This window comes from Ochotona princeps, chromosome 3 (assembly GCF_030435755.1).
Source record: "Ochotona princeps isolate mOchPri1 chromosome 3, mOchPri1.hap1, whole genome shotgun sequence".
NCBI lineage: Eukaryota > Metazoa > Chordata > Mammalia > Lagomorpha > Ochotonidae > Ochotona > Ochotona princeps.
The window spans coordinates 95,611,381-95,755,559 of record NC_080834.1 but is presented as its reverse complement, the minus strand read 5'-3'; the positions used below and the strand labels follow the sequence as shown (position 1 = coordinate 95,755,559).

General features: G+C 37.8%; 3 protein-coding genes across 8 annotated transcripts in view; 2 read left to right on the top strand and 1 right to left on the bottom strand.

Annotated features, from left to right (window-relative positions):
* The window catches only part of OSTN (osteocrin), an 18,343-nt gene extending 4,008 nt beyond the window's left edge, over positions 1–14,335 (top strand). For both annotated transcript variants that reach the window (XM_036494879.1, XM_004577787.1), the window contains exon 3: positions 14,251–14,335. In XM_036494879.1, the coding sequence (XP_036350772.1) occupies positions 14,251–14,335 (85 nt within the window). The remainder of the gene's footprint in view (positions 1–14,250) is intronic.
* UTS2B (urotensin 2B) lies at positions 1,060–35,385 on the bottom strand. 4 transcript variants are annotated; one of them, XM_058661301.1, is made up of 5 exons: positions 35,135–35,385; positions 30,773–30,871; positions 29,596–29,633; positions 26,453–26,546; positions 1,060–1,136 (listed from the first exon to the last, which is right to left on the bottom strand). In XM_058661301.1, the coding sequence occupies exons 1-5, from the start codon at positions 35,241–35,243 to the stop codon at positions 1,129–1,131; spliced, it is 348 nt and encodes a 115-aa protein (XP_058517284.1). In that variant the 5' UTR covers positions 35,244–35,385; the 3' UTR covers positions 1,060–1,128. The 4 variants fall into 4 exon arrangements, with proteins under 4 accessions (XP_058517284.1, XP_058517282.1, XP_058517283.1 ...); XM_058661299.1 differs by lacking the exon at positions 1,060–1,136 and adding an exon at positions 20,704–20,908; XM_058661300.1 differs by lacking the exon at positions 1,060–1,136 and adding an exon at positions 21,449–21,698.
* A 43,492-nt stretch (positions 35,386–78,877) lies between these two features.
* CCDC50 (coiled-coil domain containing 50) lies at positions 78,878–143,855 on the top strand. Of its 2 annotated transcripts, XM_012928647.3 has the most exons (12): positions 78,878–79,073; positions 105,480–105,542; positions 106,211–106,337; positions 111,102–111,192; positions 122,549–122,666; positions 126,329–126,856; positions 131,922–132,034; positions 132,759–132,803; positions 132,965–133,069; positions 134,801–134,880; positions 141,068–141,174; positions 142,784–143,855. In XM_012928647.3, the coding sequence occupies exons 1-12, from the start codon at positions 79,025–79,027 to the stop codon at positions 142,801–142,803; spliced, it is 1,446 nt and encodes a 481-aa protein (XP_012784101.2). In that variant the 5' UTR covers positions 78,878–79,024; the 3' UTR covers positions 142,804–143,855. The 2 variants fall into 2 exon arrangements, with proteins under 2 accessions (XP_012784101.2, XP_012784105.2); XM_012928651.3 differs by lacking the exon at positions 126,329–126,856.
* Positions 143,856–144,179: the final 324 nt, after the last annotated feature.

The following is a 144,179-nucleotide window of genomic DNA, read 5'->3' as shown; positions in this document are numbered from 1 at the left end:
ACATTTTAATAGTGCAGGTATTTTTACTGATTTTCAAAAATCAAAGCAATTATATTTTAAATCTTCGTGGAGAAACTACACAATTTAATCTGTAAATATACTATTATTCTAATTGTTGCTGTTGTTTAGTTGAAATGAAGGGAGGGTAGGAGAGACAGAGAGGTGGAGAAAGAGAAAAAGGCTAACATTGGGGCACCATGAATTAAGACACTGCCTATTATACCATCCTGTATCTATGCCAGTTTGAGACTCCCTTGCTCCACGTTCCATACAGTGTCTTTCTAATGCTCATGGGAAAGCACTTGAAGATGTGCCCAGTTCTCAAATTACTGCCACCCGTAGCACAGACCTGGCTGGAGTCCAAGCTCTTGGCTTCAGTCTGGCTCAGCCAGTCACTGCAGACATTTTGGGATTGTACCAGTGAATAGAAGATCTATCAATTGATTAATTAATCTCTCTCACCCCTTTTCTCTGTACATCTGTGTTTCAAATAAATACTAAATATTAAAAAGCAAAAACAGAGAACTTTTTAATTTGCTAAATCTCCAAATTTCTCCAACAGCCACAAATGGGCTAGGTTGAAGCTAACAGGTGATAGAAGTATGTAATAAAAGTATTCATTCCACCAGATGGTGGAAGTGTTTGATCCCTATTTTACTATCTCCAACCGCCCATGGTATGCAGGAAACTAAATCATAAGTCTAACCAAATTCTAAATTACAAACTCTGGTATGACATATTATTGTCCGGGGCTATGCCTTAGTGCTGTACCACACACCTTCACCAAGTATTATTAAAAATTAGCATATCTCAATTTACCAACCAAATTTTATAAAATTCTATAAAACATAAATTACCAAAGCATTCAGTAGCTAACATATGATAAAAGTGGAAATGAAAGAAAAACAAAAAGGCTTTCTCCCCTGAACATATGAACCATACACTAATTGTTTGGTTTTATTTTTTTTTTAAGATCCATTTTATTTATTAAGACACCAAAGCAGACAGAAAGAGGGGTCTTTTATCTGCTGGTTCACTCCCCAGTTGGCCACAATAGTCTGCTAAAAGCCAGGAGCCACGAGCTTCAACCAAGTCTCCTACATTGGCTTCCAGGCCCTTGGTGCATTATCAGGACACTAAATCAAAGAGAGAACAGGCGTGACTTCAATCGGTGCATGTGTGGCATGCTGACATCACAGGCCATGGCTTTACTCACTATACCACAATGTCAACTGATTAACTGTTCAATCAAGAATGTTCATATGGAATGAAATCACATGCTTTAGTAAAAATAATGATGATGAAATATAATAGTACAGGCAAAGACAATGGAGAAAAACCAAGGTTTTTGTAATCAAAAGAATGCAAACATTCAAAAACCAGAGAGAACACCAAAGTAGACTAAGGTAGGCAGAAACCAATGGCAAAAGCTAAAATCAGCAAGTTAGTATTGCACAAGATATAACAAATAAATGCAAGTCTTGTTGTTCCTTATATTATTATTAGGACAAGTTTGATAAAACTAAGAAATGAGTAGAAAGCAAATTTGCAAAATTAGAAATTGTAACATTAAACAGCCATTAAACACATGAATGTTTAAGAAAAGAATGGGAAATTATTTTATTCAACTATATATACATAAATTTTAAAAATCAACAGATGTTTAGAAAAATACAATTTATAAACATTTAACTCAACGAACACAGACTCAATCCTAACATATTTATGTTTCTACTTTTTTGTTAGCATTAATAGAAAGAGAGCAGATTTCATTTATTTCAAAGATAAAATTCTAAGAAGATAGCCATAATTCTCCCTCCCTGTTATCCATAAATACCCTCTTTTTTCTTTTTAATTTCTACAATAAAATACTTAACATTTATTTTATAACCACAGATTTAATGCAACACCAAACACAATGTATAAAAAGTAAATAGTAGAAAGACCATGTTCCATAGAAAGATACAAATGAATGCAAGCTATAATTGATTCATAAGATGTCAATTGCCAGCTTACACATAATTCAGCTTACTAAAAGAAAGAACAAAATCCAAGTACTTTAAAAGAAGCTTACTAGGCCCTAAGGTAGCTAATAAACCTAATATTATTTTACCTTTTCACAGCATCATTAAAAATATAGAATTTACTAATTCATTGCTGATATAAGTAAGATATTGATTCCTAATTATAAACAATGTGCTTAAGGGGGAAAAGGTGAAATTTATCTTAAATGCTAGTAAATAGAACATAATGGTATTTAAAAAAATCCAATCATGATCAGATGGGCTTTATTGCAATGTGGCAATGTGGTTCTAGGATTTCCATTAATATAATCCAACACATTCTAGAAATGTGTACAAAAAGAATTCAATTATATCTAAAAATGAAAGAAAAAGCAGAGCAAACTTTAGCATCCATTTATTTCTTTACAAAGGTAACAAAAATAATGACTGGCACATACTTCCTAAACCCAATGTGTTTGTGTGTATGTATGTGTCTGTCTGTGTTTACATGTGTATATCTCAGACAAGAAATCAAAAGTCAACATTTTACTCCATGATTGCAGTTACTGGAAGCTATACTGAAAAGATAAATAAGAAAACCATGCCCATTATTTCCACAATAGTTTCCACGCATATTTACAAAGGGAAAAATACTTAAAGGCATATGATTTGGAAATGAAGAGGTAAAAATGTACTTATTAAAGAATGATCTGTTACAAAACCAAGATAATCAATAAAAAGGCCACTGGAACAAAACTCTCAATAACATACAGAACTGTTTATTTCATAAGTAATATAAAGAAATAATAAAAAGCCGGATTTACTGTAGCATAAAAACAAGTACCTAGATAGCAAAAGATTTTGGAAGTACATAAGGCAAAACTACAAAAAAAAAAAAAATACATGGAATACAGTATGATAACCATACAATGGAATACTATTCAGCTCTAAAAGGAATCTTTAAAAGTTCACAGAATATGTACATTATACAAAAAATTTGCATGCATTTTAGGAATGTTTGACACCAAAATAAATTTATCCTTCAATTTAACTTTTCCATGAACTTTTAATAAGATTGGTTTATTTATTTGTAAGGCCAAACCATAAAAATAGAAAGGGAGAAGGAGATGGTGAGAGAGAGAGAATGAGACAGAGAGAGAGAGAGAGAGAAAGAGAGAGAGAGAATTTCCAACATTTGTTTTGCTCCTTCAATGACCAGAACAGTCAAGACTGGGCCAAGCCAAAGCCAGGAGTGAGGAGTTCCACTGTGATCTCCCACGTAGATCACAGGGCCCAAGCCTCGAGCCATCCATTATTTTTTGCCTTACCAGGTTCTTTCATTTCCTGGATTCTATCTTCATATTGTGCCAATATCAGCTGTTTTTCCAGCATTTGGTAAGTAAATAAGTGGCTGGTAGATCTCTCTCACTCTCTATCTCTCTCTTTCATCTCTAGATATGATAGAGTGAGCAATAGATGATAAATATGATAGAAGATAAGTAGATATATAGACATATTCAAAGATGAATAAATTTACAGTATATTTTTAAAAGGCTATTTGTCACCTATAGAGAACTCATTATTCTCAAGAGTTATCAGTTCACTATTTTTGAAAACTTGTAAATGAGATCATCAAACCTATCATATGTGAATTTCTACCAGTAATAATAATGAAGTTAGAACTTTCGCATTCCTGTTAAAGCAATTAAGAAGTTATTACATGAGTAAACGAATTCATAATTTCTTTCTTAGCATTAATCTGCCTAACAAATGAATAAAAAATTATCTCTGTTTTGAAACTTCAATGAAGCGATCTATCTAGACTACAATGAACCGCTACTAGCATGACGAAAAGGCGCAGGAGCAAGTCAAGTTGAGCCCTCATGAGTGAAACCAGCACTATCCATAAGATAAGTTTGCCCCAAAGATGGCCTATCTGGAGATTTACTTATCAATTTTCAGGAAATACGGCTAACAGAAATAATTCAAAAAGACACTAATGGGATAAAATCAGCAAAATCCAGCCTGTGGGAAACTATAGGAAAAATCGTCTTGTAAGTTAGTTATAAGGACTTCAACAGGGAGAGTTTGGAAGAAGAGGATCCTAAAGATTGAAATAGGCTTAGATTGAAACAGTTACATTGGTTTTTGCTCTTGATTCAACCAATTCGCTTTTATATGAGTATAAACTTTGACTACTTAATGATGATTTAGTTTCAAGTAGGAGGCTGACACTTTTGTTAAAAATGAGATGCCTCGGTTAAATAAGTAAACATCAAGGACAGCTGCTTTGGGGGGTTACTCAGGTGGGGTTGTGCTCATCGTCACCTGATGCAGCCCACTGGTCTCCTGAACATCATAGCTTAGCAACGCTGTGCACTAACGGAGTATCTGTTGTTCAGCCTCCTGCTGGCATGGCTGCCTGCACTGGCAGCTGCAGCCGCCGCGTGTTAGAAGATGGTAATGCAACACCTAGCAGTCCTGGGGAAAAGTTCAAATTCAATTAATGGTTTCCACTGAATATGTTTCCCTCACACACCTTCATAAGATTGAAAAGCTGTGAATGAAAACAGTATGCAGGAAACCATCTGTATTTATCTGAAATTTCTTTCAATTTAACACAAATGAGGGGGACCAGAATAGAAATCACAAGACCTGCAATAAATTGGTAGTTTTACCTTTGATGGGGCACATAGCAAACATTATACTACTATGGTGTATGTAGTATTCTATATAACACAATTTTTAAAAGCTAAACTAGATAAACAAAAGATTAAACCTGGAAATTAATTTGTGCATCACAAGATGAGACTAAGGTAATGAGTCAGAATATATCAAAAATATGGAGAGTGAGAATTTGTAGTATATTATAAATAAGAGTGTGAGAAAACATTAGGAAACAAATACTATTTTAAGAGATTACATATATTTCCTCAAAAATCTTCAAGAAATATTTAGAAAAGACACATTCTTAAATTCATCAGTAACAGGTTTTAACACAAAAAACTAGTACCTTTCCTGGCATTAAAGGCATGGATAAGAATCATTCTGTTACGACAGAATGATGTAAAAGCTTAGAGTCTTAACATTCAGGATATGTTGCTGAGAGAGCTAAGTAACATGGTGTAGGCTTAGTACTATGTCATAAGGATAAGAAACAAGATAAGAAGTGGTGTTGGAAAGGAAAGCTGAGGTCACAAAGAGATACTGTATTGCACAACCATTTATATCGGTGCCCTCTTGTTTGCACAGTGCACACTGAACTTAGAGTCTTTGTGGGAATCGCTGAAGCAGTTTGTAAGGGACTCACTGATGGGATGGGGTTAGGAGGAAGGACCTTGGGGAAGGGCAAGGACAATTTTAGAGCCTATGGAACTATATCATAAAACAAAATAAAATATTTTAAATGTAAAAAAGCAAGGAAAGGTTTTGATAGAATAAGTGATGGCCCTAGGAGATTAAAATGACTTCCTCTTTTTCCTCATTTGTCTATGTTTACCATCGTGTTCAACTATTTCTAGAAGTTGACAGTATCAGAGAGAGCTAAGGCATTGGCACACAAACCATAAACCCTGTCCTTTTAAAAGGTAAAGGTTTCTTTTAAGTTGGATTCTTCAAGTCTTTGTATTTTAATTTTTATAATTAAGAATTCAAATTCAATTCCAGTGGAATTTTATATGAAATTTCATTTTAGCATTCAGTTCGTATACTGCTATTGATGTACTTGTTCCTACAGCAAATAATTTTAAGTTATTTACTTTATACCTAATTGGAAGCCAGAAAGCCAGAGAGAAATACAGGGCCCTCCTACCTGTTGCACAAATTCTATGCCAGATTCTACAATGTGAAACAAAGAGTGGTTCTTGTTTCCTATTTTAATGTTTTATTTCTTGTTTTATTACATCTCACCGAAATATATTCAGATAGATATATATTTAATCCCCACAGCAATACTAACTGTACTTTAAAAATCTAGAATATTTTCTTCATTTTGTTTTACTTACTTGAGTCTGAAGAGTACAAATGGCCCTTTTATTTATGTGAATAAGGCCCTTTAGGAACATTGGGATGACCTCATTCAAGCTAAGGAGCCATCACCTCATTATTATTACTTGTGTGTTTTTCTGTAAAAACAACACTAAAGAGCTCTTAGCAAATTTCAAGTATACAATGCATTAATAGCACAGTTAATAGCATAACTATGATTACTAGTGGTAATACTAATATTATAAACCACAGTCAGCATGCTGTCCATGTTTGTCTTTGATATACGATTCCTTTTAAGTACAATTCCAGAGCTGTCTAAACAATAACTTTTCAACTGTGTATTACATATGCTTTAAAATAAGGAAAGGCCAGGAGACAATTCGACCAAATTCAGTCACTAGGCTACCTCTGTGACTGCATGAGCCAGAGGCAGGTCGGGATGGGGCAGACAGGGGATGCTTCTAGTCCTGGCAACACTGTTCCTTATGCTTGTCCTGCAAATAGGGATGTCTGTTTTCCTTTTATTTAAGCTGAGCATAAGCTTACAGAACTAAATGTGGTTTTTAAGTGGTTTTCAATGAGCAAATCAAATTTTCTGCCTTTTCTAAATGTAAAACAATTTTACAAACAGAATTATATGCAAATTTAAATATTACAGAAAGTCCTAATTGGTAGCATATGCTTTAAAGTGAAGGCTAAAGTTGTTTTTAAGAGAAGAATCCAGTTGTTCTCTTTACATTAGGTGGATAAATATTCTATATCCTTCAACGACATGCAGAATGTTTTAGATTGGAAAAGGCAGATTGTGTTAACTGTGCATGTAGCCATGTCATATCATTCCTTGGTCACAAGAGGGACTAGATAGTCAGAAAGCACAGCTTTCCCTTTGGTGATAGAAACATTTCTCTAACATTTATGTGTAGGTCAGTGTGTGTGTCATGGAGATCAGTACTACCATATCTGTTAAACATAGCAAAATATCAAAATTACTAGATTGCAATGTACTTCTGAATGGGTATATAATGCACACAACTTCATTTCCTGTACAATTGGTGTTTTTATGAACTTCATGGGAAAATTGCTTCGCTTATGAAGTAGTGCAAAGCATTTTAAATGTTGAATAGATTTTTACATGTACAGTTGCTATTTTTAAATTTTGTTTCAAGACATCCCTGAGCAGGTCTCAACTTTATATTTAATCAGGTAAATTAATTATGGAACCAATTGTTAAAATAACCATGCACAAACCACTTTGTTTCTTTATTCTCAAAGTTTCCTCTGAGGACCCTTAATGTGTCTAAAAACTGGTGAATTAACACTAAATATGGAAACAAACAAACTACTTTTTCCTGGAACAATAAATCACCTAAGTTTTTAGACTTTATTCCTTTATAAAGCATTTTCATTATAAAAGAAATAATGAAATAATAAAACAACGGAACTTGAGCTGTGGTTATGCATCAAGGTGAAGGAATTCATGATGGGGGAAGGGTTTGGGGTGAAGGGGGGGGAATCCCAGTCATGTAATGCAATGTAATTAATGAATAAATGAATATTAAAGAAAAAAAAATTGAAATTTACCAAACTAGGCTTGGGTGGAAAGAATACCATCAGGTAAGATGTGTAAAATATGTTCACATGTTATCTACCAAATTAGTGCTTTTCAATATAAAATGAAACTCTGAGAGGTAACACGTCTTATTTATTGCTGTATCTCTAGGACACAGAATAAATCCATATGGCTATGCTAAAACATTCAAACATTGCTTAACAAATAAATGTGCTAAATGAATAATTAGATCTGAGAGGCTGGTACAGCGGTAATTGTCTTAATTTTAATGGTAAGGAAAGATAAGCTTAGAATAACAGATTTTCAAAGAGTCATTAACAGTATCACAATCCTCATCTCTTGGTTTCTCGTAGCTTTTAGATCAAATCTGGAGGAAAGTAGAAAAGGTGAAAATTGAGAAGGAAGCAATGAAGGACGGGGAGAAATAAAGGATGAAAATGAGAAAGGAAGGAAGGAAAGAGGGAAGGAAGGGGAATTAAGAACAGAGGAATGGACTAGCTAGTTATTTTGAATTTCACCAGACACTCAACTGTCACTTATTTGCTTCAGCAGACAGAGGTCAACTATAATAAAGGAACAATGTTTAATAAATAAATGGTATTTAAAATTTCAACTTTTAAGTTGAAGTAAACAAGTTAATTGAAGATAAAATTAATTATATTAATTAATTCATTTAGTTTAGAAAATTAATATTTGTTTTCTTTTGCATTAGAAAAGTAGATACATAGAGAGAACAAGAGACAGAAAGATCTTCTGTGGCTGGTTCACTTCCCAAGTAGTTGAAGAGATGAGAGCTGAACAGATCCAAAGCCAGGAGATTTTTCTGGGTCTTCCGTGTGGATGTGGGGTCCCAAGGCTTTGGTTGTCCCTAACTGCTTTCCCTGGCCACAACCAGGGAGCTGGATGGGAAGTGGAGCAGCTGAGATACAAGCCTGCAACCATATGGAATCCTGGTGCATTGAAAGCGAGATTTTAGCCTCTAGGGTTATCATGCTGGGCCCTAAATTATTTTTAATTAGAGTTTTAAATTCAAATAAATTTTCAATCACTTTTGCTTCATTGAAAATAAATTTGTAGTGGGAACCAATACACAAATTTATAATGACTTAAAATGACTTATAAGACCATCATAACTCTTTCAAGCTGTAAAATTTGGATTTTTACTAACAATGTAGTCAAAAGACTTCTTTTATGAAATTCTATTACCTTCACCTTCTTGCCGTTCCTATAAACACTTGGAAAAGACTGGTTTCTCAATTCTTCTTCTTCATCATCTGAAAATGCCACCTGAAAATTCTAGCTTACTTCTGTGTGTGTTGTGTGTGGGGGGGTCTATGTATATTCTCTTTGAGTCAAAGTTACAAAGGGAGACTCACAGGTTTACTATACATTTTCTTTTTTTTTCCTCAAATAACAAAGCATATATCATATAACTGGAGGTGGAGACCAGGGATTATTGAGATTAAGGGGTTCTCCTATACGGATTTCCTTTAAACCAGACTAAGAGACTGGTATCTTACTTCATTCCTGCACTTAAAATGACAAAGTAACTAATACAAGAATTTAAGGATTAAATTTCCCCCAAAATTATATTATCTTAATATTTTCTATATATGAACATTGCATTTACATTTAAACTTTAAATCTTAAAAGAAAAATATATTAGTTCTATACTGCTACTGTAATAAATTACAACAAATTGACTTAACACAATGCAAACTAATTATCTTAATTTTAAAAAATCTTAGCAGTTTAAAACTTATCATATCTTCCCTGTGCCAGGGTTCTTCAAAAGTGTGTATAATGACATGAGAAAATAAGTTTAGGAACAAGTATTTGGTCTGTTGGGACACCTAGTTTCAGTTTCCTGTTCCGGGTTCCGACTCCAGCTTCGAGACACTGTAGACCCTGAGAGGCGGTGGTGAACATTCCAGCAGCTGTGTCTCTGTCATCTGTTTGGAAGAGCTGGGTTGAGCTCCTGACTCCTGGCCAAGTGTTGTCAATTGCAGGCATTTCAGAAATGAGCCAGCAGATCTCACTTTCTCCTCCTTTTCCAATCTCACTCTTTCTCTTCCTGACCCCTGAATGCATATTACATAATTATATATGTATTTATTTATACATATATTACATACTTTATATATATAATTTTGTATTAAAAATTTGTAAAAAATTTAAGGTTCTTGTTGTAACTTTTCACAGTAGGTGCTTTCCACAAACCTTTTAAAGTCCCTTGTGTATTATTCTCAGCAACTTCCCCGGTCTAATTTAGTGATGTGACTCATTCCTAGCCCAAATTAACCTTTAAAATCCTCCTGCCTAGAACTCTGCCTTTTTCTCTTTCATGTTGTCTGTCATCCAAATACAGAAGAAATCAAGATGTCTGCAGACTTCAGAGGAAAATAAACATTCTGCTCATGGAAGTTTATGACAGAATTTCATTCCTTAGCAGCTGTAGTACCAGCTTCCTCGGTTTTCTCATTTTCTTTTAAGAACTGCCAGCGGCCACCTTATTCATCAACCTCTTAATCCTTCCTTGCATCATCAAGGACACCAGTGCTGAATGAAGCCCTTCTTGGATCACTATTCTCTCTGTCCCTTCATATCATCTGCTTTTCAGGACCCCAGGGAATAGATTTGAGCCCACCAGGATGACTCAGAACAATATTCCTATCTCAAAGTCCTAAAACTTAACCCTATTCATGAAATTGTGTTATCTATGTATTAGCATACACACATAGGGCCAGCAAAGTAGCATATCTGGTTAGGCCTCCACCTGAGATACTGTCATCCCAAATAATCACTGGTTCTAGTCCCAATCTCTCCACTTCCCATCCAGCTCTTGACTAAAGTATATGGTCCACATGCTTGAGCCCCTGAACTCCTGAGGATGACTACGAACAAACTCCCACCACTTGGCCCACCCCAGCCATTATAGCCATTTTCGTAGTGGATCAGTATATGGACACTCTTTTCCCTTCTCTCTGTCTCTTCCTCTCTCTCTGTAACTGATTTTCAGATGGAAAAAATGAAGTACCATAGTGACAGATTGTGGGTATTTTTTTTTGTACAAATCTTTTTTTATTTTATTTATTTATTTTTTTAATTATTTATTATTTTTAATTCATTAATTACATTGTATTATGTGACACAGTTTCATAGGTACTTGGGTTCTCCCCACCCCTCCCCAAACCCTCCCGCCATGGTGGATTCCTCCACCTTGATGTATAACCACAGCTCAAGTCCAGTTGAGATTCCCCCATTACAAGAGTATACCAAACATAGAGTCCAGCATCTTATTGTCCAACGGCTTCTTAGGTATACCCTTTCTGGTCTGAAGACAGAGCCAGCAGTGTATCATCAAGTCAATTAAAAGCTCCAACATACCATCAGCAAAAATTTACATCATTATGGAATTAATTGACATAGTAATGAGTAACCAATATGTTAAAAGTAAATGCGAATTCTTAGCCACCTTCTGTGACCACCTCATTGACATTTCAATTTTAGTTTATACACAACATATAACATTCATAACATAACATGTTATACATAACATCATATCATCTTAAATTAAGGCAAACATGTGGTATTTAACCTTTTGGGATTGGCTCATTTCCCTTAGCATTATGGTTTCCAGTTTGGCCCATTTGGCCACAGATTGTGGGTATTTTAACATAGACATCTGTAGGAAGCCATTGTGTAACTACCAAAGGAAAATAATTTCATATGAGTTTATAAATTCTTTTAGATATGCACAGATTATTAAAAATATAGTTTATTTCCTTTTGGTAGCTATTATATACTAATATATCAAAAGAGCTTAAAGCATGATTGGGAAATGTTTTTATTATTCTTGATTATGAGTTTTAGGCTAAATTCACAAAAAGTATATTTCCATTTGATTATCAAGCTGAAAAATGCAAAGGAACTTCAAATTTGGCATAGAAATAGAAGTAGAAAAGTTCATTGTGGTGGCAAGAGTTTTGAAATCCACAAGAAAGTGTCTTCAAAAAGTTTGCGGAAGGGGACCAGTATCATGATACAATAGCTATGCCACTTCATGTGGGAGAGCCACATGGTGTTTGGCTCCTGGCCTCAGCCAAACCCAGATGATTAAATCCATTTGGGAAGTGAATCAGTAAATGGAAACCTTCTTTATCTTCCTCTCATTCACCCCCATCTCTGCCTTTCAAATAAATAAATAAGTCTTTCTACATTTTTAAAGACTTTAATTAAAATAAAGCCATGCTTCTTGATTTTAAGATACAGCAATAAAAACTGTTTTCTTTCCTTTGTTTCTATAATTCTCAGAGAATTTTAATAAATCACCTGCTACTTTTCAGTGCTGATAGTTAAGAACAAAATGTGGTATCAGTAAAATTGAGAGATAATTTTCTCTGTTATTGACGTCAAATTTTCATCATTCTTAGAGTAGTTGATTATAGGTTTATGAAAGAAAATATTCATTTATTCAAAATCAATCTCCCCAAAATTTTATATACATTATGTATACAGTTAATTATGCTAGGAAGATTTTTAAACACAGATTTTTCATTCTTATTAGTTGTATAATTATGTTTTTATTTATCAACTTTTCTATTTTACTACTATCTTTTTTTTATTTTGATAGACATACAGAAGTTTCTTTTAGGGGGATGTTATCTGATGTTTCATTAATATGTATACATTATATAGTATATAATCAGGGTAAATATTCTTATCTTTTCAATGGCTTACCACATTTCTTCATAGCAAAAACATTCATAATCACATTTTTTTGTGTTACTTATTACTTATGTAATGTCAACTGATAGAAAAGAACAGAAAAGGTAATTGATGGTGTTCAGAAGGAATATTTACTCTGTTAAACTACTGAAAAGTAAGTTATGTGTGGTAACCTCACTGAGATTTTCAACAAGTGAATTATATGGTTTAGAGTCAAAAAGTGGAAGCATAAATCTTTGGTTTTTTGTGGGGAAAATGATCTTTAAAATTCTTTCTCATTCTGAAAGTGTTTGTTGCCAATGTTTTGCTTCTTGATCTTGATATTTACTGTACTTTCAATCTCTCCATGTCTTATATTGATTATTAAAATATGATGAGACTTCAAAAAACTATGGCAAAATAACATTAAAACATAAGCTTAGGGACTGGCACTGTGGCGCTACAGAGTACGCTGCCACCTTTGATTCCATGTGGAGACCAGTCCAAGCCCCAGCTGCTCCGCTTTCAATGCAGCTCTGTGCTAATGCAGCTGAGAAAACAACAGAAACGGCACTGGAGATCAGCCCACTGCTCCCCATGAGGGAGCTGCAGTGAGCCTCCTGGCTCCTGACCATGGCTTGGCCCAATGTTTGCCATTGCAGAAACCTGGAGGGTGAAGTAGCTGACAGTTCACTCTTCTCTGTGTCACAGTCCATCTTTCAGTCTCTCTCTCTAACTTCAAGAACATAAATATTTTAAATGTGTATTTTGATGTAAAAAAATGAAAATCCATACATGAAAGAGGTCTGTAAAAAGTATATGAAAAATACATATGAAAAACTATGTAATATTTTCAAAATTACTTTGTTCCAAAATAACTTATTTTGATCTTGTATTTTCCACAAACTTTTTATGAACTCTCTTAAAACCCTATCTTCTGCATTTATAAGTCAACACAAAGACTAACACATTTATACAAATAGATTTCTGCAATGTGGCATAGTCTTCCTAACTTCTCCTGTGTATACTTCATTAAGAACATCTAAATTTCAATTTAGTCCAAGTGAAAGTTGTACATTAAAGATTGGGATCTCTCCTGTTTTGGCTTAATAACCATAAATGATAATAACAAATCAAACAAAAATATCTCAAAATCATTTCTTTTTCTTATAAAGCTATTTTTTCATAATACTTGAATGTAAAGTTATTTTTGGCTTGTTGTATGGATTTTTTTAAACTTCATTTTAATAGTGAAGATGTGCAGATTTTTTTCATTGGAAGCTAGACATGCATAAAACAAGAAAACCTACACTGTCACATAGAAAGCTTCTGTGGGTGAAGTTTAAGTGAATACATGAAAAACACACCTCTTCTTCACTCAGGCTCAGCACCAGCACCGTTTCCTTTCCCTCCATTACCCTTCTCCCAGAAGAACCATTCTAAGGCAGAAATTGCAGTAAACCATTTATTCAGCCTATCTTCCTTTACTAATAGCATAAGACAGTTCTACTCTTCAATTGTTAACATATGGCTTGTTAGAGTTATAAGACTGTTTTGATTGCCCTAGAATGTATGAAATTCTGTAAAATCTCGCTTGAATACTATAAACTGCTAATTTTAAATTTTAAAAAAATAGCATAATAGAGTCTCAAAGAGGAAAGGAATTTATCTAAATTAAAATATACCATATTATTATGCTGAAAAGACATGGATTTTTATGTGGCCTCTTTGAATGTGCTTAAGATAACTAAGCTAACCCCTCACATTTCTCATACACATGTAAAACAGAGATGCTAATACCTACTTTAACAGATATTGAAACAAGGAGATCCTACCTGAAACATTGAGGATCCTGGTGAATGGTAATTATCATGGTTACTTCAACTCCAGAGGAAAACCTAGAGCTCTGCTTTAAGTCAAAGAGTCAAAGTAAGGATTGATTAACTCGGACCTGAACTTACAAGTGTTCACCTTGGTTTCCAGAAAAGTAGTAGGTCATCCAAAAAGGAGATTTGGCATTCCCATGGATCGGATCGGTAGAAACCGGATTTCAAATTCCAGAGGCTAACTGGTTTGAAAATAACAGTACAGCTTGGGTAAGTAATCGGGTAAAGGCATCTGATTAAGATTTCACAGTCAACAAAAGGATCCACTTGGTCATAATTAAGCCTTTGTTTTGTTTGGGGGGGAAGGGAGGCTTATAAGTTCACTTTTCCAGGCATTTCAAATTGTACATCAATGTTATCAAATGTGAATGATATGTATAAAGCGAAGGAATGTCCTAGATTGTCTTTACCTCCAAAATGAATCAATTAAAATTTTTACAAATTTCTATGTCAATATTGAATTTTGTTATGCAAACTGAGTTTCAAATTCAACTTAACCTAACTTATTCCCTTCATAAATACACATAAGTGATAGTCATCGCTTGTTGCCTTTAAATGCATTACTACAATTACATTAACATGGAATAAAACAAAATTGCATAAAAGAAAATTACTAGTTATGGAATAAAAACATATTTAAATTCTGGTTCTGTCACTCATCCATGACCTTATTTATGTTAAGACACTTTTTCTACTCCGTTTACATTTAAATAAACATGTATTGATATATTGTGAATATTAAGTTCAATGTTCGATGTGCTCCTAGAATATATTGGACACATATGAGAGCATAAAAACTTATAGTTCTGCAAATTCAGTTTGTACCAAGCCCTGTAGTATGTGCTTCAGATACATTTCCTCATTTAATCATCCTGTTTCATAAAGTAATAATAGCATCATCTCTGTTGTCTTGAACTATAATCTCAGGTCAACAGTAAGAAATTCCAGCTAGGATGATCATTCCTTATAGGTTGAAACACCAGAGCACCTATTTGTTGTCTAAGAAACTTGGCTTATACTGTGAAACCCTCTTCCATAAAATTTAGATAATAATAGTTTCTGTCCTATAACATTTGCCTAAAAATTAAAGAAATGATATCAGGAATCAAGGATAGTTTCCAACACATGTTAAATACTTCGTAAACACTATTATTAGACAAACAGATGGGAGGAAACCTAGACATAGTAACTTAAAATGCCAAATAGACAGGAAGTAATGGAGACAATTAAAATCCAGAAAGCCTAAATTCTGATTTATGTTAAGGGTTATATTTAATGATGCATAAAACACGTTGTAACTATCAAAAGTTTTTGGAAGATGAAACCTGCATGGGTTTTTTTTTAATTTCCTCATGAAAAGCTCTATGGGATTTGGTGTATGAATTAGAGAAGCCATAAAATAACAGTATTTCACATTCTTTTTCAAATTTTATTATTCTTATATCTTCTGTGCTACCATTATAATCCCTTTGAATTAAACAAATGATACAGTATGTGCATTGTTTAACAGATAACAACTTGTATCCTTAAATAATGTTCACACACTCATGTTGTTAAATTCCAGCTTTAATACAGCAGTATGACAGTAGGTATATATTTATAAAATCTTGGCTATAGCAGGATCCAGGTCCCAACTCTTTGTATTTCTATACCAATATTCTCTTCATGAACAAAATAATCTTAATGCTACATTGTTGGATACTAATATCACTGGCCACATACTTCTAAAACAAAACAGGAAAGATATCTGAAATGCTATGCATATCTTGTTTCACTTCTCTGGGCTTTGGTGTATGTTCTTTTGGCAAACATTTATTTGTGGTTTTTAACCTTAGTTTCACTCAAGTGTTCACACTAAAAGTGAAACTGGTACCTAATTTTGGAAATTTTGCTTGAATTAAGGTCAAATTCAGATATGGTGCAGTGTTCTACCTTACCTTTTCTGCTATGTGTTTAGTAAGACAATATTTACACAAATGTCTTCCTCCAGTAATGTATATATTGTACCAAGAGATCTCATCAAGTTCTAGGTCTCTTCCATAGAAATTAGGATGCCTGCATGTTGAAGTTAACTTACCAATGTGTTTATGAATTTGCCTTCACTTCCTGCTAAACGTATTAAGACTTGTAATCATAAGAGACATATGTTATCTTACAGGATAATTTTTGTGTTAGGTATTATCAAATAGATGTTATCAAATAATATAAATCAATATAACAGATACAGCTGGATTGTCACATTTACATATCCACAAGTGATTGCATCTCTGAAACTTGAGAAAAATGCACAGCTCTCAATATATTTCTATAATAATTGTGCAAAACCTGCAAATTGGAAACTCAAGAGAAATAGAATATAGTAAATTCTTAAAGAAAAGAGTTGTCATTGAGACATTTTATAACTATTGTTTAAACTTCAACATTGGCAATCATCCTGCACATTAAAAAGTTCTTTTTGGAGTATTTTAATATGCCATCATCTTTTTGTTTTATTAACCTGGAAATATAACTATGTTAATTTTAAAAAGCTATAATGAAACTTCATATAATTATGGCTCCAGCTCGTCTATTACAACTGATATATTCACACGTGATCCACAGAATTCTCATTAAATTTAATAATTTCAATGTTTATTTTTGTAGATGTGACTTCCTTGGATGCAATGTCCCTGACATATGGAAGATGCTTCAATAAAGTTCTTCAGACTTCTGAACCATTAAACTTTAAAGAATTGACAATCTGCACATCGTTTTCAAAGCTTGAACTTCAATTCATCACATTACAATATTGTAACACTTTCAATTAAATTGTGCATAACATTTTGATGCATGTATATTCAAAAAACATTTTGCCTATTTAGAAAAAGATACCTGTACCTCAAGGCCTACTTTTTAACACTATAATCAAAGCCACAATGACAAAATGAAATGTTTTCTATATGCCCTTTCTAGTTTGTTTTTACATTAAAAAGAATAATGAAAGATTTGTTTCTGTAAAATCCAGAGTCAACCTGTTTATTTGTTACTGGTAAATTAGAAAGTACAATGGGGTATTTTTTCCTTTGTACATTACTTCTCTTACTTTTCCTCTGAGTTTATTGGGTAATAGTTATGAAATTTTGACTCTGTTACTATTTTCAAATTTCAGATAAATTTAAATAAATAAACATACTTGGGAGCATTCTGACTTAGAATTATGAAAAGGATAAGATTCCCTTGACAAGATTGGCTATTGTGTGTACCATAGCAGCTTTCCATTTTTCTATGTTTTAAAAGAACAACAATGACTCATTATATTGAGAGAAACTACACATAAAAGAATCAGCTAAAATCCAAAGAAAAATAAGCGTCCCCAAGGAGTGAACCACCAAAGCTGTTGTGTGACAGTTAAACTCACATTATTTTAGGCACAATACATTATGACACAGTACAGAACATTTTTATATTACTGGTTCTTATAAAAGGCCTGGTTTATTTCATACTCTATGCCCAATGCAACACTGAAGAATATATTGTAATTCAGGATTTCTTTAAAATGATTCGAGTTCTTTTTGATTGATACATCACAACATCAGCTTTGGTATTCTAGAAAACTCAGTTCTTAGCAATACTTTGATGCTACTGTAATACGGCTGCATAAACATGTAGAATGCTGCATATGCTTTCAAAATAGAGAAATAACTCATTTATTGGACCAGAGAATTCCATAATGTACTTAATATGTTTATAAAGATATGTACAATAATTCTTCTTTATAATAGTAGCAATCATTGTCAAACAAACCTAATATAGGATCGGGACAGCTGTGTATTAGATCAAAAGCTTTTAAAAATATATAAATAAAGACCACTGTGAAAGTGCTTTTATAATTAAACAAGAGAATATAAGTGGGTAGTTGCTAATCTTAACTAAAACTTACTATCCAAAAAAAAGTTTAAAAAATGACAAAAATGCATTAGAAGAGATTTGAACTGAATAATTAACCTTTACTAAAGATGAAAAGACTAATCCTGAAGCTTTAGTTACTAAGCTATTTTAAAACTCATTCAATATATCTGAAAAGGGATGAAAGAAATAAACATTTGTCTTTAAAATGCGTAGTGATTTTTTTGTATTGCCTTCATAGTTTTTCTGGAATTTTTTCAAATTTCTATAAAGTTCAACCTCAGGGAAAAAAAACAGTAAATTACTGTGATTAAGTAATAAAGGATCACTGATAAGAGAAATAATTTTTAATATTTTTATTAATATGCAATGATGTTTGTACTTGATACAGTTCTAAGAATATAAAACTTTCCACATCCCTCTTCCTTCCTTTTTTTCATTTTGATACTTTCAATTCATTTCATAATTGCAAGCTTAACGCTCGGCTGAATAAAGAATTCAACAACTAAAAAGTAGAATTACCACAGATAAGAGCTATAAACAACAATCAAATCACTGTATATCAGCTTCATTTCTATATATTAAGGGTTTTATGGCAGGTTCTTTTATATTTTGTGTTAACTACCACAAATCAGAGAAAACACATTATATGCGTCTTTGCTATATGGCTTATTTCATGAAGCGTAAGAGTCTCCAGCTCATCTGTTTTGTTGCATAAGATAAAAAATGTATTCTGAGAAAGCTAACTAATTCTGTTTTTCATAAACTTGTGACAGTGAGCTAGCAGTGGTACATGGCTAAAAATCCCATGGGTTTGGAAACACTCTTTAAAAAAACTTACAATCAACTTTGTTCCCAATCCTTCTGCCTTCTGATGAACCGTGCACATGCTGCCTATTCCTTGGAAACTTTTTCTACTTTCCTGCTTGTTTACATGTGAGCTAATCCTGTTAGTGTTAACAGATACTGAAATCCATTTATGAATAATATTTTCTCAAGGCAATGAATTGAAAAGGCATTAAATTTTTCTGTTTTTTTACATTCTTCATTTTTAAATTATACTGTGGTATCCTCACTTAATTGAAGCAAGATGTGACATTTTGTGGATTTATCATCTATTCTGAGTTTCATGGGTTTCACAGCACAATACATATATGACTTCCAAGAAGTAAAAAAGAAAATATTTACTCCACATATTGCTCTTTAATTTCACCTTTTACTTTTACTACTGCTTTATACAGAGTAGAAATTACTCAATAATGTAATAATTTAAATAGAGAATTGCTTAAGCATACCAATAAATTAAAACATAATTTGTTAAGAAAATATTAAGACATCTCAATTCTTTGTCCTATGCAATGCATACTGTGAAATCCATCTATGTTTCATAGGGAGTTTACTAACTGAAAGAGTTTGTTATGTTTTGTTTTGTTTTGTTTTGTTTTGTCTTGTTTTGTTTTGTTTTTTTCATTTTGTTTCAACAAAACACATTGCATTTTTTTCCACATGCTCCTTCACGGAACAAATGATTTCTCAGTTTTAGAGTTTTTTACATCACCAGATTTTCCTGAGCAGCATTAATTCCAGGATATATTATTCTAAAATTTACCCACATTACAAAAATTCTATCAAATTGCACCTTTAATAAAAACTTAGATGTAGGGAAGTCTTAAATCTAATTATTTTGGGGAAAAAAAAACTTGATGTTATCTTCTGAAAAGCAAAACTACCAAAGCTTAACCTCTCAGCATTAGATTAACTAAATACATTTATACACATGTAAGCAAGTGCAATTTGATGAATAATAGATTCAAAAACCAGAAAGAAAGGCAAGAAGCATTATTTTGAGTAATTTTTGTTATGATTTTTGTTTTATTTGAAAGGCAGAGACAAAAAACAGCTTAAGTTTAATATTTTAATCCATTTATTTGAAAACCAGAGAGACATGGAAAAAGAACCCCCAGTGACTAACTGTACAAATACACCCAATGGGCCCAGGCCGGAACTGAACCTGGTATCCCATGTAGGTTACATTGAGCCATTATCACTTCCACCCAGGAAATGCTTTACCACGGAACATGAGTCAGGAGCCGAATTCGAGCATTATATCAAGAATTCTGATTGAGATACAGGTATTTTACCCAGTATTCCAACACCTTTTCAGCCATGTTAGATCTGATTTTTAAATTTTTTTAAACATTTTTTTGAATAGTAAAATATCAAGTATTTATTGTAATATGAAGTAAATAAAACAAAATCTATCTTTTCAATTAGCATGCATACTGAAATAATGATTGCTAATTTTAACAGCGGAGTTATCAACAATGCTTTGTGTGAAAGCTAATTTACAGTTTTGAAATAAAATACACAACTTAGCAAAGAAAATGCAGCAATAATGATTTTTTTTTAACTTACATGTTTCAAATGCACTAATTTCAACAACTATTTGGTTAGCTTTTCCCTTAAGTCTAGCAATGATATTTACTTATTACTCCTTAACATTGGTAAAAGCAGGAAAGCTCCATTGCTATTCTGGGTGTATACGTATAAACACATTCCTGATTGTCATGTTTTTGTGGATATCAGCAAATCCCCAAAATATGAGAAGGTCTTCGAAAACCACTGCTGACAGTGAAAAGTATAAAGAACATACAACATTTTTTAAATATTTTTATTGCAAAGTCAAATATACAGAGGAGAGACAGAAAGATCTTCCATCCGATGATTTCACTCCCCAGGTGACCACAACTGCCGGTGCTGAGCCGACCCGAAGCCAGGAGCAAGGAACTTTCTCCAGGTCTCCCATGCAGGTGCAGGATCCCAAGGCTTTTGGCTGTCCTCAACTGCTTTCCCAGGCCACACACAGGGAGCTGGATGGGAAGTGGGGCTGCCAGGATTAGAACTGACACCCCTATGAGATTCTGGCACATGCAAGGTGAGGACGTTAGCCACTAGGCCACTGCACTGCGCCAGGCCCTAGATCTGATTTTTTAATGAAAATGTTGAGGGTCTCAAACAGTTTCTGATGTTATGCAAGTAGTAGATGAAAAAAAAAATTAGAAATCAAAAGGAAAATCATTTTGTAAGAAATGTCCCTACACTCTGAAACATTAAGCCAGTCCTTCTTTGACACAGTCCAATAAATGAGAGTCCAACAAATACATTTTTACTTGCTAGCAACATGTTCCCTTGTTATAGTTGTTTCAATGATAATTTTCTAAATTAACACAAAAGACATGATTATCAGCATAATCGTAAGATTCTGAAAGAATAAAATGCATACTTTCCACACAAATTGAGGTAATTTAGCATCGCAAGTTGATTTTTAACATGTGTAGTTTTTCATAGGACAAAGCTCTATGCATACAATGAATCTACAAATAGTATACAATGTACATGATACCCTCAAATTTAGCCTTGCATGATAATTTTGATGTTCTAATGCCATTTAAACATGCAGCAGTTTGTCATCTTGCACAATCTAAACCTGACACATGTTATAACCCACTTAGTAACAAGTAAGCTAAGTGAGAACATCTAAAATAAATGCCACATTTTCTTTTCTCAAGCCATCCATAGAGTAAAGGTATATTCTTTGCTGATGTTCTATAATTCTATTTCCAGAGGAAAAGCTTTAGACGCAGTATTTCCAAAAGCAAGCTTAAGAAGAAAACAAAATACAAAATATATTAGTTGAGTTTTTAAAAGTTCTCATTTTAATAAAATAGTTTCTGTACCCAATTAAGAAAGAAATGGCTTTATAACTGGGATGTCTATGTAAGAGTTCTGAGCCTTATGTAGGCTTTGAATTAATTAAAATTAGATAACTGAAAAATTTAGTTTATCCATGTCACTAGCCACATTTCAAGATACTTCAAGTCCTCAGCTGTGATTTGCCACCAGCGACTAATTCCAAGGACAGTGTTATCAGAGACAACACTACTGCATATTAGATTGTGTACAATATGCTTCAAAGAATGCCATAGCTTATCTTGTTAAATGTATTCCTTAATTTTTACTCAGACTAACTGAAATTTCAAAAGTGAAATCACATAAATAAAAAGCAGTGGTAAATGTCCTTCCACTTATTGAAACACAGGAAAGAGGAATCTTAAAAGTTCATTTTGTATGCTATCAATGGCATTTAAACAAATTAATTCTCTATCACATTGGAGCTTCACATTCTGACCATAAAATGACACTTCAGAAAAATTAAACCAAATCCATCATCATTTTAGTTTCCAAATGAAAGTCATTTTTTAAATTTTCTATAGTTTATTCCCAATTAACTCACTATTCCTTCATTTGCCTATACACTTCTCAAATTTCCTTCTAACAGAATGTCTTTTAAAAACTAAGATCTTCCAGGGATACACATTGTGCTCACTACTGATTAATGGAATTCATAGTGAAAACTGGTTGATAACTTCGCAGTACAGCCAATCAACTCATAAATGAATGATAAAGCTTTACAAGCTTGTTTAAATTTCCCTAGCTAACCAAACTGAGTCTTTTTACTGGTAGTGCCCTTGTGCTCATCATCATGTATACACAGAGTGTTATAACACTCAAAGACTGCTTTTCATTTCTCCAACAGCCACAGTTTTCCTTAAACAAAAACACATTCAAACCCTGGGAAAACAGAAGTCTATTTTCAGAGAATGAACAGACAAGCTTGGCTCACTGATCCAATCTGCTTTTTATAGTGTGCTTCGGAAAGTTATCATCACTGCCCTCTTTATTCTTTCAGATATCTTTTAATACCTCAGTTTGGCCAAAAAAAAAAAAAAATGCAAGCCTACCCTTAGCTAATCCTTAACACCACATAAGCAGCTCAGTTAAGAAGGCAATGGAATATATTTTGGAGAGTTTTTTAGAATTGCTCTAAGAGAACTGTCATGAACAGTATTGCCAGTAAAACCAACTCATGTACTTCATTTGCTGAAGTAAAATCCCAGCCAACATTTAGCCATTCCATGAAGTCTATCTGGTATATTGTTGTAGTCTCTGCTTCTTAACAAGAAGCCTGATGTTTCACAGAAATATTTGTAACAAGTGCATATCAATTATATACTAAGTTAGTAAAGAAAAATACAGTATTTTACAGTAAGTGTCAATTCTTGTGATTAAGCTGAATCTTGGCACCCGTTTCACTTTCATATATTCACAGTGGTCATTTTCTAGTTAGGATAATGACTTTAATTCATGTATGACACAGAACAATTTTGTGGCCCAACCTGAACATATACTTCATATATTCATCATCATAAACACTTATTTTGTTCTTATCACACAGAAAAAATGTTTTGACATGACCTTTCTTAAAAAAATTAACACTTTTTTGACTCTCTCAAATCGTTCTAGTTAACATACCCCGCCCCCGCAATTTTTCTACACTTTGGAACAAAATTCCTCAAAAAGAACTATTTTCAGTGGTTTTAATTCTTTAATCATGCTCTCCTTAACCAAAATTTCACCACACAATTATTTTCAAGGTCATAAGTGGCCTATCAACTCTTGGATTTAGCTAAAAGTTTAAGCTCTCATTTCCTAGATCTGTTGTCACTTTAGACATATTTCAACACCATTTCCAAGAAACAATGTTTTTATTTGATTTTAGGGCATTACTTTTTTAATGCCTCTTTCTGCGGCACCTGTTCCTACTCAGCCTCTTTAACCGAATCTCTCTCAGTCTACTTTCTCTAACCTTGAAGTGACTTGGACCACAATACTTAAGCATCTTCTATTTATGTGTGAGCCACTCCCTTGATGAACTATTTATAATTGAAATTGAATGTTATTATGCTGACAGCTGTCAACTTTATTTTTTGTTATTTATTTATTTTATTATTTAAAGAACTACACAGAGACAAAGAAAGAGAAAAGGAAAGATATTTCACCCACTGGTTCACTCCCCAGATCATTGCAATGGCCAGGGCTGAGCCAGGCTCAAGCCAGGCATGTTATTCTGGTCCCCAATGGGTGTGGTAGGGATCCAAACACTTGAGTAGTCTTCCATTGCTTTTCTCAGTTGGTTGGCAGAGAGTTGGTTTAGAAGTGGAGCAGCTGGACACAAGCCAGCTACCATTAGGCATGCTGTGTTGCAAGCTGAGGAGTTATCTGCTACATCACAACACTGGTCCCACTCCCAAATTGCTACATTTAATCTGTGCTTCTTTCTAGAACTCCAGATTCATGAATCTAATGGTCTACTTAATCATTCTATCTGTTTGATTCCATTGTAGATGACATAAAAACACTCATCTTAGGGCCTTGCATAATAGCTTGATTGGCTAACCCTCCTCTTGCAATCCCCAGAACCCCTCATGGGTTTTTATCCAGGTACTCCATTTCCCTTCCAGCTGCCTGCTTATGACCTGAGAAAACAAAAAAGGGTAACCCAGGGCCTTGGGACCCTGCACAAAGGTGGGAGACCTTGGAAGAAGCTCCTGGCTCCTGGTTTCAGAATGGGTCAACTCTGATCTTTGTGGCCATTTGGGGAGTGAATCAGCAGATGGAAGATCTTTCCATTTCTCCTTCTCTGTATATCTGCCTTTCCAATAAAATTTCAAAAATCCTTAAAAGATAAAAACTTATGTGTTTGTAATAGAGTTGGGGCTCTGCCACTATACTTTATCCTTCTCTGCCTGTACCTGATGCTCCCTCGTCCTCATTAAGTTAGATTGGGATGGTGTGCTTAATTATGATGATTATAACTATGCTTATCTCCTCAACATCACTTATACTCTGCTACAGGAACTCTAGAAACTACGTATGCCACGCAACATAGGCATAAAGTGAAGAAGAATGGGCCAAAATTTCTGAGTCATCATGTTAAACTCGAAATAAGAAATTACACCACTGAGAACGTTCATTCTGTCAATACAGATATCCTAGCACATCCCAATAGGTGATTGGATGCGCTGGAGTGCTACTTTAGTAAGCACCTAAAATGGGACATAGTTTAAACAACACATTAATGACAAGGAAGCTGATATCATACATTGGAAAAACTAAGAGCCAGTTTTTGAAATGACAACACTGTTTTGTAAACCGGAATCTTCAACAATTAAAAAAAAAGTCAGTATGTGTTAAAGAACTGACAGCATGTTAATAAATTCAGAAAGAAGTCAAAGAAACAAACGCACTCAGGAAAGCATCGATGTCCACCTAAACAAACAAAAAGGAGTACAGAAAGTGCAGGACTACCATGTGTGGAAAGATTTAGTTTTTTCTAGGTCACATAAGAGTAAAGACTCCATAAATATCAGGTGGAATAAAGAATTTGAAGAAAAATAATTAAGCATTTGTTATTTAGGACATCTTTTAGTTCTCTTTAGGGAAGCTGCTACTTGAAAATGAAATGAAAAAATTTGCCTTTTAAAATATGCATATACTTGAGAATTTCCTAAATTCTAGAAAGAAAAAAAATAAGACACCAAAACAACGATAAGCTTTTGAATAAAAAATTCTTAGGCACTATAAGACAAATATTTTCTCCATCCTTGTAAAATTATGAAGAGGTGTAAGAAAATTGACAGATCCTGAGAAAACAGAGAAGACAGAAGAAGTAAAATGGAAAAGATTATATTGTTTTAAACTCCAGTGGCCCCTTACCATTTTAGCTTCAACATTCAAGATGAGAGGTTCAAAAAACACAAAATAAACAAGTTACAAGGCGATTCAGAACTTTGGACCACTTTGGCTTAAGCTAGCCAGCATAGCTACAACAGTTACTCTAAGGCTCATTCATAAAACTCAATTCTAGATAGATTAATTTTTTTTAACAATTTCAAATTCCATAACTTTTTCTGAGGTATTTGCCTTTCTTACTAAGATTTTATTTTTAGAAACAATGAATACATATTATGTTCCTTTTCTCTCATAGTGACATGACATGTCCTAATACGTATTTGTTTTTTATTCACACTTCTATCAGATTTGTATGAATATATTTTATGGCACTTTTAAGAGTATTGGAGCTGAATTATTACTAGTTACTTAGCAGATAAAATGCATTTTAAAATCTCAAAGCATATTAGGTAAGAACTTAAATTCCTGATCTTATTTAAAGTCTCAAACTTTATGTTTTCCTACCCATGGGAATTTATATAATTGTCTTATTTCCTTTGCAGGAATATCTCTACCCTAAATATAGCAAATGGAAGCTTTATGGAATTGGTGGAAATATTAAATGAATTAGTTTAATTTAGATTAATACTTGACAAATTGTAAATAGCATCCATATACATTTATTTTAGTATACTGATGATTATTAGCTTTCCTCTATAGAAACACCAATGCTAAACTACTAATACACTGTGAATATGTTGAAGCTCACGCACTCTCACACAGGAACACTTTTGTTGGAATTTCTTTTCCAACTATTTTTAAACTTTGAGATGGAAGCTTACCTCGCTTGTAAGGATGTGAAGAGGACAGACCATCTACATCATAGGGCATTTTAGTATTCTTTGCCTCAACAGACTGTTCTTTTAGCTTTTCCAACTGTTAAGTTAAAGAAAATAGTCTTTAACACCAACTATGCCATTCTATTGAAACACTAATATAACAGCAAAAAAGGAAGTAAATGGAAAATTATGGACGAGATAAAATTTAAAATGGAAACAAGGAAAAATTAATACAGCCCTCACCTCCCCTTCCAAAAAACAAACAAAAAAAACACCAGGAAATTGTATTTAGACACTGACTGGGAAAAGCACATGACTCAACCAGTGGTCAGGAAAAAGTTTTGTTTTGTTTTTGTTTTTTGTTTTTTTGTAAAGGAAATCAGCTCTGAGTGTAAATGAGGAATCTTTTCCAGAGAGCATCAAAGAGCAGTGTGAGTGCTCAGATTTCCTGCCATCTTTTTCCATCCCAACAGGAAGAAAGAAATATTGAGGTCCTAGATTTTTCTTCTCTTTTTTGAACATTTATTTTTTATTGCAAAGTCAGATATACGAGAGGAGGAGAGACAGTGAGGAAGATCTTCCGTCCGATGATTCACTCCCCAAGTGACCACAATTGCCGGCACTGTGCTGATCCGAAGCCAGGAACCAGGTACTTCTTCCAGGTCTCCTGCACGGGTACAGGGTCCCAAGGCTTTGGGCCATCTGGCTGCCTTCCCAGGGAACAAGCAGGGAGCAGGATGGGAAGTGGAGCTTCCAGGATTAGAACCAGTACCCATATGGGATGCCAGTGCATTCAAGACAAGGATGTTAGCTGCTAGGCCATCACGCCTGTATTTTTCAAACAGAATTCCACACTTTTTGTTGTTGTGGGTGTTACTGTTCTTTGATTCAGTTTAGTTGGCACTGGGTTCTCCCTTCCGCCTCGCCAAGTTCCCTCCCCTCCTCTCTGTTTTCCCCCTCCAGTTTCACAATGTGTGTCTTTTGTGAAATCCATCATGCTGCAGCTTGAGTGTCTCCCAACCATGTAGGAAATTGTCTGTCATTATGTTGTGAGTTCATTTGTGTATCCCAGGACCATAATGTAGATACAATGAGGATTTGATCTTTGTTATTTATGGGCAGTACCAGTAACAGTGATCAAATGGATATTGACCATCTTAGGAGTTTATGAACAATCAGCCTCTTATAGATGGCTGGTTAATGAATTACATCACAAGATCTTATTACAGAAGGCACAGGTAAGTATGGAGTGACATAGAGTAAGATTCACATTTAATATCCCTAGATACCAGAAGGGAACCCACACATGCACAACTATCTAATCCTCAACAAGAAAACAGAAAACAGTCTCGAAAAAAAAGGAAGATCTTTTCAATAGACGCTGTTGGGACAACTGGCTAATAGCCTGTAGAAATAAGAAGCAAAACCCACACCTTTCACCATACACAAAGATCAAATCTAAATGGATGAAAGATCTAAACCTACATCCAGAAGTCATCAAACTTTTGAAAGAAAAAGCTGGAAATACTCTTCAAGATACAGGTGTAGCCACAGACTTTCTAAAAAAATCATCAAAAGCAAAGTCAAGACCAAAATAAACAAATGTGACTACATTAAACTAAGAAGTTTCTGCACAGTGAAGAGAACTATCAACAAAATAAAGAAGCAACTAACAATGGGAGAAGATCTTTGAACACTACACAGGAGACAAAGGGCTAATTTCCAGAATACACAAAAAACTCCGGAACAACAATAACATCAAAACAAACCAACCAGTTAAGAAATGTGCACTGGAAATGGGTAGATACTTTACCAAGAAACAAATTCACATGGCTGACACATGAAAAAAAAGTACTCAGGCTCTCTGGCAATAAGGGAAATTCAAATAACAACAACACTGAGGTTCTACTTAATGCCAGAAAGAATTGCCAATATACAGAAAACTACCAACAACAGCTGCTGGCACAGTTGTGGAGAAAAAGAAACCCTGCTCCACTGCTGGTGGGAATGCAGGCTGGAGCAATCACTATGGAAGTCAGTATGGAGAACACTTAGGCAATTAAAAATTCACCTACTATATAACCCAGCAATACCACTTCTAGGAATATGTCCAAAAGACTTGCAACACTAGAAAGCAATATGCACCCCACTGTTCATTGTAACACAATCAACAATCACAAGAACATGGAAGCAACCTAAATGCCCATCAACAAAGGACCGAATAAAGAAACTGTGGTTCACCTACACTATGGAATACTACTCAACTATTAAACAAATGAAATATAATACTTTGTGGCCAAATGGGCCAAACTAGAGACCATTATGCTAAAGGAAATGAACCAATGCCAAAAGGTCAGATATCATATGTTTGCGCTAATATAAGATAATGTGATGTCAAATCTAGGGATATTAAATGTGAATCTTGCTCTGTGTTACTCGTTTTAATTTTAAGAAATCCCTTCACTTCATAAGCACCGAAACACTAACTCTGCCAATGTGAAAATCACCTGACTCACGAATGTCAGGAGACAGTGCTGAATATAATGTCCTAGACAGTCACTGAGTTTTCAGGATAACTGTATTTCATTCAGTTCTGCTGGACCGAATCTGCAGAATGTCTAACTTCATGATTTTCAAAGTTTCTTCCCAGTGTGTCAAGAAGTGAAGAAGATGGTACTTCTAGGGACTCCATGTCCAGGAGATATCTTTTTAGGCTCTTCCACTGCTGCCAGCAGAACAGCATTATTCTGTGATGTTTTCTTGGCTGCAAATACATGGAATTTTGCTTGGGGAGAAAAATGATCAGTGCTTAAAAATATTAACTTCAGGAAACACAGATCTATTTCTAGGGTCCCATGTTGTTCATGAGGAGATTTAGGTCCAGAGAATTTTACTTTTTCCTGTGGTTCTCATGGTTTGCTAATTGGAAAACATAGGTCTGAATTCGGACATACATCATACATTCTTCACTATAACTACTGTAGTCATAGTTTCCTGATTTTACTTTTTAGTATAATTTAATTAGTTATTGGTTGCTTTTTCTATCAGGAATAAAAGTTTCATATGGTAGTATTAATATTTTTAATTATATCAGGAAAAAGTTGCATTGCAATTTTATTGAGTATTTGTATACTTAATAGTCTTACCTGTATAAGTTTTTCCAATTTGCTAGCCAAGTCTATATCTGCAAGACACATATTCAAATGAAAAAATACACACTACAAGTCATGTTTTAACTAACATCAAACCCATGTTTGGAACTTCACATGGAAAAGTGATTTGCAAATGATTATTGACTATCCATTTCTAATATAAAGCCTCCAATATGGTATTAATGACTGTGGAATTGAAATGCAGCTAAATCATAAGAAAGTACATAATTTCCAAAAACAAGCACAAAGTTTTCCAAAACGTACTATATTCTGACATGAGCTGTTATTAAGAAATAAACCACTGTAAATTTTATTGACATTGCAAAATTCTCATGAAGCACTGTTAAATGAAATTGAAATCAAGACACAAATTTCACATATAATTCAATCAAGAAGACTTCATAAGTTATTTTTATAACTTTCTTCAGGTTTTGCAATTTAAGTATATGAATTTCTGTTTTAAAATTTGACTCATTTTCTCCACTGAAAATATCTTGTAAAGTTATAAGATCTTCTGTTTTTAAAATGTTAAGGTTTCTTAAACTTATTTTTAAGAATGCTTCTGATATTGACAAAGGGAGTACCCCATATTCATATTGTCATATTTTTTTCTTGATCATGACTTCATAAATTTTTGACAAAATTCCAGTCATTTCTTAGAGAGCAACCTAAAATATATTTACAATCAAACTCTCCTACTCATCAAATGAAATTAGTTTAGGCACAGCCTGAATTCTGTACCTCAACCCCTTTTCAAAGGGAAAGAACATGATTGGAAAAAGGTGGTAATTTAGGCACTAGAAACTTCCATTTATTGGAGAAATCTCTAGTCGACATCTATGAATCCAATACTTTTGATATATATAGTAAAAGAAAATACTAATTAAACCACTGAAGAGTTGCATTAATAAAAGGAAAATAAGAGTTAATACAATGGTCTCTTAACTGGCAATTAACACCTACAAATTGAAAAAAATAGGCTTTTAATTTTTTGTATTTTCATAGCTTTAAATGTGAATGTGAAACATAATAAAAAAGGCAAGCTTTCAATGGAGCATATGAAAAGTAATAAGTTTATTTTTATTTAAGTAAACAGTTGAAAATCAGTTCAGAAGCAGGAGAAATACAGCTATTTATTGATAAATAAATCCTGACTTCATTATTAACTCACCAATGTTGGAATTTCTTTGGAAGTCAAAATTTTTACTCAACAAAGTCTGTAATAGTTCCTTACTGGTTGTATCTTCTTTAGCTGGAAACAAGTCCTTTTCTGTAATGATCATAAACAACAATTTCCAGTGTGAGTGGCCGAAAATATTCCAACAAATGGGATTTATAAATGACTATATATATATATATATCCAACAATGAAATAAAGACAAAGAAAGATGTATAAAAGTTGGGCTGTTTCAATGATTAGTGAATGTAGATGAACATGCAGAGAGCGAGAAAGATTGCTTGAGAGAGTCTGACAGACAGATTGCACCTGCAGGATTACACAATTCTGGGTAGCATAATTGAAAGGGAATATTGCTTCTTTTCCATCTGCATTTTAAAATTTTTCTACCTGTTGCCTCTAACAGAAGAAATACACACTTTAACGCTGTGTTTAAACGAAAAATAACTTGGCCTTCAGTGTCAGCATCCCGTATGGGTACCAATTTCTGTTGCTGCTCCACTTCTTATCCAGCTCTCTGCTTATGGGATGGGAAAGCAGCAGGGCTGGATGACCTAAGTCCATTGGCCTCTGCACTCATGCGGGAGACTAGAAAGAGGCTCTTGGCTCTCAGATTTGGATGAGCTCAGCTCTGACCATTGTGACCATTTCAAAGGATGGATGATTTTGCTCTTTCTCTCTTTGTAAAATCTTTCAAATAAAAATGAATAAATTTTTTTTTAAAAGAAAAATACTTGACCTTTAAATATTTGTATTAAGTAGATTTAAATATGAGTGCATTTACATTCTGGAGATTGCCTTCAATCCACCCAAAAAAATCTCATCAAAGTTTTGATACAGCATCTACTTCCATATTGACATCTTTCCATCTTTAGCAATTTACGTCACAACCACTCATTTCTGACTTGTCCACCTACCTCTATGATATAAATTACCTTAGGGAAACCAATATCATTCAATCTGTATGGCATAATGTGTGCTATATGCACATATATTAATAAATAACACACTTGACCTGGTTATTAATGGATTGCCATTAACTTCAGTGAAGTGACCTAAAAAATCAAGTTTAGTAAAATTCTATAGGAAGCAGTTTTGCCTTTCTGTACTTTTCCACACTGTTATAGTTTAGGCAGAAGCTGAATGAATACAAGAGAAGTTTAATAGTGAAAGTACCATAGTTCCTGTGGAAAAAAAAAAGCATTATTTTGTTACATTCTTTAAATCCTGTCTTTGCTGTGTCTACAAAATATTAATTGATCTAATCAAACAATTAATGATCAACTAAAGGAAATGAATGATCACTAGAGACAGTGATAGCTTCAAAATTTCCATATTGACTGAAGATAATTGTTACTCAGTTTTTAAGTACTTCAAATACACAGAAATTGCCTATGAAACTCTGCTTTCCTTTGGGTACTAAAGTATTAAAATATCAGGATAGCTTACTCAATACTACACAAAGCAGTTCAGAAATAATTTAAGAAAACAACACTCTGCAAATTATATTCTAATCACTGTTTATAATGTGGAGTTGTAATCTTGAAAGTTTAATTCTTTTAATGAGACATTTAGAACTAGCTAAAAATGACTGTTTCAAAAAGATCATTGTGAAAGAAGAAACTGAATCATTGCCTTTAACTTATGGAACTTGCAAAACCTAGACGGAAGGGAGTGGGAAAGTAGAAATCAGAAGCCTTTATTTGTTGACAGTACAGTCCAGTTCTCAGCATACTCAAAAGGACACTATTTTAAAAACCAAGAGAATATTCTTAGGTGACTCTATTGGTCTTCTTTTCAGTGGTTAGATCTTGAAGAGAATTCAGCCTCAAAAATTCTTGTCACTGCCTCTTACGAAAACCAGCTTTGTGTGAACTTGGAGGGAAATGTTTTCAGTAGTTTTTAGCATCCTTTCTTGGCCTTTTGGCTAAGATCAAGTGTAGTGATTTTTAAAAATGTTTCGATTTCTAAAGTTAAGTAAAAAAATTAGCCTAAAAATTAGGAAATAACTTTTCTGCTATTTGCTCTGTTACAATTTTACAAAAGGGGCATTAAGAAAACAGGTGTGCTTTTAATATGTTTCTGATTCAAAGAATAAATATTGATACATGAAATAAATGAATATAAAATATCTGCATGTAGATGCACTTTGGCACAATGCTTGAAAAAGTTTCTCCAATGGGAGAGCATCAGAGTTTTGGCAAACACACAAGAAATTCTAATTCTTTCCTATTTTAGATCTCAAAAATGTAGTCTTATTCCTATTTTCCATACTCATGTCAAGTTTTTCACTGAACACAGAAATTAACAAAAAGAAAAAATATAGATTCCCCAAATGATAAAATATATACTTTTTAAAATTTCCATAGTATCCAGACTATGATATTCACTCTTCTTTATTGTAATAGGAAGTTTTCTCTATTTCAGTGTTATCCACATCTGTATTTTCTACATGGCCTCCACCACTGAAAACTGTCGGGTTTGTGCTATTTGTGTTGTACATTCTAATACCAAGAAAAGTCTGACAACCACAGTTTTACAACTTTTCTCGGAAGATGCATGCTTATTTGAAAAAAAAATATATTGAAAGACTAAAATCAACTGAATATTTGGTCGATAAAAATAGAGAAGGAGAGTATAGGAGAAGGAAGTGAGGAAGCAAGAGACAAAAAAGTCATTGTGTTCTTAGACTTGTATCTACAAATTACACTGAATCTGTTAAATATTAATTAAAATCTAAATTTGAACATTAAAATATGAGTAAAAATGTGCACATTAAATTTGTTTCAATCTTAAACATTTTTAGTTCAGAAATTGACCTTAATAATAATGTAGTCATCTTTTGCAATGTATTGTGAAACTGAGATAAAAAGGTTTATAGACAGATTTATTCCTTGTTGTCAGTGATACATTCTTATCAAAGTGTAACATTCCTAAGTCAGAGGTATTACTTGTGGCTTAACAATTGCTTCAAATTTGATTTTTCTATGATTCACATACACATATGTGTGTTTGTACCAGTTAACAGATACAAATTTAGCAAATTCCTTAACAAATGACCACACTTCTCTTTAAGTTGTGCCTGTATTGTGAAAGGAAACATTTGAAATCTCAGCATTTCACAGAAGATCAATGGAGGCCTAGTGAGTAACACGATTTTGAGTTGCCAGGAAATTAAAAATGAATCAAGAAAATAATTCAGAAATGTTTTATTCAAAGGCTTGCATCTTCATCGCTGAGAATATTTGTTTAGAAATTGAAGAAATCTTTACAAATTAAGAACCAATTTTGAGTAATTTTATTTCTACTCTCAAAGGAATTGTAAAATTTTATTGACTTTCATACTATGCTTGAGACAACAGCATCTAGTAAAGTTGAATTACATCCAAAGTGATCCCTTTGCTTTACTCAAAGCCACAGAAACCATATTTGTTGCCTGCTGTCCTAATTTCCATTAAGTAAAATAAAATAAAATAAAATAAAATAAAATAAAATAAAATAAAATAAAATAAAATAAAATGGTATCTTTCTTTCTCTGGTAGAGTTAGATGAAAGAAAATACCATGGTGTCTAGCTGGGAGGGAAATTAGAGAGTACTAAGTCATTATCCTTAAAACCAAGAAGCATATAGGGGTCCCACATAGATTGTTGCACAATAAGTAAGTACTAAATCTAGCTTTACTGATAGTTACATTAAGAACTGTTTCTACTTTAACATGAATTAAATATTTTTAAAAGTTTGGTATGCTATACTATCATTAAAGCAGAAACTTTTACCAATTTTATAACATTTAAATGTTATCAATTAATTTATTTCATATAACATAAGTGCCCTGAACATATTAGAAATCTGATATAGTTCATACGTACTGTTAACACTCTTGTTAAAATTGTTATGTCACTGTTCCCACACATTATTATCCTCAAATATCACACACATAAGCATTTATGTATTCTGCCTGCATGGATAACTAATCGCCTCTTAGAACAAAAACATCAATTTTCTTAATCCAAGATGTACTTCTGAAATATGAATATTTTTATTAATTATTTGTATGAATTATCTGACTATGTTACTGTTTACATATTCCCAATCTATAGTCATGATATGCTGGTGAGAATAATGTGCTCTATGATTATAATGATTATATATGGTTGAGGTTAATGTAGAGCAACTAAGTAAACTTGATTTGGTCCAACATAACTGAGAACACAGCAATACACATTACATTTAATTCATAACAGTAACTATTAAAATGAAACTTGCAGATGAAATTATACCATTGTCATAAAACATTATTTCAATCATGGCAGAAAAATGTAGAAATAAAAATACAAATACCCATGTTCACATACCTTGTGTTAGATATGGCCATCCATGCACTGATTTAAAAAGGATCATTACATATAAGAAAGTTATCAATCCAAAGCAAAGAGGGGCTAAAAACATCTTGCTCATGTTCATAATCCTTTGTGCTTTCCAGGTCAACACAAATGTTTCAATGGCTATAGCATGCAGCAAAGCTCACTTTTAAAAGGCAAGTGAGCCTAACTTGCAAATGTTCTAGACAAAGAGGAAAAAAACTGTGTAACCCACTCTGCCAACATGATTCAGTACTTGGAGAAATGACAGATTTGTTACACAGGCAATGTCTGGAAGAACCCAGTCAATATATCTCCTACCTGCCTATTTCACTAAAAGCAGCTCTCCATGCATTCAAACACATGCACAAGCAGAGAGCAAAACCTTGAAATGCAGAACCTCTTACACAGATTCCCTTAATGTATTTTTAGCTTCCTAATTCCATTATTAATTATCCTCAAATCCTATTAATATAAAGGCTGAAAGCATAGAAGGCAAGTGCACATGGGATCAATGCCTTTCATTTCAATTAATTTAGATCCAGGAGGTAGTCTACTACTACCAACATTATTTGCAACTATCACTTTCTTCTTAGCCAACCAAATGCATTACAGTTCAGAGGAGCTCAGATTTCAAATGCATCATAATGGGATGGCATTATGGTCATCCTGTTGGAAAAGGATCATTTCATTTTGCTACAACCAGCACTTTCCAAGATTAGGACTGAATTTCATTAATTTGAAGATGGCAAATGCCTCATCAATTACTATCTCTAATACTTGCCTTAATTATAATGGTTTCCTTTATAAGTGTTTCAGTGTATTTCCAATCCCAATTTTGTAGCTCCAGACATAGTATAGCAACCTCTAATCTTGGCATTTGCTTCTTGCCAAGGAATTAGAATGCATCAGCTCCAATACTGACTCGCTTCCAAGTATCTATACTACAGCGCATAATGATATTAAGTTTGGGCACTGGCCAAACATTTCACTAACTCATTGATTTAAAACATTGCTTAAGTAAATTGTAAGCTATTTAGTTTAATATTTTGGCTGATACCTTTTACAAGCCATATCTTTGTGTATCAGCAACATTTGGACTCATACATAATTCCTCAACATACATTGTACAGTTTTCACAGTTCTGCTAACAGCTTTTTGTCAGTATGGAATATTATATTCCATAACCTTGTCATTCCTATAGTTTCTGAGCCCCGCCACCAGTTCTATTTAGCATGTCCTTGCTTCCTTTTACTTTCAGTCATGATGTTTTATCCTCCATTTAACTCCACAATATTTTCCTTGTATTCATATTCTGATCTTGGATTAAAATTGTTCTTTTTCAAAAATCATGATTAGGTATGTGTTGTAGTGTTTGACTGTGGCTTAAATGCATGGAATTTAATCTCCATTACAATGCACTGAATGTGGGGAAGCTTTTTAAATTCTTTTAAAGAATTATTTACATAAAGTGAACAGAGTCCACACAGTTCATAATACAGATTCAGGCACATAGTGATACTTGCCACCCCACCATCCTTCCTGTCCAGACTCCTTACCACCCTCTTACTTCTTATTGCTTCATTAATATATATTTTTAATTTTGCAAAAGCGTACTATCACTTTTCAGCCTTTTGGTTAAGATCAGATATGCAATAGCATATTTTTAGTTCACTTGACAAACACAGGGTTAACATTATTCAACTAATAATCAGCAGAAAAAAAAAAAACTACTATTCCTAAAGTGTATAGAAAATTTCAAAAGGTCAACCTCACTCACATAGATTGCATTTTTTGTACTTTGTATTAGTTACCACAGAACAGGCAAAACATGATATGTATCTTTTTAGGAATGGTTTACTTCACTAAGCATAGTGATTTCTAGTTGCACCTGTTTTGTTGCCAAAGATAGGATTTCATCTTTTTTTACGGCTGGGTAGTACTCCATGGTGTACTTACACCACATTTTCTTTATCACATCATCCATTGATGAACATTTGGGTTGACTCCTATCTTAATTATTCTGAATCAAGATGCACTAAATAGTAGTGTACAAATAACTCTCTCCTCTGCTAATTTCATTTCATTAGGGTAAATTTCCAGGAGTGGAATGGCAGAGCCATTTTCAGATCTCTGAAGAATCTCTAAACTGTCTTCAATAATGGTTGTACTCATTTAAATTCCCACCAACAGTAGCTTATGGTACCTTTTCCCCAAGTCCTCACCAGCATTTATTGTTTTTGATATTCAGATGTTAACCATTCTAACTGGTGTGAGGTGATACCTCTAGAGTTTTGTAGTTCCCTGGTTGCTAGTAATATTCAGCACTTTTTTTCATGTGTCTATTGGCCATCTGTATCTTACAATTGCTGCTCTGTGCTGCCTGGAAATCTACCAGTAGGAAACCATGCCCAAATGTGTACAGCCACACTTGAGCCAGGATTATGAATCAAAATAAATCTTTTTTCCTCTCCATAAAAGAGCCTGCCTCAGGTACTTTGTGATAGAAGTGCAAACTACAATATCTTGACTCCTCTTCCACTATTGAAAGGTAACATTGTATAAATGGTTGTAATAATCATGTCCGTACCCATTTTTAAAATGTTTTTTTATTGGTTACATTGTATTATGTGACACAGTTTTATAGGTACTGGGATTCCCCCCACCCCTCCGCTAACCCTCCCCCCACTGTGGATTCCTCTAAGACTAATTTTCTTCACTTTGTTAATTATTTCCTTTGCTATAAAGAAGCTTTTTAGTTTGATATTTTTATCGGAGATGCGGATTTACAGAGAGAAGGAGATACAGAGAAAAAGATTCTCCATCCTCTGGTTCACTCCCCAAGTGGCCACAAGGGCCAGAGCTAAGCCAACGAAAATCCAGGAGCAGCTTCTTCCTGGTCTCCCATGTGAGTGCAGGTTTCCAAGGCCCTGTGCCATCTTCTGTACTTTCCCAGACCACAAGCAGGGAGATGGAAGAGAGATGTAGCAGACGGGACAAGAATCAGTGTCCATTTGTGATCCTAGTGCATGCAAAGTGAGAATTTGGCCACTGAGTCATCGCTTCTGTCCCCAATGATAAGTATCACAGTGACTAGAGAAAAACATAGATGAGGACAAGTTTGATGTGGAAATAAAATCTGAAACTTTTAGTAATGAAAAGACAAAATCAGGAAAATGCCTTTAAACTTTATATTTATATTTGAAACAATAATTGTGACATTTCTACTTATTTTAAAGCTTAAAAATTCAAAAGAGAATACTGTCTTTTAAGATTCAGCCTGAAATAGTATCAGAACTTTCAATAAATTTTGTCACTTAAAAATACCTTGATAATATCCTTTGTTGTTTATTCACATTAGCTATTTGAATTGTTTTCCAAAACTATAACAAAGCATAAAACCAGTATCATTTGTTGCAGAGAATTCATGAATATATTAAAAAGAGTATAATTACAACTTAAGTATTTAAAACATAAAGATTGAAAACATATTTATAATAAACTTAATAATAAACTAAAATGGGAGATGTGAGAATAAGTTTCACAGTAAAATGGGAAAGTTAAAAGAATCACTCTTAAGCTTTTGCTGCCTAAATTTTAAAATTCTTTGCTATAAATATTTTTTTAAGTATGATATAATCTTTGCTATAAAACCAATTCTCATAGTTTTTGTCTTCAAAGAGACAACGTAATTCAGTTTGCTTATGATAAGTTTAAATACTCAAGATTCATTTCTAAACAAATTAACCGATCCTTAGGAACTTTCCTCTGCCTTTTTCCAGAGTTTAATTTCAGAAAATATGGCCTAATCTTTCAAATGTGTTCTCTTAACATATGTGATTTTAGCAAAGTTTTGAGGAAAATTCTCTCATTATTCCTCTGAATTAAAGCAAGCAATAAAAGTAAGTGCAGATATGGACTTGCCCCCAGAAAAAGCTGAGGAAATTACCCACCAAACCTGTCATACAATAAATATCAGAGAAAAATTTTTCAAATTCAAAATAATAATGATAAAATGATTCCAATTAGTAACATGAGAACATATGAAAGTAGAAAATTAGCATAAAATTTAAGAATAACTATTAAACACATACAAATTATATTATATAATATTCATGAAACAAAAAAGTATAATTATTCAAGTACAAAACTTAGTATGAAATTAAGTACATATTGAAATTCATAATATCCTAATACTGTGTTTGCCATGTGCAAATCAATTATATGTATGAAGGATGAAAAATAAAACTACAAAGGAGTGATAAAGCCCTTGTGATCTTGGGGATGTCTTTCTTCTTCTCTCTCTGCAAATCTGCCTTTTCAATAAAAATAAGAACAATCTTAAAAAACTGAAGAAATAAAATCACAACACTGCACAAAATTTATAACCATAAAGAAAAAAGTAAAGATAAGAAAAAAAAGGCAAGATCATAAAGCAACCAGAAAATATTAATAGTCGTAAGTCAGCTCTCTCAATAATTACTTTGGATTGAGATGGCTTAAATTCCATAATCAAAAGATTCACACAAGTGAATGACAAAATATTAAAAGAAGTCTATGCTCCTTGAAAAAGGTTTATTTCGATTTTAAGGAGATAGATAGAGATATAGAGATAGATATAGATATAGATATAGATATAGATATAGATATAGATATAGATATATGATATGAGGGCGATCTGGCTGCGACATCTGTCGCCCCATTGATCGCCAGGGTTGATTCGGCTGATCTGGCTGGCTAGGCGGGTGACCCCTTGCTCCCTCACCGCTCCATGTCCATCCCTCCCGAAGCTGCGCGCTCAGTCGAAGAAGACGGCCATCCCCGCTGGAGGAGACCAGTCTCCGGTCAAGGGTATACAAGTAGCTGCACTCCCCTGCTAGAACCTCCAAACAATCTCTCAATTTTAAGGATATATATATATATATATAGGATATAAGGATATATATATATATATAAAGTAAAAGATGAAGAAGACAAGAACTCATGCAAATAGATGAAACTATACATCAAAAGAACTCTACATAAAGAGAATATAACAATTGTATATGTATATATAACACACATATTGTATATAACACCAACGCCAGAGCATCTAAATATCTAAAGCTAAAAGCTGAGGTTAATGCTACACAAATAGTCCAAAGAGATTGACAAGGAAGAATCAGACTTAAATGGACCTTAAAAGCCAACCATTTTAGATGTGTATCAAATATGCCTTCCAACAGCAGCTGCATTCACACTCTTTTTGAAGGCACACTGAACACTTAAAGATATACCACCTGTTAGGCCACAGCACAAATCTGAACAAATATAAAAAGAACAAATACCAATGTTGTTTCCAATCACAATGATAAAAAGCTAAATGTAGTAACAAGAAAATTTCAGACAATTCACAAATATATGGAAATTAAGCCGCATGCTGCTCAAGAACTAATAGGTCAAAGTAGAAATGAAAAAACAAATTTAGGGCCTAGCACAGTGGCCTAGTGGCTAAAGTCCTTTCCTTGTGCATGCTAGGATCCCATATGGGCACCGGATCTAATCCTGGTAGCCTCAGTTCCCATCCAGCTCTCTGCTTGTGGCCTGGGAAAGCTGTCGAGGATAGCCCTTGGGACCCTGCACCCGTGTGGGAGACCTGAAGAGGCTCCTGACGCCTGGCTTCAGATCAGCTTAGCTCCGGCCATTGCGGTCACTTAGGGAGTGAATCATCAGATGGAAGAACTTCCTCTCTGTAGCTCCTCCTCTCTGTATAAATGAATTTGTAATAAAAATAAATAAACCTTAAAAAAAACAAATTTAAAAATATTTGCAAATGAACCAAATTGGCACATCATATACTAAACATTATGGAATGTGGCAAAAGCAATTATGAAAACAATCTTACAACAACAAATATGTCTACATAAAAGAGAAAAATCTCAAATGACCAAATGTAACATCTCTGTAAACAAGGAAAGCAATAATAAACCTAGAGAGAGAGGCTGGTCACAGTGTAGGGTGTCTTGGATAGGACAAATAAATTCAAGAGGATTATGGTACAATATAGTAACTACAGTTGATAATAATAGGTTTGCGGGCCCGGTGGCGTGGCCTAGCGGCTAAAGTCCTCGCCTTGAACGCCCCGGGATCCCATATGGGCGCCGGTTCTAATCCCGGCAGCTCCACTTCCCATCTAGCTCCCTTCTTGTGGCCTGGGAAAGCAGTTGAGGATGGCCCAAAGATTTGGGACCCTGCACCCGCGTGGGAGACCTGGAAGAGGTTCCAGGTTCCCGGCATCGGATCGGCGCGCATCGGCCCTCTGCGGCTCACTTGGGGAGTGAAACATCGGATGGAAGATCTTCCTCTCTGTCTCTCCTCCTCTCTGTATATCCGGCTTTCCAATAATAATAATAAAATCTTTAAAAAAATAAAATAAATAAATAAATAAATAAAAAGATAATAATAGGTTTGCTCATTTTCAAAGTACAACAAAAAATAGGCATATAGTTATGCAGGTATATACATGTAATCTCATAGATTTCATAGATTCCATTATTTATAATGGAAACTAGCATACTGGGAATTGAAGATATTTTGCAATATGCATCTCCAATCCCGAATAAAAGGAGGGTTCTCAATGAAAAAGTTAAATATACCTTGGCAATATGATGCTATTCTTACTAAATTTTTGCTAAAGGTCTATAATCAGATTGTCCAAATGAAAATCAATTTTCACTCTAGATTTTTATAAAACAGATAAATCAAGTTAGGAATCTGTTTCTACAGCCCTTGGTATAAACAGTAATAACACACAGTAATTTATTATCAGTGCCATTTATTGGGTAACAGTTAAGAACAGGCCCTAAAATAGCTGACAAATAATACCCTTCTTTTTTTCTTTTTATTTGAAAGAATTCGCAGTGGTCAAGCCAGCATGGTAAGGTATCAAGCTAATCCTCGGCCTGCTGCCACCAGAATCTCATCTAGCTGCTGATGCATTTCCCAGCTGATCCATTTCCCATCCAATTCTCTGTTTATTGTCTAGGAAAGCAGTGGAGGATGTCTCAAGGCGTTTGGATCGTGTAACTGTTTGGGAGACCAGAAGAAGCCCCTGGCTCCTGGCTTCAGATCGGCTCAGTTTTAACAGGATCATTTGTCTTTTTCCTAATATTGTTTTTATCATTGTTAAATCCACAGACTACTCGTGGGTGACTCTATTTGGGGATTTTTCAACTTTGATCCATAGGTAGGCCTACTCATACTTCAGAACTTTTCTGTCTTGACTAATACGCATTTGAGTAAGCACTGAACTTGGATAGTGTGAAGCTGCCAACTTTGTGCCTCTTTTACAATGACTAAAGTTTTGTCATTTATACATCTCTTGCATTTCCATCTATATTTTACTATCAGCTTGTCATTGCATTGGATTTGTGTATTAATGTGGGTTTTAGTGCCATATTAACAATATTAAGCCTTCAAATATGTGAGCATGGAATATCTTTCTTATTATTTTAATTCTTCACCTTCTGGTTATTTTAATGGTTATTTATTTATGCAAAAGGCAGAGCTACAAATACAGAGAAGGAGAGACATGGAGAGACTGATCTTCCATATCTTGGTTCATTTCTCAGAATGTCGCGGTTGTCAGATCTGGACCACACTGAAGTTAGGAGTCTGGAGTCCATTCGAGTCCCCAACATGCGTGGTAGTGGCCAAGTACTTGGTCCATCTTCTGCCACTTCCACATGTGCAGAACAGGTAGCTAGATGGAAAGTGGAGCGGCCAAAACTCAAACTTGGCGCTCACATGGGTTGCAGGCATGGCAGGTGGTGAAACTCAACTTGACTTTTTGACTATGTAAAATGAGGCACTATGGGAGACATTTTCATCTTCATCAAGAAAACCCTTGAAATGTAAACATCTCTCCAGATGAATGTGGGTGGAAATAATATCAAGAATGCATACCTGAGTTATTATCAAATAACTGATACGATATGAACCCTGGAAAGGAGCTTTACAGAAATCCAGACACAGATAAGCTGCCACATGGAAATTTAGTCCGTTACCGATCTCTTTCATAACTATGGAGAGCAAAAAAGAGGACTCAGTAAAAGTGGCATCCTTAGACTCCTGCACAGTTTAGGGAATTTATGTCAACGATTAGATAAATAGTTCCACATTTAAACGCGAAATAAAACATTGCTTAGCATTTATTAACAACAGTGAAAAATCAAGTAAGAATTCATATGAAATCGTAAGTCCCTTGGAACAAGATGAGAGGAATAACTGTTCAAAATCTAGGGTCCATTAGAAAATGCAGTTATATTAGCTGTGCCTAAGTAAGAAAGGCGGTCTCTAAGCTTATTGATATCAGATCAGAACTAGATTCTTAGGATTGTGATCAGAAGAAGAAACAGTTGTCAAAAATATCAGAGCCAAGTTTAAATTGCAAACTGCTACGTCAACAAGGGTTACAGGTTAGGATAAAAATCAAAATTCCCATGTTTTCCTTCAGTTACCAGGATGCTGAAAATGTTAAGAAAATCGACTGTTCTGTCTCTGATCAGGGTTCCTATATCTTCTCCTTCATTCTGTACAGGATCCTATTCTTATAAATTTTCTTTGAGAGATGCATCTTTAATCTTTGCCTATACATCAAATTACACAATTACAATTTGATGAATTTCTTTTTTTATTTATTTTTTATTACAAAGTCAGATATACAGAGAGGATGAGAGACAGAAAGGAAGATCTTCCGTCCAATGATTCACTCCCCAAGTGAGCACAATGGCCGGTGATGAGCCAATCCGAAGCCATGGGCCAGGAACCTCCGCCAGGTCTCCCACGCGGGTGCAGGGTCCCAAGGCCTTGGGCCGTCCCGACTGCCTTCCCAGGCCACAAGCAGGGAGCTGGATGGGAAGTGGAGCTGCCGGGATTAGAACCTGCGCCCATATGGGATCCCGGGGCGTTCAAGGCGAGGACTTTAGCCGCTAGGCCACGCTGCTGGGCCCTGATGTATTTCTTTTTTAAATTTTCTTCCACAATACAGTTTTGTAGGTGTAAGAAAACACCCAACATCTTCTCCTTCTTCCTCCCCACATCCTCTTCTCAATTATGATTCAAGCAAAATTTTTTTCTGTCCCATCTTAAAACAAAAGCTTCATGAGACCACCCACAAGGCCCTCCACTTTGCAACCCCAGTAGCTAAATTCCACCAGTCCCAAAGTTTGTGAAAAAATTTCCCTCACATGAAGTTTTCATAAATATATTTCAACCTAGCTCTAAAATTGCCCTCCACAATGTCACATAAATAACCTTCTTGGAAAGTCCTATTTTTGCTAAATACAATAATAAATTTTCATCCTCTTTTTTTCCTGGATATCTTATCAGACTCCATTGTAGACCGCAACCTTGTTCTGGAAAGTTTCCGGATTTTCTTCTACTTTGATGGCTACCATTTCTTGCTTTTGTCTTTGTTTTTTGTTTTGTTTTGCTTATTTGTTTGTTCCTATTGCCATTTCACCCTCACTTCACTCTTGATCTGAAAAGGTAAACTGGGTGAGGAATCTTTTCTCAATGATCTTCTCCTAGTATGCTCCAATGTATTCTAATGGGATACCTTGCTTTCTTTACATGACAATGATTTGTCTTACCTTTCTTTTTTATTTTTAGTTCCTTTTTTCTTTTTTTTTTTAATTTTACATGTCAGTGAAAAGAAAGGACAAATAGAAAATATAATAATAACAAAGAGCAAAAGAATCATAAATGAAGAAAATTCAAAACTGTGTTTTTCCTAGGGTGTATGAACAGAGTTGCAAGCAGTAATTAAGACCCAGGATACGTATAGATTATATTCTTTGTATTTGTGTATTACATACCACAGACCAGGGAAAACATAGGAGTACTACACTTGCATTTTTTTAAAATTTTAAAACTGTGCCCAACACTGTATTACTCATCTTGCCCTAATGCTTCACTTCTCTTTCAGTATTTACTAACACAAAAATAAAAATAGCATGGACATTTACCCAGAAAATAATTTAAGAAATTGCTGTCTCTCCCTTCCTTTCCAGTAAGTTGCAACGTTCAGAATTAAACTTCCTAAACATTTTTAGAATCTCCACTTCCTTGTTTCTCACCAGCTTTTTAAACCAAGGCAATATAATTTCACACCTACACTGCTGAAATATTCTCATTAGCAAGCCTCTTCATATCCACAATCTCCATTCACTGTTTTGTACTACTCTTAGCATAAACATTAAACGTCATAACATGGTCTAAACATTCTGTGTGACCTTCCTCCTCTTACCTCTTCAAACTCATCCAGACCACCATCCCCTGTGCTTTGTTTAGTCATAAGTTCCTCTTAAAGTTCTTCAAAAATAGCAAGCGCAAGGGGAATTAGACTCTGTAGGAAGGCATACTCATACATACTCATTCTTTCTCTGCTTGTACACACACACGCACGCGCATATACACAAGCACACACACATTCATATTTTAAGCCTCAAAGGCTTTATTTATCAGCAAAATCTCCAGCTTCTCCAAAATAAATGGGTGATTTTTTTAATCTCTTACTGCCTATTTTCCGAATAACTCATGTTCCAATTCTAAATTCATTTACTTATTTTTCTTTTTGTACCGTTTCTGTCTCCATTTATACTGTAAGTTCCAATTCACCATGATACATATTTACAAAATATGCTGTACAAAAATGTACCTATTACCAACAACCAGAATTTCTGGCTCATAATCTTCACACTAAAAATATCACTATCTAAAGAACAAATAAATTAAGAAACTGATGAAGAGTCTATTTGTGGTTCTCCTATTTTGATGGCTCTAGTTAGTTTGGCTAATTCATTTTCCACCTGCTACAGGGAGAATTTTCCTAACTATTCAAAACACAGAATAGGACCATCTCAAAGAAAATAGAAAAATCAATGTCTTCAAAAGTAGACCGGTTTGAGACTTCCAAATGCAGAGTCTTGATGTCTGAAATAAAGCAGAATAAGAGAAGGCATGAACTGGCATATTTTTCTTGTTTTTATCCTCACTGGAGGAAATGGTTGGCATTGGGCAAGAGAGGCAGAAGTGAAAATAACATGACATTGATGATATGCTGGGTATTTTAGCTAAATCTGTGTGACTACTTTAATTAGAATATCAATCAGGAAATACATTTTAATGATGCTTGTTGTGCTTGGAAAATAAAGTCAATATCTGCAAGGGAAAGAGTTGAGGCTGAGGAATATCAAGCAGAAAAGGGGAAAACCATCCAGGTCTGAATTCAAGGTTCTTCCCAGGGAAACTTTGGTTGCAGAAATCTTTTTTCTATTTGAATGTCTTCATACGGAGTGCTTCTGTTAGTTTCATGTGTTTTGGATTTGGACTTCAGGTTAAAGCCTCTGTCCCTTGAAGGTGTTTTGTTCGTAGAGTAATGCATCTGTCTCTGGCCATTTTACTAACTTAACTCTTGTTAGAAATTCACCTGTGTTGTTGTGTTTCAATTTCTCTGATCTGTTTCTTTCTTCTTGATATCTGCTTTAGGCTCTGCCTGACATTGTTCACTGGAATCAGGAGAGGCTTCCAACGTACCATGCTTTGCTGACACAGTTTTCCTGTCAGAATCCTATTAACCCAAAACAAATTATTTAAAGCTTCAAAGGCTCTCAAGATTGCATTTTCCAATCAAATTGCTTTAACTGGTGGCCCGAAGATGTATATGAAACGCATCAGGATGGTGAAGATATCCGTAATGTTGTATACTTCAATTTATATATTGAACAATTCAGATTATTTCTGTTAATTGAAGTTCTGGTAGTATTAAAACATCAACAGTGCTTCAGGGAGCAGATGCCATTATCACAACGAAATTGAATCCATTAGCTAGTCAATATTTATGGAACTCTTATCCCGACTAATATAATTTGTGACCCCTGCCTAGCTTAACTTTCCAGCTCAACTATTTCTAAGTCCATTAACTAATACAACAGGATGAACTTAGATTTAGAAGCACTGATAGGATCCTTGTGAAGAATTGGAGACTGAAAAAGAAGGATTCCCTTGAAATTTGAGGATTTAGAAATCAGTCGATTTGCTTGGCTTCTAAAGTTTCATTTCTCTTAGAGCTTTGGCTTGAGCTTCTTCATCAGGCACTCTGTATGTCATTTAAACAAGCATTCCTTCTAGAAAGGGAGAATTTAAAATAGAAAACTGAGGAGTAGCATCTAAGAATACATATCTTTTTTAAAGATATGTTTATTTTTATTGCAAAATCAGATATATATAGGAAGGGAGACAGAGAGGAAGATCTTCCATCCATATGTAAAATTTTTGATACATGTTCACGCCATTTGGATGCAGAGCTTTCTGTGTAGCCAAACATAGAATAAAATCATAGTACTTGTCTAGGTCCATTCTGGTTCCAGAAGATCTATTGAATCTCCCTGAAGCAGACTTCATCCTATGACAGACAAGGATTTGGAAAATAAGTATGCTGTGAGCCTTAATTTTGACTGGGTCAACTCCAAGGTAAGTTGTTACCTGAAGTTTCCTGCTGGGATAATTCTCCAAAGCCCATAATATAGCTAAGTAGAAAACATACTATATTGGTTTTCTTCCTTTCCAATATGAATGTCTCTCCTCCCTATCATTTTCCTTTGGTGTTTCTGCTCAAATAAACTGCTTTCACTTTGGTCCTTGTCTGAAACTGTTTCTGAAAAAGAAAAACAAATGCACATCTAATAGTTACCCAGTATGAGTAGTATACTTGCACACTGTATTTTTTCAACTTTTCAACACCATTGTACAGAAACTCAGCAATTAATGTTTTATATTAGATTTTTCTCTTCATTCACTAGCCAATAAGGTGAAGGAAATCTATGTTGCTTCCAAAATGTAAAAGACACATGTAAACTTCAGATAAATATTTATCTGGCCCACTTATCGTAAATTATTCATAATGATGACTGAATGCTAACAAACTTTGCAATTTGCAAGTAATGTACCTATCATCTATTTTATTACTTTATATTAGTTTTACCTCCCTTAAATTTTAAAACAGAAACACTGTGGTTGTCTGATTCCATTCATTTGGAAAACTGTAAAGCAGTAGAATAGCAGCGAAGGCTTGTTTGGGGTTCTTAGGTTTCCTAGGCATTAAGCAGTCACCTCTCTTAAAGAAGGGAAAGGAAAGGAAATGAATTTTCATGCTTGAGGTTGCCACAGATTTTCTCATTAACTAATTCTCTGTAGAAATCTTGGTTCACCTCTGGCAGCCCTTTCCTTATCAGCACATAAAAGATAGGTTACTGGCAGAAAGGAAAGTGCAGTCCACATAATTAAATGAAAGAGAGATTCATGGGAATTGTATGATGAAAATGAATCAGCAATATTCATCCTCAGTTTAATTAACTAATGAATACCTGCACGAGCATGGAGCGAGACACTTCTTTGATGCAGTGTCCTATTCCCACCACTCTGTTTGAATACAAAAATCACACATACCATAAGCTGCGCACATTTTGAGCCTTCACTTGACATTGAGAATTCTCCATGATATAACATGAATTCAGCTACACAATCTCCTCATCATTTATTTTCTATAAAATACACTCCCCCAGATTCTAATATATTACATTTTAGCCTAACATTTTAGAAAAAAAAAAGACAAGTTGCACACTGTATGTGGGGGAGAAGTGGGCACAAAGGGGCACAAAAAGAAAAAAACAAAGGTGATGTGTGGACAATAGAAAAGCAAACGCAATGTGTTACGTGTCTGGTGTCTGTGTAGTCTCACATGAAAACAGTCAAGCACTCAGTAATGCTGGGTAAATCTGGACTCACTACAAAGAAATACTTTATCTTGGAACATTCCTTGTTGACTAGGAAGAACAGGAATTCCCTTTTGTTACCTTTCTGTCTTTTGTTGGACTGTGAACTCCTCTCCTTGACTCTGAGATATCCAGTAGGGAAGTTGGTCATCCTCAAGTTTATTCCACAAGTGAAGCATTTGGAATGGAATCTCTGTCATTTGGTACCTTACATGGAGACTCTTTTATTTGTGTGCGTGGGATAAGTAGGAATAGTTGTATTGCCTTGGTAATGATAAAACTGTGGATAAGTGCTCTGTGGTTTGGAAGCAGGACAAGGACTAGAGCAATGGATAAAATTGTAGAGCTGAGCCACATGAGAATATTTGAAGTGACAGGGCACCTTGCACTGTAGTCACATCTCTTATAAAACCTCCTCTTGTGCACGGCCATGTGACAAACACACAGGTTGTAAGAGATGCAATTGACAGATCAAAGCAGTAGTATGGACTGATGCTGTGGGGTAGCCAGTTAAACCATTGTTTGTGACACTAGCATCCCATATCAAAATGTCTGTTTGCTTTCCCATTGTTCTGCCTCTAACTTTGTCCCTTGCTGCTTTGTTCAAGAAAGCAGTAGAAGATGGTCCAGGTACCTGGGTCCCTCAACCACCAATGTGGGAGACTCAAATGCAGTCCTGCATCCCTGCTTGCAGCACTTGAGGGAGTGAGCCAGAGAATGGAAGACCTTGCTTTGTCCTTCTCTTTCTATTGCTGTCTCCTCCAAATAAACAATGTATTAGAAAGTAGTTTTGAAACCTACATGAAGGGTGTTTAATATTAAACAATAATTACTAATAAAAAACAATAAATAGAAGTATAGGGACTAATCATCACCAGGTACTCTAAATATTCCCTCCAGTATTCAAAAAGATCCACATTATTTATTCTTTTGTTGTTGTTGTTCTCTAGAAGTTGTAAGAGGAAACACATTTGTTACTTTAAAGTAAGTTTCTCTACCTTGGCACTACTGACATTTTGAATTGGGTCAATATTCACAGAGGTGATGGGGCTGTTTTGTACATTTGAAATGGTATATTGATTCTTTGTTCTCTACCTGTATGATACCAAAAACTTGTTTTGAATTTTAGCAAGCAAAATTGTTTCCAAACATTTTCAAGTCACTCTTTTGAATAAGATTTTCCATGATTCAGGATTGTTGCTTTAGCAGCAATGATATTATATATCTCTGATCATTAGTTTTGAATTTGTATGGATTTTTCTTTGTTATGTTATATATTAATTCACCTTTAAAAGTTGGTAAGATCTTTCTGGTTCAAACATTTTGAAAGCCATACACTCAATGGGTCCTAAAGTAGTTCAAGGCTTATGTATATTATGAACAAACTGTGAATTGATTTTTAAAAAATGATACCCCGAAAAATTATCTTGAAATTTCACGTCCCTAGATTATTATTTTTTTACTTAGAAATATTTTGCTCCCCGGTTCAGTTCCTAAATGTTGATAAAAGCCAGGAGTGGCAGGCCAAAGTCAGGAGTCGGGAACAGAACAGATCTGAGTCTCCCAGGTGATGGCTAGGAACCAAGCTCTTGGCTCATCACCTGCTGCTTCCCGGGGTGTGCATTATCAGTAAACCAGAATTAGAAATGTGGTGATAACTCAAAAATAAGCTTTCTGGTATGGGATTAAGGCATCACAAATGCTACTTTAATCGCTGTGCCAAAAGCCCCTCCCTCCATAAATTTTTTCAATTACCTCATGCAGGTCTTCCTGGGATATCAAAGATATTAGTTATCTCTTACTTACAAGATGGTATGACTTTCATATGGCTCATCACCTAAAGCTGAAACTTGGTACCCAGTGTTGTGGTGGTAATGTAACAGAGTCCAGCATAGAAGCCAGTTAAGTCTGGGTTGCTCCACCCTCTTTAAGAGATGAGTGCAGTCTCATGGAAGTAGGTCATGTCTCCTTTGTGTAAAATAATTTCCTTTAGAATGTATCATCACAAAAGTGTAAACCAAATGATGATTGATTCCTATACTAAAATATCACTAATTTATTAAAGCATGCCAATTGCAGTGCCTAGGTGTGTGTGCTTCAGTCAGGACAACATGTCTGCTGTTGGGAGTCAATTTTTCAATAGCATTCAATATGTCAATATTTCTGCTCATCTGGTAGGCAGAGACATTCTTCCTTTTTTTTTTTTTTGGAACCATATTTTCCAGGATGTTTCTATAGAAAACAAAATTGAATACTGAGATTATATAATCCTTTCACAGCATACAGCCTGTTCCTCTCTAGCACAAAATGAGACAGATAATATCTCCCATCAATCAGCACAAAAGTCAACAGAGCATACTAGGATAGACCCTAAACTGGATATTCCTGCTCTGTAAGATTTCCTCTCTCTGTGTGCACAAATTACCTTATCTTTATCACCCTATGTGAACTGGGGTTGGGAAAGTCTAACAAATGTTGATCCTCTGTTTCCATTTCTATTTATAATAAACTGTCCTTAGTTCCTGATCCAGAAATATTTTCTGCCAGCATCCATAAAATTGCAATACACTAATTTATTCACTCAAGTGTAATTAAATCACAAAATTTTCCCAGATCCTTATATTTGACAATGAAATTATATTTGGAGTTGAAATTTAGCCAAAGTTGTGTGATTTCTTATTGTCTTTCATGAGATTGAACAGGATAATTGATCAGGAAAATGCAGGTAACTAACTCATCCACAACTATTAATTCATTAAAGATAGCATGAAACTCTTCAATTCTTCATAAATATGGTATTGTTTCTTATTTTTTTAAAGATTTATTTATTTTATTGCAAAGTCAGATATACAGAGAGGAGGAGAGACAGAGAGGAAGATCTTTCATCCAATGATTCACTCCCCAAGTGAGCCGCAACGGCCGGTGCACACCGATCCAAAGCCAGGAACCAGGAACCTCTTCCGGGTCTCCCACGCGGGTGCAGGGTCCCAATGCATTGGAGCCGTCCTCAACTGCTTTCCCAGGCCACAAGCAGGGAGCTGGATGGGAAGTGGAGCTGCCGGGATTAGAACCGGCGCCCAGATGGGATCCCGGTGTGTTTAAGGCGAGGACTTTAGCTGCTAGGCCACGTCGCCGGGCCCTGTTTCTTATTTTTAAATAAGATTTATCTTATTGTTATTGGAAAGGCAGATCTACAAAGAGAAGGAGAGACAGAGAGAAAGGTTTTCTGGTTCACTCCCCAAATGACCACAAAGTTTGGAGCTGAACTAATACGAAGCCAGGAGTCTGGAGCCTCTTCTGGGTCTCCCACATAGGCTCAGCATTTCAAGTCTCGTGGTCCATCCTCCTCTGCTTTCCTGGGCCACAAGCAGGGAGCTTTATCGAATATGGAGCAGCTGGGACATGAACCATCACCCATATTGGGAGGAATAGTCAATCAAGCCATTGTTCCAGGCTCTATTCCCTGTTTATTATCTCACGTGCAGTGGGTGACATTTCAGATGTGTCCATTGTCACCTGAGGTTGGCTATTAATCCACAACTGAGAATGGCAGAGTACAAGTTCTAGCCACTCTCGTTTAACCTATCATGGATGTACATTTGCTCATGATGCAATTAGGCATGAAGTTCGTATATAAACATAGTAGACACACTGGAAGAATAACTTTTCCAGTATTTCTGCACAATAATTTGCTTTTGTTTTATCCCATTTCAAAATTCCATTTTTGCCATACTGTCTGGGTAAACTGGTTACACAACAACATCTCCTAATGATTGTGGGGAGGATATCTACCACATCTGATCCATTTATCGTTTCTGTCCAGATGTAGCCGACATCAGTTGCCTCAGTTTCTATAGCTAGGTTGATTCATAGACATGGGTGCTCCTGATGAAAACTAAGACATAAATCCCTCTGACCTTATTGCTCTTGTCAGTTTTCTGTTGCAACAACACAAGGTGTGGAGTCTGGTACTTTAAAGAGAAAGAAAGGCATTTAGGTCATAGTTCTGAATGTGGGAAATAAAAGGAGAGTGACTCTGGCTCTTGCGAGCGGCACTCAACTGCATCATATCACAGTAGACGGCAACATGGCCAGCACTTGTGTGAAAAGGAGAGGTCACATGGTGAAACAAGGAGCTGAGTAACAGGAAGGAGCTGTTCTTCTCTCCCACAACAATTCACTCTTGACATATACGAAAAGCAGTGCCCCCTGTAACTTTACCACCCTGCACTAGCCCCCACCTCCCACAGGTTCCAAACCACTTCTCAACATTAACAAAAAGAACATCAAGTCTATAATACATGAACCTTTGTGAGCACCTTCAACCCATATGCAAACTGGAGCACTTCCCCAGAGACATCTGTCAGCCATTTCACAAGATAATTTATTCTGAATGACTTTGAAATCAGTTTTACGTATGATGGAAGCAAAAGTCGCGTTCCATAGCAGCACTGCCTACTAAAGATAGCTACTACCAAGTTTATCAGTGATTTTAGTGCATTCTTCATTTGTACAGTCAGTTTTTCCAAAGTGATATAATATCAATTTGTCTTTAGATAACAGAGTTCAATTCTTGAATAATAAATCCATTCTAACAATTGTACTTCCCTGAGCCTTCTGAAAAGTTCCTTAGTAACACGGCATGAAAGCTCTTGCGTCTCCACTACATTTAACGTAAGCTGCTATCACTATCATCCCTCAAGTCATCATAACAATAAGTAATTGCGTTGTGTTTTTCTACACATGTTGTTTCACAACTGATTCCGAGAACCCATCATGGAAGCAAAGAGAGAACCTGAGGGAAACAAAGATAATTCTGCAAGCCTTTTACTTTAAGTGATGCAGTGTCATTTATTCAAGTGAGTTTTTCCTACCAAGTGAAAAAGCAATGGTTTGCTGACCATGTGAGCTCAGGGAATTTAGAAAGCGCAAACGTTCAAACATGAGTGCCTGCATCAGAGGCCCTCATTCCATTCCTTTTGTTTCATAGGGCAGCATATGAAGTGTGTGCTCTTTTCTTGCGTTTCTCTCAAATTGATCATCGTTAATTTTTCCATACTGATCAGTGGCAATAAAAATAATGCATCTCCTTTCAGCTGCATTTTATTCGACTTAATCACTGGTGAGAACTTTCATAACTGTCATTCCATTATACACCAGGAAGGTTGATCACTCCACTTAACAATGTAAGTGAAGAGAGTCCCTTCAGAACCTGGGTAATTTAACCTCAAAATAATATCCTGGGAATTTACGTTTTAGGGCCCCTTAGTTAACTTTGAGTAAGATCACTACAAATCAGAGAACTCTGCCAAAGCATGTATATATTCACACTTTAGAGGGAAGCAGATTGGCAAGAAAAATCATTTTTTAAAGTAGGAAGATAAGGCCAAACAAAGGGAAAATAAATACAAAATGGGTTTACTGGCTGTACTTCTACAGAAAACAGATGGCCATAGGATGGGTATATATTACATCACTAACTGTCAGGTTTTCTCAATGGCTGCAACATTTCACACTAATGGCAGTATGAAAGTCTTAGCTCCACTAGCTATTGAAAACCTGAATTATTTCTCACTGAATTTTCTTGATGTCTTTATGGAAAATACAGTAGAAAGTATATGTGCAGTATCTTTTCCATTCTCTATTTTATTCCACTCAATATTTCCCTATAGTAATTTAATTTTGAAAACTTGAGTTTTGTAATATGTGAAAACAGACATTCTGAGTCCACTAACCTTGTTGTTTTAGAAAATATTTTTGCAATATATTTTTTGGAAAATATTTTGACCACATTAATGTTTTACATTTTCTACTTTACTTCAAAACAAATTTTACCCAAAAGGCCTCCTGGAATTTTGCATACAATTGTGTTTTAACTATCAATCAATTGTGATAAAACTGGCCTCTTTAAAACATTCATTATTTCAATCTGTGAACACAGAATGAGCCTATACATTAGAATATCTTCAATTATTTCAATGGGAAACATTTGGTAGTGTTCAGACTAAAAATCTTTTTTTTTCCTTTAAATTTCTATTGGAAAGGCAGATATACAGAGAAAAACAGATACAGAAAGATCCTCTGTCCTCCCTAAGTGGCCACAATGGGCAGAGCTAAGCCAATCCAAAGCCAGGAGCCAGGAGTTTCCTTTTGATCTCCCATGTGGGTTTAGGATCCCAAAACTTTGTGCCATCCATTACATCCACTACTGCCACTACAGGGAGCTGAAAGGGACCTGAAGCATCTGGGACACAAAGGGCACCCACATGGGATCCCAATGTTGCAAGGCAAGGATTTGGCCACTAGGTTATCACCAGGCCCAGGGACTAGAAGTCTTGTATAAAGCTGTTTAACATATATTTTTTAAGATTTTTACTTTTTTTTATAGGAAAGGCGGATATACAGAGAGGAGAGACAGAGAGGAAGATCTTCCATCCAATGGTTCACTCCCCAAGTGACCGCAACGGCTGGAGCTGAGCCAATCTGAAGCCAGAAGCTCTTCTGGGTCTCCCACGCGGTGCAGGGTCCCAAGGCTTTGGGCTGTCCTCCACTACTTTCCCAGGCCAAAGCAGGGAGCTGGATGGGATGCAGGGCCACCGGTATTAGAACCGGCACATATGGGATCCCAGCCAGTGCAAGGCGAGGACTTTTAACTACTACACTATCGTGCCAGACCCTGTTTAACATATGCTTCATAATCTACTATATTTTAAACCACTGTAAATGCTATTTTGAATTTTCCATTTCTTCTTCAGCTATAGTCAACTGCCTAGGTCGCCTTGTGCATAGTTAAGTTTTACACTGGTAAGAGAACAGCAGCCAGTATCTGGCAAGCGTTCTGGGCCTGGTTAATGCCAAATTTGTGTTAACTATACCAGTGTGCCAGTATAGTCGCCTATTCTATTATTTTGTTTGTTTCTTTGTTTGTTTTACTGATAAGTCTGGAAAGTGGGGAAAGCTGGGCTGGGACATGCCAACTCTGCCCCCAGGTTAGGAAAGTAGTAGATTGCCTGGGGAAGGGGTCTGGGGATGTGTCAGGAGTGGGAGCAGCTGATGTCATGCTTGACATGGATAAATGGCTTTGTGGGGTTTTCATGGACCTGGCTGCTGCACTTACCAATAGGCAAGGATGCTAAGACAAAGTGGATTAGAGGGAGAAAACTAGAGGGCATGCCTGGGGCAAGCCAAGGCACCCACCCATATGAGACACCTGGACTAGGCTAAATATCCTCTCACACAGCATGCTGGTGAACAAAGCTGGGGCTGAGGCACATGCCTGGCTGCGGTCAAGGCTGCACTAGCCACCCATGAGTGCTGGAGCAGGGAGGGACCACATAGCAGCAGCCTGTGCCACAGCACTCAGCAGAAGGCAAGGAAACTGGATCTAGGGCAGATTCTGTAGAGGAGTTGTGGGCTAGTCTGGTTTATACAGAGAGCTGGGGATGGTGATGGGACAACTTAGCTAGACCATGGAACTCACCTGACAGAAACCTTTCTGAAACTTCCAGGAGCAGGGTCTGAGAGGAGACCGGACTGGACAAAGCTTCATCACCCGTCAGCACATGCAAAGGCCAGGACTGAAGGCAGACCATGCCAAGTAGGACCATGGCTCCCACTGACATACATGAGATCCGGAATTAGGAGCAGGCCTGATAGGGGAACTTGGGGAAATCCTGTGGTAGGCCACAGCTTCCGCTGGGAAACACAGTCGCTGGGGTGAGAGTGAGCCACACCAAGCAAGGTCATCCATCAGCATTGTGTGGGCCATATCTGGGGACCCGTCAGGCTAGACCAGGCCACTGTACATGCTTGCACACATGAGATCCAGGAAAAGGTGTAGGCTCTACCTGGCTCGATTAAATTGTAACTCCTGCCAGTGGAAGCTGAGAGATCAAGTGGGCCTTACCAGACTGGACTGAAGTACTCACCAGCATGTGTAAGATCCAGAACTGGAAACAGACTGTGGAGGGATATTTTGAAGACTCCTAATCAGCCCGAAGCTCCAACCAGTGAATATAAGAGGCAGGACTGGTGGACCAGGCAGAGCAAGGCTGCAGCACCTGCCGGCCCTCACAAGAGCTAGAATCAGTATGGTATAAGACGAGTCAGGCCACAGTACCTGCTGGTTCAAATGAAAGCTGGGTTGGGGTAGGTCAGGCTGGGCTAGGCTATACCACTTACCAGTAACAGCTGGAGTGGATGTAGACCAGTCAGGCTAGGCTACAGCACCCATCAGCATATGAGCGAGCTAGGCCTGGGAGCAGCCATGTGCATTAGCATGACCAAGGACCAAGATGGGCACAGGCCAGGCCAGGATGGACTGTAACACTCACTAGTTTATATGAGGGTTGGAAGTGGGTTACACTGGGCTTAGATTTTACACTTTTCAGCAAAAGCTAGGGCTAGGATAGGACCAGCCTGAAGCACCTGTTAGTAAGATGTCAAGATTCGGGGTAGACCAACTTAGACTGGGCCACAACACCTTCTGGTATATGTAAGATCAGCCAGTCTGGGCTGCTCTGCCACACCTGCTGGTACACAGCAGAGCCAGAATGAATGCAGGCTGGCCAGGCTAGGCCACAGCACCTGCTACCAAATACTGGGATTGGGTACAAGTCCTATCAGGCTGACCACAGTACTTCCTGACAAGCACATGATCCAAGGCTAGGAGAGAGCCTGGTAGGAAACTGTGGGCACTACTCTGTTGGGCTGCAGCTCCAACTGGTGAACACAGAAGCCAGAAATAGTGATTGACTGGGCTAGGCAAGCAGACAGCACCCATCAGTTGGGTCTACCCACAGGTGTGCCGGAGAGCCAGGTCGGATGTGGGACAAACTAGTCTAGGCTGTAGCTCATTGCAACACACATGAAAACTGGTTCTGGAAGGCAAGTCTGGTATGGGTTTTTAGGAGTTGCCCAGACTAGGCAGCAGCACCCTCTGGTGTGTGTGAAAATCGGGTCTGTGGCAGGCTGGGCTGGGCAGGCCCACAGCTCCCAACAGTTTGCATAAAAAGTGGGGCTGGATGAGGAACTGACCAGGCAGCTGCATCCTCCAATATGCGTTGGCTGATGCAGTTGATGGACTGAACCTGACCCTGCACTGGCTGGCACACACAGGACAGGTCTGAGGTTACTTCACTAGAGGTTTGTTTGGGGTCACTAACTAGATCACTGGACTCAAAGCCTGGCCACAGAGAAAATCACAATGAATGTGGTCTCACCTTGGAGTGCATGTCGACGTCTAGCCTTCTCAGTTGCTGATGTCGATGCAGTGGTCAACGTGCCCAGATACATACAGGAGACATGACAGTCAACTTATCTAGGTCAGCAGAGGATATCAAGAGCCATATTAGAGGATGAAAAGCAGAACAGGTTGGATCACTCCCCTGGTTAAGCTTTGGCAACATGTTCCTGGGCCCAGGGATGCACTAAGGTGAACTTGGTCAGCAATAGACCTTGAAAAGATTTTCTCAACCATGATGCAATGAAGTTGATGACAGAACTATCAGAACCACTGAAGTAACACCTTTAGAACACTCTTCTCCAGAGGGATTTATTCAATATTTTTATTTTTTAATTTGAATTTCAGATTAAGAAAGAGAAAAGGATAAATATCTTCCAAAATACTTTAGGTACACCCGCTGCCTCCCAGAGTGTGCATTAGCGGGAAGTTAGATCAAATACAGTAAAAAAAAAAAAAAAAAAGTGGAGGCTGCAGTAGATCCCAAGTACTCCGATTTTGGATGCAGTCATTGCAGTCGGCAGCTTAAATTGCTGTACCACAGTGTCTAACTCAGGCTCCTGATTACAACTTGCTACTATTACAGGCCCTGGGAGGCAATGATAATGAGTAATAACATTCTGCCATCAATGTGGGAAAGCTAGATTGATTTCCTGCCTCCTGGCTCCTAGCTCCAAAGCTAATGCCCTCCCTTGGCTATTGCCAGCACTGCGGCAGTGAATCAGCCTTAACGGTTGCACTTTCATTCTATCTAGCCATCTGTCTCTGCCTTCACACCTCACAAACAAAAAAACATATTTCAATATGCATAAAGTGTTGCATTTAAATCATAAAAATTAAAAGATGTATCAGTCATATTTCTTGCAATCAATGGCATTTAGTTATTGAATTCATTCCGTAAGAACAACATTTCCTGAAAATGCAATCATTGCTGATTCACTGTTTTCTGCAATATTAAATGAACAAAAATTGATGCCTTTGAAAGACTTTTTAAAATCCCAAAACAAAAAGATGTGACAAGCATCCAGTCCAAGACTGTAAATCTAATATTTGGTTAATTCTTCCAGAAGCTATGGTGAACTTGCTGTTATCTGAGGGAGAAGAATGAGCAAGGGCTGTGTCAGGATAGGTAACTCTTTATTCCAGGATTTTTCTACTAATGCTTTGAGTACCTTTCTTAGAGCAGTCTCTTGTTATGCAAAAGTTAATCTCAAGAAAGAAAACGAGCAAAATGACTTTAGCATCCCAAAACCTATAGCATACCCTTTACGCTTGAATAAGCTGCTATTCCTTTAACCACTTCCACCTCCTGGAAGCCATCGTTGTCAATGTGCTTCATATTTAGGATCATTCTGTAAATATTTTTCTATTTCTCTCTTCACTTCACTGAAAAATTGCTTCAAAATTGTGAGCTAATTTGCTTACAATTTCCACTAGCATTTCTACATTTGTCTGAAATTTTTTTCGGTTGTGAAAGTTCAGGTGATCATTCAGCAGAAAGTTCATCCCCCTTTAAATTTTTGGTCAGAATTAGGACCCTGAAACAGTGTTTGTGATAGAGTTCTTGCTGCTGTTGATCTTCAGGATTTTGTTTAATTGAAGCATGAAGAGAATTTTTTCATTGTCAGTTGATGTGGTTATGCCACTACACAATTTGTCTTCAACATCACGTTGTCCCTTCTTAAAACAAGTTATCTTTTGTATAATGTTCTTTCTTTGAGTCTGGCCCCCTTGAGTTCCATTCCTTCCCCGACTTCCTTGATTTTCCTCTAACTACATTCCATCACCTCACAGATTTTCACATTCCCCAAGTCCTTGATTATTCATCAATGGCAGTGCTTCCAAAATTCTCCCTTTTCTGTTCAAGTATATGCAATGTGATTAAATACAATCTCAATTATATGCCATAAGTGAGGCATACCAGGATGATGCCACTTCTCTTCCTCCCCCAGGAGGTCACTGAAGCTAGGAACTTACCTCAAGGCACTGCCTCTCAAGATGAAACTATGAGCCTTGATTTGAACCTCGACCTTAGCCAAAGCAAAAAACTATCACCTTATATACGTGTATTCCCAATATAGCTATAACATTATTTCCACTCCAGTTCTTAGATATGGAAAGAATGGGCTTTCTGACAGCTCAGGGGATCCTGATAATAAATGGCAAACTGATTAATGCCTTTTCTTGGTGCTATGCAGTTGCTAACAAAAGCCACTATTATTCTCCAGAAAGGAAAAAGTACTCACCAGCAACTAACAACCAGGTTGATCTAACAGCTAAAGCAGTGACCCCTGGGGAAACATGCCTATTTTTTCTCATTTGTTTAGCTCTTGTGTGGTCAGAGAATTCTCAATTCCAATTAGGTGTCTTTAAGAAGGACTCATGGTGGCTTCTAGAAAATAAACCAACACTGCCTACTTCTCTCCAAGCTATCTTTCTAAAAAATCTCCAGTCTCTGTATGACTCAAACCAAACTCTCTTCACTTCCTAAAATGTGACTACTGCCATATAAGAACGTCTGAACATGTGCATGAAATGCAGCGTCTGTTAAATTGCTAAATCCAACACTAATATAAGACCACTCATGTTCCCTACTCACCAGGTCTGTGGATCACTTCTAGAAGAGGGTTCCTGGAGTTATTTCACCCATGTGCCACCAGTTAATTAGATAGGTTACCTACTGCTTATGGCAGACATATCCTCAAATTCAGTGGAGGCTTTCTGCACCCTAATAAAAGAGCTTACACCATTCCTACTCTGCTGTTGAAGGATATTGTCCCCAAATTTTGACTCTCCATTTCCATTCAATCAAATAAACTTGAATTAACCTCCCTAATTACACATCTAGTATCAACTTCTTTTCATATCTCAAGGCACTTGCATGTTTTCTTTCTATCATTTCCCCCTGCTTCAGGAAAAGTAGCACGGATAAATGAAATCTTCACTTGAAAAATATTTGTCTTTCTATCTACCTATTTGAATTTATTTTATTTTATCTTATTTTCATTAGAAAGTCAGATATACAGAGAAGAGAAGAAACAGAGAGGAAGATCTTCCATCCCAGGCCACAAACAGGGAGCTGAATGGGATCCTGGTACATGCCAGGTGAGGGCTTTAGCTGCTAGGCTACTGCACCAGGCCTTCTATCTACCTATTTGAAAAAGTGGTGTAAGAGGCAAAAAGAGATCTTTAATCAATTGGTTCACTCCCCAGATGGCCACAATGGCCAGAGCTAGGCCCATTGGAAGCCAAGAACCACCAGTTTTTCCAGGTCTCCCATGTGGTACAGAACCTCAGGCACCTGGGCCATCTTCTGTTGCTTTCCCAGGAACATTATCAGGGAGCGAGGTCAGCAAGGGAGTAGCTGGGATTCACAACTGGCACCCATGTGGGATGCCTTCACTGCAGATTGTGGCTTTACCTATCACAGTGCTGACTCCAATGAATGGTATCCTAAAACAGGCTCTAACTAAATATGCTCTGGTCCACTTACACTGGATAAAATGCCTTCCTTTAGCCCTGTTAAGGATTAGATCTCTATCCCATACACCATTAATGCTCAGTCTACTGAGAATTTGTTAAGGCGGGCCTTTGCTTGAGGATGCCATAAAATGCAAACAGAATGCCCTTATCAAGTAATGCTAACAACCCAAACTCAGGTACATATTATTTCATTTAAAAAGTTCACACCTTTCTAAATCTACTTTCACAGGACCTACCTTTCTCAAGTTAAAGCAATTCCTCAAAATATGAGAAAAACTGCCTTCTCATGTCTCTGATAACTCCTAAATTCCACAGATTTTCTGACTGATTCAATGCAAAGCCACTGGAACTCTACCAGTCTACCTGTGCCACCTCATTTCAGATTGTTGGTTCCAGGGTGATCTTGTGATTTCACAGCAAAGAAGATATCATTTTTAGCCTTCTGTTTATATTTCTTACTACAATACATTGTCATCCTCTGCTACTGCATTCAGTCACAGCCGTAGTTCTAACACTGGTCATAGGCTTGGCAGCAGACACTATAACTGACTGGAATTAAACTAAATATCTCTTAGCACCCTTTTTCCTCTTTTGCAGGGCTGCTTTGCTGCTATCTGCTGCTTCTAATTTGGCCTCCTTTTTCGTGGTCCCAAATCACCATACACACATATCTCTTCTCAAATTCTCTCAAATCTTTCTTTCTTTCTTTCCTTCTTTTCTTTCTTTCTTTCTTTCTTTCTTTCTTTCTTTCTTTCTTTCTTTCTTTCTCTCTCTCTCTCTCTCTCTCTTTCTTGAAAGGCAGAGTTATGGAGAGACAAAGGGAGAGTCAGAGAGAAAGAGAAAGAGATCTTTCATCTACTGTTCACTCCCCAAATGGCTGGGTAAGACCAAAGCCAGAAGGCCCAGAGTTTCTTCAGGTCTTCCACATGAAGGCAGAAGCTCAAGAACGTATGCCATGCTGTGCTGCTTCTCAGGCACATTAGAAGGTAACTGGATCAAAAGCAGAGGAGGAAGGATTTGAACCTTCACCCAGAGAGGATGCCAGTGCCACAGATTGGAGCTTTATATTCTATGCCAAATTACCAGCCCTTCTCCTCAAATCTCACATACCTCTCTTCAATATTTCTATTGATGTGCATTGTACACTCTTTTCTCATGAAGGAGCTTCATTACCCTGCACCACCTGTAACCTAAATACCACTTATCCAAATCCACCCTGTGCTGAACATCACTACTCCTCACACCTGACAAAGACGCTGTGATGGGATTATTCATTGTGATCCTCTGTAAGTAGGAAGCTTATAGGTTGTCACTTAGCATATGGTCACATATATAGAACTAGAAACAGGAACATTCTTTCTCTGTGGCATTCAGATGTTTATCTTCTTTCCACTTAATGAACAGGGGTTTGCACTCTTGATTTCCTATTACTTCTCTCCTTGTTTTATTTTCTAGACCAACCTATTTTCCATCCTTCTTATCCTCCACATTAAGAGGGATTTGGGGCTCACAACCTTGCTAATATCTTTGGGTGTCGTAACAGGAATTGGGTAATAGTGGCTAGAATGGCTGCTTTGGTAGACAACACAAATCAAATAGAAGACCTATCCTGCACTGTGAAAGAAAACATAAATAACTGGATATAGCAACTATCACAGCAGTAGTGATCTTTAAAAAGTGTCAGGAACTATGCTGCCTCACCACTGAAAGAGGAAGTCTTTACCACCAGAAGAGTACTGCTTCTAACACCAATAAGTCAAGTGTGGTACAATAAGGGATATATTATCTTTACAGAGTTAACGTCTGTAAAGTCTCACTGAAGAAATCTATTTCCTTCTCAGGCATGGCTGCACACAAAGCTCGGAATAAGCCAGAGGGGTACCACTGAGGGCTATGTAGGGAATATAAGGTGATTGCAAAGGTCTTCCACAGAATGGGCCACTACACCCACCTGTGAACAAAAGAGCTGAAGAAAGTGGTTGAGCAGAAAGGAAGCTGGAGGGACTCCCAAAGCTGGGCTGCATCAACTGCCAACACACAGGAGAGCTTTGCCTGAGGGCTAGCCAGGTAAGGATTCTTAGAGGATCTGCTGGAGCCAGACTGTTGCACCCAGTGGTACACGTTGGGTCAGGAGATGGAGGCAGGACAAGCCAGGCTGCAACATCCACTGACAAGCACAAGTGCCTGGTAGGAGGGTTGGTCTGGAGGGACTCTTGAAACTTGCCCTGACCAGCCCAATAGTCAGGTCAAGAAGTATATTGGGTTAGGCCCTGTACTCACCTATATGCATGAATATTGGCCGGGGAGAGGGGAGAGGGTACAGGCCAGGTACCACTATAACCCCCACTGCACATGAGAGTCAGGATTGGAGATAGGCCTGTTAGGAGTCCTTAAATGTCCAACCAATCAGAAATCTATACATGGTAGTACACTTAAAAACTGGGGCTGGGGTCTAAGCTGCATCACATGACAGAGCCTACTGGAACATAAGAGAACCAATTTTGGAGTATATCTTGTTAAGATTCATTGATTGGACCATGGCACCCATCAGTTCGTGAAAAGCAAGGTCTCAGGTTAGCCTAGAATGGACTCTGGAAGTTTGTCCCAACCAGACAAAGGCACCAGTTGGGCTGTGGAAAGGCTGATTTGGGTCACTACAGTCACTGGTGCATACAAGAGCCAGGACTGAGGGTTGGCCATGCCAGGCCATTGTGCCTGCTGGTGGATATGAGAACCACCATTTGGGAACGACCTAGTAGGAGTTCCATGTATCTCCTCAACTGGGTCACCATGTGTACCAGTTTGGTGGGAACTAGGTTTGGGGTCTAGTCAGGTCAAACCACTGCATTTGCTGGTGTTTATGGAAACTAGGACTGAGGGCCTGCCTACTAGGGGTTTTGGAGGCGTACCCTGACCTGACCAACATACCAGTATCAGGCTGCAGCACTTGCTGGGGAGCACAAGAACTGGAACTAGGGGTCACCCAGGTAGGATGACCTGGTTAAGAATGGGCCCCCTGAATCACATCAGTTCCTTTGACTGACAGGATCCCTAGTCTCAAAGAAATCCTATAGACATGTGGTCCAACTGTGGAGCAAATGTTGCAAAACCAGGTCACTGCCATTACTTAATGCAGAAAAAGGGAGGACATACCCAGAAGTACAAGACAAACAAGACAACCTGTTCCTCTACTCAAAATGAAGATCCCAAAAACCTCTTAAAATGTGGAAAGAAAAGCAAGTAATTGGGTCCAGTGCCATGGCATAATAGACATAGTTTCCACCTGTGGTTCCAGCATTCCATATAGGTGCCACTTCATGTCCAATTACTCTACTTCTGATCTAGCTCCCTGCTTATAGTCTAATAAAGCAGCAGAGGATGGCTCAAGTCCTTGGGCACCTGGACCCACATGGAGACCTGGGGGAGCCTCCTGGCTCATGGCCTCATATTGACTCAGCTCCAGTTATTGTGGCCATTTAGGGAGTGAACCACCAGATGGAAAATCTCTCTGTGTAAATAATTCTGCCTTTCAAATAAAATAAAACAAATCTTTTTTTTTTTTTTTAAAAAAAAGCAAATGGCACAACACTTCTGGCCAAGTTGTACAGAAAGCACCCAGGCCTATGGGCACTCTGAGGTAGATATAGACCATCAACAGGCCTCAGAACTTATACAGAGAGGACAACGAAAAGCACTTTGTGCATGCTGATGAGGTAGGTCACTCTTAGACTGAAGCCTTAGAGCAATCAAGATGATGCAAGAAACACAAGATGATGCCAACACTGTTAAAGGGAAAGCTTCTAGGCAGCAATAAGGATTTGATCGATCAGAGTCAGAATCAGGAGAATTCCATAGCAGTCTTGGGGCTAAAGGTTGGAGCTTGCACCTACCTGCTCATGTCAGTCTAATCCATTTACCACTCAAGTAACACCCTGAAATAGTTTACCTTCTACCAGAGTTGGCATCAGAAGATCATCTCCATTCCGCAGCACTAATGTAGTCTGACAAAAAGCAGTGGCATATCCTCTTCCTCACCTCCCAACACAGACACGTTGTTCTCACTGCCTCCACTCCTGACCTTCTCCATCCCTATCAGTAGTCCATATGAATTTGTAATTCCCATCACTTCACTGTTGTAATGAACATTTAAAACTTGAATACAAATATGAAAAGAGAAATTTCCAAAACAATCCCACCTCATTTTGGCCATCATTTCCACCATGAACATTGTCTTTATTAGATCCTTTTATCTTCATAATTATAATGTCTCTAGTCCTATCATGTGTAACTAATGTATTTCAAGCATTCTTACAAGGGACTGCAATATCCTGAGCCATTAAATGGGAGCATCAGAAGACTGCTCTTGTTCAATCAATCCAACCCAGAACACAGATATCCTGCCCTGCACCAATACGCATTACTAGCAGAGGGTAGTCAAAAGAAATCAGCACCCAATCACCCTAAGTACACTCAGAATCAAGACTGACAGAGTAAAGACACGAGTCTCAGAGCCATTTTATCTCTCTGCCAGAAGCAGTTCCTATCCACTGATGGACTTCCTAACCACAACCTATTTTCTTCAACCAGCTCAGCCCAGGGCATACAATCTCCTACCGCCAAATTTCTTCATGCTACTCCTCATTCGATAATGCTTACATTATTTTCTGATATGGAGTGCACTTTTTTATTTTCTTCCTTTTTTTCCCCATTGATTTAAACTTTTTTTCTACTAGTATATAATGTTCACACATATTTAAGGAGTATATCACAATATTTAAGAAGTATATCACAATATTTTAGCATATATACATAACATTCAGCACATATACACAACATTCATTCAAAACAAACAAAATCAGGCAATTATCTTTTCCATTTTCTTCAGTAGACTACAATATTTTTCACCATGACCAATAGTTACTATACCGCTACAAACATACCTTTTCAGTGCATGAACATGGGTAATCCTTCCATTTCTCTGTGTGTGGGGGGAGAGGGTGGGAGTGCATGTCTGGAGGTCCATTCACTGCATCTTGTGTAGTTTATATTCCTTGTCTGAGTTTCCCAAACAGTTAACTCATTGATACCATATATTTTGGTTTAAATTGGTTTAAGAAAGGAAGATCTTCTGTCCAATGATTCACTCCCCAAGTGGCTGCAACAGCCAAAGTGGAGCCCATCCAAAGCCAGGAGCCAGGAACCTTGTCTGGATCTCCGATGGGGATACAGGGTCCCAAGGCTTTGGGTTGTCCTCAACTGCTTTCCTAAGCCACAAGCAGGGAGCTGGATTGGAAGTGAGTCTCCGGGAAATGAACCAGTGCTGGTTTGTAATCCTGGTGCAAGCAAGACGAAGGCTTTAGCTGCTAGACTACCTTGCCAAGCCCCGAGTATATGTTTTATTTTATAGTCTTTGTCCACCGATTTTTTTTCTCAGTATTCTTCTTCCACTTTTCTATCTAATGATTTCTAATGAGTGCTAGATATTGTGATAATGAACTGTAAAAAATGTGGATTACATTCTACTTAAAAAGATTATTCAGTTTTTTTTTTTCCAGCAGAAAGGTAATTTGCTAGAAGCTATCCTTTGCATCTAGTTTAAGTTTTTGGCATTGCTATGATATCAATAGAGCAGATGTTGCCAGTGAGATACACATGTAAGTAAGGTTTCTTCTAAAATTTAAAATAAACTTAGACTTATATTCTGTACTTCTTGTGGAAAACAAATACTGTAAATATGGAGAAAGCATTACAAATGTTGGGAAATAGGTAGTATCATCTCTGAGAAAATAAGAAACAGTAATTTGACCTTCCATTCCCTTACTGATTCTGTGACTGCAGAAAATTTTCTGACTTTTTCTTAAGAAAATAGAGTTTAAATATAGTTCCTGTAGAAAAGTGGACCACAGAGTGAAAGGCTTATTTAATACATTATTTCAGGGCTAGACATTTCATGAGGTCTCTCCATTGAAGAAGTGTAATATTTCCTAGCACTCTGTTACCTCTGGTTTTATCGTTTCGCTTATTGTGTAAAGTATTATTGACTCCCTGGTTGTACCTTCCATAATAGACCATTGTATACTTCATTAGTTTCAAATAGCATTAATGCATTTATTTAAGTTTCTAAAACTTAGACAAGGTCCGTGAGGATCTCTTATCTCTATCCCACATCTACATTTGAGATGGCTAAATTATTTATTCGAAAATTGATGTCTGGCTCAGCATTGCTGCATAGCCAATAAAGCACCACGTGGGATGTTGGCATCCCATAGACACTAGTTTCAGTCTTGGCTGTTCCACTTCTTCTTTTCTTTTTTAAGTGTCTATTTTTATTTGAAAGGCAGATTTTACAGAGAGGAGAGAGAAGATATTCCTACATCCTGTATTTCACCCTTGGCTATTCTAGAGGTAGCAAGCATAATCAATACCTATACATTCCACTCAATTTTTTACCTTTATTGAAGTTCTCAAAAACTCCATGCCTTTTACTGTCAAGAAATTTAACATATGTCTTGTAGGGCAAAGAAAATTATTCCTCCTTGTCATAAAGCTGAGGACAGGATGCAAGTTGTCAATGCTTATTTTAGCAGGAGAGAAGAAATATGATTTTTTAATATTCATATATTTAGGAAACATATACTATAAGAGGCACCACGAATAAGCAGATGTTTGAAGTTTCAGTACTCTCTTCGTAAGAGAGAGGATGGCTGAAAGCAATTCTGTAACGGTCATAAGTAATTTTTGGAAGAGATGAATGGCTTGACAAACACACAGAATCCTTGGACAAAGTTTTCTTTGCTCTAGGTGAAGTGCCATATTGTCAATCTCTTATCTGAGCTAAAACTTCCATGGTTAATAAAATTTCAGTAAGATGGCAGAAGTATTTGAATTCCATTTTGGTTGACCTAAGCATTTTGTAAATTAAGACATCTCATAGCAAAACTATTTCCTGTGTTGAGGGAAGAGGCAGGAGAAGGTGAGAGGGACCTTGAGTATGCAGCAACTCTGTAGGCTTTGAGGGCAGTGCACACGTCTGAAGAGTCCACTACAGCTATCACATTGACGGTAGTACAAGCACACAGAATACTGTTCATTTTCTTCTCTCCATTTGAATTTGTAGCACATGCTCTTGTCACACAAGCTCTTGTAACACGTGTCACAGAAAACTAGTATATACCAAAATAGTTTTTAAATCTATGGTCCTCCTTCAGGAAGTTTCTGACTATGGGTTTCCTGGATTTTATACCTTGATTATCTCCTTTAAAAAGATTTAATGTAATTGAAATGGGATTGGAGAGAAATATCTTCAGTCTGAAGGTTCAGTCTGCAAGATACCTGCAAGAGCCAAGGCTGGACCAGGTTTACGTGAGGAACTTGGAACTCCATGTGGGTTTCCCCCATGGTGGCAGGGACTTAAGTACTTGAGTCATTAGTTGCTGCTTCCCAGGATGCACACAATAAGGAAGCAGGAGCCAAAGGACTGTAGCTGAAACTCGAACAAAACGTTGGATCAACTTTGGCCATCTCAAGCAACAGCTTCACTTGCTGCATCACAATTTCTCCCCCAGGATCTCTTTTTAATTATGATCTCTTATCACACTTTTCTTCTCTTTTTAGTAGCCTTTAGCTGAAATACTGCAGTTTCAAATTACATGATTTAGTAATACTTACAAATTTCTTTGTATGAATCATAATTAAATAATATAAAAACATGAAAAACATTGTGAAATATTTATAACTTACAGAATATATAGAAAATTTTAATGCAACACATGAATCCTTGGAACCTGCAATAACTTCAATAGGCAAGATATTTCCAGCTTAGAAGTCAGAAAACATTTTATTATAGCTCACCTGCCTCTGGATATTGCTGTATCTGGAATTACCTAAGGATGCTCTCTCTTACACTTCATGCACTAATCAGTTCCTGTGCCAGTATGTTTAATATCCCTGGTTGTGAAAACTATTGCCATCCAATCCTAGACTCTGTCAAAACCCTTGGCTGAGATTCCCACATCCTGACTTCACAATGGATTATTTTCTTTATTATTGTCTCTTGACTACACTTTTGTGGCAACTATGGAAAATTTCTGAAGTGACAGTAAGTATCAGTAATATTTTCTTTTTCCTTATTTTTTAAGCTATAAATTTATCAATTTGGAATAAATAAAATGATATTAAACAATAATAAAACCTCAGAATGTCATATTGTGGTATTGTGAAGCATCAAGCCTGTTTCCTGGGATACTGCCCCTAAAATCAATGCCATGTGGTTTTTGGTATGCTACTTTAATGACTCATAATTAGCGGAAACCAAGGCCTGATCAGAGGGTTTACACTCTTCAATCCCGCCTCCAGTGTAGGTAAGTTAAATGTTCTCAGAAAAGCTGACATTTGAGCAGATAGTTACATGAAATTAGACAACTAGTAGGGTATTTCAAAAAAGCAAATAAAAATTGAATTGAAAGATATGTTACTTTCTTGAAAAAAATTTTGAAATCATACATATTTTTCATAACATTCATTTTCCATAATTTTTAATACTCTGAACATCATGTAGTTATCTGCATGTTGGTGTCTTTCCAGGAAGAATTAACTTGTGGAAAGACATCAGTTCTGTGCCCCTCTAGCATGTTGTTTCCCAACTCTTTCTCCATATTAGGAAAATTTTTACTTATTATTTCATTGAACACATCTTTAAACCAAGTTGCTCTTTCTGTGCGTTCTGGAACTCCCATGACTCTTATATTTGGCTTTTTAATAGAGCACCTTAATTCTTGGATACTTTTTTTGGGTTGACTCAGTTCCAGTTGAGCCATTTATTTATTTATTTATTCATTCATTTATTCATTTATTTATGTATGTATGGTTATTAGAAAGTCAGATATACGGAGAGGAAGAGAGACAGACAGCAAGTTCTTCCATCAGCTGATTTACTCCCCCAAGTGACCACAACAACCAGAGCTGTGCCAATCCGAAGCCAAGAGCTTGGAGCCTCTTCCAGGTCTTCCATGTGGGTGCAAGATCTTAAGGCTTTGGGCTGTCCTCAACTGAGTTCCCAGGCCACAAGCAGGGAGCTGAATGGAAAGCGAGACATCCAGGATTAGAACTGGCGCCCACATGGGATCTCGGTGTATTCAAGGCGAGGAGTTTAGCAGCTAGGCTACCGCACCAGGTGACAGTTCTAGCTTTTCCTTGTTTCCCTATTTTAGCAAGAAATATCTTCCAATTCTGAGATTGTTTCTTCTGCTCCATTCATTCTATTATTAAGGTTTTCCACTGAATTTTTAATTTGCTCCACTGTGTCCTTCAATCCTAAAAATTCAGCTTGAGTTTGCTTCAGTTTTGTTATTTCCTGTGTAACATATTCCTAACTCCTGTATGTGCTTTTCGTTGGTGATAAGTTTTAAAAATTCTTTATCCCCCAATTTTTCCATGTATTCGTCAGTTAACTCTGAGGTTGATAAAGGCTTTTGCTCCTTTGCAGGAGATATATCAGTAATATTCATTGTTCAAAAAAAATGCTCATGAAAACTTTGTACCAGAATCTTTACTCAATGTGACAAGCCAGTGATTGTAATAGACTCTGGAGTTAGTCTTGGTTGTGCTGGTGGTTACTGCCATCCGGTCAAAGTGTGTGGGAAAATGTGGGTTATGAAAAACTACATGAATTTCAAGGTGTTTTTTTGCACTAAAGTATACTTACATTTTCAAAAACAAATTTTAATTTTAGTCAGCTTTTAAGATTCAGTATTGTTCATAGATATGTTCTAAGATTAGAATATTTCCTTCCTTCCCCCCAATGTCACCATCCTTCCCTCTCCATTTCTCTTTTTAGTTTTTGAGATAACATATTATAAATTTTTCTTATTGTGAATACTCAATACTTAACAAATAAATTTAATATGTAAAAAAGCAAAAGAATTTAGACGAGCTATAAACAATAATTAAATGGAAAAGTGATTATTTCACCTATATGCAGTACATTTTAATTCACCTATATACAGTACATTTTAAAATAACCACAGATCATTAAAGCCAAAGTCATATGACATTCTTAACTATTGGTTTGATGGAACAATGAAAGTTCAACAAAGCAATATTTACAGCAACACTGATACACACAGGTAATTCTTTTTCTTCTTTAAATTTTAGTTCCCACATATAGGGAAGAACATACAGTGTTTGTCTTTCTGTGTATGGTTTATTTAATTCCACTTCATGTCCTCCAGTTGGGTCCATTTTTTTCTGTAAATAGTAGAGCTTCATTCTTCCTTACATTTTGAAGTGCTATTATGCACTTTAATAGTTTTCAGCAAATTCATGAATTCACAATCGATTCAGAGTCACAATACACTTTTGCACATTTTCATTGTCTCCAAAAGGAAACTCATGCCCTTTTGCTCCCAGCTGCTTTTGTCCCCAGTTCCTCCAGATGCAAGCAATCAGGGATCTGGATGTATCGCATCATACATCATGGTTGTGTGTGACTTCATACAACATAATTTATGACATTATACAGTATGGTTGTGTGTGACATACCGCATAGTCACTTATGACATTATGCAGCACAGATATATGTGGTATTATATAACATGGTCGTATATGACTGGCTTCTTTTAACTTTCTAGAATCATCTCTGCTGAGCATGAATCCATCCAATTATGCATCATGTTTTCACCAGTAGCTCATCAGCTGATACACATTTGTGATGCTCCTACTTCTGGGCTCTTACAGTAATGGTGCTCTGAACTTTTGTACAGGTTATTTTGGTACGTATGTTTTTATTTCACAGGAATAGACCTTGGAATGGACTGACTGAATCACACACACACACACACACACACACACACACACACACACTGCCAGGTTTAGCACTTGAATCTCCACCAGGCTGTCTTTCCAGGCAGCTGCACCATTTTGCACTCCTGCGCACAGTGTGTGAGGTTTCCAATCTCCCCATGAATGCACCAACACTTGCCTTTGTCTGTCTTTTGGCTGTGACATCAGAGCGGGTGTGGAAAGATGTCTCCTGTGACTTTGTCTTCCCCTGGGAGCTGCTTGCATTGAGCTGCTTCTCCTGTGCTCACTGCCATTTGTGCATTTTGGGAGAAACATAAATTTGATCCATTCCCGTGTGTGTTTGGGTTTTGGTTTCTTGTTTCTAGGCTGTGTGACTTTTCTGTATGTTCCTGATTTGGGTTCTTTATCAGAAATATGATTTACGGATTTTTTTCCTCTCTTAATTGTCCTCCCTGTCTTGTTAGTGTCCTTTGAAGCAAAGAAGTTTGTACTTTCAAAGATAACCAAGGCTTATTTTTTCTTTTGTTGTTTGTGCTTTTGGTATCACATCTCAGAAACCATTACTGATGTAAGGTCAAGATTTATGTTTATATTTCCTTGTAAGGATTTTTGTAGTGCTACTTCCCCAAAAAATAAACAAAAATTTAAAAGACAGGGATATTAACCTGGCAGTTTGACATGAGATGTAATATCCCAGCTGGTACAGTAACAATGGTACCTGATGATTCTCTCACACTTTGATTGTTCTAGAGTGTCCTTCTGCTTTCTTTGGATTCTGGGCTTAGTTACTAGGGTGTTTCACACTGCATCAACACTTACATCACAGACACACAGAACACAGACATGTGCATGCACTTCAAGCATTTTGTAGAAAACTGATTTAAAAGATTGACAAATTTTCAAGGAATTTTTGAATTCTGTGTGTGCATGTATGGCTTCAGATGTTCCTTGTTTCCAACTTTGGGGATATTTCTGTGGATTGTTAACCCATAACTATTTACAATAATGCATAGGTATCAGTATCCAAAATAACCTAAGTGCTAAGCAGTCAACGACTGTTCATTCTTCCACAATGTGGTCTGTGGTATATAATTGCCTTAGACAATAAAGTAGATTAAAGACAACAACAAGATAGGGCCCAGCATGATAGCATAGGGACTAAATCTTCACCATAAATGCGCTGGGATCTCATATGGATACCATTGCATGTCCCAGCTGCTCCATTTCCATCCAACTCCCTCCTTGTGGCCTGAGAAAGCATTAGAGGATGCTTCAAATTTGTGGGACCCTGCACCAATGTGGGATGTAGGAGAGCCAGCAGAAACTCCTGGTTTTGGATTGGCCTGGCTTTGGATCAGCTAACCACCAGTCATTGAGACCACTTGGGAGGTGAACTAGCAGACAAAAGATATTTCTCTAAGTCTCTCATTCTCTCTGGAAATCTGACTTTCCAGTAAAAATAAACAAATCTTGTGAAAAAGAAAAACAAGATATAAACAATAACAAAAAGCTATCAAAGCAACGCTTCAGTACGCATCGTTAAATGGTGACATTCTTGTTAAATGGTGATAGCTATTAAGAGGAAGACTGAAGCTGGGCTTTTGGATAATGTTAATAAAAATATATATTTTTGATGATCAATGTTGGGATTATGATTAGAATGGGCTCAAGGAAGATTTGGAGAATATGAAGTAGGGATCCTAAGAACAGACAAATACCTCAAGCAAGTTTGCTATACTAGAATCCTAAACATATGAATGGCTAAAAGTAAATTTAGCAGTTTGAGTTTAGCAGCTTGAATTCTTAACTGATGGAGTATAAGGAGAAAATAACATTACTGGCAATATCCTTAACAAACTTAGGGGATGGGATAAATTAGAACTTATATTCAGCAATATGCATAATAAAGACAGTGATGATAACCATTACAGTATTAGCATTTTTTAGTCTATTTATGTAATTATAATAAAATGCCTGAGACTGGGAATTTATAATGAATGGAAATTTACTGACATTCATTGCTAAGGTTGGAAAATTCAATATTAAATTGATAACACTTGGCAAAGGCCTTCTTGCTTTGTCATTACTTAGTGATAGCACCGAACTGTGGAAACATGCAGAGAACGCATCCTCAAGAAGAGGAGAATGAAGGAGGGTAGGTGGGAGAATGAAGGCGGGAGAGTTGGGAGAGAGGATGGAGAGGATGGGGGAATCCATAGTGTTCTTAGAAATGTATCTGCAAATCACACTAGATTTATCAAAAACACCTACCGTTCCTTGGAATTCTCTGGTCCTCTCAAACAGAGAAACTAGAGGGTGGCAAGTAAAGCAAAATAAAGCCCCCAAACCTATTCTGGTGACATCTTGTTATTTCTGCCATTCTCTGTCCAGTGTTGTGAATATCAATGAGCCAATGCACAACTGGAGATTCTACTCTCCAAAGAAATAGACAGGCATGTTAACAATTGGAAGGCTTTTCAGCGCTCTCATGTTCTGTGACATTTCCCCCACAGCAATCACAGGTATTAAGAAGAGTGCATGCTAAGGGTTCTTGTAAGTTTAAGTGAAAAATTGTGCATTTATATGTCTTTGAGTAGCAAACGAATTGATAAGGGCAATATGTATAGTTTACAGTACATTCTCCATAATTGGGGTACTGGTATACTAGATGACATGAGATGACAGAGCAACACAAGAGAACTAAACATATATGGCAGGATGTGACCATCAAAATGGAACATATAAATAGTTAAGAAGAAAATGGGAATCGGGTTCAATTGAGAGTCAAGACCAAAGCAACAGGGGTATTAGAAGTTTTGATGTGGCTATAGAATTTTAACAGCTGTAGTACTAGCAGGAGTGAGTTGAGGAGACAAGAGATGGCAGTTAGAGAATGGGGTGTTGGGACCAATGAAGAATGATAGTTTTAGTGATGAAAAATTCTAGTAAATGACCCTGGCAATTCTTTGGAAATAGGGCCTTTGAGAAGGATACTAAGTTAAAATGACGGCATTAATGTTAGTCTTATTCCAAACCTGACATCATTGTAAGAAGTTTGGACACATAGTGGCATATCAGGGAACTGCAAAAGGCCTCACGTCAGGACGTAGGAGGTACACATCTACAAGCTTGAGAAGAAACCAACCTTGCTAACATTTTCGTCTTGGACTTGAGCCTAGAACTGTGAAGAAATTAATTTCTGCTGCTTAAACCACTCGATAAATGCTAGTTCACTATGATAGTTCTAGCAAAGTAATACAGATTCCTTGGTTTGGGAGATAACAATTTTCAATTTAGTTTCCTCATTCACACTACTGTCTCAGGTAGACACTATTGAATAGGTAGGAAGCACTACGGGGGTCTTCCTAGGCAGATGTGTAGATCTTCTTTGTCTTGTCAAAATTCAGTGCGATTTATCATTGCTTGCTTTCTGCCTTCCACAAATTTGTAATTCCTATAGATAATGCAATTGGCTTAACAATATCAATTATTTATTCATGTCTCAAGTTGTTTGTTAAGGACTTATTACATGTCAAGTGCAATTTCTGGTTATAGTATAGTAGTTCATGAAGGAGATAAAAACCTCTCTCTTTGTGGGGCTTACCTTCTAGTAGCTCTGGTTTAGGGTTCTGTCAGTTAAATTTTGTAGTCTTCTAATTGGACTTCTGGTAAACAAAACTCCCCCTATCCCAACCCACAGTGCTTATTATTTATTACTCAATTTACCTTCTTAAGTAGAAAATACATCATCTCTTTAAGAAAGTCTCAAAAATCGATTTGTGGTCCAATATTTGCTTTCTAAATGAAAAATGCTTATTTCTCATTATGGCGTTCAAGTTGTGATTTGGCCCTGAAGTACTGGTTTGTGACCTTCTCCAAGAGATCTGAGTCCTTACTGGGAAGCCTGTCCTCTGATTCTTTGCATCACAAACATGACAACTGCAGGTACTGACAGGCATAAGCTGTTGTTGAAAGTCATCATATACTCAATTGCTATTAAGTCAGTTCTTAGAAAAATAGTGGCTAATTGTACCCTCTGTTGCTTTCAGTGTTCTGTTGGCAAGCGCTGGACCTCAGAGCTCTGAGCTTTCATTGTTGGGTGTCCAGTGGATGTGGGGAGAGGAAAGTCTGGCTGTGCAGGGGATTTCCAGGTCCTCCGCTCAGGCAAGTTCCATTTCATCACTTTTTTTTTCTGTCAAGGGTAGCTGATTTCGTGAACAATGGCCAATGATTTCATTCACACACACACACACACTTGGCTTGAGGTTAGAAATGTAGACACTTTCAAGGGAAACAAAACAACATTGAGCATATCTTACTGTGTCAGTCATAATCTAGGCAGGAAACCAAAGTCACAATCAAAAATGTTTATCTAAAAAGCATGTAAGAAAAGGACTATTCCCAGAGGTGCTGGCTGGGCTAAGGCAACTGACAGTAGGAAGCCATTTCCATCTTAGAGCTGAAGGGGTTACAGGCAATGGAATTATTAGACATTCATTTGCTCTGTAGCGACAGTCAAACAGATGGTCCAGAGTTGGAGCTCAGCATACAGCGAGGAATAAGAAGTCATGCTCTGATACAATCAGAAGCCATAAGGCAAGGGGATCCTGGTTATTTATCAGGTTTCTAATGGAAACAACAGATTTGGGGAGGGAAAAAGAGTGCTGCTGCTTTAAATATTCTCTATGATTTCAGGAAGCTGAAAATAACCAACAGATGTGAGGACAATTAAAAGCAGTCATAATCCTATCCTTCTAGGATTGCCGCCTTCTCGGTCATACAGTTAACTTACTGGGGGTATACTTGTCACCACAGCACAATTCGGACCAAACTTTTAAAATCAAGAATCTCAGAGTAAATGTTTTGTACTTTTAGCAAATTCTAGGATCCTGGGGCAAAAATTGAAAATATGCTGTCTTTATATATAGCCTTTTAAAAGGCAGTCATTTTAACCCATAAACACCAGTCATTCAAATTCAGTCAGTGCTCTGGATTTGGTCTGTGGGCCACTGTTTATCAACCTTTCCTGAACATGAAAGTTGGCTCCTAAATTTTTGCCAGCCTAGGGCATATTTTTCAATGTCAAGTTCAGTAAAGTTACTTCCATGTGTCCTTCTACACTGGGGTTATGTGTGATGGAAAGCCAGCTTTTAATGGCTCCAGTGAATCAGAGAGTAAATGGAGAGGATGCGAGGGCTGAATCTCAAAAGCCAGCAGCTGTTAAGTCTTGGCAACTGGGGATATCTGGTTTGCTGTTAACATCAGAACATAATCCACACCTCCCACCCCCCACCCCTTTCTTCTGTCTTCGCTTCGGCCTTCAGCTTGACCCACTGTCTAACAGCGAGGACAGACCTTCTCCATAGGAAATACCTACCTGCCTTTGTTTATGCAATAGGCCCAGAGGGTATTTTGCTTGACCAGTCTTGGTCACACACCCACCTTTTGATGCAGGCACATGTGCGGAGAAGCATGCTCCTGGTGCTCAGCAACTGGATCATTGCCCATGTCTAAGAAGAAGAATGGGCATAGTTTCTTAAAACAAGTGAGAACTCTGTCACCTGGAAATGGGAACTATCTTAGGGAGATGGAAGCTACAGTCCAATGTGTGACACGGGGAGGTGTAATCACCCCCATTCCTACCCCAGTACCGAACATCCCACTGAGTAGAACTGCGTAGGCTCCTCATCAATGAATAACTCAGTACCTCCAGCTGATGGCAAAATTCTTCTCTAAACTGGCTTGGAATTTCACTAGCTGCTTTCTATTATGTACCTTTATTAGAACATTTATAAGACCCTCTATTAGCTCCTCTCTAATCCCAGGTGTAGAAAGCGTGAGGGCCAGGCAGGCAGGGAGGCCTCCGCTGGCACTCTCAGTCTCAGGACCACAGCACAGAGTGTGACTGCACCATTGATAGACCCTCTGGGTGCCTCCTTCTGGCCTGGAAGTCCAGGCCTTCAGGGCACAAAGCCTGGCTTTCTAAACATACTTGCCTCCAGGGAGAAAGAGAAAGTGAGCTGCAGGGCTTGTGGGGGTGGTGATAGTGTTGGGGGCGCTGGCCCCCCGGGGCCCCTGTCTCAGGCGCGCCACTGAGCACAAAGGAACACAACTGGGAGGAGGCCGCGGGAGCGGATCTTCCCTTGCCAGACACTCGCAGCTGCGGTTACAGACCTGCAGCTCCCTTCCCCCGCCCCACCCAGGCCCGCCCGCCGCCCGGCGCCAGCCACCCGCCAGCCGCCGGCCAGCAGGCCTTTCTGTCTCCTTTCTGCCTCCGTACTAGACGACCGGCTCCATTTCCGGGCTGCGGATATTTGGTATCGATCGGGGCCGGGGGCGCGCGGAGCAGGTGGCAGTGGCCAGGCAGCTGGGCCGCCCGCCTGGTGCGCCGGGGCCGCCTTTGTCAGCAGCCCCAGCCCGGCCGGCTCGCTCGCTCGCTCCTCCTCGCTGCACATTGCGTCGGGCGCTGCTGCTGCTGCTGCTGCTGCGCGCCGGGCCGGCTCGGCGTCGGCTGTGGTGGAGAGACAGACGGACCCCGGGCCCAACATGGCTGAAGTCAGCATCGACCAGTCCAAGCTGCCTGGAGTGAAGGAAGGTAGGGGCCCCTCCCCTGGCGCCAGCCCGCGGTCTCTGAGGGCAGGGGCGTTGTCATTTCGCAGCCCCTCCGCCCCCGCGGCCGGTGCCCGGCGCCCTCCTGGTGCTGGGCGCACCTGGACTTGAAGGGGGATGGATTTAGGCTGGAGGTGCGGGGAGGCTTTAAGGTTCCAATCCTGTTTTAACCTATGGTAGAAACTGGTTGGTGGGTGGTGGTGGCTAGTAACCACCCTCAGCAAGTGGTTGTGCCAATGTTTTGGTGGCTGGCAAAACCCTTGGTAGACGCCTGCGAGTTGGTTGAAACAGACTTATTGTTAAAAATCCAGGCCCAGGAGGCTGGGAAGTGGGGAGGGGTTGACAGTTCCTTGTGGAGGCTTTGTTTTGAAACCTGACCCTTTCCCCTCTGCTCTGCGTGCTTTCTCTGAGCCCCGATTCTGGCTGGCTGACTTTCTCACCTTCCTGAAGGTTTGAAAGTTCAGGTTGGCCTTGCTCTGGGCGGGAGGTTGGGAATGCTCTCTAAGCGAAAATGTAACAAAAGAGTTGAGCAGGCGAGAGCAGAGACCATAACTTTGTTGTTGTCGTTGCTAAATGGCTCCCTGTATTGATGTTCAGTAAAATAAACATTGCTTGAGATTGGCCTGCCTTAGCTAGCAATCAGTTTAACCATTCTGGTTTCCTTCCTTGGGGGTGCATTTTATTTATTTTGTACTGATTCATTGGGTGCTGGGTCACTTTCACCTTTAGTTGTCTCCGGCTTTTTTTTTTTTTGCTTTGGGGCAGCACAGACGTTCCGGAGTGCTGTGCCAGCCTACTGCTTTGGAAGGCTGTTGTCACACCCTGAGGCCTGAGCTTTTCAGCCTTGGTGTTTTCTCTACGCGTGCTGTTGCTAGTCTGGTGATTTTTAATACGCTCAGAACTGACTTTCATTTTTCGCGTTAGAGTGTTGGCAATCCAGGTTTCTTCATGTGTCTTCAGTTAAAACTAATCTGTATTGGTTTTGAAGGTAGTCAGAGTTTGTTGGTTAAGATCTTTGTAAGCGTCTTACTTTTCTGGTTCCAACATTGTCAGTGGGGACAATGATTATTTTAGGAATGTCCTAATGATGGTAAAGTTTTTGATCTGGAACGAATTCAGGTCTAATGAGTATGTCTTTCTCTAATATAACTCTTAATTATGGCCCAGTTACTCCTTAACAGTGTCTTTATCCTAATTAAAGAGAAAAAAAGCTGGTGCCATGATACATAAATCATGCAGCAACACTGAAACTTATAATACTGAAGCTCCCCATTACATTTGAGAATGAAGTTTAGTATTGATTCACTTACTATTCTGGTGTAGATTGTTCATTCCACTGAAAAAAAAGTTTTTCTTAATTCAAGCCATTGATAGCTTCATTTGGCATCATTGGGTGGATTGCAGTAGTAGAGATTGGGAACTATATAAAGAAGTTCAAGTGCTCACTGTCCCCCTTTCTCTAGGAATGAGTGGGGGCCCATGACTTTTGTTGTGACTAGAGGTTATGGGTAACACCTGACATCAGCATAAGTGGGTTAGGTTAGAAACTAGTAGCTGCCTACTTGATTTTTAAAGAGGTCGAAACATCATTTGGACAAACCTTTTTTAACACAAGCACATCACACACAAACTCATGGCAGGCTTGATACCTTGGGAAATCTGTCCTAACCCAGGAAACTCAAGAGATGGTTGAGTTCATATACACGTGATGCGAATTAGATCAACTAAACATCGACAGGCCACATTTTTTCTGTTAGAAAGAGATTTGAAACATTTGTATACTTTTTGTAATGCAAAGTGTTGTTGCCAGTGTTCTGAGCTAAGGCTTTATTTCTATTGAAACATTTGAGGTTCTGTGCAACAAATTTTGAAATTCCTTTATTATTTTTTTTTTAGACCAGTGGATGCATAACTGAAACACAGCCTGAAGTTTACAAAGGTGTTAGGAAAAGGAATAGCCAGCTTCTAATAATATTGTGGAAGCTTCTTGTTTTGGAATTTGTGTTTGAAAACATATTTTTCTAAAAGTGAACGTTTTTAAGTAGTCGACAAGTTTAGCCAAGAGTATCCTTTTTTCGGTCAATTTTCGCTTCCGTGCTGAATTTTCTTTCTGAAATTGCAGTCAACTCCCTGCTTTTCTTTTGCTCTTTCCAGAGTCCTTTGACTTAATTTCAATTGCTCAGTTGCTGTGATTTTGGTGCATTTTCCCTAACAAAAGTTTTATACCGTGAAGTTTGGCTTGAGAGCATTAGCTTGCCTGTGAAAGCTTTTCTAGGGCACATTGTATGTTACCAACTTCTTTGACCTTTCTTAAGCTTCACAAGTTTTCCACCTTTAGCGGCTTAGCACTTTTGTTCCAACACTCCTGACCTCCCTCCGTGTCAGCCTTTTTGCTTTTCATCAAATCTCTAAATCTTATTTTTTGTTTTGTTTTCTTTTTATTATTTAGATGAATGGTTCTACTGTCCCCAGGGTTGGTGAACTCTCTGTGCTAGTGTATGCTTGTGTCCTTGACTTCTAAAATCTTTGTACCCTGGAATGACTAATGTTGAAATAAAGCTGGCTAGCTGTTTTAGGAAAAGATTCTTTTATGTTTAGTGAAAGCTACAAATGAGTACATTTTTAGAAAATTTTGATTTTTTTAAATGTCCAGAACATGCAGATGGCATAATAAAATCAAGTAAATTAGTGGCTTAAATCAGAGCTTCAAGGGACAGAATTCTATATAGTACAATCAGGTAAACCAATAGTTGTAGAGTTCTAAAGTTTATCGCTTACGCACTAACATCTAATGTGATGGCTGTCTGTAAGATGATATTATCTGGCTCCAGGGCAAATAAGCTTTCCTTTTCCTTCCAAAATCCACAGCAGTTTATCTTGTTATCATTGCTTTTTAGATATAATCTTAATATTTTATTTGTTTATTTAAAAATATTTTTATTGGCAGGTTTACAGAAAGGAGAGACACACAGAAAGGCAGAAAGATCTGTCCGCTGGGTCATTCCCCACGTGGTCGCAAAGATGGGAACTGCCTGATCTGAAGCGAGGAGCCAGCAGTGTCTTCTGGATTTCCCACTCTTTGGGCCATCCTCTACTGCTTTTTCTAGGCCACAAGCAGGGAGCTGGATGGGGAGTGGAGCAGCTGGGACTAGAACTGACACCCATATGGGATCCCAGTGCATGCAGGGCAAGGATTTGCCACTAGACTATTGTGCTGGAATTTTTATTTTAAAGGCAGAGAGTCTGTTCCAGCTATTAGTTTATTCCCATGCCAGAAAAGAAAGCTAGAACTGTGTGTCAGCCAGGTGTGTGACAGGCGCCCAGGTGCCTGAGTCATCACTTGCTACCTCCCAAGGTGTGCATTTGCAGGAGGCTGAGCTTGGGAGTAGAACTGGACCTGAGTGTTTTCTACTCCAGGGTGGGATATGGGCTTCATAATCCATCTGCAATCCCACCACTTCCTTGCCCCCGTTACCTTTTTAATGAGACTGGCTGGATCACCTTGAGCTTTGAGGTTTGTTCTAGGTTTTCTTTCCCCTCCTATTTTTATCATTCAAACAGCAAGCAAATGTTAAGTAAATATTTGAATGTGTGAGTGAATGAATGTATTCTCTTATGTTAGGAATCTTGTCTCTGTCATAATTATTCCTTCTCAGTAAGCTTTGATAGGGTGGAGACAATTGTCTTTTAAATATGTGGACCACATTTCATTAATGTCCGTGTCAACTTTATAAAATTTTGTGTTCAATTTTTTGGGGGAATGTCTACTTTTTAAATAGAGTTCGTGCTACATAGATAGCATAAAAAGTTTAATTGTTCGTTGCTTTTTCTCTGGCTTTGGATACAACAGTTACTAATATAGAGTTTAGTGAAAATATTACTAAGTGCAAAGCAGATGGAAGGAATCTTTGAAACACTAAAAACAACAACACAACAATAATTGGGGACCAACATTGTGGTGCAACTAGTTAAGCCACCAGGTGCAGTGCTGCAGTTCCATATGAGCACCAGTTTGTATCCCAGCTGCTCTACTTCTGATTAGCTCCCTGGAAAAGTAGCAGAAGATGGAGCTAGTGCATGGGCCTGGGACCCACATAGGAAGATTTGGATGAAGCTCCTGGAGTCAGCTGACCCAGCATAGGCTTTCACAGCCATTTGGGAAGTAAACTAATAGATGGCAATTTCATTCATATTTTCTCTCTCTTTTTCATTTCACTTTTCTTCTCTCTGTTTCTCTCTCATCCCCCACCAGTAACTTTGTCTTTTCAAATACATACATATATATATATATATATATATACACATATATATACACACAGACATTTGAAAGCATAGATGTGTGTGTGTGTGTGTGTGTGTGTGTGTGTGTGTATCAGTTTGCTATGTGCCAAGTGTTGTTTGGTGTAGTTTTCTGTAAGTGTATATGTGTGTATATATATATTTGAAAGTATATATGTATATATATATATATACACATATATGTTAAAGTGTGTATGTATGTATACGCATATTTGAAAGTATATACACACACACATCAGTTTACTATGTGCCATTTTTTTCCCAAGATTTATTTATTTGTATCTGAAAGATTTGCAGAGTGGAATCTTCTCTCTGAAATGGCCACAATGGTCAGACTGAGATTCCTCTGTCTTGCATGTGGGTGCAGGGGCTCAAGGACTGAGCCATCCTGTACTGCTTTCTCAGGTGCATTAGCAGGCAGCTGGATGGGAAGTGAAGCTAGCAGGTGCCCACATGGCATTCTGGTGCTAGCAGGCAGAGGATTAGCTTTTTGAATCATAGGAATGGTCCCCCTTTTAAAGATTTATGTATTTTTATTTGAGAGAGAGAGATGAGAAAGAGAGAGAGAGCATGCCTACGTCTGCTTGCCTAGCAATGTCCAGATCTGAGCCAATCTGAAGCCAAGAGCCAGGAGCCAAGATCCTCCTGCAGGCTCACAAATGTGCCCAGGGGACCAAGGATTTGAGCCATATTCCCCAGCGTGCCATCCCGGACCATAGATAGGAAGCTGGATGGAAAGTGGATTAGCAGGAACTGGATGGAAACCCATATGGGATGCTCGAAATGCTATAGGGGAGCACCCTGCCAAGCCACCATGCCTGCCCCTGAGAGTATGTTTACAATTTTTAAAAGTACCCTGTGTGTGTGGGGGCATGGTTTTCATTACGGTTTGCAGTGTATAAGGTTGTTGTGAAGAGCACTCCGAATTCAGATATGTACCCTAAATTCTTCTTGCTTAAGGGGAAAAAGGTTTATTCTCATACATTAAACATGGGTTACTTTCTTGAATTACTTTTTTTTCAAATGTATAGCATTTGTAAAGAAATTAGTGGATGTTGAAAGACCCATTTCCATGTAGAACACTAGAGTTAATTGATATTTTTGAAAAGGGATGTCAGGGTAGAAAGCGTTAAGAACCACTATTCTCAACCCACTTTCTCATTTTCTAGGTGAAAATCTGTGGACCAGTGAGGAAAGTGGGTTATATGGAACTACTGAGTCTAAGTTGCTTGGAATTGGCGCATTGGGGCTTAGATTTAGAGAAGTTTAGAACTGTTAGTATTTAGGCAGTCTGTCTTTCTTTCCTCGCCTCTTCTTTCCTCTCTCCCTCATCTTTTTCCCCACTTTTCCCCATCTCTCTTGTAAGTTGTTCAGCAGAAACATGAGATTCATTCCTTATGCATATCCTTCAGTATTTTGCTGTGTTTAAAATGGTAGAATTATGAATGACAAGACTTATTTTGAAGGTTTTTCTGAGGTTAGTCATTGCAGAGTCTATGTTTCACATGAATGGTATTGAGTTAGCATGGCTGTTATTTTATCTGTTTACTTTTAGATTTTTTTAAAAATTCATTTGAATGACAAATATCCCATCTACTGGTTCACTCCCCAAGTATCTACAACAGTTAGGGGCTTGGAACAAACTCCAGGCCTCCAGCATGAGTGGAAGGGACTGAATTGTTTATCCTCTGCTGCTTCCATGGCTGCACTTTAACAGGAAGCTGGAATAGGGAACCCAGCTGGGCTTTGAACCCAGGCATCTGATGCATGATGCAGTCAACTCAATCACCATGCCAAATGCCCACTCCCAGTTTGGTTTTTAATTGAAGGTATTCTGATGTTTCATTTATGATTCAGCTAATGAATGTGTGAGCTATAGAAAGTCATATCAGAAAAAAAACACACAAAATAATCATATCTTAGACTCAGCTTGAAGGGCTAATATTTAAAAACTTGAACTCCCTAAAATTAAACTTATTAAGGAAATAAACCCAAAGAAACATAATCTATTCTCTTTCTTTAGTTCTTGTAGGAGATGTCATGAGAAAACCACCCTTATTTTATGGAGCTAAGTGAATTTGCCTTAGTGACTAAAAGTCGTTTGAGTGGTGGTCACAGGATTCCTGTTTCCAACCTGTTAATGTTTTAAAATGATGACCCATTTAAAGGTGTCCTGTACTTGAAAGTAAGTAAAAATCGGCCACTCCACATCTTGATTGAGACCTACAAAACATAATTAGCTTTTATAATCAGAAGGACTTTGGGGATTAGAATTCAGAGTCTAGAACATTCCAGATGTTTGACTTTAGAAACCAGTGAGAAGAGTGATCAGATACTCTTCTTAAAGGGCATGACAACAGACATGCAACAGACAGACAAGAACTGTTTGCTTTTTCACTTAAAAAACAAACACATTATACACAGTGAGAAATTTGCATGCACAAAATAGATAATTGCAAGTATTTCATGTTAGAGTTGTAAAGGAGAGAATTTGTCCTATTACCAGAACCAGTGTGTAAGCAATCTTTTAATGTATCAGTAATCCTTTCCTTTTTCTTTTAGTCAAAGTCATTGAGGTGTAACTTATATATATTAAAAATTCAATCTGGTTAGTATGTAGATGTGGATTTTGGCAAATGTGCCGTCTGGGAATGACTGCCGTGATGAAGGTACAGAGGCGTTCATAGCCCACCTTCTTTACCCCCTTTTCCTCTGGTCTTACCACTACTGGTGTGTTTTCTCCTAGTTTTTGCCTTGTTGAAAATGTTACATGATAGGAATGAACTGTAAGTAGCTTTTTGAATCTCGCATCTTTTCTTTTAGTATAATGTTTCTGATCTCTGTGTGTCAGTCATTCTGTTTCTTTTATTGGTTTCTAGTTATTCATTGTGTGATGATTTGCTTCTCCCTTTAGTTGTTGAAAAACGTTTAGGTTTTTTACAATTTTGATGGTTATGATGGAAGTTACTCACAGCCGTCACATACAGTTTTATGTTTTTGGTGAACTTGATTTTTTTTTTCCCTGCTGTCTCACCCTTAGGGTGAGATTGATAAGTCATAGAATACATTTATGTTAGAATTCCCCTCATGTTTTTCCAAGTGATGGTTTGCTCCTGCGTTCCCAGCGAGGATTCCTGAGCTACAGTGGCTCTAGATCCTGCTGGCACCGGAAGTTAGTAGCTACTGCTGTTTTTTCCTCCTTGATATTAGCCGTTTTAAAGGATATGCAATGATATCTCTTTGTTGCTTTTTTGCATTTTCGTAAAACTAAGGAGAGTTTTTTTCTTTGGTTTGTTATTCCTGTAAAATTTGTTGAAGTATCTGTGGTGTAAACTTTTACCCCATGCCTTTTTGCTAATAAACTAGATTATTTTCTTATCATTGACTGGAGAGTTCTCTACGTACGTAAGCTTTTTTTTTTTAATATTTTATTTTTATTGGAAAGTCAGAGAAGAGGAGAGACAGAGAGGAACATCCTGCATCCGATGATTCACTCCCCAAGGAGCCGCACAACAGCTGGAGCCAAGCCAATCTGAAGCCAGGAGTCCTGAACCTCCTTCGGATCTCCCACGTGGGTGCAGGGCCTTCCTCAACTGCCTTCCTAGGCCCCAAGCAGGGAGCTGGATGGGAAGCAGCGCCACCGGGATTAGAACTAGCGCCCATATGGGATCCCAGGCGTTCAAGGAGAGGAGTCCAATGGCCAGGCTGTTGCACTGCGCCCCATTATGTAATCTTGATGTGCCTTATCAGTATATGATTTGTGTTTTAGAACACTATTTCAACCTCATATTGACATAGTTTTTGTGCAAACCAATTCCAAATGTTCTTTGATGTTGGCTGTATCTCTTGGAGATGGAGCCAGATATCTGTTTGAATGCATAGAATAATCCTTACATTCCTGTACTTTCATAGAGCAGTTGGAAAATACAGCTTGAAGAGCTGGCATTGGGACGCAGTGGGCTTAGCTGTGGCCTATAATGCTGGCGTAAGAGTGCCAGTTTGTGGCCTTCCTATTCTATGTCTGATCTAACTCAGCTGCTATTGCACTTGAGAAAGCAATAGAATATGGCCAACATTTTGGCTCTTGCCAACCACTTGAGAGACCGAAATGGAGCAACCCTCCTGTCTCCATAGTTCAGTTTGGCCCCACCCTGATCGTTGCAGTTATTTGGGAAGTAAGCAGTCAATGAATGATCTCTCTGTCTCTCTTTTCTGTCAGTAACTGCCTTTGAAATAACTAAGTCTTAGAAAAAAGTCCAGCTTGAGAATAGAAAAGTACCCCAGTTCGGGGACTTCCTCTAATCTTTTGTATTTCTGCAGTAACATTTCACTTATCTGATAATATGAGAGAAAGTGCAGTAATTCTTTCCAATAACTGTTATGTGTTATGTGGGCTTGCAAACCATAGTCCTTGTGCCGATTAGGCCCTCTTTCTTGTTTTATGAAGCAGGTGAGCTGAAGATCGCTTTCACATTTTAATGTTCGTGAAAAAAAAAATATTTTGTGATAATCCAATGTCATATGAAATGTGGATTTCATTGTAAGCCAAGTTTATGGGAACATAACTGTGGTGTCTCATTCACATGTTGTTTATGGTTGCCTTCATCTTGCACAGGCAAAGATGACTATCTGAAGAGACCATACATATGATTCATGAAGCTTAAGATTGTTACTGTCTGATGCTTTGCAGAGAAAGCGTGTGTATCTTAGCTTATTATTTAATAATTGCCTCTGTCCGAAACTTGTTATTGATATTTACATACAAAGTTGCGACTTTTTCTGTAAAGTTCATGTCATAAGCTGATGTACCACCAGCTTTTGACAGCTTTGAGAATGAGGAGCATTTCCGGTCCCACTACAGCTTCTCAGGCACCAAAGACCAGGGGAGTCTCCACGGACTTTTTGTCTTTTGCTTTTCGAATGAGTCATAAAGAATGAGTTTCCACTAGCTTTACTCTAGGACTTATAAGTGCGTGTGGTAACAATATGAATGACTTATAAGGGTATGTTTCCCTGTTCGTTGACTCATCATCAACATTTCATTATCTATAGAGGAGTTCATTTCAATATCGCACACAATAAGGTTTGGATATTATCTTCCCACTGAATAAAGTGCTGATTTCCTGTTTGATATTATGAAATTCTCAATAAATATATAGTGTTCAAGCTGTAAAGGCTGTGAGAAAGAAAATTCTTATTGTCTGGGTAGGAAGCCTGAACTTGGATTCTCATTCTTCTGCACTTCTGGACTTTGTTCTTACATCTGGACCAGCAGCTGTTTTGAAAAGTTCTGCCTGCTTTCCACATTCACACTTACACACTCTTTTCTGTCTCTGCCTACAAAAGGTTCCCCATTCTGTCAGCCATTGCTGAATTCTAAGTTGGCATTTCTATTTCTATTGTTTTTTTCCAGGGTTCTGCATGGTAAGTCCTCATTATTTTAAGTCAGGTTTCCGCGTGTCCACAAGTCACTTCTTCTTTTCTGTTGTTTTTGTGATTCCCCATTAGATCTTCATGAAGTTGATTAGTGAGTCACCATTAGATGAAGGGACTATTGCTCAACTATGACTTTGAGCAAGATCATGGTACAAAAACTGGTTGTGGCTATATAAATCTGAAGTTTTCATTGGCTCTCAAAACTAGCAGGGTAATTATCTCTACCTGTTTCATAATTCTTACACAAAATCTTCTCTACAGAATGTACTGGAAATCATTGGAGTTTCACTTATGTTTTGTCATAGTTTGTTAAAACTATTTTTAGTTAGCTTTCTTTCTGTTCCTGATTGGTGATTTTTCCCTATGTATTTCCCCAAAATGTTGGGAACAGATATTGAACCAATTTGTGCAATTGAAGGGAGGTACAAAATGCACACATTTCTCATTTATACTTACTGGCAGTATGTGATTTAGGTATCATTTTCCTTTTAAGTAGAGGCATAAAGTCTACCTTTGTATCCCACACTTTCCAGCTACGTATTTTTTCAGGAATTTAGCTCATTACTAAAGTTATTTTGCGGTTTGCTTTAGTTTACTTCCAAATTATGTAATTTATCCAAAGTGAAATCTAGCTTGGAGAATAAAATTTAAGTTCAAGTTGACTAACTTTGTAAAGTGAGATATTTTTAACCTAGATTAGTGAAACCCGGTTTTGTATCTCCTCCTAATTGCTTTTTTTTTCCCCTCTAGAAATTTAGAGAAAGTGGTGTCTCTTGAGTTTCTTAATCTTTTCATTGGGGATAATATTTACTCTGTGGAAGACAGGGGCTTCCACACTCAAAAGGACCTCAGGAACCAGAATCACAGAGATGGTCTAGGGGAAATAGAAGAGGAGGAGCCACAGCCACATGTGCAAAGACTCTAGTTTGAACACATCCTGGGCTATTGGTTCTTTGCCTGCATGGCCACCTGGTCTGTCAGATGTAGTCTCTTTATTACTAGTTTCATTAAACTTAGCTCTTACACTCAACTGCTGAAAGCATCTGAGCAACAACAAAACAAAAGCAAACACTTGTGGTGAGCATTAGCTAATAGCTATGGGGCCATGCTCTAACATGCAGTGGGATACATTCAGTCTCTTGGTATGCTGGTCAAATTTCCCTGAAAATATTCCCCTTGATCTTTGTTTCTAACCATTGTTCTTGTGGAACTGTGTGCATAGAGTTTTCTTCAAAACTATCCAAATATAGCTTCTTTCTGTTCCTCATTGCAAGCCCTGTCCTGTAGCAGCTCAAATGCTGCTTCTCTGTCAAGTTCTTCCTTCACTTTTCCTATGTATCTCCTCATCAACTGACTATGATGTATTTAATTCCTCTTTTATATATCTGGTTCTCTTCATTGGTCTGTTATTTTTCTTGAGACAAGACTGATCGCTAAATGACATCTCAATATTTCCTAAGACACCCTACAAATAGGATATGCTCCAGATAACTTGTCAGAACATCTGACGGTTTGTACTGTGGAAGACTGACCTGTACCTGAGAAATTAATTATATCACAGCAAGAGAAGTGATCATTTTTTATGAATTCATTGGAGTAATGGATAGGAACTAGTCGTTTTTTTGTGTGTTTTATCCTAATTTTTTTTTTTAAGATTTATTTATTTGCGCCTGTTGCTGTAGCCTAGCCTAGCAGCTAAAGTCCTCCCCTTGCACATGGTAGGATCCCAAACGGTTGTAAGTTCTAATCCCGGCAGCCCTGCTTCCCATCCAGCTCCCTGCTTGTGGCCTGGGAATGCATTCGAGGATGGGCCAGAGGCTTGGGAGCTTGCACTTGCATGGGAGACCTGGAAGAGGCTCCAAGCTACTGGCTTCCGATTGGCGCACCTCCAGCCATTGCAGCTGCTTGGGGAGTGAGTTATCGAACGAAAGAGCTCCCTCTGTGTGTCTCCTCCTCTCTGTATATCTGACTTTGCAATAAAAATAAGATAAATCTTTTTTTGAAAAGATGTATTTATTTGACTGAATGTAAGGCTACATGGAGGAGAGACAGGGAGAGATTTTCTATCCCTTGATTCACTCCACAGATGGCTACACCAACCAGGATCGGGCCAGGACATAACCAGGAGCTTTATTGTGGTCTCCCACATGGGTGGTAGGTGCCCAAACACTTGGCACATCCTCTGTTACTTTTCCAAGGAGCTGGATTGGAAATGAAGCATCTGGCACAAGAACAAGTTCCCATTTAGAAGGCCAACATTTAGATGGCAACTTTATCCACTATGCCACAATCCCGGCACCTTTATCTTAAATTTCTAGAGGGAGCTAATTGCTGTTGATATTAAGTTGGCGTATAAACTTGTAGTAGTCACATTTGATAGAAAATAATACCAGAGAGAGTGAGCCAATCATCTTACCTGTTTGGAGATTAATTTTATTTATTTATGCATTTTCCCAGTGGAGTCACGTGCTGTTTTTTAGTGTTGACCAAGGATCCAGTTAACTTCCTACACAATGTTGAGTTTCAATCAGAAATTTTTTTTGTCTGCTTTTTTCTTCTCTAGTTTTAGATAAAGGGGAGAAAGTTCTCACAAAATTTTAACCAAGTAGATCTAGCATCACATGTGTCTTTTAAAAGTATGAAAATGATTAGAGTTCTGAGTCCAGCAGTTCGATTGGGGAGATCTCCAAAGAAACTTTGAGGTATTCCCAGACTAGTTTCTTGTATGTTCTAGCAAGAACAGGGCCCGGCACAGTCCATCACCCCGATCAGCTGGTGGTTGCAATTGCTGGGTTGGTTCTGTTTTCAGTCCTGAGTTGCACTGGAACCAATGGGTGTTGCAGTCCAGTCTGGTTCTGCCCAGCACGTACTCGGCCCTCACACAAACCAGTGGGAGCTGCAGCCTAGTCGGGGCGACCCACCGTAACCCCCCCCAGGCCCGCCGCCTACCCTGGTTTGCCAGTATGTGTAGCAGAAGACCAGTCTGTCCTCCATCCCATTTGGCTCTGGCACTTGTCAATGGGTATTAAAGCTTAGTTCTATCTAACCAACTCAACCATCCAGCCCTCACGGGTGTTGTTGAGTGCCTCTCTATCTTGCCATCCCAGCCCCCATCCTAGTTTTCATGCCCTCCCACGGGCATGACAGAAGACAGAGCAGATCAATCATTCATCTCAGCTATATGTTGGCAGTGAAATATGGGGCAAACGGAGACTATATGATGGACCATATCAATCAGTGGACGACCTCATCGAGCGAAACTGGCAGCGATTCATAACTGGAGAACTATTAACACCACTCGAGCACATATCTCAGAGCATGCCCCACATCCGGGACTCGGGGTGGGTGGGAAACCGGGTGGGGCTTCTCCCTCAATATCCCCCTTTACCTCAGATACATGATGGAAACAATATGGACATAATAGTATTACCCACTTCCCTATCCCCCTGAACCTTTTTTTTTTCTTTTTCTTCCTTTAACTGTAATTAACTATGTAAAGAGTGTCAACAACAACACAATAAAATAGATAAAAAAACAAAAACAAACAAACAAACAAAAAAGTATGAAAATGGATTAGAAGCTAAAACAATACATATGTAGATTATAAATACGGAGGAGTTTTCGCTTTTTGTTAATGTTTGAAGATTTATTTACTTCTGTTTGAAAGGGAAGATTTACAAAGAGAAGGAGCAAGAGAGTTTCTTCTGTCTACTGGTTCATTCCCCAGGTGACTGCAGTGGCCAGAGTTGAGCTGACCTGAAGCTGGGAAACAAGAGCTAAGTCTCTTCTAGGTCTCCCACATGGGTGTAGGGCTCCAGGGTCTTGCACATCCTCCTCTGCTTTCTGAAAGCCACAAGCAGAGAGCTGGAATGGAAGGGAAGGGCCAGGACATACGGGCTGCTAATGCTACAGGGAGAAGCATTAGCTTGTTCAGCCACTGTGTTGGCCCTAATGGAAGAGTTTTTGATGAATAGAATGGGAGGAAATATGAGCAGAAGAATGAACTTAGAGATTTTTTTCCTATGTGGATGAATATGTTCAATTTGTACCTTAGAATGATCTTTTTCACCTTCATATGGTATATTAGAAGTTAACACCGTTTGTGGCTCAGCTGGTTAAATTGCTGTGTTTGACAGCAACATCCACTGTGGAGCTCTAGGTTAAGGCCTGGCAACTAAGTTTTCAGTCCAGCTTTCTAATGCATTTGTGAAGGTAGCAAAAGATGTCCCAAATAATTTGGTCCCTGTAGCTCGTGTGGGATATGAGGGTGGAGTTTTGGTCTGCTGGCTTTGGCTGAAACCAAATGTAGAGAGTTGGACCTTGAACCCGATTCATGTCTTTCCCTGTCCCTCTGCTTTGGAATAAATAAATACATCTAAAAGACATTAACAGTGCTTTGAAAACATGCAGTACTCCAAACAATACATTTACACATCCAGATAAATATTATATTAAATTTTTATTTATTTTAAAAAATAATTTTGAGGGCCCGGCACAGTGGCCTAGTGGCTAAAGTCCTCGCCTTGTATGCGCTGGGATCCCATATGGGCACCGGTTCTAATCCCGGCAGCTCCACTTCCATCCAGCTCCCTGCTTGTGGCCTGGGAAAGCAGTCGAGGACGGCCCAAAGCTTTGGGACCCTGCACGCGTGTGGGAGACCTGGAAGAGGTTCCTGGTTCCCGGCTTCGGATCGAGACAGCACAGGCCGTTGCGCTCACTTGGGGCGTGAATCATTGGATGGAAGATCTTCCTCTCTGTCTCTCCTCTTTGTATATCTGACTTTGTACTAAAAATAAATAAATCTAAAAAAAAAATAATTTTGAATCTTTCAGCAACCGAGGTATACGGGTCCTCTGTAGCAGAAAGTTATCCAGATGGGTTGCTTCTCTGTTTGTAGGTACGGGCTTTCCCTGGTTTTCTTTCACTTACTCTCCCGAGGTTTTAAGTGGTGACCAAGTGTAGGCTATGCTGAAGCCAGTGTGAGAAGTAACATGTAAAGAGATTCAGGACATGTAAGACATCAGTTTAAGATAATTTAAAGCATTTGGCAATCATCCAAAAGCCTTCTATATAGGAAGATGTCCTAATATGTCCCCAAGAAAACCTTTAGTGAATGATAACAGTCCACAGTTAACATTCACTGGACAGTTGATGACTGGTAACATAGTCCCCTTACACCTGGATACTAAAGGCTCAGTGACAACTGCTGGTAAAAACAGGAAAAGCTTTCCATTTTATAAGGCACCGGTTTGAGTCAAATGCTATTTTAAAGTTTGGTTGTGGTTACAGATCCTGTACTGATGAATAAAAGCAGGCTTTAAAAATTTTGTATGTCAGAAAAAAGTGAAATTGGCAGTGACAATGAAGAATGCAATGATTGGTGCAGGAGTAGTTCGCATACCAGTCATAGATAGGTTTCCCATAAACTGCAGGTTTCACAGTTTTAGAGGATGTACTTATATCCAATAATCAAATTTCTATTGTTTATACTCAGTCAACTTCCTTTCATGTAACTCCATATCCCAGTTGGATGAGTTCTTGTGCGTGGCTTCGTCTACCTCATTGGATCTGATTTGCAAAGTGACCTGTCATAGCTCACCTGATGAGTTGCTGATAGAGCTAAGGCTAAGCTTCTGACAGACTTTGGAGTTAACAAGAGGGCTGTTTGTACTTTTGTTTGCTTGTACCTTTTCTGTTACAAGAAAGCCATTACAGTCGTATAGAATAAAAATGCCAAAATGTCATATAGACTTGGCGTAAAGCTTTTCCTAGCGTAACTCAAAGTTCATAGCTTAGAAAAAATCCACCTAGTTTTATCTGTGTGCCAGAATTTTAATCTGTTGATTAGATTAGGACAGGCTTCACTTCCATTCTGTAGCCCACTTTCTTGCTTTTCTTGGTAGTGATACCTGATGATTCTTCTATTTAAATAAAACACTAGTACATCATTTACACATGGAATTCTGCTTTTCTTTCCAATTATGGGCATTCATTTAAAAACATAAAGGTTTGGAGTAGTTGAACCTGTTAAAGATTGTAGGAATTCTGATTTCCCTACAGCTCTTCCTCATAATGTGCATGGAAAAATGTGTTCTCTCAGATATAAGTTTAGAAAGTGCTATAGAAATGGAGGACAATTTTGTTGGTAATTTTTTGTTGTTGTTTTGGCCAGAAAACATTTTGGTAGATTTGTAAGAGCAAATGGTGCTTGCTTTTTCCAGTGTGCATAGATTCTGAACTAGAAGAGTGACCAGACCTAGGCTAATCAGTGATTTGGTGGGATTTTGTTAGCAGATATTCTTGAGAGCAAATAATTATGAGAAGTTACTAAGTTTGAACATGACAGTAATAGTAGAGTCTCTGGGTTTCCTTTGACCCTTCACATACCGTCCAGACTCAGTGCTCACTGCATGTATCCTCACTTTACAGATGAGGAACCGCTGAGGCTCAGAGAGGTTAAGTAATTTATCTAAAATCTCTCAGTCTTTAAGTAAGTAGCATTTGAATCCTGATCTGCATGGCTCCAAAGTTGATATATTTTTTTCTCCTGAAGTATTCCTTAAGCACCAAGAAAAAATCCAAAAGATTTATATTGCCATTCCGCGCACTCTGTGTGCTTCGGTGTTACTGAAGGTGTCTCAGCCATCTACCTGCTGGGGTCTGTCACTGTGATTGTCACCCTCAGTTTTCACTTTTTTACACATAGTATTAGCTAAGCTTCCAACCTTGGGGAAGCTGTATAATGTTCACATGTAACTTAAATACCAGTGGGGTAAATATAGATCTTTTTTTTTTTTTTTTAAAAGTCTCTCTCTCCAATGAAACTACACAGAGTGAGAATTACTGCTGCAAATTTGTGGTCAATTTGCTATTAACTACATAGGGATTAATGGATGTGCTTTGAAATGTAGGCTACCTTCTTTCAATTTGCCGTGAGATATTCCACTCTGTCACGAGCATGCTTACGGAGGAAGAAATCTAAGTGAAAGTTTATAAGTAATCAGGCAGCTAAATCTCCTTTCTATGGAAATGTCTTTCCTAGATTAGCCACAAAAGTAAATCAGCTCTAGAAATGTACCTGTAATTTCAAGATATCTTTTAAATAAGCAGATTTCTCATCAGTGTACATGCTCTGTCTCTGAATTCATGCTAACATCAGTAAACTTCCCAAATATATTGCTTCTTTTAATTTTTTTGTGCTTGTGATATTTATGTTCTTGAGGAAAAGTGAAGTGATTCTAGAGTTCTTAAAAGTGGTTATCAGAATGGGTCTATGAGTGTTATAAGTTGCTCTGTGATAGTAAGAGACTAAGGATATTTTATCATGGCTCTGAATCCCATGATCTCTGTGCAAAATCGTTTGGGAATTTTGAGTGTTCTCCTTTGCTTGACATCAAAATGGATTTGCAAATTCTAATGGGAAAAATACTCGCTAAAATATCTACTTTCAGAAGAGGAGTCACAGTGGAAAGATCTGACTCAAGAATAATTAGAATTTGCAGTAGCTAGTACTTAAGGAAACCATGTTGTCATATGAAGCCAATAAACCAAAATGGTTTTTCTTTCCCTGGTGTAAACTTGTATTTAAGTTGGTTTGGATGTGATCTTTTGGGTTTTAATGGGCAGCACTAGGTTTATACTACAGAGGTTTAAGGAGATGGGTGGCTTTTCTTTCTAGGCTAAGGCAAACAGAGAACTGACTGCCAAACCATTTGAGGGCTTGCTTAAGTGCCAGGAAAAGTGCCATTCAAAGAGTGGAACAACAGAAGCTGGGAGTTCCTTTAGGGATATGTAGAACCAGAATAACTAAGTTCCTAGTACCTACGTGCTTTGATGCGAAATTTATTTAAAATCCATGTAGTACTATTGCTTTAATGTCTCTATTATTTATTTATTTGATGCTGTGTGGTATCTGTTTTCTACAAGGAAGTTCTGTATCAGAATAATTTGGGAGTACCCTCTAAGAAGTTGTCTGTTGTGCTCAAGTATAACACAAGTGCAGAGTTATTCTCTTTTTATAGGTGAGCAAACATAACTGATGCTAGTTTAATATTCAGCTAATGATTAATAGAACCAAGATTGCACTAAAAAAAGTACACTTAGTTAGACCCTGTTGCTTCTTTGTGTACTGAATATTCACTGAGTAGCTCATGGAATCAAGATTTGTTCCCAGTGCTACAGGAAATTCTCTCTATATATAATTAAATTTTAGAAATTCATTTTTATGGTATTAAGAGTAATTATTTTTTTAGTTGCTATATAAGACCAAACATTTCTAAACACCCTAAAGCAGAGCACATATGTACAATAATGGTTTTTTAAAGAAGGCATGGAAGATAATAAATTTACCAGAATAGGTGTTCAATTTTGCTAAATTCAGGTTTCTTAGACTAAATTTTTCATTTATTTTCATTTATGTCTGAAAGGCAGAGAGAAAAAATTCCCCTCCACTGTCTCATTGCCCAGGTGCCTTCAATAGACAGATTTGTGTGAGACTGAAATATGGAAACTCCATCCAACTCCCCTGTGGGTTGCAGCAATGAAAGTAGTTGAGCCTGTCTCTTCCATTTCCGGAGAAAAGTGGGACAGCACTTAGGTATGGGATGCAGACATCGTAAGGAGTGTCTAATTGCTAAGCCAAATCCCTACTCCAAGATCATTTTAATACTCAAAGCCAATTAAACTAAAAAAACGCTCTTACTTGCTGGTCAAAATTCAAGGTCTTTCAGTAAGTGTTGCTTAGTGGTAACAGAAACATAGGAAATATACAAACACTTTGAAGAAAAATTTTTGACCAGCAGAAGACCAGTAATACACCCAAGACCTTTGATAGTACATAACGAAAAAGTAAGTTATAGCTTTTGGTTAAAGCACACTTGTGCTTACATACACACACAGTTAAAAATGTTGTTAAATGCCATGGAGTCCAATTCGTGTTCACTAAGTGGTTTATATTATTATTTGTCTGTGACAGTCTGATTATTGACTGAAACAGTGCTATGCAAGAGATCCTTAGTTCCAGTGTGTATTCTGCACTGTCCAAAATAGTAGCCATTGGCTCCTTCTACCCATTTAGCAACGGAAATGGAATTATCAAATAGCATTGTTAAAGTTTAATCTCAAGTAGGTGTGTTAGCTACCTGATATAGTGTGAAAAAAAAATGTGACCCTAAAAGATAGAATAATGATAGATGGCAAGAACATACACACTTTGATTCAGTTTAAGGAAATCTGTCCATAGTTGAGCCATGTGGCTTACACAACTCTGGGGACTTTGAAGGATGTCTTAGTGAGGCATTTTTTTGGGGGGGGGGGATAAAAAAAAATGGAACCCAAGAACGAGTCAATTTGATGGAGACTCAGACTAAATGAGCTGGTAAGGTTCAATTTGAGATTATGAGATCTTTGTTGGAACACAAGGAAGCTCAACTTGAGTGCATTGTGTTAATATCTGCATTTATATTTTCTGAGGATTAAAAAAGGTCTGGGTCTTGAATTTTCTTGGATTTTGGTGTTAGAACACCAATCCTTAAACATGTATGCTTATAACGCTGGAAGCTTGTAAGGCTGTACTTTTTTAAAAAAAAACATTTATGGAAACTTCAGTAAGTTTCTGATGGCAACTTTGGCCTTAGCCAGTGGTTCCACCAGTGTTAGTAAAGTTACTCTTTCCTCTCTACTACCTTTTCTCCTTTCTCACTGTTCCTCTCATTCTTAGTAAATTACCCTGTTATATGGAAATTTCTGACTCAACCATTTTCTTTCTCCCAGTAAGTTACCCAGTTACTTTGTGGTCTCTGATAATGATGTAGATGGTCTGTGATATTAAAGTAATACTTCTGATTTGATGACATATATTATCTCAGCATTTTCAAAACCCAATTGCTTGCAATCTGGTTTGTCTGTGGTTAGCTCCAGTATATCTGTTTGCCAAACAAGTGGTTTAGGTTACTGTGTTTTTCATTTAGCTTTGAATTTGGGATATTAGGAAAAAAAAAAAAAAAACTAGGAACCTGCTTTGATAAATCGCATCAGAATGAAATATTGAGATTAATTCAGTTGCTTTGCTTTTTAAATTGATTCATTACTGTGTGTATCCTTGTGCATTGAAAGTTTATGTATGTCTAGCTGCAATGTTCAAAACCCGTGCATATCATTCTTTTCTATAACACTATTGATGTCTGTTATATACTTCAGTGCTTTCGTACTAATCAGCTCTTCATTACTTTAAGATTACCTAAGCAGAGCTTTTAGTAAAGGTAAAGGTTTATTTTAGATATTTGAAGGTCAAAATAGGATGACCTGTAGGTTCTGGCATCTGGTGGAACCAGCAGAAGACAAGGGACAGTCACGTGGAAGGCTAAAGAGCTGAGCTGAGACACCTTAAGCATACCCTTCTCCGCTCTGGGTGGTCTGCCCTAGAATGCCATCATGATTAGACCATGTCTCTCTACCCTAGCAAACAAATCCAATCCAATCACTTCACAGAGCTTCTTCCTTCAGATGTAATTAGGTGACACTCCACTCTAGTCCATTAGGCATTAAATTTAATCCATTAAAATGCTAACAGAAGGTATTGGGATTTTTTCCCCCATGCAGGAATGAGTTGGATTCTTGAAAGAGTCTGCTTCTGTGTTTCCCGTTGTGTAACAGAGTACTCCGGTTTGAGGTCCAGCTCCACTCACCTGCATTCCAGGTGATAGCTGGAGTGTGGCCCATGCCATCCATGTGGGAAACCTGGCTGGAGTTACAGGCTGCTTGATTCGGCCTCAGCCAGCACCCACACTTGTGGGCATTTTGATGAATTAGCATATGGGAGGTAGGTCTGTGTGTCTGTGTTTTTCTATGAGTCTTGTCATTCAAGTAAATAAAAATAAATCTTATTTTTAAATATGTTGGTGTGAGTTTGGGAAACCAAACTCTATTCAGTTTGTAATAGCTTCCAGCATAACTGAATTTAGTTTCTTATGTGGAACTAATAAAATATTTCTTTGCTGTGAAGAACCACTATTAGTCATTTCTCCTTTTTGATAATGAGAGTGGAGCAGGTTTTGATTTTTTTCCCTTCATACTTTGATGCTTAGAAAGATTATAGACAAATGTAGACCCTTTTTTTTTCTGGACCATGTGGTTTTTTTTTTTTTTTCCCATGAGGAAACAACAGAACTTTCATTCTGAAACATTAAAGGAGTAGTATGAGTTGAATTAATACAACATTACCGCTGCAGTTGATTTATTTTCCTAGTAAATATTTTCTTGCATCACTGTTTCGGTGTTTAAATTGGACTAAAATCCATTATCTCTTTTTATTATTATTTCAGTGTTTTAAAAAGAATTGAAAGAATCCCCTTAATAGACAACAAATTTGAGAATACATAATGTGTAACGAGAAAAGTAAACTGCATTGTAGGATTTTGATATTTACCCTTACTAGTAATTTCTAAAGTCATCTGTTTTAATTATAGTCAGAATACATTATGCAGAGATTTACAAGGTTGGCCCTGGGCCCTGTTCTTAACCAGGAGACTGTTGATAGGGCTTTAACTCTTATTCCTCAGGAATGAATCTAGGCTGGCTCATCGCTAGATGTCTAGTCTTGAGGCAGAGTTAATAAACAGAGATACTTTCACTGCTTTTTAATTTCATCATTGATTTCAAAGAACCCAAAGCACACTTTATTTCTTATTTTAATGTATATTTACTAACATTCTTTTGTTACTTATTGAAACCCATATTCATTTCACCAAGAGATCCTTTTTTTTAAAGATTTATTTATTTATTTATTTATTACAAAGTCAGATATACAGAGAGGAGGAGAGACAGAGAGGAAGATCTTCCATCCGATGATTCACTCCCCAAGTGAGCCGCAATGGCTGGTGCGCGTCGATCCGAAGCCAGGAACCAGGAAACTCCTCTGGGTCTCCCACGCGGGTGCAGGGTCCCAAGGCTTTGGGCCATCCTCGACTGCTTTCCCAGGCCACAAGCAGAGAGCTGGATGGGAAGTGGAGCTGCTGGGATTAGAACCGGTGCCCATATGGGATCCCAGCGTGTTCAAGGCGAGGACTTTAGCCACTAGGCCACTGTGTCGGGCCCAGGAGATCTTTTGTGTAAAAATATTTGGGGCCAGAGAATCCGATTTGGATTCCAGTCTGTTTATTTTGGGAATGATCTTTCTAAGGCTACTCATTTGTTTTTAGTTTCTTCTTAGAGACATTGATAAAACCTTTATCTTCAGGTTGATGGAAGAAATAGATGTGAAAGTACGCTGTAATCTGCAAAATGCTGTGTGCCAGTTGCGACTGCTTGTCCTTACCAAACTTTAGAGAAATTGTGTCTCTAAACTGTCTTGCTTATGCATGGAGGGTGTTTTCCCATGCGCAGAACAATTAATAGCAAGTATATTCCCTGTTTGCAAAGCAATAACTATGTAGTCTATCTGCTACAAATAGCATTTATAGGCAAACAAAATACTTCACAAAGTTCTAGCATTCCATAAAAGGGAGAAGAGATACAGTTGAAAGAAATAGCCTCTAGTGAACGTATTAATCCAGGCATTTTTATGTGGGTGGCAGCTTGTTACGACTGAGTCATAGGAATTGTAGTTTCAGAAACTACTGGAGTGAGGCTAAGAAAAGGGCAGAAGAGAATGGCCTAGGCCAGTGACTGTTTCACTCTTTCAGTTTGTGTTAAGTTAACTTGGAAATGATACTAAGTGTTACAAGTTGTTTTGATAATAATCTGCAACCATTCCTTGAGGGAGAAAATTCTGGATTTCCTTGGAATGGTGTGATTAGATGATATGTACTCACTTTGCATATTTGATGAGTAAAAGTTTTTCTTTCTAACAAAACAATTTAATTCTTGCTTAGAACTTTTAAACTTTTGAATAGAATGCTTCAGCAGTGTAAGCTTTTGCAGTAAGGTCTGGATGGAAATGAAGCATCTCAGGGTAGAATTCGCTGTGATGAGGAGGCTCATGTTAGTAAAAGGTTACGAATAGTAGACCAAATGTGGGGGTGATTTATGAGAACAATTGGACAAGCACCACTGGGTTTGGATTAGGTTAAAGTGGACACAGTGGAAAAGTGTTTCAGAAGTTGGAATGAAAGCCTGGGTTCCTGATTCCCCACCCCACGCCCCCTTGAATGTCCCTTCAGGGAAAGAGGGTGAAAGGAGCTCATGCTATTTGTCCTCAACACTCTTCATACTGTTTACATCCAAGTGGAGTAAGGTGGAGAAAGTGCAAAGTTCTAGCCAGGCTCTTGGGCTGGCTCTGAAGTGTTTTCTGTCATTACCAGTCTGGTTACTGATTTACAAAGGTGACCGAAGGCTGCTAGGCTGCAGTAAAATGATTGTATAGGGATTACATAGGAAGATCTTGAAAAAAAAATGTAGTAGATGCAGATGAAATTATACATTGAGGAAATATTTCAGAATAAATAATATTTGGATGCATCTGGTAAAATCTACACTTGATCTTAGTCAAAAGGCCAAGAAACGATAGCACGTAGTAAAATCTGAGATGCTACTTCAGTGTATTTGAGATTGCTATTCTGGATGTACTCTTTTTGCTTTTCAGTGGTTTATTTATTTTTATTGGAAAGGCTGATTTACAGAGAGAAGGAGATACAGAGAAAAAGATCTTCTATCCACTGGTTCACTCCCCAACAACCAGAGCTGAGCCAATCCAAAGGCAGAAGCCGTAGTTCAGGGTTGCAAGACTTTGGCCCATCCTCTACTGCTTTAACAGGCCACAAGCAGGGCCACAAGCAGGGAGCAGCTAGGAGATGAACCAGTGTCCCTGTGTGATTCTGGCGCATAGAAGGTGAGGATTTAGGCATTCGGCCGTTGCGCCAAGCCCTCTGTATTGTTGTGTCCATACACTGCCTTAAAGCCTTTAAGATCTATCTCAGGCTGTACTCATATATGTAGTAAGTAAAAATTCTGTCTTTGCCTTTTTTGTCTTTTAAGATCAGTTTATCATAATTAAATTTGTAGTCCAGCCTTGCTATTTAGATATCCAGAAATTTTTAGGGAGAGGTCATGTTAATGTAATTAATAATTCAGAAACTAGGCACACCTGTTAGGTCAAACTACGCATTTTTGGTTTCACAATATAGATTGTTAATGAAATGAAAGGAAATGGAAATATATTTGCATTTAATTATAAAATTTAAAATGCAATGTTAAAACATTATAGAAAGAAAAAGAAACACAGCGATCTTTTAACCTACCACCCAGTTTGAATGGGTCTTAATATTTTGACTTAGTTGCATTAGCCTTCCTTTTTGCTGCTGTGTAACCAGCAGGCATTTTTTTTTTAAGATTTATTCATTTTATTACAGCCAGATATACAGAGAGGAGGAGAGACAGAGAGGAAGATCTTCTGTCCAATGATTCACTCCCTAAGTGAGCCGCAACGGGCCGATGTGCGCCCATCCGATGCCCGGAACCTGGAACCTCTTCCGGGTCTCCCACTCAGGTGCAGTGTCCCAATGCATTGGGCCGTCCTCAGCTGCTTTCCCAGGCCACAAGCAGGGAGCTGGATGGGAAGTGGAGCTGCCGGGATTAGAACCGGCGTCCATATGGGATCCCGGGGCTTTCAAGGCGAGGACTTTAGCCGCTAGGCCACGTCGCCGGGCCCCACCAGCAGGTATTTCCAAGGCCATCCTCTCACATCTCCCCTTTCCTTAGAGGCAGTTGCCACTTTGATTCAGTGCCATTTATTTATTAGTTCATTCACAGATTTGTTTATGTATTTGAAAAGCAAGGACAGGGCAGAGTGAAGGAGGAACTTGTGGGGAGGGGCATATATAGAGAGAGACTCCATTTGTTGGGCTGAATTTTTCTCTCTAAAGATTGTTTTTGATTCATTTTCGTTGGGGCCGGCATTGTGACGCAGCTTGTTCAGCTTTCTCTGGGGATGCCAGTATTCCTTGTTAGAGTGCTGGTTCTAGTCCTGGATCTTGTTTGGATCCCACCTGCTTGCTAGTGTGCCTGGGAAGACGATGGGTGATGTTCCTGTACATGAGCCACTCCCTCCTATGACATGTGATGAAGATGTGGATAGAATTCCTGGTGGCTGGCTTTGGTCTGGCCCAATCCTGAGTGTTTGAGGTATTTGGGGGAGAGGGTAAACTAGCAGAAGAAATACATATCTCACTTTTCTTATTTCTCTCTTCCCCTTTCTCCTCCTCTCGGTGCTGCTATGCCTTTAAAATAAATAAATAGACCTTTAAAAAAATAAAATTTTGTTTGGTACTTGTACCATTTTAATAAAGGGGAATGTAGTATTTCAGTACATCAGAGTGTTTGAATCAGGCAGTTAGCTTTTCTCTTTACTGAGTCTGTAGCCTACCTGCTCTGCTCTTCCAGTTCTCTGTAATATGCTTTTGTGAACTAGAGACACTGTTCACTGTGCGTAAAAAGGCCTTCTTACTTCTGTCTGCCGAGCTTTGGTTTCTCAGGAAAGGATAAGTTCATGTGTGAATGTATATCTGAATATAAGTGCAGAGTAGTAAGGGAGTGTCATACATTCTTTTAAATGTCCTCAGAGGTAAATCTAAAGCTGCAGAAAGCAATCTATCACCTTGTATAAATGCTACGGGGATAGTTTTATGAGTCTAACACATAGTAGTCTGAGGCCTTGAGGAATTTTTCTTTTATAACATGAGTTATGGGACCGGTGTGATAGCATAGTGGTTAAAGTCCTAGCAGGTGCCGGTTCTGGGAGACCCAGAAGAGCTCCTGGCTCCTGGCTTTGGATTGGCTCAGCTCCAGCCGTTGCGGCCACTTGGGGAGTGAACCATTGGATGGAAGATCTTCCTCTCTGTCTCTCCTCCTCTCTGCCTGTCTGCCTTTTCAATAAAAAATAAATAAATCTTTTTTAAAAAACATGAGTTATGTATTTGTATTAGAGTGAGAACATAACATCCAGACTACACATTCTTAAAACATTTCTCCGTGTTGTTTTGGCATGTTCTTTTTATTAACCAGGGATTTAGTTGTATTTTGGTGTATTGTAGACCTGGGAGATCAGCAAATTACCTTGCCAGTGCCTCCCGATGAGGCAGAGTTGGGGTACCTGTCTGATTTCCTACAGAGTCCCCATTTTCCTTTGTTTGCGAGTTATTTTGGACAGCTCTAAATTTAGAGAGATCCAGATACGCAGGAGGGGAATCCACTGAAGAATATGATCTTTCTTGAAATAGAGATCTCTTGCTGCTACCCAAGGAGCTGATTGTGCACACTCTGTGAATCTCTGGGAGAGGCTCCTGAGAACCAGAGGGTGATTCATAGTTGAGTTTTCTTTTCTTTTCCCTGACCCACGCCGGCAAGAACTCTGCTGTCTCAGCAGTGGTGTGACTCTATTATTTCAGGGGCTTTTATTCTCCCTGGGTACAGGCAGGCTACAATATCTAATGCTGTGGTTAATGTCCTTACCTTAGGTGGCACTGTATGCTTGTCGCTGAGCAGGCCTTATGTAGATTTTTGTGAATGAAGATTCCATGCTCACCTAGTCAATGTTAGGTGCATTAGAGAGTACAAATTTGATTGTCTTGAAAAATTAAAAGTGGTTTATGAATTAAGCAATCTTTTTATGCTAGAATACTGCTAATGTACTTTCCCGTCTGATCATCTTTCCTCATCCTCCCAGTGTGCAGAGACTTCGCTGTCCTGGAGGACCACACCCTGGCTCACAATCTGCAGGAACAAGAGAGTGAGTAATGGCTCTCATTCCTGTGCCTCGGGTTGCTTTTGTTTGTTGTAGCTCCAAGCTGATTTCTTAGGGTCACGTAAGAAGAGAACACAGGCACATGGCCAGACCATCTTTAGTACCTCCTGGAGGATTTGTCTAGGCAAATGATGGCTGGATGAAGAATGAATATTTGGATGTTTGTGAGTGAGAAAGGTTATCAAAAACTGGGTATTGGAATATAGGAAGAAAAGAGGGACTTGCCCCTTTTCCTTTGCCTCAAATATGGGTGGAATGGTGGCTGCAAGTGTTTCCTGGGTATGTCAGAGGCTGGCATAGGAAACTTCCTACCTGTAGAACGGAAATCTGAGTCTAAAAATGGTGTCTAGGTCATACTGTTGTGTTCTGAGTATTTATCTAATGTGCTGATTGTAAACAAATCCACGTTATGTACATGTTCATGAATATGTGATTTATGAAAAAATTACGGGGAAGTATACAAATCCAGTTAGATTGGTAATGTGATTATAGAATGATACATTCTGTGCTGCCTTTTAGACATTGTTATTGAGAATTTAAATGAAGTGTTAAATGTGAAGTGTTACTGGGGTAAAGCTCTTGTTAAGTGTTAATGTCAATTATCTCAAGCAAGCCAAACCATTGTCACTGCTCTGCTTTGTCTTCTGTCTCAGTTGAGCATCACTTGGCATCCAACGTTCAGCGGAGTCGTTTGGTCCAGCATGATCTCCAGGTGGCCAAGCAGCTCCAAGAAGAAGACCTGAAAGCCCAGGCTCAGCGCCAGAAACGCTACAAAGACCTGTGAGGATTTGGGAGGTGGGAGGGTGAAATTTCAGGACTGATTTCCTCTGTGGAGCCAATAGTCAGGATAGGTGAGCAGTAGACCTATCCAGTCATTTGCTGTTACATTAAGAATCATACAGTGGTTGTCTAAAATTTTTCTTTCACTTGAAAACTTCCCTTTGCTGTTGGACCCCTTACTGTATTTTGGGGCATAGGCATTTCTTGTGAATTGTAGCATTATTAGTTGTGCAGTGTTGCAGTCATTGATCGATCTGTGTGAATTATCCACAAAGCCAGAAAATCAGTGTATATCTCCTTCCCCTATAGTTTGTTCGGGAAATCCAGTGAAATAACAACCAGGAGTATAGGGTTGTAGGGGGTCCTTTGTTATTTCCTAGACGGGTTTGCATCTCTTCTCTTCCTCGAGCATGTTACTCTCCAAGAAAATTGTCGAATGGTATGAAAAGCTGTAAATTGTCCTTGGTTCTTTTTATCACTTCAGTAGCTAAAAATACTCTCTTTCAATTTCCCCTTTTAATGAAAATGATCATTTGAAAAACTGTTATCCTTTCAGCACCATTATTATTATTATTTACTCTTTTTCAGTGTTTTAAATTTCATGGGATCCATTTATTTTCTGTCTTTTACAACCCAACTCTGTAGTGGTAGATGTATCCACTAGATAATTGTGTTAAGAACCAAGGGAAAAAAGCAGGAAGTGAAGGTTCTTTTAAATTTTTTATATTTATCTATTTGTTTATTTTGAAAGAGTCAAGAAAAATGGGAGAGACAGAAAGTGAGAGAGTTATCTTCTGCTGGTTCCCTTACTTGGATACAGAGACTCAGCCCTTAGGCTGAACTCCATTGCCTTCCCAGGTACACTAGCAGGAAGCTGGATTGGAACTGGAGCATCTAGAACTCAAAAGTGCTGTCCATATGGCGTGCCAGTACCACAGGGGGGATTAGCATGCTCTGCCACAGTGCCAGCAAGGTCCTCTTAATTTACTTTAGCTTTATGTGTTTGCCTTTGTAGGAAGGACGTTATTCATCATTTTGCTAAACTTCCTTATTTTGTAAACAGATTCTATGATTGGCCGAACTTGGTGCATTGAAAGGCATAGGAAACCAGAGATAAGGAGAAAACACAGATAGCTGTTGCTTCTAAGAGCTCCAGGCAAACACTCTGAGCACTATATGTCTAGAATTAAAGGAAGGTGCAGTGGCTCAGTGGCTAAACTCTCACCTTGCACACGCTGGGGTCCTATGTGGGCATCAGTTCGTGTTTTGGCTGTTGCACTTCTCACCCATTTAGCTCCCTGGTTGTGGCCTGGGAGAACATTGGAGTATAGCACAAAGCCTTGGAACCCTGCAAGCTCTGGTTCCTGGCTTTGATTTGATTCAGTTCTACCATTGAGTCTACTTGGGAGTGAACCACCACATGGAAGATCTTTCTGTCTGTCTCTCCTTGTCTCCGTAAGTCTGATCTTTCCATTAAAAAAAAAAAAATTAAAAAGAAACAATTACAGAAAAGAGTTACAGATAATTGAATGATAAATTCCATGCCTGTGAAGGGAGAAGAGGCTATAAAATCTTCACAACATAGGTGATTTTCTAAAATCTGAACCTTGATGGCTAATTAGGAATTTATAGGATAATGAAAGAGAATTATTTTTATAGCAAATATAAAGTCAGGAGGAAGAAACTTCTGCAAGAAGTTGAGTAATAACAGGGTGGGTATTATGATTGGGGATGTAAGTAGAAGATGAAGCCAGAAAGGTTGTCAAAAGCTGGACTAAAAAAAGATCTTTAAACTAAAGAGCTCCTAATTTAAAAAGCTAACGAATTTAGATATTTTGGAAAAATTAAATGTTTTAACTTTTTATTTATTTTCATTTTATTTGCAAAATAGAGACACAGAGAGAAGCACAGAGATTTTCCCATTTGTTGGCTTACTCCGCAACTGCCCACAAAAGCCAGGACCCCATCCTGATGAAGGCAGGGATCTGACATTCTGTCTGGGTCTCCAAATCTGTGGTAGCGAACTGAATGCTTAGCCACCATCTGATCTGCTGTTGCCTAGGATTTGTGCATTAGTAGGAAGACTGATTAGAAGCAGAGGAGCCTAGACCTTGAACTGTGTGCCCTGATACAGGATGTGGGTGTCTCAAGTGGCATCTTAACTGTTGTGCCAAACTCAGAGCTATAGACTTTATATCACAAGGAATAGGCAGCCATTGAAGGAATTTTAGGTTGTCACTTTGAGCACTATGGAAGTTGGGTAGATAAAGGCTTAGAGGGTAAAATTTTAGGGAACTCTTGATCAATCGCTAAATGAGATAAGAGAATTGGTTCTAGGACATTGATTCTAGAGAAAATACAGAAGACAATGATGCCTGAAATTAAGGTCATGATAATGGGCAGAATTAGAATGTTGATGGTAAGGTAAGTTATTAAAGAAAAAAAACCTGTAAAATACAAACCAGGAATTAGAGAGTGATAGCTTATATATCCAAATGAGGGGACCAGGGAGGATGTTTCTGCCTGGGACTCCCAAGGCTTTGTTAGTATTTAATAAGTTAGAAAGGAAGGCTTTCAGTTTCCCTCCTGGCAGTGTTGAAAGTCAGCATCATGGGGTGGGTGAGATGCTGCAGGTTTTAATCAGGTAAAACCCATTCATTCAGTTTGGTCCTGGGGAACCATGTAAAGCAAGACTTCTCAATCACTTAGTGCTCTTTTCTCGTTTACTTCTGCATCCTTAGAATTCTGCATGACAGACCTCATTAAAGATAATCTTGGAAATATGGTTAGTAATAAATCAGCTCACTTCTGTGTCACTTGTGCCTTTCAGTGTTTCGTTGGCATATTCCTCCTTTGTCATGCTATTGCTTTAGTGCTTTATTACCACTTTGTGACTACCTAGACCTGTATGAATTTTACATTAATTTTGGAAGCCCAGGTAGAGAAGTCTTTGAAAACCAAAACTATGAGTTTGTGTATAATTCTGAATTATTCTAAGTAACAAAAAGAGTGAATATAAATAGAGATCGCTATAGGTAGATTTTTATCCCCCCCTCCTTTTTGTTTGAGATAATAGCAGTCCTTGTATCAGACTTGGAATTGACCATCCTTCAGTCTAAATGCTTTTATAATAAATGACATGAGAAGGCTTAATCGTTAGTGCTCAACGCAAGGTAAGAAGTCAAAGCTTCAGATTTCTAGTCCAGTAGTTTTCCTACTGATTAAAAATTATGCCATTCCCTGCAAGTTTCTTCGATGTTGTGTGTATTCTTTTGCTCTCATTCTTCCTTGGTGTGGTGCTTATACATGAACATGTGTACATACGAATGTACTTTTCGCTACATCTCTTTATGTACAAACATGTTTAAAATGATTGTTTCTTTATGTAAATGAGAGTCTTTTCATATTTTCAGTTTTGTTAAAATATTTATTTTTCAGTTCTAGAAAGTTAGGATACTATTCTCTCCCCAGTCTCAACTCTTTTCAATTACAAAACACTGACATTAAACACGGAATATGCTACCAACAGTGTGAATCACGGAGTATTTTAGGTGTACTCAGGAAGATGAAAATGAGGAAATGAATTGCATATAAAAATCAATTGTAATTTTATTCCATCATATTTTTAGATAGTCAGCATCCTGCAAATTTTTTCCAGGCCTTTAGCAAGCAACTGGCTCAGAACTTTCTCTGCTTTCTCCAGGCATTAGCAGGGAGCTAGAACAGAAAGGGAGCAGCCAGAACTGGAACCACTGCCCACATGGGATACTGACTTTGCAGGATTACCTGCCTTTCCACACTGCCATCCCAGGGAACTGCTCCTTGAAAGGGCCTCTTCCTCCTACTAAAATGATTTTCCCTGTATCTTCCCCTGGAATGTCGTATTTTTTTTTTTCATTTTTGAGGGCTCAATGAAGAATTGTTTATTTTTGTATCCTTAGCAGTAAAAATGGTGTCTGGTTCATGGTAGGTATTATTTCTATTTTGTTGAATGCATGAATGCCAAAAACCAACCTACCAACCTACCAAACAGATAAATAAAATAACCATTCAGTTATACACACAAAATAAGTATTAACAGTGTTACAATATTTGACTTTCTTAGTGGCCAGTGTTAAGAATATTGATATTAACCAGAAAGTCTTCTATAGGAAATCATGACTGGGTAACTTACACACTTCTGTCTTCCTTTTGAAGCATAATTTTTAAAAAGTGTGTTCTTGGTCAAGACTAAAGTGATATTTAAACCAGTTATAAATTCATCTCAAAATTATTCTATTTTAGTTGACCACAATAATGAGACATTGTAGTGAGCTGACACTCAGACTGTTTCTGTATATTGTCTACTTGAATATTTGTGAATATTGATCTCACAGTCTGCAACAGGTTTGCTATATCTTGGGAAAACACGCCTTTAGTCTAGAGAGTGGCCTTAGAGTTAAGGAATATGGTACTATAGAGAAAAGATGAACATTCCCATTGTAAGATTTGCAAATCAGAATCAGGTTATGCCACATTTTTCTTTCTAATCTTAGGAATGTGATGTAACATCTTTAGGCCTCAGATTTCTCATCTGTAAAATGTGACAGTTTCAGCCTCTTTGTATCATGCTCCTGTGGATTAAGTGCGGTCTAACTCTACATTGGTTTATAGTGCAATTATTCAGTAATAAGTGCTTTATTTTTAAAAACTGTTACCGTTTATTTCCTTTGTTCATGTTGGTTTTTGTTGTTTTGTTTTTGTTTTTGTTTTTCTTTGTTTTAGCGAACAGCAAGACTGTGAGATTGCTCAGGAAATTCAGGAGAAGCTGACTATTGAGGCAGAGAGACGCCGCATTCAGGAGCAGAAGGATGAGGTACCACCTAGTTAATGCCCCTCCGCTTGTGGGGAAAGGGTGTCAGCTATAGAGGAAGGCCTTTTTAGTAGCCATGGGTTCATTGCAGGTTTGTTGAGTGTTCAGCAGAACTCTCCTCATTGGGGAAGCTGTCCTCCAAGCATTGTCCTCCACGAACCACTATTGTGTTGTGATCAGTTGTGAAAGTCTTGAGAGATGATAATGGTTATGCATAAACATAAAGCTGGTTTCCTGCTACTGCTAAAGCGAAAAAAAAAAAAGAAGAAGAAAGAAAGAAAGAAAAAGAAGAAAACGAAATGCCACAGTGTTGCTTGATAAGGTGACAATTACTCCACCACAGTGTGGGAGACTAGCAGTATAAACTGGGTGTTGGTAGGATCATGCTGCTTCCTGGGAAGGATAGTTTTCTGCCTGGTTCCCCCTGTTGGTGATTTTTGGCAACCTGTGGTATCCCTTGAACTGTCTCTGCATCTCTTCAGTTTGTGTCTCTGTTATCAGACAACCCGCTGTCCTCCGTTTACCTTTGTGCCGTTTTGTCGTCTTCTAAGGTCACCTGTTAATAAGTTGAAGAACCACACTAATTCAATATTTGACACATCTGTCAAGATTCTTTTTTTCCAAAATAACATCCCATTCTGAGGTTTTGAGTGAAAATGAATTTTGGGGCATTTTACAGCTTCCAACAAGGTTGGCTGTGCCCAGTTTATTTTTTTTGTTTGTTTGCTTACATTTCCCAAGAGAGATGACCTGAATGATGCCTGAGTCAAGGACTAGTCCTTCTATGAAACTACAGTGTGATATTTCTCTCTCATCTTTTTTTTTCTTAATGACCTTTTGACATGGAGAACTAATCTGATTTTGTATGCATTTTTAAATTTTATATTATATATATATTCTAAAGCTGACAATGATTACAATTAGCAATGTCATTTAGTTTGTGAGAAGACCTGAATTTACAGTAAATATTAATTTTCTCTTGTGTTTATATTCTCAGCCCTTCTTCCAAATAGCTTACTACACTTTATATCAATTCTGTTGATCTTCTCTCATACCCGTCATGCTGTTACTGGCCACTGGCCACTGACTTGGTGTGTAATGGAGAAGAAAACTGATTCGTCATTTTAAATCTTAGAATGACCCTCTATTCTGTGAATGCCACCTCAGAAAGTCCATTGAGTGCTTACAGGGCAAGCTACTAATTATGTAAACCGAAGCTGTACTGAGCAGACAGATGTGTAGGAGTCTCATGCAGTAGGTGTGAATCGGCGTCATTCAGAAGCCACCTGCGCATGCGGCCATCGCCACTGAACTGCTTTTGTTTCTCCAACTTCTTACTCTTCACAAGAGAGAAGCACCTGATATGAGTGTGTTTAGTTATTTCTTTTAAAAATGAACTGTTAATGATGTCGAAATCAGAATCGTTAAGTAAGAATTAGATTTTTTTTCTTAATTATTCACATTCTCAACATGGAAGACTTTCTTGGTACGGCTTGTGTTGCTTTTCCTTAATAGTTTGCTCTGAGAACGGAAGTGGGAGCTGGAAGTGACTATCAGACCCAAGTTATTATAAGATACCAAAGAAATGTCTGTTAGATTCAGTTCTGACTGCTTCTGATTTAGACATACTGTGACATCCCAGACTGAGCTGGCTTTGAAATTTAGTTCATTAACCATCTATCCTTAAAAAATTTTTTTTAATTTACATATTTATTTGATAGGCAGAGCAGAGAGAATGAAGAGGAAAAACAGAGAGGGGAGAAATGTTTTCCAGTTATTGACTCTGACATGAATGGCTGCAGCCACTGGGGATGGCTAGGTTGAAAGCAGGAACTGAGTACTCCAGATAGGTCTCCCAGATGGGCGGCAGCGGCTCGGGCACTGGGCCTTCACCATCAGCCTTCTCTAGCACTCGGCAGGGAGCTGGCCTGTGGCAGAGTAGCCGGGATTCAAGCCGGAGCTCTGCTAAGGGCTGCGGGCATCACAGGTGGATGAGCTTAACCCTCAGTTTCCCCAAGCTGAGCAGAGCAGGTTTGTGAGGTAGCATCTCAGCTGTGTCCCACCTCAGTTGCCACAGTGGGTACATTATGATAGTTGCACATATCCTAAGGGGTTATTGTGTGTTTTAAATGAGATCACACATAAAAGGCCTCTCCTGCCGTTTGGTTTCTTTGTTGGCTTCTGCACCTCCCCTACAGCAGTGCTGATACCTGCTTTACAGAGACAGTGCCACATTGAAAACGGAAGAAGCGAGGCGTGAGACTGTTCCAGTATGGTGTGACCCGAGGAATCCTATTTCGCTTTTCACTACCGTTTGGCCTGTTAATGTTTCTCCCTTCCTAGTAGACTGAAAATGTTAAATGGAAATCTACTTGTGGAGGTTTAATGATGACCTTCAGTCAGATGTTCTAACTTTTTACTTCGTAGTGTGACCTAGTAGGTGTTCTGTGTTTGAGGTTCTTTCCTGGTGGAAAATGGGACTCTTAGCTGAGTAATATGTTAATAGTAAGTCTAAAAAATTTGTATTAGTAACATTTTTCACTGAAAGGTTATGTGATAGCACTTACCCATTTCAGTCCTTGGGAAAGAAGGTGCCCCGGATTCAGAGAAGACTGAGGCAGAGACAGAGTGCAGATTCCAGATTGTACTGGCGAGTTTTTGAGAAAGCGTTTCCTGTTATTCACCAACTGTCCTACTTCTTTTATTTTTCCTCTGTATGCTCGTCTCATTTTTTAGTGGAGTCTGCTCAGTTAGTAATTTCTTATTCAGTAGTAAAACCATCGAAAATTCCTCCCAGATTTCTTCTGTGTTTTGGGGTCAAATCATGTTGATAATTTGGACTCCTCCAAAGTAACCAGATGCAAATATAGGGCTCTTTCCCTTGTGGAGATATAGATATTCCTATATCCATACCTGTGTGTGTGTGTGTGTGTGTGTGTGTGTGTGCGCGCGCGTGCGCGCCTGTGTATACATACACAGATAAATGTCTTTTTTTTATAAACAGTAGAGCTGGACAACTTTGTGTGATTGAATTAGCATGTATTTATAGTTTTGTTATGCTATAATTTCGTTACTTGTTAAAGGAGCACTTATGTATGAAGTGCAGTATTCCCATTCAGGAAGACAGATGGGAAAAGTTTGAGAAGTTGTTGTTCTGCTTACTAACATGGATCCTGTGCTTCTGTGGACTGTTTCCATCCTCTCTCCCTCTCCTGCCCTCCTCTACGCTCCCTTCCTCCCTCCCTCCCTCCCTCCCTCCCTCTCTTTTTCTCTTTCTCTCTTTCTTTCTTAATACTTTTAAGTAGTGTCTTGGTTGCTTAGTTGAATTTTTCTCTGACCACCTCTTGAAGGGGCTTTGCTATACAAATCTGTGATTAATAAAAGTAAACTAATTTGGGCCCGGCGGCGTGGCCTAGCAGCTAAAGTCCTCGCCCTGAATGCCCCGGGATCCCATATGGGCGCTGATTCTTTTTTTTGTAAAGATTTTATTGTTATTGGAAAGCTGGATATACACAGAGGAGGAGAGACAGAGAGGAAGATCTTCCGTCCGATGTTTCACTCCCCAAGTGAGCCTCAACGGGCCAGTGCTGTGCCGATCTGATGCCGGGAACCAGGAACCTCTTCCAGGTCTCCCATGTGGGTGCAGGGTCCCAAGGCATTGGGCCATCCTCGTCTGCTTTCCCGGCCACAAGCAGGGAGTTGGATGGGAAGTGGAGCTGCCGGGATTAGAACCAGCGCCTTGGGCCCAGCGGCGTGGCCTAGCGGCTAAAGTCCTCGCCTTGAATGCCCGGGTATCCCATATGGGCGCCGGTTCTAATCCCAGCAGCTCCACTTCCCATCCAGCTCCCTGCTTGTGGCCTGGGATAGCAGACGAGGATGGCCCAATGCATTGGGACACTGCACCCGTGTGGGAGACCCGGAAGAGGTTCCTGGTTCCCGGCATCGGATCGGGACAGCACTGGCCCGTTGCGGCTCACTTGGGGAGTGAATCATTGGACGGAAGATCTTCCTCTCTGTCTCTCCTCCTCTCTGTATATCTGACTTTCCAATAAAAATAAAATAAATCTTTAAAAAAAAAGTAAACTAATTCCGTTGGGACCCTTCTCTTCTGTCACAATATAAGCATTTTCATGCGTTATCTAAAATCAGTGAACATATGTTTGGTTGATTTAACTTAGAAATACTTGGAAGTATTGTGTGTGTATCTGCGTGTGTGTGTGTGTGTGTCTGCTTGTGTATGTGTGTGTGTTTGACTCCCTGTGATATGTTTGAACTTGGATTCAATATGTATGAATGTGCAGCTATTTTAGGAAACAAAATATTTTTAGATTAAATAAATATTAGCCTGGCCAAGCACCATGCAGTTTGTGGCACTTGAACAGCAGTTTGAAAAAACATCAAGTAAAATGCTTAGGGATAAATCTGGGAATGAGTTTATAATAAAAGGTGCCAATGTCCGCTGTGAAGCTGTGATATTTATTCATAGCACTCTGTAGGTAATTGAAATTTCACATTCTACAAGAAATATAAGTTTGTAATGTTTAGAGACTAATTCAGATAGTAATACATCTTAGTTGTTGAACATTTTTCTTTGTGTTGGCAATTTAAAAATAGTTATGAATATGTTACCAAAAGGGATATTAGATAGAGGCTTCTGGCTGAGAAAATTATTTTTCTCTGTTGGTATCCCAGTTGTTGTATTTTCCTCATATAATTGATATTGTACAGTTTTCCTGGCATCATAGGATAACCCTTTGAGGTTATACTTTTCTTTGAAATCATATTCATTTAGATCAATATGTTAATTGCTAGTTAATAAACATTATCAATCAAATGGATTGGTTTTCATTTTGATCCCATTCTAATAATTATTTGGTAATTACATTTTTAGATGTATCTTTTGGTAGTTTTAAACTCAACATTTTTTTTTTCAATTTTTCCTAAGAGACTTACTTATTTATTGGCAAGAGAGAGACAGAAAGAGGAAGAGAGAAGGATCTTCCCTCTGCTGGTTCACTTCCCGAGTGACCACATGGCCAGGACTGAGCCACGTTGGAGCCAGAACTGAGGAGCTTCGTCGGGGCATCTGACATGGGCGAGAGGGATCCGAGCACTCAGGCTGTATTCCTCTACTCTCCTCAGGCCGTTCTCGGAGAGCTGGAGCAGAAGTGTAGAGCTGAGACGTGAACCAATGGCAGCAGCTTTACAAGCTATGCCACAGTGCTGGCCCCAAGATTCCCTGCTTTTGAAGCCCACTGTAATTGTAGGATAAAGGTGAAGATTTTTTTTCAATCTTTACATAGTTGATTAGGGCACAAAGGGTCAAGGGCTACAGGAAAGTGGGTAAGACTGTTGTTTCCACATCATCATTATTATTATTATTACTATTATTTCTGAATCTGGGGGAAACGGCGAGATAAAGGGAGAAGCCCCACCCAGCCTCCCACCCATCCCAGGTCCCCAATGTGGGGTATGCTCCGAGGGTCCTACTCAAGTGCTTTTGATAATTCAACAGTTCTGAATTGCTGTCAGTCTCAAAGATGATGATTTTAAGGAAAATATAAACCTTGCTGTAAATCATATAAAGCAGGAGTGGGGAACTTTTTTTTCTGCTAAGGATGATTTTGGTATTTACGACATATTTCATAGATCATACGCAATCATACTTTAAAAATTTGTCTGCTATAGATTTGTTTACTTTTAAGTCCTGCCTAGGATTGTCTTGACAGGCCCAAGCCAAAGGATTTCATTCCACACTCATGATATGAAGCATCCCATCTCCGTAAGAAACTCCATGTCATGTTAACAATATTTGGGATTGACTTTGGAAGAGAAAAGGGCTCCGTGGAATCTTGTTTATATTAATGACTCTCAGGACATCCATGTCTGCATTCTTACATTATACTGTCAGTTTGCTGCTAACACTGAGCAGGTGGGAACTTCAAGATCATTAATCCTATATCCCAGATCACTACTGATTCACAGGTAGATGTTTGGCCCATTGAGGAATATCAATTAATCCACGTTTTCATTGAAATCTCTAGCATTCTAGAGATCCTTAACTGTGCCCTTTTATAGTTATAGTTTCATTTTCTTTTGTATGGTTAGACAAGTTTGGATAATAAGCAAAGAAGTGAGATATCAGTAAAGTCCCATATCAGTAAATTTGTTTTACTAAAAAATAATCTTTGGGACAAGATTATTTCTATAGATTAGCTCAAAGTAGTTTACCTAATGAATTAAAAACTGATTGAAACTGGTCTTCAAAAGGATTTAAGAGGTCTTTTACATTTTTTTTTACATCACCTAGAACATAGGTGCTGTAAGGATTATGTAATTTATGTGGGTTTTTTTTTAACATTTTGTTTCATTTTTTATTGGAAAGTCAGATTCACAGAGACAAGGAGTGACAGAAAGAAAGATCTTCCATCCGCTGATTCATTTCCTAAGTGTCCACAATGGCCATAGCTGAGCTGTTCTGAAGCCAGGAGCCAGGAGCTTCTTCTGGGTCTCCCACATGGGTGCAGAGTCCCAAGGCTTAGGGCCATCCTCCACTGCTTTTCCAGGAGACAAGCAGGAAGCTGGAAGGGAATTGGAATATCCAGGACATGAACCAGCACCCAGCGCATGCAAGGCAAGGACTTTAGCCACCAGGCCAATAGGCTGCTGCACTGGGCCCTATGTTATTTATGTGTGTGGCGTTTTGTTTTGTTTTGTTTTGTTTTGTTTTGTTTTGTTTTGTTTTGTTTTGTTTTTTAGGGCTTTTGTCATTAGAAAAAATTGGATAGCCTTGGTTTCAATAGACAAGTGTTCTCTGGACTGGTGTGGTGCAGCCTGTTAGGCTGCTGCTAGGAATGCCTGTAATCCATATTTGGGTGCTAGATTCCAGTATTAATTATTCTATATCCCTTCTGGCTTCCTGCTTATGTGTCTGGAAAGATAGAAGATAACGATGTAGCACTTGTGTACCTAATACCTGTTGAGGAGACCTCAATGAAGTTCTCGGCTCCTGGCTTAGCCTTACCCAACCCTGGATGTCGTAGAGAAGTGAACCAGTGGGTAGAAGGCTCTGTTTATTTCTCTCTTTCTCTTTCTCTCTCTGCCTTTGAAATTTTAAAATGTACTTATGATCATTTTACAAGGTTACATGTAGTCAATGCTTTCAATTGAATACACTGTATTTTTTAGGGAGAGTATGTGTGGCAGGGGAAACCTTGGCTGAGAACCTCACATGGATGTTCTCAGAAACAGAACTCAGGAAATGCTGTCCTAGATTAAGCTTTTCCAGGAAGGAAGCCAAACTCCAACAGAGTTGCTTATTGAAAGGTGTTGATGTTGGTGAACTGTATTTCATTGCTGGGATGAATGATTGACATCTTTAGCTTGTTTGAGAGGAAGTTTCTTTATACTGAAGTCACCTAACTGAACTTGTTAACATAGTTAACATAGTTAGGTTGGAAATCATGGGGATCAGACTGATTCTAAACCCCACATATTATACCATGGTGCATTTCCATGGAATTCTCTATCCTTTGCTTCCTGTGGCCTACTGAAACTTTTCTTCTCTAGCTGCTACTGAAAAAATTCAGGGGCGGGTGTCTGTCCAACAATTAAGATACCAACATCCCTTGTGGTGGGCCTTTGGCAGAGTGGTTAAGTGGTTAAGCTACATCTGGAGACTTCTACATCTCACAGGGGTTGCTTTGATTCACTTCCAGCTCCGATTTGTGATGACTTCAGTCTTTGAGTCTATTCTAGTCACGTTAGTGCTTAGTTTAATACTGATCTAAACCCCTGGATCAGGAGGTTATCAATATAACAATTTAAGTAACTGTTATGAGTTATTCATATAATATTCATGAATATCTATAATTCATATAATATTCATATATGAGTAACATATAACAGTTACTGATGACAAATGGGATCTTAAATCAGGCCGCCTGGGAGCAGTACTCAGCCCTATTTCTGACTGCCGCTTCCTGCTCTGCCTGTCTTGCAAGGCGTGCAGTGATGTTTCAGGTCCTTGGTTCCTGTCACTCACGTAGGAGACCTGGATTGAGTTGCTTGTCCTGCCTTTGATCTTAGCACAGTTACTGGTTGTTGTAGTTGTTTGCGGTGTAAACCAGTGAATAGGTACCCACTCTTTCTCACTCAATGTTTGACTCTTTACCACGCAAAGAAAACAGAGGAAAAGGGGAAAAAATTGCTGAGAGCTCTGAACAAAAGGGAATAGATTGTGTTTACATTTGATTAAAAGGTTTTTTGACTAGTAATGCATTATGAAAAAGGTAGCTAAGTCTTATTTCTCTCCTACTTCTTCTTATAGTTCTCCTAGTTCTCGAAAGAGTGGCTTATTACAGTGTATCCGTTAGGACTAAATAGGAGGAAAGCAATTTTAAGGTCCCTGGAGAATACTTTAATAATTTCTGCTGGCAGTTGGGTCTGAAATTTCCTCTCCATATTTTTTCTCTCAATAACAGTAGGGAAAATTTTTTTTTAATTTATTATAAAGTAAACTCCTTAGGAAAATGTACTGATGAGTATCTAGTAAACATGACAGCTCAGGGAAGTTTTAGCCATTTCTTTCCACTTCTGCAGTAAACATTACAGGAATTCGATGAATTTCATAGTAAAATAATAGTTTCAGGTAGACAAAGCTCTCTGTCTTTGCGAAAGATGCTCACCATTTTTCTCTGTGAGTTTATTGATATTGGACAGTGACCTGGTACACACAGGTTTATTAAAGGGACACGGTCAGGTGACACACATTTGACTTTAAGGTTGAGTAAGGTGTATGTTGGGGTGGAGAAGGTTAACTCATAGTTTGAGATATCTGCATCCCAAATCAGAGTGCGGCATTTGAGGGCCTGTACTTCTCCTCTTCCCATCAACCTTCCACTAGTGCTTTTACTGTGTGCAACAGGGATAACCCAAGGACGTGGGTTCTTGCCAGCCATGTGGTAAAGACCCCCATGGAATTCCTGGCTCCTGGCTTTGGCCTGATCTAACCTTTAGGCCTCTGTGAACAAATTTTTCTCTCTCTCTTTTTCTTTCCCTCTTAGTTGTCTTCCCCTACTCTCCTCCTTTTTCTTTCTTTTTTTTTTCTTTTGCAGTTTTTTTTAATCAAACTTTCTTTTTTATTATTATTATATTTTTGACAATCTTTACATAGTTAATTAGGGTAAAAAGGTTCAAGGGCTATAGGAAAGTGGGTAAGACTATTATTTTCATATTGTTTCCTTCATGTTTAAATGGAGGTGTTAAGGGAGAAGACCCACCCAATTTCCCACCTTCCCTAAGTCCTGTATGTAGGGCATGCTCCAAGGTTCTTGCCCAAGTGGTTTTGATAGTTTACCAGTTGTGAATCGCTGCCAATCTCGCCACTCCAAGCACGATGTGGTCTTTGAAGAATCCACTGATTGACATAGTCCATCATAGAGTCTCCGTTTGCCCAGTATTTCGCTGCCAACATGTAGCTGAGATGGCGGATTGACCTGTTCTGTCTTCTGTCTTTTCTTGGTTAGGGTTCTGAGTCCAGCATTTCAATTGGGGAGATCTCCAAAGAAACTTTGTCTGAGGTGTTCTCAGACCAGATTCTTGTATGTACTAGCAAGTATAGGGCCCAGCACAGTCCATCGTCCCAATCAACTGGTGGTTGCAGTCGCTGGGCTGGTTCTGTTTTCAGCCCCGACTTCCACTGGAAACAATTCTCCTCATTTTTCTGTTTCTTTTTCTCCCATGTTCTCCCCGCCTCCCTCTTTCTCCTGTCATTTTTACGTTCAGAATAATATCAAGAACTTTTTGTTTTAAATTGGATAGTTTCAGCTTTTCATCATGTAAAGAATCTGCTATATTTCTAAATAAGTCAGCAGGAAATCACATGTGAAATAGAATACCTGATACTGGAATCAGACACTCAAATATAGACCGAAGGTGTCCCTGGCAGCTGCAACACCATAACACCAAAGTACAAAGTAGTTACTATTTCTCTCTGTCTGTCTGTGACACGGACAGTTTTTTCCATTAAAGTCTTAGGGATTCCGAACTCTGTGTGTAAAATAATGTACTTAACTCAAATAAGGTTTATTCCTTTACCACGTTCACAGTTGTAACATTTTGTCAGTGGCCACATGCATGTCAATGTAGTGCAGGATGGGCTTTAAAATGGCCTATGTGAGTGTGTGAGTGTGTGTGTGTATACACACACACTTATATATGCTATGTTTATCAGTTAAAACTAATGTGTTAATATGTTGTGTGTCTCAATTTAGGCATTCATTTAACAGATCAATATTATTTTGTTGAAAATTTGAGGTTATGACAATCACTGCTAACTTTTATTGCTGAACTAACTAAATTGTTTCTACATAATTCAAAAAAAGTATAGTAGTCCATTCCTCCATGTACTGGTTCATTTCCCAAATATCTGGAATGGCTGCTGAGCTGAGCTGAAGCCAGGGGCCATTGGCTTACTTTGGGTCTCCCCTGGGTGCAGGGTCCCAAGGACTTGATCCATCCTTCATTACTTTCCCAGGCAATAACCAAGGAGCTGGATCAGAAGTGAAATAGGCAGAATGTGAACTGGTGCCCATATGGGGTTTTGGCACTACAGACAGAGACTTAGCCAACTACGCCATGGCACGGTCTCCAACATTTTCACTTTCATACCTCCACAAACATTTCTAACACTTTCTGAGCATTTCCGTGAATTACAACAAAACTGATTTGTACATACCTTAATTTTCATATAAGATAGTGATCTTTTGGGGTATTGCGTTGGAAAGCTGTTTATCACTCTGTCCCTCACAGGGCCTGGAACATAGTTACTGTAAAACTTTGTCTTGGATGGAAGTAGCTGAGATACAGCAGGAAGATGCTTTGGCCATTTTCAGTTCAAACAGTGGTTCTGTAATGCCAAGCTGAACCAGAATCACGTCAATAATTCTTCTTAGACATTTTGAAATTAAATGAGAAATCTAATGTTTTATAGTTTAGTTCCCCATATAGACTTAATGCATCCTCAGCTGGGAAGAGTGGCCGACAAATAGTATGTTTAAGAGTCCTGCTGTAGAGCCTGTTTTAAGAAGTACTAGTGTTGTTTCCTTTCTGATTGAGTTAGAATTGAATTCCAGTTGGGGGCCGGGAGTAGGCAAGAAGTCTGTCCCACTCAAGGATCATACGCTGTTGCTATTGAGCATTTATCTGTGGCATTTCAAAAGCAAAACATTAATGGCAGGAAGTCTAGAGAACCATGGATAGAGCCTGTGGAAGCTTAGCTGTGGGATGTAAAACCGTGTTAGTATGAGTTTGTTCATTCATTGACAATGCTTGTTTCTATGCCTTCTTGTCCCCACAGGACATAGCTCGCCTCTTGCAAGAAAAAGAGTTACAGGAAGAGAAAAGGCGAAAGAAACACATTCCAGAGTTCTCTGGAGCCAATGATTATGAAGATAGTTACTATTATGAAGATGGAGGTAAAATGTTACTTCATAACTTACTCTATTCTTAGACTGAACCATATGAGACCCCCTTGTAGTTCTGTCCCTGAATGAACCTAGGGACCTGGAAATGTTTTTCTTATCCCAAGATACTTGAACACATTTATATTTTTGGCAGAATTTTGTGAGTGTATTGAATTCATCCTCTTGTCCCCTACTTGGACAAACGGAGAGATATCTTCATAATGTTAAAACTGGTTATGGTTTTGTTAGAGTTGGCATGCATCCCTGTAGGTTGTAACCACTTGAAATGCTGTATTACATTCTAAGCACATGAAATGGGGTGTGGAAAATGGTGAGTGAATCAGTTACTTTTCTCAAGGAAATCTGGGTCATCATGTTTTGATCAGTAAGATAGTACTGGTGCATGATTGTGGTTTCTGGGTTGCAAAGCTTCTTTCCATGCTTTCTCATCTTTATAGCCTGCTGGTGACAATACTTTAATAAATAAATAATGTTGTTTTAAGATTTGATTTTCAAATTTTGCTCTTGGTGCTTTCATTGCTGTTTGATTATCAAGCAGGTTTATTTCTGAGGGAAAGCAGTCTCTTTGGCGTTTCAGCTCTCCGATGCCTGCTTGTGTAATAGAGTGAGGACATGGTGGTGGCACTTGTACTGGTGGTCCTTTACCTTGAACGTGTGTTGGGAAATGAATATTTGCAAGTATCACTCAGTCCTTTTTACACATTATCTAAGGAAGGATATTTCCTAGAGTTTCACATATATGTATTTATTAGACTCTAGCTTAGAGATTAAATCAGGGTAAACAGTGAACAAAACCTTAACAACAACTTTAGAGTAGTGATTTTAAGGTCAGTAATCTTGCAGTGCCTTGTAAACCAGTTGTCAGCTGCTTTTGTATAACAGAAGCAAACAAGCATATTTCTCTTTGATGAATAGGATGAAAAGAATGCATATGTAGGTGAGAGGATCGTTACAGTTCAAGTATCATGTCTGCTCACTTTTTGTTTTCTTTTTTCTTTTTGTTCTAAATTTACTGCAAACTGTAGAGCTCAGCTTTACTGTGGCCTATTTATTTAGTAAGTAGGTTAATTTTCTGTTCCTGTTTTTACACTTTTGTTTCTCCATAAAATGCTCAGCTCTGTTTTTTCCAGTAGTTTTCCTTACATTGATTTTCCTTATGAAATTAAATACGCAATTGAAAGAATTGTTTGCATATTTTGCTTTGCTAAAGAGCAAAATTTTGGAGTGAACTCCAACTGAAATATTGGAAATAACTTTTAAATTTTTAGATTTGTGTTTATTTTTGTAAATGACTGAGCACACTGAAGTATTACTTTCGATCCTCCTCTTTTAATTGAAGCCTTACGGTAACCTGAATTGGGACACACACTTGCTTTTACTGCTGTACTGAATCCTGGTTGGCATCTCTAGAGCAAGACAGGTTTTATTAGCTTTTAGGGCCACTTTAAAGTTATGAAAATATTTTTATTTATATTTTCATTTATTATATATTTCTTTTATTTACTTTTGTAAAACAGTACAGAATGATATATATATTTGTTTTCAAAGGATTAAGATAAATTGCACATTTATGTGTGAGTATTTCCATTTCTCTTGTCTTAGCTGTGTTCTGATAAGGCAATTATATTTTGTTCCACATGTGGTACTTATTTATATCCCTTTGAGCCCAAATTGAGTTCCCGTGGAAGCCATATTATCACAGAATTTGTGATTGCAAAGTATTTCTCTTGTTCTTCACAGTGATCCTTTCCCAACACATCTGGAATATTCTTTAATTGCACTGCTCTATCTTTTTGCATAATTTTGTTTTTGCCTTAAATAATAATCACAACTTATTGTTACAGAAATGTTGGATGCTTTTAGCTTTTATTTTACGTAAATGTTAACAAATCGTTCAAAATTATCTCATGGATTTTCTATTTGTTGAAATTATCTAACATTTCTCAAATTTATATCAACTGTGAAATGATATGTTGTTCTTCATTTGTGAATCCATGTTTTCTTTCAAAGCTATTTTTCAGAAATGTGAACTTTTTAAAAAAAACCAGTATTTGAAGTCATATGATTATAATTCATATCCCATTCCTTTCTTAAAACAATTTTAATTTTAACAAAAATTATCAACCATAGCTCTTCAAGAAATGTTGTTCCTCATCTGTAAAATGGTGTTCTAAAAATATTTCTTCACTTAGACATTTTGGTGAGGGTCTTCTAAACTGTAATGTACTATTGTTTATACACATAACAGTGTTAGTACCTGTATAATACAGCCTGTTGTGTATCTTAACAAATCTATCCAGTTTTGAAAGATAAACATGGGAGCACACACAAAGTATGTGCATTTATGTGTCTGCTTATCTAGAGGTAGATTGAGAAATTTACGGATCTGTTGCCAATGAGGACTTCATTATATTTGCCAGATAACTTATTCTCAAGAGACATAGAAGTCTTGATTCTTAGCTAGAAGGAATATGAATATCAAGAATTCATGCAAAAATTCCTAACTTCCATCTTTTACTTTTCTTTCTCAAATTTAAAGATAATTAAGCAGGTACATTTGAGAATAGATGTTTTTTTCCCCTGGTCAAGTCTGAAAATGCAGTAATAGCTCTATAGTACTTGAATATTATTTCTTCTACCTCTTAGTAAAGTGCCATAGCTATTTCAAATGCAGTTCAGTAAACTGTTAATTGCAAGAGACTAGATATTAGTAGTTTTAGTAATTTTCCAATGATTTTCTTCTAGAATTTCTACAATGTAGTTCAAAGCCTCAGAAAATATTTTAAAATCCGTATGTTTTTAGAAAGTACAGATTAACTGGCTTCCTTTGAGAACATGCTAAAGGAGAGCCATGATAAATACACACATTAGCTGACTTGATGCTTAGGTTAAACTTGGAAACTTGTACTTAGAACTTAAAAATTTAGAATTCTTTCTTACATAAATAATATAACATTATAAGTATTTGTGAAATATGTTTTGGAAATAAGCATTCTTATGTATTCCATTGTAACATCTCTTTTCAAAATCGCCCCCCCCATGGTCCTACTGAGATTAGGAACAGAATTATCTAAAGATGATCGAGTCACTTACTTCAAGTTTTGCATCCCTACCCATGCTAAATTGCAATATATGGCAGCTCTTGAAGTGGCCGGGAATGATTCCACATCTGTAAGTGGCAGTGTGAGGACTGGAGGAGCACTAAAATGTCTGCATAAATACGCAGAACTAGCAACTTGTTAATATAGCATTATTGTCAGTTCTGATATTTGTAAGCTTCTGAAATCAAAGCTTTATTTTTCCCTTTTAATACTTCAAAAGTGCTTTTATAAGTAAAATTTAGTGTTTACTTCCTATACTTTCTGTTATTGGCAAATATTGAACTACTCTTGCAATTCTATCTGGTTATAAACAAATTCTTCTTACATTTTTAAATTGTTTCACTTAATTAATTAGTTTTCTTTTACCTGTGTGGCTGTGAATGTGGGGTCATGAGTGTATTGACCCCATTGCACAATTTGATTTGGAAAAGCAGTTTTCTCCATTGTTAAAGGTGTTGAAACTTGGGTCCTGACTTGTCATGTATCATAAGTTCATGCTCCCATTAAGTTAACCTGCGTTTTTATTTTTCACATCCCTCCACCTCCACTCAGACCAGCCAAGGTCAAGGAGGGCTAAGGAATTGGGATCTGGATATTCAAGGTCTCATAGACTCCCAAGTGATGGAAACACCACCAAGCAAAGGAAAAAGAAACCCAAACATCCACTGGAGAACTCGGAAGAGCAGGACAACCATCATTCATCAGACAGATCCCTGTCATCCTCTAGCTGGGGTGAAGGGAGGGACAATCCTCACGTTAACAGTGAGCATCGTGAGAGGATCGGGTCTGGTCAGGAGAGGCCCCGGAGACCTCCACTCCCCAGGATCAGTGGGGAGGTTTTTCTGACCACTGAGGCTGATGACTGGGAGGCTTACAATGGCCATCGAACTCGAAATTTGGGGAAACGGTCCCGACACCAAGAACGACTTTCACCGGTGTCCTCACCGAATGCGGGGCTTCACTGCAAGGAATCGGTGTGTGGGAGGGAGCCCGGGCAAGGTGAGCACAGAGGAAGGAGACACGGACCCAGGTCTCCGCCCTTCTCAGAGAGTGAGGAGCGGCCTCACCACCATGATCCAGGTAACAAAGGACCATCTGGAAATCCTCACATCATATCTGTGGGTGTATGTAACAAGCATCTTTGTCAGCCTTTCTTTCTCTACAGTGTTTGCATGACTTTGAGGTAAATCTGGGAGCAAAGATATATCTATTAGGAAAGATACATACACACACACACACACACACACACAATTCTCTCTCTCCCTCCCTCTCTCCATCCATCCATCTCAGGTCTGGAGGGAGAAGGAAGATAGGTGTACTTTTCCATGTCTATGAGTAAACACTGATTTCTCAGCAGGTTCAGTCAGGCCCAGGTGGCAGTGCAGTTGGACATCCCAAGTACATTCCCAAGTGTTTGCCAAGACTGTAATTCACATTTTGATACTAAATCAAAGATCCTGATTTCAGAGTTTTGCTTCAGTGGATCCTAATGGTCTATTGATAACTGCCTTAGTAGAATTAGCCTGCCAGCAGGAATGGAAGAGCTAGGTTGAACCTTGTCATTCTCATTTGTAAAATGAGGGGTTGGGTAGGCAATCTTTTATGACAGTGTTTCGCAAATTATGGGCCTCAGTATGTTTTTGTCCAAATCAGCGAGGCCGTTTCCAAAAATTGCAAGTTTTTGAATTTCACGTCTATTTTTATCTGTGGACTGATGCCTGGCAATTTTGGCCTTGCTATAGACATGGAAATGATTTTGATGAAATCAAATATCATTCCCTTAAGTTATTTATTTATTTGTTTATTTGTTTAACCTTTAAATTTTCTCCAGCTGTAATCTTACAGTTGGTGCTCTAACATATTGGTAAGTTCTTGGTACCTGTAAAGGAATTAGGTGAATATTAGATATAAGCTTAAAATGTCTGGCATTCATGAGGCTTATTCTTAAAAACTATCATTGACACAGTAATGACTGTTCTGTGAAAAACTACTCATTGAAATTTCTGCTCATGTCCTTGGCACTGCAAGTAAGTTGCAAACACTCCAGCTGCTCACACATCCTGGTAGGTTCTAAGGCAGTACCCATTTTCCTTTTTCCATTTTGCTGTTACCGAAAGGTTTTGTGGGGAAAGGAGTACCAAGGAGGCATCTTTTCTTACTCTCTTCTTTATTGTGGTCTGGCTAGTTTCTTCTTGTCATCAGGAAGTGCATTTCTGTGTTGCAGATTCAGGTGGTTTGTCCTATCATGTTATCTCTTACTAAATGTCCCAATTTACCGAGGGGATCAGAATTCAGTTGAGCAGGCCATATTGAATTTCTAAATATTCTTATTTAGGCTTTATGCTTGGATCTGAAGGAAGATGGGTTTATAAGCTTTCCCTTTCAAATTTGTATACCTTCCTAAAAAGCTGGACAAAGGGTATGGGTGGTATGGGAGGAGTAAGGAAGAAAATGTTCTTCTTGGAGTTATGAGGCAGTTGTATTTATTTATTTAAAGTTCAGAAGGACAAATTAGAATTCCAAAGATGGGAGCAGTGTGTGAGAGGAACGGTTATCCTACCTCTGTATTCTGATTCTGTGAATATGACCTTATAAATGTGTTCTAAGGATTGGCTAACCTTGATGGTTGCGGTCCAGGGTATTTGAATTAGGTTCAGGATGAGTGAATGAACACGCTGACTCACAGACTTCCCTACTGGTGTTGCAGTCAAATGTTTTGTTCCTTTAATGTTGCCAGCAAAGTGGGTTTTTTGTTTGTTTTTGTTTTTGTTTTACAGTATGGCCAGAGAGGTATTAAAATTGCTGCAATCTAAGCTGCTCAATATCTTTTCTCCTTTCTAACCCCCTTATAGGCATGGGATTTTTGCAATGCTTTAGGAACAGGTTAGAATATTGAAATAAAAGGCTAGGTACTGGCAGTTATTCTTGGTGTAAAAAAAAAAAAGACCCTAGTTCTGAAAGTTCATAACATAGATGAAACTTGTATTTAACTTAATGAAGAATGTAGTAAAATAAATAACAGCTGGCACCAACCACATATTCAGTTGAAAAGTAGTGGAAAGTACAATTGCTCAATGAAATAAAAGATGACTTGGGAGAAATGAATGAAACTTTTGAAAACAGCTTCTCTATTGAACTACACATTCAAAACAGTTTATAATTTTTTGCAAGTTGAATTATAAACTCTGTACATGAAGTGTATACATTTTTGACTGTAAGTTTTCAGTGAAATATACTGTGATATCATCCTTGTAAATGCCTAAAGGATTTTATTACAAGATATCCTGGCAGTCAACATTTTAACCTTATTTTAACACTGGAACAGATTTGTCTTCATTGCTAGGACTTGAACAGTTTTACTATTTAATAATTGGAGGTGGACACATGGCTTGTTAATTTAGTGAATTTCTTGTGTTTTCAAGCCTTGAGAATGATGAACTGAAAAAGTCGGGGAGAATGAGATTAAGAAATGTTGGGAACTGTTGAAATGCGTTTCATTTTATTGATTGCAGATTCTGGGATATTTCGATTAACTGTATTCTCAAAAATCTGAACTTTTCTATTTTCTGTACTGAAATTTCCTTGTGCTGTGCTGTGGTTGCTGTGAGTGTGCAGGCCAGTCAGTCCAGAAACCCAGAGACCTTGGCAATGGCCTTACCTGCTAATGAGACTTGTAAATTCGAGTTATATGACAGAGATTTAAATAACGCTCCCTGAATATTTGGGGCACAAAGAGATGTTATCTCCAATTGTGACTCTTCTAAGTATTGGTCAGGTTGCTCTTCTGTTCTTTGACTATGTCATAGTTTTGTCATTCTGTCAGGTCAGTGAAGGCTGTTTGTCTTTAATAGAATTTAAAGAAAATGTTTACTCAGGATTTGTTTGTTTGTTTTTTCTTTGCTGTTGAGTGAAAGCCATAGTATTGGAGAAAGTTGTGGTGTCTTAGAACCTGAGGTTTACCGCTTTATCATTTCTGTGCCCAGCAAATCGGAGAAACTAAGTAGGTTCTGCCATCCTTAACAAGACTTTGACCTGCTTATTGGTGCACTATTTCTATGGATTAGAATATGGTGACTTTCATTAAAAGGAAAAAAAATTAAAAAAAAAAAGCCAAGACACTAAAAATGCCTAACTTATCTTTCTTGCTCCTGAGCCACAAAGGGCATTATTGTACATTAGCAAAACCATGCATTTAACATGCAGGTAATAGCACCTCTCATGGTTTGTTGTTTTCCTGCACTCCTCACAGGCTCTGTACACATTGGCATTCTTCTCATCCTGATTCAGCTGTAGAATTGGGGACATATTTTTTGAAAGTTTAATTAAACTCTACTAATTGAAATCAGAATTGGTAAGCTGTCAGTCATTGAGACATTAATCCAAATGGATGTAGGTATTGTCCTAAAAGGTGATTAAGCTACAGTGTGTTACACTAGAAGTTTAGCTAGGCTACCAAAAGCACTACATGCTTTGAAAGTGACTGTATAACCTGTTTTAAGAGCCAGAACCCAAGTAAAGTCCTAGTTTTCAGTAATTTAGTGGCTGAATTGGTCACCAGAGAGCTATCAGCTACAATTGAAAACATAAAATTTTATGCATGTTTTACATAAAATAAACTTGTTTTTAATATTTAAAGTCTGATAAAACTCATTACATTCTACCCTGTGTCAGTTTTTAGATACCTCTGTGGCTAGTAACACTAACAAAGTAATTAAGAAATTAATCAATGAATTGATTAATAGTAATATTGAATATGATAGTTTACTGCTGTTTTGAATTTACCACAAAGTTCAGTTGAAATTTCTGTATGGAAGGATTTTGCAGGATAAAATAAATTTTCTTCATTGTTTTTGTTACTAGGATCAAAATTCAGTGTTGTAAATTATTTTGGATTTAAAAAGCATTTTAAGATTTTTTGATGGGTTTACTTATACTAAATTATTGAAGTAAACTTCAAGACCAGTAATTTTCTGAAAGATATGCCTGTACTCATTGTATTGAGATAAAAAGCATAGCCAACATTTAAAAAGTCAGCATATGGCTGGGTAAAAAAAATGAGAGATATCTATCTATTTGTATCTATGTGTGTATCTGTGTGTATCTGTATCACCTACTGAAAGATTCTATCCAAGCTACTGATTTAGGATTTCCGAGTCTTAGGGCATTTGTTGTTGTTGTTGTTTACAAGTGTGTTAAGCACCTCAAAGTATTTTTAATATGTAAGCTTCATTGGCAACCACTAGTCTTAGGAAATGTGCAGTTAAGAGCCAATTTCCTTTCTTTCTTTAGCAGCCTCTTTACTGAAAGTGACCATTCCAGTTGACTTATTTTGTTCCGTGTATTCAAAAGCCTCAAAATTTTTGAGTGTAACATGCTCACTCTTGTTAGGTAGCTTCAGTTGAGGAAACGGCACAAAACGAAAATAGCCATGTTTTTGTACCAACCATTATTACTCATCTTAGCTAAGAGTTAAGTCATATTGGCTGATTGCAATGTTTCAAAGTAAGAAGGCCACTGGCTTTCTAGTCCATCAGGTTCCTTTCTCTCCACAGGAGTCGAACTCTGAGGTTGTTGTGTCCTCTGCTGTTTCTCTTATTATTAGTACTGACAGCAAACTGACTAAAGCTTTGGGAAAGGTGTAAAGTAGCTGAATTTAACCGTAAGAACAGAGACCATGGATGAGTCACCGGCAGGCTATGAAGTAGGGTCATGTAATTCTCAACGGATGCAGTTTCTGTTTCCTGTGAAGTAAGATACACAGGCTGAAGTTAATGGAAACCTCTCCTCTCATCCCAGCGGTCTGACAGGATAACTCTCTTTTCTTTAAATTCTTTTCATTTTCTGTGACTTTTAATTGTCATTTATTATTATTTTGTCGGTGACTTCATGACCTCGCTTGCAGTTTCTAGCAGTGTTTCGGCTGTTGAAGAATCTGTTTAAGAGGAGTTTTAAAAAGCAGCCAGATCTACCTGGAGAACTTTGTTTAAATGCACACATCATCTGAGACACCACTTTCATATAAACGGAGGAAAATACTACAATTTCTGCACATCCTCATCTTCAATTCCACAGTGGAGTGTCAGAGATGAAAGAAAAGCTTTAAAAAAGATTTTTCTGTTGCCTTATTACGTTGAGTTTTTCCTAGGAATGAAGCCAAGGGTGATGAAAGATGCTGTCTCTACTTCACGAGTAAACCACAGGGATCAGGAATGGTATGATGCTGAAATTGCCAGAAAACTGCAGGAAGAAGAACTTCTGGTGAGTGTGTTTTAAGGCAAAAGTCTAGGTGAATCAGTAGGCTTTCAATGAATTCGTCCTGAGACTATATAATACATACTATCGAAATGTCAGTTGAGAAACTGATACATTTTTTAAGTGGTGAAAAAAGTCAAGACAGCTGGATGAAAGTACAATTGTTTCCCATTATTTGCAATTTCATCATCTATGGTTTCAGTTTCCTAAGGTCAAATGCAGTCAAAAATATCAAATTGAGAATTGTAGAAATAATTACAACTTTTACCCCAGCATGTTGCTATAATTTTATGTGTTATTAGTTATTGTTTGTCTTACTGTGCCTAGTTGATAAGTTTTATCTCACAGGTATGTATATGTATGGAAAAATTAGGGTATGTTGGGCATAATTGTGTTTTCTGGTGTCTGTTGGGGCTCTGGGAACATCTACCCATGACCAAGGGGCACTGCTTCTGTCCAGTTTAATTTACTGATTGAGCAGTAGCAACAGAACTTATCTCCCTGTCCCTGCATTACAAAGTTCTTGCAGTTCTGTATGGACTTGATATATGTAGTATATAATTAGACAAGTCCCTTTGCGGGTGTGCTGAAAATATACCAACTGCTTATCAACTTCATTGATGTTAATTATAACTGCTTTAAAGTACTAGTTTATTTTTTGTGATATATTTTAAATGAACAACATGTATCCCACATGCATTTTTTGCTTTTTCTTTTTAATCTAACGCAGGCTACCCAGGTAGATATGAGAGCAGCTCAAGTGGCCCAAGATGAAGTAAGTTTATTTTAGCGATTTTACCAATTGTGGGTTTTGTTGTTGTTTGGGTTTTTTGTTGGTTGGTTGGTTTTGTTTTGCTTTTTTTTTTTAAACATCTTACTGATTTTCTGTATTGCACCTCTGTACTTAATTAATGGTGTTGACTGGGTTTTATTTAGGAAATTGCTCGTCTTTTAATGGCTGAGGAAAAGAAAGCTTACAAGAAAGCCAGGGAACGGGAAAAATCATCTTTAGAAAAAAGAAAGCACGACCCAGAATGGAAGGTAGGGTGTTGTTTTGTATTGCTTTGTTTTGTTTTTTAGTTAGAAATAAAATGATGAGAAATGAAAAGGAATTTCTACTTTCAGGGTAATTTTAAGTTTTATAAATATGTTTAGGATATACATATTCTCTGTAATGTGTTTGTGAGCCTATACATTTTAAGATGAAGTGAAGGAGTGCCCTTGTAGTGAAGTGGGTTATGCTGCCTCTTGCAATACCAGTATCTTATGAGCTCCAGTCAGATGTTCTGGGTGTTGTACTTCCAATACAGCTTCCTGCTAAAGTAACTGGAAAGGCAACAGAAGATAGCTCCAATGTTTAGGTCCCTGCCACCCACGTGGGAGACCTAGATCCTTGCTTCAGCCTGGTCTGGCCATAGCAATTATGAGACTTGGGGACTGTGAATATGTGTAGAAGATATCTCCTCCATCTTTCCTTTCTCTTCCCATCCACCCCTCAACCCACCTCTGCTCTCCTACTCTGCCCATTTGTCTCTGATGCTTTTCCTGCTGCTGCTATTCTTCCTGTCAAAGAAATTTTTAAAGATATATTTGATTATTGGAAAGGTAAAGTTGGAGAGAAAAGTAGAGACAGATCCTCCATTCACTAGTTAACTCGCCAAATGACTATAGTGCCTGGAGTTGAGTTTGTCTGAAGCCACTGTCTAGTAGCTTCTTCCAGGTCTTCCATGGATATGCAAAAGGCCAAGGAATTGGGGTGGCCTCTGCTGCCTTCTCAGGCCATAAGCAAAGAGCTAGATTGGAAATGGAGTAGCTGGGGCTTGAATCAGCATCCATATGGGATGCCAGTATTGCAGACTTAGGCTTAACTTGCTTATACCACTAGCTCCATTTTTTTTTTTTAAGATTCACTTATTTTTATTTGAAAGGTAAATTTACAGAGAGAAGGATGTACAGAGAGAAAGAGAACGATCTTTCGTCCATTGGTTCACTCCAAGTAACCTCAAAGACCAGAGCTGAACCAATCTGAAATTAGGAGCCTGGAGCTTCTTCTAGGTCTCCCAATGGATACAAAATCCGAAGGCTTTGGGCCATGCTTTGACTGCTTTTCCAGGCCAAGCAGGGAGCTGGGTGGGAATTGAGGCTGCCAGGATTAGAACTGGTGCCCATAGGGGATCCTGGTCTGTGCAAGGAGAAAACTTTAGCCTGTAGGTTACTGTGCTGGGCCCCCAACCTAATGTGTATCCTGGATGTAGGAATTAATCGCTCAAGAAGTATTTGAGAGGCTGAGGCTGTGGCCTAGCATGGTTGCCTGCCACAAGGCCAGCATCCCATATCGGTGTCAGTTCCAGTTCTGAATGCTCTACTTCTGATCCAGCTGCAGCCTAACATGCCTGGGAGAGCAGTGAAAGATGGACTAAGTACTTGCTCTCCTGCACATCTATGGAAGACCTGGGGAAAAGCACTGGGCTCTGCCTTTCAGCCTGGCACAACCCCGGCTGTCACATCGCTGTAGGAAATGCACTACCAGATGGGAGGTTTCTTCCTCTCTGTCTTCTTTTTCTTGTCTGTAACTTTCAAAAAAATAAGTATGTTTTTAAAAATAATGGTAATTGGAACTTTGAGAGACCTGAATAAAGTTCTGATCTCCTGACTTTAGCCTAGCTCATCCCTGGATGCTGTGGGAGATGTCAGCATGATCTACATGCTTTCTAAACTTTACTTTCGTCTTTGTTGTTTGGGTGTGCGTTTTGTCTGTTTTTCTGTTCATAGCCAAAGTCAGCTAAGTCTACGCATCCAAAGTCAAAAGAGAATGATGAAACTCACCGTTCTAAGCATGACAGACCAGCACGGTAAGATGCCATGTGAGATGGAGATGAGGAAATTTTCCTTTGGGTGACTAAGGAGGTGTCACTTTTTTTTTTGGTCGAAAACTAATGTTTGTTCTTTGTAACTGTGTGGTGGGATCAAGTCTTGCAAAGTTACCCTCAGACTTTATTGCCAGTCTTAAAATGGGTTGAAGATGAAGCCAGCACTGTTCTGTAGAAGCTGGAGTGTATGAAGAGTGCACTTGTTAGGAACCATGGCCTGTCCACATGCGCTCAGTTTATACTTTCACTTTGGGAGGGATGAGATTAGCCATTTCCTATTTAAAATCTCTGGTTTAAATTTTTACTGGGCTTTCACAGTCACACAGATCTCAGGTGATATCTAAACATGTCCAAACTCATTTCTGTTTTGTATAAATGTCCTAGGTAAACTCTTGAGTCACTGGATGTCACCTAAATCCCACTGGATCAAACTCTTGAGGCTGGGGAATGTATTTTTCATCATGTCTCAGTCAGTCTTTAGTTCCAGAGGAAGTGCTGCCTTTTCTCCTTGCCTGGTCAATATTTACGTCTCTGGGGAGGCAACAAAACCCCCACCCTGCTACTCTCCTTTATTGCTTTTGAATATCTTTCAAAATAAAACGTAATTGGATTTCAGTGAGGAAACAGATATATAAAGACAAAAGTACAATCAAATATAATATTTTGAAAGTTGATTTAAAGCTTTTGGTTTTGTTCTGCTAATACTTACTAGTTTGTAAAATGTAAGTATGCATATAAATATATATACTGTTATTTCCACTCATTGCTCCAAACTGAAGCTGCTAGACTTGTTTTCTTCAAGCGAAAATATGTAGTTTTCTTAAAAAGCAGTTCTCTATTTTTAATCTCATGTGTTTTCAGGACACAAATGCTTTCTAAAGATTAAAAAGAGTTTGTGTGATTTAGAGGGCAATATTAGTAGAGTCCATCTAATTGGATTAAATCTGTTGCTCCTGAAGCTCTTGATTGCACACATGCCCAGTGTTCTTGTGAGGCAGATTTAAGAGTTCTACAGTTGAATATATAATAATAGTGTCCATGTGAAATAAGCAGCTGATCTGTTCTGAGTAGAATAAATATGTCTGGATTGTTATTTGTTTGTTTATGTCAGATGGAGTCAACTTTAAAGGATTATTTTACAGTCTTCAAAGCTGTTGGCCTCTTTAAAAAAGTGTTTAAAATTTGTTAGCAGATATGATAGGACCATATGGAATGTTTCTTTATGAGGTTGTACTAAAGTTGAAAAGTTTCTGAAATACAATAGTTACTCTAAAAATATTTGAAGCATAGAAATAGTATAATGAAGTGATCTATGAAGAGGGCTGTTAAGAGAGTCAGTGTTTGGTGCAGATGTCCACTGCTGCATGGATGTGTGCATCCCATGCCAGAGTGCTTGGGTTCAAGTTCAGCTTTCTGCTGTAATGCCCACCTCGGGAAGCAGCGGACCACCTCTCGGGAAACAGTTGGGTCCCTGCCATGTGCATGGGAGGCTCAGCCATCCCCCCGAGAGACCCAGCTGCAGGCACTGGCCTGGGCGTTGAGAACGTGAAACAGCAGATTGGAAATCTTTGTCTGCTTCTCTGCCTGGCTTTCATATAAATTTTTTTATTACATTGATTTTATTTTTTTGATGATGATTATGTGGTTGACTATGGTGGGAAGGATTGAGGGTTAGGGAAAAGTGGGTGAAGTCATTGTTTACTAATTCTCCATTTCTTTTTGTCTCTGGGGAAGGGGAGAGGTAATGGGGAAAGCCACACCTAGCCTCCCAAATGTCCCAGTACCCAGCAATGGGGACCACCACCCAGTATCAACTCAGGGTTCTGCTATATTGCATATTCCGAGGGTTCTGATTAAGCGGTTTGGATAGTTCTGAAATGCTGTGAGATTCTGCGATTCAAGGGTGAGGCAACCCTCCCAATGTCCATTGGCTGGTATAGTAGACCTCAAGTCTCTGTTCATCCAGAGTTTTGCTGTCATTGTTTGCTTGGGTGGTCGTCCAATTTGCTGTGTTCTTCTGCAGTGGTACCGAAATGGGCTGCCATATTTTCCATGTGCATCAGAGTCTGCATCCACTACTACTCCTTTTACTGGCAGGCAGGGCCAAAGGCCAGGACCAGGAAATGGGAGCCTTGCCAGATCCCCTGCTCCCAGGGCTCACGAACCCAGTACCCACCTCACAGGTCGGACTCAGGACCTGGGCCTGGAGACCAAATAAATAAATAAATTTAAAAAATTGATTGCTATTAATTACTGAAAAATTATTCAGAGGTAATAAAATTAGAATTATTTTACCTTATGTGGCAAGGTTATTTTTCATGCCATTGAAAGAATATAAATATAGCAGAGAAAATATAATCAGAATTTTATAAAACATGCTTTTACTTAAGAATTAGAACCCATATAACTTGGATATTTGGATATCTTGTACAATTAGTGTCAGAATGTGTACTTTCTGGTTAGACTCCATGGTTTCCTTTTTTACATTTAATTATGTTAGAAAAGTTTACTTACCTGTTCAGAAATAGTCTGTTTTATGGACTGGAAAGCAGGGATCTTCCTAGGTCAAGACAGTAACAGGAGAGGAGAAAGGTGTTTGCATGTAGAACTGGTAAGACTTAGGTGAAGGATGTAGTGTCTTTTTCTATTCCAAGAGTTCCTTTCTCTTTAAAGAAGTAGAAAACCACTTAGCAATCTAAATTCTGGTTTGTTTTTCACTGGACAAAGTTCAAAACCAAGCTCCCAGTTGTTGTAACTGCAGGATTTTTGATGATAACACTGCTTGTTATTTAAATATTTTTTTGTATTACAAAGACTTAAGTATTTTATGAATTGTATTAGTTCTTCATACATTATGAACATGAATAGCTGTTTAACTCAAGTTACTCATTTAATCAAATTTTCCTGAGAATGCTAATTACTCAGAACTGAGGTGAGCAGCAGTAGACAGAATTGCCTGTTTCATAATCACATAAAATTTGTAACCTAAGCAATTATGAAAATATTTGTTCATGATTGTGCTAAGTATTGTGAATGACAAACACATAGTTCTACAAACACAATGAGACACAACCTGTTTTGAGTGTCAAGGATGGTTTATTGAAGAAGTGTCTTTTGAAGTGAGTGATAATGTGTATCCTAACACAATGAAAATTATTTATAAATGAAAACAGTTAAACTCTTGTTAGTTGGTCATTCTGGCTATGCATATAGACTTGCACAAAATAATTGGAATAATTGGACTCTTGTAACAAAATAATTGGACTCTGAAAGCAATAAATCAGGATTTTTTTTTCCTTATTGAACCAAAAAGGATTCAAGCACAAGATAACTGTGTGCATCATTTAGATTGATTTGTTTATCTTTGCATGGAAATCCTAGAGCACTGCAGGGATTCCTGTGCTGTTGTAAGATCTTGGTATCCTTTTGCGTCATGATTGTTTGATGGTAGGGCAATAACCAAGGAATTTTTGTGTGCTGCACTTGGCTTTTATATTTCTAGTTTTCAATCATCTGTTGAAATTAATAAAAGAGTAAAAAAAAAAAAACAGTTAGGGACTGAGTATAATAGAAGAGTGAAAATCTTGACACTCCCATTACCAATCCTTGGGCCTAGGCTGTTTTTATTTAGTCACCTACTTGTAAACTGAGTTTCTTAATACTAATATCACATACTTTTGTCTCCATTCTTCCTACAAGTCTTCTGTGATGGTTTCGATGGTGAGAGTTATAGTTTTTAGTCAGTAATGGGAATAATGAGAGCAGAACTCTCTTGATTGGCTTTCAGTTTTTTATAAACAAATGGCTCAAAGAGGAAACCAAAATCTTGCATTCATTTCACATTACCATAGGTCCTATTGATGGAAATAAAATAGGCTCTTGAAAGATGAATAAAAAGACACACACACTCATGAGGAGACAGAAAGGCAGCAAAATGCCTGTCCAGTTTCAGAGAGCTGTGACAGCCAGGGTTCAGTCAGCTAGGTCTTCCAGCTCTCCCAGTGGGTGTCAGGGTCAGGCACCTTGAGCCATCACCCTACCTCCCGTTTGCATCCACAGCAAGCTGGATCAGAGGCAGCCAGAACAAGAATCCACACTTCTTATGGCGTACAGGCAACCCGAAAAACAACTTACCTTTCTTTCTAGGCCATAATACCACTCCAATTGATTAATTTTAAGGAAGAAATTTCTGAGAATAGTGAAGTAATACATAGATGAAACAAAGGATACTCATCGTCACTCTAGGTGCTTAAGGCATAACTGACCTACTCTGCAAGTTACCCAAGTCAAGTTCACCTGGTAAGAAGATTAATGGCTTTGGCCAGCCACTCCTCAGACAAGTCCCAGTATGTACTTCTCTTCCATGCTTTGCAGACTTCTTAGGAGCACTTTGCATTTAGTACAAAGGATATTTCAAGCAATTTGTAGAAAATAAATCTAAAGATAAGTTTACCTTGGTGCAAAACATTTTTTAAATCGTGCGTAGGTTTTTGTTTTTGTTTTTTTTAATAATATGCTTCTTTTGTCAGCACTCTGGAAATGCTTCATATGCATGGGCTTAAAAACATTTTCACACCAAAGTAAATTTACCTATTCTATTTTCCACAAACTGGTTAGAGTTCTCTCATTTAAAACAAAATTGATGCAAATGTGCTTAAAAATAGTCTTTTTCCGAATGATGTTTGGAATTATAAAACAAAGTTACATATGAAGTCATACATATGAAAACCTAAGACACACATCCAGTACCTGCTCCTTCATGCAAAGGCTGCTATTGTTCATTAGAAACAAAGGACACATTGTAGCAGAGTAGAATAGTTAAAGCACTAGTCCAGTGGTCCAGTTCAGTTTGAACTCCATCCACCATCTATTAGGAATGCAAATTTAAGTAGATATTTTATCTAATTTAACTCTGAAAAGTGTGTCTTCACACACTATGCAGATTCAACCTGAAAATGAACTTAAATAATCCAAGTAGAACCAGAAGCACAGCCTTCAAAAATACACAGACTTATAGACATATCTCATGCTGACTTCTTCCAAATGCTGAAAACTTAGAGGAGAGACGTATTGTGCTTGGGTAACAAGGTGAGAAATTTGAAAATGTCTACCTTTTTATATGTTAGGGCCATTATATTGAAAGGAATATAAATTTCCTAATCTCAAAATGCCTATGATTGACCTGGCCTGGGATCCTGTTTGAGTGCTGATTCTAATCCCTGCTGCTCCACTTCATATCCAGCTCCCCACTTGAGACCTGGGAAAGCAGTCAAAGGTGGCCCAAAACCTGCACCCAAGTGGAGACCTGGAAGGAATTCCTGGCTCCTGGCTTCGGATCAGCTCAGCTTTGGCCATTGTGGCCACCTGGGGAGTTTCTCTCTCTGTCCCTCCTCTCTCTGTATATCTGCAAATGTTTATGGCTTCCAGATGTTATGGATATGGTTTCATTTGTGGTAAATCTTCATCTGCTGTGGATCCATGGTGTAACACAAAATTTGAGTGCATCTTCAGGGAACAAAAACTGGAAAAAGTTTAGTGTTTCATCAATGTGCAGCATTTGGGAAAAAAAAAAACTGTGTTAAATAAGGTAAGAATTTGAAGCAGTAACAATTCCCTAATCTTTAAAACAAAATTTTTTTTATATATAAGAGTTGAAAATGTATTGGATGGAAAGATGCAAGTTTGTTACCATCTACTTTGCCACCTAGTGGATGAAGAAACTCTTTATGAGATCTTACGGTTATCAAAATCCCTCGCATCCCACTCTCTTGCACCCTTTCTTCTCCCTTAGTTTTCTTGTTATATTTTCTTTATGCTTTATTGCAACACTAACTGAAACAAAATGAATTTCTTTTCAAGAGCAACAGTCACATCCTGTGTGTCTTTGTACTGCAAGTACAGTGCTCCACATGTTTTGGTTGTTGAGAAAATACATTTGTTTGTATTTAATTGCATGCATCAATCAAAGAAGCAACAGCAAAGCAATAAAGAGTAAAAAAAAATTATTGAAGATCATATAACTAACTCTCTTCTCTAGGAACTAAAGGAGAATTCATTCAAAAGCAATTTGATTATTTTATCTCAGTGTCTAATGTTTTGTGGTATAGCCTGATGAGAAGTGGTATGTTGTAATCAATATCTATTTTTTATAATTCTGACTTCCCTTCAGGTCGCCACCAGCAACCATGGCGGAAGCCGAGGGTATGGACTATACTCATTTTACAAAGCAGCATAGTTCCGGCCGTCATGTCTCCAAGTCAGAGTCCTCTCACAAAGGTAGGAGCAGTTTACGTCGTTGAGTTTAAAATCACATTGGTTTTGTTGTTTGTTCTGTTTTGTTCACTTGTACACCATGTAGTGGAAAATTAAATGCTGTTTCCAGTTTACTAGATAGCAAAAAAAAATCCTTCCAGTAGATAGTTACAATTTATGACACAGACAAAAAGACCAAAATAGAAATCTTAAATTGAATGCAAGGTTTTCTATAACATTCATCAGACTCTTAGAAATTGAATTCTTTTACTTGCAACTGATGGCATGTCTTTTCTGTACAGAACTTTTATTCCTAATCTAGACATGTGATATGCTCTGCCATCTAAAACAGTTTTGAGTGTTGATATAATGTTCAGAAAGTTTTGGATCTGGAAGAAGTACTAATTTCAGATTTAGGGGTACATAGTCAAGTTTATTCAGATAGTCTAAAATCGAAGAAGTGTCTGAGGTCTGGAACAACTCTGAATCTAGACATTTTGGAGAAGGGATGTTCAACCTGTGCTTGGCTGTTCACAGTCTTCCCAAAACGCTATTAATACATATACACAACTTTTATGGGAAAGAATGCTACAAAGAAAATGAAAAAAAAAAAAGAATAAATGTGTCTAAATTTGCCAAACTTTAAAATGAAGGATTATAGGATGTATTTGCTGTTCTGAGGATATGTGTTCACTTGTATGTAATTTATGAGAGTAGTAAAATAAAATAATAAGGTAACTTGTTAATTTCCTTTTCCTCATGGAGGCAATCTAGATGGGCAGTAGCACAGTTCTCAGAATCAAATATATGAAAAAAGAAACTGTACAGATTGCAGTAGACTTTACCAATATTAGCCCTTATTGATGAAGCTTTTATGGTTTGGAATAAATTTTTAAAGATTTCTTAGGTGATGTTTTGATTATCTTTGCATTTCTAATGACAGTTTTCCCAGTTTTTTTTTTTTAAACTGTCTCTTATTACTGCCTTTAAAAACTGCCACTGTTGGGACCAGGGCTGTGCCGTATCAACTAATGCTCTGCCTATAGTGCCAGCATTTCATGTGAATGCCAGGACCGCATGAGTACCAGTTTGAGTCCCCACCGCTCCATTTCTGATCCAGCTCCCTACACATGACGTGGGAAGGCAGTCTCTCCCTCCTTCTCTCTGTAACCTCACCTTTCCAATGTAAATGAAGTAAATAAACAATTACTGTTGAGAATAGTCAGACATTTACTTTTTTTTAAATCCCTTATTGTGATATTCACCCAGTGTTGATAATAAAACAAGTAGCGCTTTTTAAAATAGGTCACTAGACATTATAAATATCTTTATCGAAACAATACACGTCACAATTTTTATCAATTTGTGGCATTTTCATTATCTCTGATTTCAGTGGAATAGCTTATGTTTTTCTCTGTCTAACTATGCTTACGTCACTTTGAAATGTGCCTTGCTGTCTTATATACATTTGATTCATTGTTAAAATAGTGTATTAATTCCGTGTGTAACTATTTCTATAAGAAAAAAGAAAGGAATAATTTGAAATGTGAAATTTGTTTTTACTTGAACAGGGATAAAAATTTAATTTAATTTTTTTTCCTTAATTGTGTCTTTTTTTTCCTCTTCTTTCCAGGTTTCCATTACAAGCCATAGAAACCTATGATTCTTCCTTGAAAATGGACTCACCATAGCAAAAATTACTAGCTGATACAGAATGCATTCCACATTATTTTCCCCTCATTATTTACATCTCTGGGATTTATTCTGTTTTGTTTTTTGTTTTTTGTATGACCATATATATTTTTACTTTATTTCACATGTTTTGGTTACTCTTGATCACGTGGGCAGTGTAAGAAAATGTAGCTCCTGACTGATGTCAGCCTCTGTGCTGTAAATCCTACCTGGAATCTCATGTCCAAGAGTTCTGTCAAAATTCCCTTTTGGAATTATGGAATTATGGAATTGTGGTCTCTAGGGACTAGACTTTGTTTAGCAGTTAGAATTATGTGGAGTAGAATGGACAAAGTGGAAGTGTGTTTGGATGCAATGTAGAATAAAAGTGTAAGAAGTACTTTTTTGGTGCATTAGTTTATCATGTTTTGAAGGACAGAGCTGGGGCCTTTTGTGCTGTATAAAAAAAATCACAATCATAAGGAATTTAAAAAGAAAATTCCCACAGGGTTTTAAACTTGCTGTTCTTTACATATGACTGTAGAGGTCATTGTAAGAAATTGGTAATTGGCAGGAGACTGAACCTCTGTTGTTCCTTTGGTGTCAAGGCTTTCTAAAGCTGTTGGGAAATGGCCCTGGTATTAATTTTTATGACAAAAAGCTTAATTTTCTGAAATGTTAGTTTAGTTCCACGTAAATTCATTTGAAAATGAGTCTTCTGTGTTCTTCACTTGTTTTAAGTTACTTACAGAGCTAAAGGAAGTAGGAGAGAGTTGTACAAGGGATGATGTTGTCATTCTCTGTATTGATTAGAAGTTTTATTCTTGCTTACAAACACAGAAATGTTTGTTGACAACATGTCAGTGTTGTTCTCTGTTCATATCAGCTAGAATAATGCAACATGAAGCTTGGTAAACTAGTTTTTTTTTTTACAATATTTTACTCATTTGTTAATGAACATTGTATGTGTTTGTGTAAGACATTTAAAGCTCTCCTTCAGGAAATCAAGTCTGCCTGTGAGCTAACCTCATGGAAATGCACACATACATGCATACAGTAGTATCTCACTGTATGGAACTGGTGTTTGTGAAATTTCTGTATTGAGTTTTAGAAACTGCCTTCTCTTTGCCTTATCTTTAGTATCACACAGTATTCAGGAAGCTATTTAAGGAAGTTTCTTGGAGTTGATTTGGAAATGTCATTTTAAGAAAGGTGTTGATTTTATAAAGATTTTATAGAAGAGGAAGTTGAATAAAAGGCTTGGTCTTAGAGTAAGTTTTGGGCAGACGAACATCTTTTGCCAAAAGGGATATTGCCATTTTGGAGAACTGGAGGAAAAGAAAAGTAATGAAACTTTG

What these genes read in the sequence shown, in the direction of transcription:
- UTS2B (XM_058661298.1), bottom strand. Translation starts at nt 35,243, where the DNA reads ATGAACATGAGCAAGATGTTTTTAGCCCCTCTTTGCTTTGGATTGATA. An exon ending in ATGGCCATATCTAACACAAG is followed by an intron (nt 30,872 to 35,134) that starts GTATGTGAACAT and finishes TGATCATTACAG; the next exon opens with AAAAGGACTTGTTTCCAGCT. An exon ending in CCAAAGAAATTCCAACATTG is followed by an intron (nt 29,634 to 30,772) that starts GTGAGTTAATAA and finishes TGTGTCTTGCAG; the next exon opens with ATATAGACTTGGCTAGCAAA.
- CCDC50 (XM_012928647.3), top strand. Translation starts at nt 79,025, where the DNA reads ATGGCTGAAGTCAGCATCGACCAGTCCAAGCTGCCTGGAGTGAAGGAA. An exon ending in CAATCTGCAGGAACAAGAGA is followed by an intron (nt 105,543 to 106,210) that starts GTGAGTAATGGC and finishes CTTCTGTCTCAG; the next exon opens with TTGAGCATCACTTGGCATCC. An exon ending in TTCAGGAGCAGAAGGATGAG is followed by an intron (nt 111,193 to 122,548) that starts GTACCACCTAGT and finishes TTGTCCCCACAG; the next exon opens with GACATAGCTCGCCTCTTGCA.